Here is a 144,179-nt window from a genome sequence, read left to right on the forward strand (position 1 = left end):
TAAAGAATATGGAGTTGGAAACCAAAGGATAAAAAAGAAATGAAATGAAATGACTTGACTATTGAGGAACAAGATTCTTGCAGATGAAAAGCAATGCGCCCACTGTGCTTGTTTGATTTTAGCGTTCAGGCTTGTGTAATAGCCCTTTAACATAAAATAGCATGTACCTATAGAGGAATTCAAAGAGTCTCAAGTAGAGCATACACTATTGTTCAAAGTTTGTGGTCACCCAGGCAATTTCATGTTGCTGGAAATGGTCCTCTGTACACCTATGTAGATATTCCATTAAAATCAGCCATTTCCAGCTAGAATAGTCATTTACCACATTAACAATGTCTAGACTGTGTTTCTGATTCATTTAATGGTATCTTCATTGAAAAAAAAAATGTCTTTCAAAAATAAGGAAATTTCTAAGTGACCCCAAAGTTTTGAACGTTATTGTATGTGCTAATGGATTTATTTGGCTATAACAAGTAGGTGAATACATTAAAAAAAAAAATAATTCAATAATGCATGCGTGATGTTAACATTTGCCGCAATCCTCTGGGCTTGCAACAGAAAATACATTTTGAGGACACATTTTCACGAATAGATCATCTTTCCATTAAAATATTGAGACAATGTTGTTGAACACATTTGGCAAGTGTTAAAATACATTGATACCTTTGATACAGTATTGATTATGCATCCATGTTAATTGACAGCAGTTTTGTCCCCTAGAATATCTGACCCAGCAATACGATCCAACATTATTCAACATACATCACTTAGTGAAGTCTAGATGGGAACTCTGGTCTCTGGTGTGACAGTTAAGGGCTTTCTAGGCCCACCATCCACCCCAACCACCTCCTGCTGACTCTGTTCGTAAATGTGGAGTTTTATTCATTCGGGACTCTGTATGTTTACTTGTAACTTTTAGAGTTTGTAGGCAGATTTTTGGACATTGAAGAGGATTGGGCAACCAATCACTGAGCTAATGGTTTCTAGGCAATATGCCTGTCGCCCGCCTGCACTTTGATTGACTTTTTGCCAAGTAGTTCTTGTCGCTTGCTTGTAGTTGACAGATGTTGCTTTAAACATATCTTTTAAAGAGAAGAGAAACTGTGGTCACAATGAAATGGATTACAATTTGAAAGTCTGCCTTTTCAGGAAAAACTCCCATGACCTCCTGCCACAGGATATGCTTATAATCTATCTACACTAAGTTATTGTGAAGTGGTTCCAATGGGGGAAAATGGTCATAGAAAGCACTGTTTTCCTTGAGGTGGTCAAAGACAGGTTTTCAGGATTTTGGGCATCTTTTTTAAAGTATTATCAAACACAAACAACAGGTCCTGTAACAAAACGCTGAGCAAAGAGAGCTACTCAAAGTGAGAGCGAATGAACAGCGGTAGTAGCAAGTAAAAGCAATTTGGGAATACATGCAGAAAATGTTAGATTGTACAAAATATTATATTGTGTGATTTTAGTTTCCTCAGGTTCAAGTGTTTCATCATATACAGTGGTGGAAAAAAGTTTTTGGACACCCCATGCATTTGTAAAATATTGTATTAAGAATCACTCTTACGTCTTCAAGTGCATTTTTTTTTTAGTACGGTCAAGCTAAACAAATCCTAAAAGAGCAATTAAAAACTTAAAATCCATTGGTTCCATAAAACTACATAAGAAATTTTGAGTATTGGGACTGTTTGGTACCAGTGATCCACTAATGAAGGTCATGCTTTTTATTAAAAGACACAATTTTTTGTTGCCGTGCTTCATGTCTACATAAAGCCAGCACATTTGAAAGTTCTTCAGACACAAAAATGGCTAAAATAAGGAACCTAATGCAGGAAACACGCCTGAAGATACAGATTCTTACCGAGGAAGGGTTTAGCAAGGGTCATTTCCTGTGTAGGAAAACCACTGAATGAGATCACAGTAGCTTCAGCAGCAGTGGTCAAACTAAACTGGTGTCCAGTGTTCCACCCGCACTGTACGTGGCCGACTTTTAGATCACAGCTTCAGGCCTGTTACGTCCCGACAGCTAGGGGATGAGGGAAGCAACACGTACGACAACAAAGAGGCAGGAAATCTGTTGGTGAGACGTCAACCGATAAGACGTTTATTTTTGTCCAGCAAGACAAATCCAACACAGCACTCCAAATGATCCAACACGGGTCCCTTAGACCCGTGCGAGACAACACCACACCACACTCTGGCAGCTGATCTGGCCCACTGGCCATGACGCTCAGGCCGACTCATCTTTTAACCATCCCTGCCGATTGGTAACGAGCCACAGGTGCACCTTACCTGGGGACAGGGAAAAGAGAGGAAAGAAAAAAAAACACAACCTACCTTATCTACTCAACACAGAATGTAACACCCCCTCCCATAAGAACAAACATCTGTTTGCGCACACATTTGATCCAAGTACACCACCTGTTATTGTAGTAGATGTACCAAAATAATGCCGCTATTCATACACGTGACAGAGCATCACCCACCACATTGCAAGCACCTTTTTTGTGCTTAATGTTGATGTTGTAGTTTTGTGCCAATAGGGCCCAACGCATCAACCGCTGGTTGTGGTTATACATTTGTGCCAGAAAAATGAGGGGATTGTGGTCAGTATAGACCGTCACTGGTGTTGAACTGGAGCATACGTACACATCAAAATGCTGCAGGGCGAGCAACATGGCTAATGTCTCTTTCTCAATGGTGGAGTAGTTCAACTGGTGACGCTTGAATTTGGTGGAGAAATAACTCACTGGGTGGCACACATCCCCCTCACCATCCTGCAGCAAAACGTCACCAGCTCCAGTCGCACTGAGCATACCTGAGGACAGGGAAAAGAGAGGAAAGAAAAAAAAACACAACCGACCTTATCTACTCAACACAGAATGTAACAAGGCCCTATAAGGCTGTCAGGTAGCCCTTGATCAGTGAGAGACAGAGGTTAGCCTGGTGTCGTTGGGCCCAAGCACAAAGAGCTGGTCTGATGAGTCCGCTTTGCCGTCCTCCTGCTAATGTGAGGATACACAGAAGGCCAGGCGAAGCATTATCTCCAGCATGTATAGTACCTACTGTCAAGCATGGTGGAGGCAGTATCATGGTTTGGGGATGCATGAGTGCTGCTGGTGTTGGTCATCTCACTGTCTGCGGTGACACATTGAACTCTACCAAGTATTGTGCCATTCTCCAAACCCACATCCTCCCGTCTGCATGTGCACTGTTCTGTCGAGGTCAAAACTGAATGTTTCAACAAGATAATGCTCCTTGAACACATCCAAGACCAGTAGAACTTGGTGCAGGAGCTCAGTGTCCAGGTCTTAGAGTGGCCAGCTCAATCCCCAGACATGAGCCCTATTGGAAATCTGTGGTGGATTATCAAAAGGTCTGTTTCAAAGCGTAAACCAAAGAATTTAGAAGAAGTAAAAGTAGTAATTCAAGAAGACTGGGACAAGATTACCCCTCAGCAGTGTGAAAGGGTGGTGGGGAACATGCCAGCCAGGATTAGAGCTCTACTGCATGCTAATGGCAGGACTACAAAATATTAATTTGATGATGTGATGGTTTATTTATTTTTTGTTCAATTTTACAAATTCTCTGTTACTGGTTGACTTTGATACTGACAATGTTGAGAGCTGACATTGAAACTGTCAAGAATTTAGTGTTGTTAGCTTTCCTTGTAAACAATAAACAAAACAAAAAAAAATGTATTTGTTTGCGTCTGTCTAATGCAGCCACACCTTTTGAAACACAAAAAGATTTTTCCACAAATATTTCATGATAATATTTGAGATTGTGTAAAATCTTAAGTATGTTTTTCCACCACTGTATATTTAAAATGATTCATATTCTTTAAAATGGAGTACAATGCGTCTGGCCTGGCTCTGTTTCAGCCCACAAAAATATATCAAAATACGAACAAAAACAACAAGAAGAAATACCAAATCCCACAAATAAATAAATAAATCAGAGTGAATTATGTAAAGTGCCTACTGTTCAGTAATCTAAGTGCCTGGGGGTATGCGCTGTCTTTGAGGTGGGCTCTGATGCTCTCTAGACATTTCTCCTGAGGGAAGGATTGAGAACACACCATGTGCTGTGAGTGGCTGGTGTCTTCTTCCATCTATCCAATCTAATCATCACCCCACCATTTTATTTTCTTTCCCATTTAAAATTGCCACAGAGGAACGTGTGTTTCCGGAATGTGTAAATATTCCCTTAAAATAAGATTTGGACGCAGAGATTCAACACCAGGTGGAAAGGCAGGAGGATGCGCTTTAAGGGCCGGTTGTTACTGTGCTATAATAGAGCGTATTCCCAGATTCCCAAACAAGGTTACACTGAATCAAATGACAACAAAACCAATTGCCACACACTGAATATAAGGCTTTTAAATCTTGCCTTGGTTATAACAAAATGGAGGGAAAACGTACGGTGAGGGGGTTTCAGAGGGGGAGTACGAAACCGCTTTATCTAATTGTTTGTATTTTTCAAGCAACAAACTGCAATATACGTTTTTCCATTTGCTGAAACACACACACACACACACACACACACACACACACACACACACACACACACACACACACACACACACACACACACACACACACACACACACACACACACACACACACACACACACACACACCTTAAACTAGACCGGAGTCCAGACTGCTGTATCAGTTTTTTCCCACGTCGTCAATACTTCAACAGCTGAAGTGTTATAGGACTCCCTGTAGGGTTTAGGGCCAATGAACATGCTCCCATTTTTTCCGCCTTTAGCAGGCATCAAACTTGTAACCTCTAACTCACAGGAGATTCTCTGTCAGCCTTTTTCCAAAGTGTTGTTATACAGGAGCTGTTTCCTCCTTGGACTTTTGTCTAGCTATCAGCTGGCCCGTAGAGACTCCCTTACCGCACCTGCACTGACACTAAATTTAATAAAGGCACAAGACAGAGAAAAGCTTAAACTGTGTTAAGTCTAACATTACTGGATCTGTTGTGTTCACTCGGGGCAAGATGGATAGTCAGCATAAGGAGCTACTCCACAGCACTCTGCTATAAGGGACTACTGGAGGAAAACGCTGCCTTTCTGATGAGACTCCGGGCTTCTAGGAAGCCATATGCGGCAAAATGCAGCATTCCTCAATCTTGCTCTTATCAAAAGTGCAGGTAAACTTACCTCTGTGCTGTGAGGAACAAAGTGGCTGCAATCAGTACATCAGTGGGACGTTTCGGCTTGCAGCAGCTCAAACTAGTAATTTTCTCATCAGTCATCCTTCCAGTCAAATGTAAGTTCCAGCATCTTTACTATCAGCAGGACTGTGTTTATGAAGGCCCAGAGTGGCTCAGAAGAGGACAGCAGCTGAAAGGTCCAAACTGTCCCCCACACGGCAAAAAAAGTGAATCAATAAAACCACGAAGCAGTCAAACAGCATTTCAACAAAAGCTCCCTTTGAGGATTGACTTATTTCATTCATTATTTCAAAGCTTCAGGATTAATGCACTTTGTAATGTACCTCACCTTCTACAGCTTCTTACATCCTAAGGCATCGCCCAGAGCTGCTAATCATGACAAATGAAGAGATGCCTCCATCTCGGGGCTGCGCACAAACAAACCAGCATGTAAACTGAAATTTAAATAAACGTTCAAGGATCAGAGGAATTTATATTCATTCCACACCTCTCTGTAAGTTCAGCTAAATGGATTTCAGCTACAATAAAATGTCTCTACTGCTCAACAACACGAGCTTTCTACACGGCCCACACTTAGAGCCAATTGGAGGAAAAATTGATAAAATGTTTTCGTATTATGGGTTGTGTCGAAGGCAGATTGTTCACAAAATGGTACCGATGCATACATAATAGAAATTGTAATGTTCCTGTCAAGGACTCATTCTGCTTTTTAGATCTATATTCTCCTGTTCCCATTTGCGCGAGGACTATTTCAGGCAAATTAAAGGCCACCCACGTTCATATCGCAAAATATACCTTTGCACATCAAAACGTATCTCTGTGGGATTAGGCCACACTGCCGGCGTTCCCACTGGGAGGAATTCTGATGAGGAGCCGCAGCTCTGACTGGTCGGACATGATAACCCAGCATGTGATTTCACCATTGCAGTCATTATACGTCCACCAAAGAAGACGTTTGCAAATTCATTCCTCCTTTTCTTGACTGCGAGGTTGAAACTGTGGCTTTCTAATAGGACATTTCTTAGAAAAAAATATTTACAAGTTGTTCCTAATGACTTTACCTAATTTATGAGCTATTAATAACCCATTAGTGATGTTCATTTAAATAGAACTTTCAACGAGGCAATTCAGTGCACTTTACATAGATATTAAGTTATACATGACACAAAAAAGTCTACATTGAGATATTAAAAAAAGAATGATGAAAAAAGACAAAAATAGCATACATTTAGTAAAACTCAAAATATCATTACTCTGCCAAGGAATGCGGTGGAGTTATGTGATGATCGGCATTGGTTTGTCTGTCTGTCTGTTAGCAACATTACTCAAAAACGGATTAGCGGATTTGGATGAAATTTTCGGGGAATGTCAGAAATGACACAAGGACCAACTGATTAGAGTTTGGCAGTGATGTGGTTTATAGTCTGGATCCACGGGTTTGTTAAAGGTTTCTGTATCATTGCGAGATAGCAACACGGCATTACTGTAACTATGACAACAAGTGCACGCTACGTCAGCTGCCTGCTGACGATCACATGATCGCGATTCTACTACAAATCGACGGATGAAGACTTATCGGGACTAACCATCGTCAATTCCTACCGCCCGCTACATATTTAGGTCACGCTATTTGGTATCCGTACATAATGTAAACATGCATAACACACCCGTGCTCAGCACAAGGTCATTTTGTTTGTGGGTACAGCTACATTAAATGGCCACAGTTTATGTTGCCATGATTTCACATCATCAATAACTAATAAACAAATGCTGCATTTACAAAAATAAATAAATAAATGCTGCATTTCTGACAATGCCATATGGGGGAATGAACATCCTTGGTGGAGTACTGTGCTCTCTGAGTGCTTTTCTTGTTTTATCTAGTGGTCATTCTTTTTCACGTTCTATAAATCATCACAATATTACACCTTTTTTTGTTTACAGACAGACTTTTTAAGAGTTTATTTCATACTTGAGTCATATAAGTTGAAGTCATGTCGCAAGATTTTATTTATTTCACTCTGGTAAAAAGCATAACAATAATGAAAATAACATATTTTATACATATCTGTAGATTTTGTATAGATATAAATATACACTACTGTTCAAAAGTTTGGGGTCACTTGGAAATGTCCTTATTTTTTAAAAAGAAAAGGAGTTTTTTCAATGAAGATAACATTAAATGAATGATAAATCCAGTGTAGACATTGTTAATGTGGTAAATGACTATTCTAGCTGGAAACTGCTGATTTTTAATGGAATATCTCCATAGAGGTACAGAGGAACATTTCCAGCAACCATCACTCCTGTGTTCTAATGCTACATTGTGTTAGCTAATGGTGTTGAAAGGCTAATTGATGATTAGAAAATCCTTGTGCAACTATATTAGCACATGAATAAAAGTGTGAGTTTTCATGGAAACACATTATTACCCTGGTTTAGGCAAATTTATGTCTTTTTTTTTACACAGTACTTCTTATATTTCTCTTTTTACATATAGCATTTTTATTTATAATTTCTCAGGTTTAGATTTCTGTATTTATTCTTTTACTGGCTCTATTCACTCTCTATTCACGATGTCAAATGCCTTGTGTGTTCAAACTCACTTGGCAATAAAGGCTTTTCTTATTCTGATTCTGAAATAGTCTGGGTGACCCCGAACTTTTGAACGCTAGTGTAGATATATTTGGGAAGCGTGAAAATATATATTTTCTGATAGCTGCTGAATGATTTATTATAATGACCAGGTCTAGGATGCCTAAGTCACTTATTTTACTATTAATAAATTATTTAGAACAACTGAGGAACTTTTTTTTTTTTTTTTTAAAGGGTGCTTTGTTGGAAAGTGGCACAAAAATCTAAAATCTCTTAATAAATTTATTATGAAAAAGCAGCAGCTCGCCCTCTATATGAATGTACCATCTTGTGTCTTTCTATAATCATAAGCCAGACAAATAAAACCTTTCCTCTGTCTGAAGAAAGCAACTCACAGCTGCCTAAAAAAAAAAAAAGAATAGGGCTCTGTTCCAAGATCCCTGTACATCCGCTCTTCTATCCTCATTCTTGCCCTCAATTCCCAAAGCAATCTCAAGTCAGTGGTTCTATTAAAACAATACTGCCTCATGCAAATTGCTACTGCCAAGCCCCTTGGTTTTATTTCTTGTCCTTACGCTGCTCTGCAATGCTTTAATAGGGACTGTGCCAACCAGACTTTGCAGCTTCAGATAGGATCAATACTATCAATAAAACAGTTTGACAGCGATTGCTGGCACTTGCAGGTTAAAAAGAGCAATATGTGACGCTGAATGGATGAGCAGCTTACTGAACGCTGCCGTCGACAAACCAGGAAACTACAAACCAAAGCAACAGATCCAACGTGCACCTCTAGAGCCTGCAGATCACATGGCTTTTTTGCACAGAAACCTTATTATCCTAATTGGCAGATTGCAGCCTATATTAATGGTGCCTGCCCCCTATACACAGCATGTTAGCTCCTACTCATCCATGAAGCCACAGTGTGGACATTTAATAAAGAATAAAAAAAAGTTCTTAGCTCTAAATATAAGATTTATCTTGTCTGTTTCATTATCAGCTGTTTAATAAAATGACTGATTTTCATGCTGGGCACATTGGCACTGTTCAACCTCTCCTCATATACATTAGTCATAAAGTGTTGCAGTGTGTGCAGGGGCGCTCACAGAGCAACCTGTTGAGTTCATTAGAACTGCCGTCTGCTCCGAGGAATACTCTTGTTTCTTCAGCTCAGACGACTGACTTGGTCTGTCTCGGACTGAGTCTGTGCTCTCTTGGTAATGAGGCCTTTTCTGTAGGTCTGTTGGTGGGTTCAGTCAGCCATTTATGGTTTTATTAATAAAGTTAACTCTCTGGTCTGAGATAATAAATGATCAGCTCAAGCTCGCTAGCTCCTTTAGCCAAAAGAAGGACATCAAACACACCTGTCATCCAATCAAAACGGCGTCTTGAAGTTAGCGTGCTCCACTCTACGCCACAACATTAAAACCGGTGACAGGAGATGTGGAGGCTGGATTCTGGCATTCATGCGCAAGTTACTTTGTCTCGTACCACCCAACGATACACTGATACAGACCAAGCACAACCCAACTTGAAAACATCATTCCTTGAAGGCAGCAGCCTCCTCCAGCATATCAATGATCCTCACTACACTGACAAATCTGCTCAGGAATGACTTGAGGAACACAACAATGAGTCCAAAGTGTTGATCCGGACTCCAAAATTCCTTTATTCCGTTCCAGTTAAGCACAGAGTGCATGAGGTACAATTCAATTCAATGTTAATTACAGAGGGGTCTCAACTATCATTGGAAATTCCGTTCTCACTGCGCGAAGTAATGCAATTTTCCCCGTAAGTCGGAACTCACATGTCTTGCCCTTTTCCGAGTATTTTCTTATTTCTAATTTCACTTCCATGGAGATGACTTTCCTTTTCTTTAGAGCACTCCCAACAGAAAAGTCTGACTTATACTTGGGAGCCACAATGAAGGACAAAAAGTTTCCAAAAAAAACACAAATGAAAGTGTATGTAGCACAATCCAACATGGCGTACAAGTGGTGAATGTAAGCAAAACCGTCTTCCTTGTATACCGGCATGAGACGACGCATTCGTCCACTTCGCTCGCTAACTAGTTCCTGCGCAAAATTTGTTTTAACGTCACAAATGGCGGATGTCGGAATGATGGAACAAGCTTTCTTAATAAATTTATGGGAGTTGGCGACGTAACCACAAAACGCCATAGGTCGAGGAAGTCGTAAACTGAGGACCTACTGTATATAATTCACAGCATATGTCATCTCATAGCACCTAACATAGTAAGATGAAGACCTCACAAATTTTGAACAGAGAACCCAACAAACCAAACTTTCCTTTGGATTCCCTTTGAGCAAGCAGTCTGCGACGGAGGGAAGGAACCAAAAAATAAATAAATCCCCATTTTAAGGAGGAGGAAATAAAAAATCTCCCACAGAACCAGGCTCAGGGACGGCGGCCATCTGCCTCAAACCGTTAGGGTGAGAGTGGTGATGAGGAGGGTGGGGATAGCAGGATAGTAAATGGAGAATAGACAAATTACACAAAGAGAACAATGAGCCTTTTGGAGGTTCGCGAGGCCAGAAACTACAGATAAGAGACATGTAGCTCCAGATCCGCAACAAGGCCAATCCATATTCGTAGGACCCAAAACTGGAAACACACTGGTGTCTGACACCACAGAACACCGGCAGAGATCCATCATACCCACTCGGTCAGAGGACTTTTAATGGTGCGATGTGGACCTACAAAATACTAGTTTTAATGTTGTGGCTCCTCAGCATATAGAAACACCGTAATTACCATGACTTCAAAATATGTCTTTATGTTACAATATCATTGAACCCGTTCAAAAATAAACACACAAAAAAATGTGTCTCAAATGACACACATATCCATCTCTACTTCCAATATTTACTCTGCCATGGAATGCGGCGGAGTTATCTGACAATCGGCGTACATTTGTCTGTCTGTCCTTCTGTTTGTCTGTTTGCAACATTACTCAAAACTGGACGAATGGATTTCGATTACATTTTCAGGGAAGGTCAGAAATGACACAAGGACCAAGTGATTAGATTTTGGCAGTGATGCGGCTTATAGTCTGGATCCATGGATTTGTTAAAGATTTCTGTATCATTCTGAGATAGTGGCACAGTGTCACTGTAACTATGACAACAAGTGAACACTACGTCAGCTGCCTGCTGACAATCACATGATTGTGATCCTACCACAGATAGACTGTTGCAGACTTATCAGGACTTATCCATCGGAAATAATATAAGAAACAGTTGATTAAATTGTGGGGGTGTTTCTGAGTCCCATCAATTCCCGTTACATATTTAGGTGATGTGATTCGGTATCCGTACATAACGTACACATACATAACACACACCTGTGCTCAGCGCAAGGTCATTTTGTTTGTAGGCGCGTCTATATTAAATGACCACATTCTATTTTGCCCTGATTTCTGATCATCAATAACTGATAAACAAATGCTGCACTTCTGACAATGCCACATGGGGGAATGAACAGTTTTGGCGGAGTATTGCGTTCTCTGAGTACTTGTCTAGTTGTTTATTATTTCAAATTATATGCTTTCACAATAAACGCATACAGCAGGAATTAAATACTAACTTTCACTATATGTAGTTTTTGTGGTGCAAGAAATCAGTGTCGTTATTTCCATTCTGTATTTACAAGATGTCTGCTAGTGATTGTCAGTCACACTGCAACCCTGAAAGCCACGATCGATTAAACTTCATAAAGTTTTAAGACTTTATTTCATTTATGCAGCCTTTTCCCCAAGCATCTGTAATTTGTTTTAATGCTTTAAAGCACTGGGCACAACCTCCAGGATAAATTTTGTATGTATCCATGTTTTTGAGTATACCTTAATTTGGAATTTTTGTGTGAATTATGTACTGAATTGGGACACAGAAAAGACCTATTTATACTACTGCCCATTCAACTGTGTACAAATGAAACACTGTATTTTGTGAATTTCTGAGTATCAGAACACACCAAAAATGCTCTTATTATTTGCTGTAGCAGAGTAGATTTGATTTAGGGTGTGCTCAGTTGCTGCTGCGAGGAGGAGACAGAGCACTGTGTCTGGTGTCGTCAGAGTTTATGATGGCTGAACTTTTTCATCTTGCCAACGCAACTCTCTGTGTGACTATGGCAACCACAGGAACTATCCTACAGGAAGAGAAATTACACAGGAGCTTTACAGCTATCCGAGTTATCCGAATGATACATCTCATCACCAGATCAATGTAGAGAAACGACACGCAGCAGCATCCGCCTCCGAGTCAAACTGTCTGCTGTGAGACTGTAAACAATGTTTATGATTCCAGGGAGCAGAGAAAATTAACTCCAGGTGTCTAGTTTTTGGCTCATTAGATGGAAATGCTAAATTATCACTTTTGGAGTTGGCTTGACTTTAGTTAACTGTTAATTTAAAACCTTCAACTAATTGTTTTGTTTAAAGCTATTCTAAAAGAAAACAGTAGCAAAACAACGCCAGAAGGCAAACTTTGGCCTCTTTTACATCTGGCGTTCCACTCAAAGCAGAGCACAGCTTGGCAACTTCAGTACGAGAAGGAACTTCTGAGCCTCTAAACAAATAAGCTTTCTGTTCCACTGTCAGTCATTATGTTAATTCGCTAATGCAGATTAAAAAGTAATTGTTAACAATGTGTACTGTACACAGAATAATCTGCCTTGGCTGACTGCTGTGGAGCAGATAAGAATAGGCTGTAGAGATGTCCAGTGTAGGGCATTATATGCTTCATTACACACTTTTGTTCCAAGTGAGTTAATTTAAAAAGATTCTGTGGGAGCAGAATCAACTGTAACCTCATCTTCCCCTTTCATTTTCTTCCAAGTCTAATTTCACCTTGTGTACAGTAATGAGGTGTTAACTTAACCTGTAGCTTTGTGTGGAACTCGGCTTTTGCTAACCTCAAACTTTGCTTTGAATATTCACAAAGGCTGTTGCTTTTCAATTTAAGATGAAATTTCAAGAGTTTTTCCACTACCTGTGAAAATTAAAATGTTCAGAATAAAAGCTGTACTTTACCTGAAAGGCAATCCAGTCGATATTTGTCATTTTTAATTGTTAAAATTCCAGCCATAAAACAGCAAGGTGCCAAGCAGTAATTCATGATGTTAACTTCATGTGTTTCAGTGAAAGGTATTTACAAAAGTTTGCAGCTAGAAAGTTGAAAATAATACTTTAGGAGAGAGCCTTGCTGATTTTATGAAACAAAACCGTTATAACACAATGCATGCTGAGGCTTTTCTCCCCACAGGAGTTGTCATTTATTCTCTGCTCATGAAGTAATAGTTGATTAACTGTGTTCAAATCCCGAAAGTTTCAGTTTCTTACACCAAGCGTTGTATTAGAAGCGTATTTGTCTTAGAATATGCAAAGTAAACTCCTGGCAGATAAAGGAAATGCTTCATTAGGGAGAGCACCGAGTTGCAGAAGCTAGTGAAGCTGGACGTGATGTCAAGATTTTACCCTGTTCACCGTTTTGTTGAATAATGAGTTATCGAGGCGGAATAAAACTTCGCTATATGACAGTTAGCAGGCTAATGTGGACAATAGTTTGACACGGTTTATTCAAGAGACATCAGTGGCGTCGACTCTCTCTACAAAGCTTTTGTGGAGGAGTTCATCCTCCAGCAGACGAGGAGAAATAGAAATGGATGGCGCAACACAGCTATGATGGCTCTGTCCATTGTCGACAAAGGTCAGCACTGACAGGATGGTTTGCTGTTGGTCAAAGGCACCAATTTCTGAAATCATTGTGTGACCACAACTTAAAACATTTAACCAACAAATGTCAACTGCTGCCCGTTTATCGTTTGAAGAACTAATCAATTGGTTTATTAACCGTTTCCGCTCAGGATGATGGAACGACTACAACCAAGTGGTATATTTCTACAATATCAGACAACTGAAATGTGTTCAACGCTTTACCTTGGAATTTATTCTGAACGTGCAATGTCACTGGCACCTTCTGAATTCATTTGCAAGTTTGCTGCTCACTGCTAAAAATCTGGAAACAGACATTCAATAATGGCACCACATCTGTTTCTCACATGTGCCAGGAGAAAGTACAGACAGAACACAGGTGCAAAATGATATGAGAAATACTTCTTATTCAGGTGGGCAGCCGGTGAAATGGGTGATGAATACATCTTACAGCAGGAGTAGAACAGAACGGAACAAATCATCCTTCCCTCAGGTGTTGACATTGTGTGGAGGAAGGAAAAAAAAAAGAACACACCTATGAAGCTTTGACTCTGTGTACAATGAGTTCTTTAGGATACCATTAAGACACTATGTTTTTATTCTTCTGCTATGTGCAAGGTATAAGTTCATGGCAGAAATTACAATACAAACACTGGCTGTGCGCATCGTAGTTGAAATAATCAGGGTTTACAGACACCGTAGGGCATATCCACCTCCAGAATCAGGCTGCTCGTCTCAATTTCAAGGCAGGGGGTAAAAGGTCGGTTGCCTTCCCGCACGATTTACAACATCTTCCTCTTCTCAAATTCCTGCGGAGATGGACAACAGAGGGGGGAAAGAAGATAAGAAACAAGGTGAAGTGAAGTGAGACAGACAGACGCGGATGATTTATTCATGCAGAATTTGCACAGTTTCTGTTTTGATCCCATGTATCAGATCTGCTGTTGAGGGGGTGGGGACTGGAGGGGAGGAGGCGGGAGGCGGTGGTGGGGGGACACAGGCGGCTCTAGCTTTGGAGTGAGTGTCTGTTGTTTTTTCCTGGAGAGTGCAAATCACGCGGCGTGTACGTGTCAGTAAGTTCCAGTTGTCAACATTAAAACAGCTCACTTCTCATGATTGATAGGGGCTACACATCCGCAGAAATCTGATTTATGCGGGTTACAGTCTCCGTGTTTATCAGCACAGTCCAACCATGTGACTACAAATGAGAGACCATTATGTTAGCCATTAAAAAGGATGTCGCTATTTACATATTCAATTTGGAAAATATCACACAAATCGTGGGATGATAGAATACGTCGTTCCCAGAGAATTTTCCATTCCACAGGGGTAAAGTAACTTAATGCAAATGTCATTTATCAGGTCCGCAGAACACACAAGTGCTCCTGCACATGTTGGCCCATTTCTCTGCAGCTGTGTGGATACCTGGAGGTCTACTGCCACCTTGAGGAGGAAAAAGGTTCTTGTTTTTCTTTAAAAAAAAAAAAAAAAAAAAAAAAAACTGAAATACTTGATAGAAGCAACCTATCAAACTCTGACTTTTTAGGAAGGACAACATGAATGAAAAGACATTTAGATGGAGGCAGGGGAGTCGTGGCCTTGTTCGCTAGATTTTTTGCTTTACAGATGAGACTGGGTTGACACAGAATGAAAAAAGTGTTCGGGAATTTATAAGGTAGCTGTAGAGGTAATAGAAGGACTTTAAAAAGAGTAGAAGGATAGAAAGAGCGAGAAGAAGAAGAAGAACTTAAGGGTATAACACAGGAATCATCAAGGTAAAAGAGCAGAGCCGTCTGTGACGGAGAGAGAAAAATACAGAGGATTTTTGTTATTCTTTTTTTGGTGTGATAGACATTTGACATGCCAAGAGAAAGAGAGGGAGTAAAATGAGGAAAGTAGAGGTTGCCATTCTCAAGCAACATGTGTGAAAATACCCCTGGATTGAAACTGAGGAGAGCAGGGAGAAAACACGACGTGAAAGAAAAAGCGAGACATTTACAAGCTAGGAGTGTTAACAGCTCAGACACTCCTGGGCTCTGATATATGAGTGCAGCCGTTGTAAATATGGTCGGTGCACCTCCTTGGACTTTTGAATTTATTCCACAAACAAAATCTTGAGATTAAATGTGTGTCTGTGTGAACGCCTATACATGCAAGCTGTACTGTTATTATCAAGCGAAACACGATGGTACCAACTGTGATTATGAGTTGTGGATATTTTGTAAACAAGGAAAAGGTCATAATCATTCTACCTTGCATACGAATTAAGTCCTTCCCAGATAAATACAAGTTTACTGACACCTTGTCCTTGCATTGAAAATTCCTCTGCAAGTTTACTTTAGTCATTCTTTGAGATACGGAGCCTTACAAGAACACTTCTAAAGTTTATTTTGTTTAGTTTGGTTATTTTACTGGAATTAATTTTACATTTTTGTCTTTTCTTTTTGGTTTGAAGAGGGCACAGCTTAGTTGGAAAAAAAGATGATGCCGCATCATAATTAAGCACAAATGGAATCCAACTTCAGGGGGTTCTTGACTTATGTTGGAGTTTCGTTTCTTTCGCCGTAAGTAGGAACTCCGGCGAAAATGTAAACAAAGCTTTTCTGTGCATCATGATATCGATCAGTTCTTTGGAAAAGTCAAGAATACCAATGACTTTTATGCATGTATGAGTCATTTTACAAGAAGATAACAGATTATGTTGGACTGTTTTCACAACTTGATCAACTGGATCACGCTTGGGAGCCATAACAAAGGGCAAAAAGTTAGCAATGTAGCACAATCCAAGGTGGTGTACAACCGCTGAATGTAAACAAAATAGTCTTATAGCGCCGCGTGACGACGTATTCATCCACTCCGCTCACCAACTAGTTCCACGTAACCAGTTCTGACATAACGATGAAACGCTATTAGTTGAGGACGTCGTAAACCGAGGACCCCCTGTATTAATACGTTGTTGTTTCCTTATATTACTGTATTATAAAATAAATCCTGAGGAAGCAACTTAGTTTTTGTGCATAAGACTCTGAATAAATAGATTTTTTTAAGTTTATCTTTTACTGTTGCTTAATCACTCACGAATATTTCATGGTATAAATGGATATAGGAACATTTTCAGAGGTTTTAAATTAGCAAAAACCTCTAATAGATGTATATAAATAAGAAAAACTAGTCATATTCAGAAAAGATAAAATGAAAAAAAAAAGGTGGGTGAAGTAAAACATGCACAAGAAATTGTTGAAACTTGAGCACTGCTGTAATCCTTTGCCATCATGGACTTTTGTCAGGCATCACAAACAGCAAGAGCTTTATATGAGATCCACGGGTCGTAACAACCAATCAAAACAGAGAGCCAAACTGCCAACCCTGGGGACAATTACAACATTGATAATGGAAAAGATGACATCAACAGTACAGCACACAATTTGAAAAACGCAAACATGAATAAAAGATTAGATTGGCAAAAAACATTTCCATAACCTTAAACCCTTTTAAGTTATGAAGGGATTTCTAGTTCCGATATGAGCCATGAAGTGGTTGTTGTCTGATATTCCTCCTCTTATCCCTTATTTGAACTTCTCCAGTTGATAAAAGCATTTACTTTGCATCTCCCTGTGGCAAAAATCTGTGGCTGAAATATATTTCTGATAAACTCTGAGCTGACAGTCTGCAGGAATCCCATCTACTTCTTGTTCATGGTTTCATTTTTCTACGTCTAATGCGCATTACACAACCCTCGGTTTGGGTAAAGAATACACAAAACAAGATCTGAGGCAGAAATATTATTTGGCCTGTCATATTGTATTTTTACCAAAACCTGTCTGATGGCTAGAAATGAAAATGTTACTATTGCGAGAGAAACGGTGGAGGAAGCACGAGCAAGCTGTGTCTTGTTTGCATTGCTGTGCGTCATTGCTTTTATGACAAATAGTGCGTGAGGATGTGTTTATGTAAGTTTGAGGACAAAAAAAAAAAAAAAAAAAAAAAACATTCGATTAGATGATACACCACTTAGAAGTGAGTGTGTTCTTACTGCTCGAAATTAGATGTCTAACATATCCGATTAAAGAGGACGACGCACGTATTCACATTTGCAGAAACATGCTTTTGTCATTTGGGCAAAGCTAGTGCAGATTAGCGGTGGTCCACCTTCCTCTTTCTTTTAGTCCAAACCCAAAACATGACGTCTTCTTTTTTTTCTCTTACATGTTATTAGTTTGATTATAGCGGTCAATGAGATTAACAGAGACGCATGAACACAACATAACGAGCGACCACACGGCACGTTTTTCATCATTACACGCAATGATTATGAATTAAACTTTGGGGGAAAAAGTCATGTAAATCTATATCTGTGTGCAGTAGCGCCAGCAGTGGTAATGAAAGTATAGATGATGAATGGGTGTAATACATGCTTTCACTTTTTATACATCTTGTTAACAGTGCTTCCCCCTCGAGATAAACTGAAATAAAGAGGCAGTGGCGCCAACTCAGCCACTGCCAACACACGTTTATTAATTTCTGCCCTTCTCTCTTGCCTTTCTTTATGGCATATTAAAAGTTCAATCTCAAACTTGCTGCTACGAGAAAAAAAAAAAAAGTCAACTCTGGTTCCCGGTAAACCTTCTCACATTTGTAACTGCTCCGTGATGAAACATGGTGCTACAATTGACCCGTATCACATAATATTTTGATGTGGAGCCAAAACAGAAGCATTATTACAGTGTCATTACCATGTGATTATATTACCTCCACAATAATTACACCATCAATCAGCTCTGATTAGCTTGCTTATTCATCAACCGAAATGTGACCTTGGTAGTTACTTTATTTATATCGCATATTTACAGCTTAAGTATAATAAAATGTCATATTTAATCACTTTCTGCAGTTCTAAGTGTAAACAAATGGCTCACATGAATGCATTTTTGGCTATTTGATACAGAGATAACACAGATTTTGAACAATACAGGCAGAAACTGCAGATACAGAGGTCAGGGTTGTGAAGTGCATGACCTCAAAAGATCAGATGAGACTGATAAACAGCGCAGAAAAAATAGCATGGGAAACAAGTCCAATATATCTGAGATTAAAGGCATTATGTGGACAATGTTAGCTTGTGGCTGAGCATTTTTAAATTGTTTGGATGTGATGGTGAGAAAGCAAATGACGAATACAACACGTAAAAAAAATGATGGATTTTTGTCATGCAAGCAATGGATGGGTATAGAAATTTTCCTTATACTCTGGTAAGCTGGAGCTCTTACAGAACAGAAAGTGGTACAGAAATGTAATGTGATGCTCTGGTTTTGATGCAAGTGACTCAGGTGCTAATTCAAAGACCAAAATGCAAAGTTTTCGTCACACGAGTTGGACAGAAGCTACAGAGAAGGCTGGACATTTTTACTGAAACTGGACTTTTTGTCATTTAATTTAATGAAATCTGAACTAATAAATCTGGATGCTAGGTCTTGTCTTTGTGCACACATCTGCTCTTTTTTTATTCAAACTGTTTTTTTATTTGCTGCTGTTACACTGTAAATTTCCCCACTGCGGGATTAATAAAGGTTTAATCTATCTATCCATCTATCTATCCATCTATCTACATTGACAGCACAATCGCTGCATTGTTATTATTTTGCATTTAAAATTAGTTGTACCATAAAAGAAATTACTTACAAGTGCTGCATTTAAACAATCTTTTCAGTAAAATGCACTTTTATAAAAAGTAAAAGTGCACAATAGGTAGAATTACCCCTTTGAAAGCGTTATATGATGTCATTCATATAATTGGATTATTAGTAATGACTCATTAACATGGAAGCACCATTTTATCCTGAAGGAGATGATTGAGTTAGTTTAACTACTTTACATACTGTTCAGTAGTTTAATCATGTAGTACTGTGTTCTATTTTAAATGGCTTTCATATATTTATACTACCATTCAAAAGTTTGGGGTCACTTAGAAATGTCCTTGTTTTTGAAGGAAAAGCTGGTTGTTTTTTTTCCAATGAGGACAAAAATGTAATCAGAATTGCAGTCTAGACATTGTGAATGTAATAAATGACTATTCTAGCTGGAAACGGCTGATTTTTAATGGAATATCTCCATAGGGGTACAGAGGAACATTTCCAGCAACCATCACTCCTGTGTTCTAATGCTACATTGTGTTAGCTAATGGTGTTGAAAGGCTCATTGATGATTAGATTAAAAGTGTGAGATTTCATGGAAAACATGAAATTGCCTGTGTGCCCCCAAACTTTTGAACAGTAGTGTATGTAAAATATTTATCTGCAAATTAACTAATGCTACATTAATCATAGCTCTGAATTGTAACACTGTAAAAATATCCCTTTGAAATGTAGCAGAGGACAAGTACATAATAAAAGTGAGATTACAATCACTTAAGAAAATACTTGTACTTAGTCCACCATTGTTCATGGTTACGCAGGTTCAAGTCTTTGTATATCCACCAGTCAAAAGTTTGGACACACTTTCTCATTCAATGCCTTTTATTTACTTGTATTATTTTCTACATTGCAGATTAAAACTGAAGATTAACACTTTTTTGTTTACAACACAATTCCATCTGTATTTTTTTTTTATAGTTTTAATGCCTTCAGCACTAATCTACACTGTCTAAAACAATCAAATAAAAATTATTGAATGAGGAGGTGTGTCCAAACTTTTGACTGGCAGTGTATATATACTTGGGAGAAAGCACTCACCTTGAACATAGTGCTGCCAAGCTGAGCAGGGGACATGCTGACTACAACTCCAGCTGACTGGAGGGCTGCAATCTTCTCTTTGGCTCCGCCCTTTCCACCAGCAATGATGGCGCCCGCGTGGCCCATCCTCCGGCCGGGAGGAGCGGTCAGTCCTGCGATGAAGGACACCACGGGCTTTGCATTAGCGCCCTGGACAATGTGAAAGGAGAGAAAGAACAACATGAAAATGAGGCAGAGATGGACAGAAAAGTTGAACGAGCTCCAGGGAAAGTGTGATATTTGAGTACAGTTAGCAAAAACACCAAAGCAGGAAGGAAGGCAGCGAAACAAGTCAGGGAGGGGGATGTACAAAAACAGAGAGAATTGGTTTTCTGCACCTGCATTTTAGCCATTCATCAGAAATTAAACACTGCATGTCCTCACATTTCAGAGTCCCATGGTAACAGGCTTGTCTAACCAGCCATCTCTGTCTCAGCCTGCATTATTAAAACAAAGGGTCAATCAAGCCATTTAATTGCATGGGCTGGTGTATGACCAGATAGGGGCTCAGGCTCCTGCCATTTCATATCATCTCATTTCTGAAATGGTAATTAGTCATGCAGGCACTGATTAGCCCAGCGCCTGTCTATGCTGCTTGCTCATTGATGGATGTTACATTCAACAGTTAAGATCATTTCCAAGGTGAAGCGAGCTAATATTTCATCTTCAGCAATAACATCATAACCAGCAAGAGGGACGCTGTCTCTGTGTGTATGTGCACACGTACAGGAGCTGACATTTCATACTTCGGAATAACAACATAATTGCAGAGGACGGCTTTGTGCGCGCACACACACACAGTTAGTGTCAGGTTTTCAATGGAGGCCGTGGCTCATCTGGCACACTGCGTCCAGAGAGTGAATGTGGCATGTTTAACAGCCAAAGCAACACAGCGAGGTCCTTCAAAGACACCCACTTCCACTAGCATTTCGGTTCCAAATTTCAAACCTGACACTGGCAGGAACAAGATGGCAGCCACAAATATAAACTGGTAATGACTTTTGATAATTACGACTAGCAAGACGTATATCTGCCAGGGAAATGTTGAGGACCTTGGCTCCAAACGCAGCACTAATGAGACACTTACACAGTTCACAGGGAAATGATGAAAGAGAACAAATATCACTTTAAAGTGTTCTAAATATGTTACAAGCATCTGTTCTATGCGTTGAAAACTGCAAGCATGAAGTAAAATTAGCAGAAACATCCCACTCGAATTCATAAGTCAAATCACGTTCTGAATAAACAAACCACCCTCATGTGAATCGAGTCTTAAATCTACCTCAAACGAAAGAGGTTTAATTACTCTATTAATCCCGGGCTCCCTGGGCACTAAATAACAATTCATACAGGGAGGGGAGTCATACTACTATTCGCTTTATCCATCTTTTGTCTCCCACTGTTAGCAGTGCAGATTTATTACCTTAATTATGAGACCAATAAGGTAGTTTCCCCGTCTGTGTGCCAACATGACAGGAGGAGGCTTTGTTCTATAAACACAAATATCCTGATCCAAAGTGAGTGAATTGTACTGACAGACTTAGAAAGTCTAATTGAGACAATTATATGTTCTTATAAACATGATAGCGGCGGCATGAGTAACTGACGTGTGTGTATGTGTGTAAAAACTCACAACAACACTTTTCTAACCTCAGACTTCCTCCAGACCAGCCTTAATTTTCAGTGTTGTTTCCTCAGAATTACAAAGGATTTAGTTAAGGTCAGTGGAGACAGGCTGGTCTAAAAGTCAAGAGGCTGAAGTAGAAACACACAAAAAGAAAATCATTAAATCTCTACAGCAGCTTAGGAGCCAAATATGCCAACCTAGTTGATATGCATGACCCAAATATGGTTATACCTTTTAAAACTTATTTCTGACTTCACAAAGCCTTTGAGACTCTGACAGGCAGAATTTGATACAGGTGACATTTTAAGACCACGCCATGCTGGCAATAGTGAACATCACCACTGATGAAGACTGAACGTTGAAACATGCCCTGCATCATAAAATCTGACAGCAGAATCTAGCAGGAAGTATGAGGTTGTATTCTTGAATTTCACAGAATTAAGTTGCCGGTAGATAAACAGTGTGAAGTAACTCGACTGTAATGGTGGTGAAAACTGAAATCAATACTTCCTCACCTTTTGGTATAATGTGTCTTTCTCAACTACGGGTTCAATATATTTAACACACACACAAATCAATCACGACACTCGACCTTTAATTTCACAGAGCATTCGATGCATTATGTGTCAAGTGTGCTATTATTTGTCAAGTAAATGTGAAATACAGCATCTTAAAAAATTATTTCCTCATCTTATCAGCAATATGTCCACAATTAAGTGTAGAATATAGAGTGTTGTTTATTCCATGTGCGCTATTATAGTCTTTGCTGGAGTGGCTGTGTTCTTTTTGCTAATTTGAAGTGTGAGGTTCAGCAGGAAAACTGTCAGACATAATAATTTGCTAGTTTATGAATAACACCTCACTAAAAGTAACACATTCCTGGAATGATCCATGTGTACGCGAAGTTATAATGTTCAGGTGAGACTGTTTGAGAGGTGATGAATCAACTGTAAGGCCATTTGGAGGACAGAATGTGTTCTGCTGTTGAACTGTACTGCATTATGCAAAGAGCTGTTATTGTTTTAAATAACGTAACGGGGTGGAGAAATTAACCAGTCAGTCTTAAGCCATACCAGCTTAATAGCACCACAAATATCACAATAAAAACACTCAGAGAGCGCAGTACTCTGCCAAGGCTGCTCAGTTGTTGTATGAATTCCGACGGATAAGTCCCGATAAGTCCAGTGGATTTGTAGTAGGATCACAATCATGTGATCCTCAGCAGGCAGCTGATGTAGTGTTCACTTGTTGCCATAGTTACAGTGATGTTGTGCCGCTATGCAATGACACAGAAATCTTTAACAAATCCGTGGATCCAGATTATAAGCTGCATCACTGCCAAAATCTAATCAGTTGGTTCTTGTGTCATTTCTGACCTTCCCTGAAAATTTCATCCAAATCCATTTGTCCATTTTTGAGCAATGTTGCTAACAGACTGACGGAAGGACAAACGTACGCCGATTGTCACATAACTCCGCCGCGTTCCTTGGCAGAGTAAATAGTTCAATCAAAATCTGATTATTTGATGGGAAGTGAAGCTATTTTGTGTGAGCAGAGAGTCTGTTCTGTTTTCAACAGATGTTGAAGCCGTAGCGATTGGTTGTTCAGTTAACACGATTTACAAAGAAAGATGCTGACTGCGGTAACGGTCTCATGCATGTTGCCATTTTCCTGTCATTATTCTCCATAGCTGGGCTGTGATTGGTCAGCTGCTCCTCCAACAGATAACAATTGCTGCTAATAGGCACTAAACCAGGCCCATTTATCCAATCTAAGATGTGAAATTTGAGGTCTACAACCATACCCTTTGTTTCCCATTGTCAGAGAAAAAGCAGTGAGTGAACACCAGATTTTTTTCAGTGCACACACAGAACAGACAGCTAGCAGACTGTGAGGTAGATAACTGCTAAATTTGACAAAAAACATAGAATTAGAACTGCCACTAATATGTTAATAAATAATACAAATCTAAAAGTATTCAAGTCAAGAAAAGTTAAGTTTGACTCCAAGCAAAAACAACAGAGCTGCCATTGCAAGTTGAAGAGTTGAATCATTTGTCAAGGACCCCTTGACAATCTAGAGTTTTTCTTTTTCAGTAACAGGATGAAAAAGACAAGAGCTTACAAAAATGCACAGGGATAACACTTAAATGAGGGATTACAAGTAAGTTAAATTCTAAATATGTTTGCATTTTGCAGCACAGCTAACTGGTTTGCCAGCAAAATAAATAAATCCACATATCAGTATGTCCTGGTGGTTTAGAGACGAGAGCAGCTGACACCTGAGGTGGAGCGGGTGGTAAACCATACTCACCACAGAAGTAGAAAGTGTGACAGCATTTTGTACACAAAGTTAAATAAAGTTAAAATCAAACTCTGTATTGTTAGAAATGAAGAATCATTTAATAATATCTAACATGGCAAACCACTTGAAACAAGTGAGGTCACATCAGTTATTTGATTAAGTAAGGCAGTGAATTTATTGTAAAGTGTTCATTTTTAAAAAAAAAATAATATGCTGTTTTTTATGTTAAAAGTGTTTTTGTGACAAATCTACACTACCGAGGCTTAGACACACCTCATTTAATGTTTTTTCTTTATTTTCACGAGTATTTACATTGTAGATTCTCACTGAAGGCAACAAAACTATGAATGAACACATATGGAATTATGTAGTAAACAAAAAAGTGTGAAATAAGTCAAAACATGTTTTATATTTTAGATTCTTCAAAACAGCCACCCTTTGCTTTGATTACTGCTTTGAACACTCTTAGCATTCTCTCAAGGAGCTTCATGAGGTAGTCTCCTGAAATGGTTTTCACTTCACAGGTGTGTCTTGTCAAGGTTAATTTGTGGAATTTCTTGCCTTCTTAATAGAGTTGGAACCATCAGTTGTGTTGTGCAGAAGTCAGGTTGGTACACAGTTGACAGCCCTATTTGACAACTGTTAGAATCTATATTATGGCAAGAACAAATCAGCTAAATAAAGACAAGCAACAGTTTCTACAATGTAAATAGTTATGAAAACAAAGAAAACCCATTAATTAAGGTGTCCAAACTTTTGACTGGTCGTGTATGTGGTAGACTAACAAATATCTGTAATTTTAATAGGCTTTAATTCAAATTTGACATCATATCCAGTTGTCCTAATTTTTAAATGCCCAAAAATATGTTAATATGGCTCTGGTGCAGTTGACTATGTTAATGTGGTCTGACTCATCAGTGAAGCTTATGCCAGTTGATTTTTTTTGATTGCCAGATATGAACAAATATTCAAATCTTCGTCACCAAATCCAATTTGACTGACAAAATTCTGAGTCATGTGTAGCTCTATGAAACAATGTCCTCAGACATCTTTGTGTGGTTCTTTACTGTTGAAAACAAGGTCTAAGAACACTATTTTATGTACCATGTTCTACACAATTGACTTTCAACAGGAGATCTGCAGCTTACTCCCATGCTCTGCTGGGCTTTTTCATGCATGTGTTTCATTTGAACTGTCCCTTGCTGTCAACACTCTGGGTGATTGGGTGGGGGGTGTTTGTCCTTTATTTGTCGAGTGAGAAAAGTTATTCTCCTGAGACGCCAGCAGGAGATTTGCATGCATTAGAGCAGCCGAGGGCAAATCAAATCCATTTCTCAGCTCAAGAGCGCCACAAGCACACACACTCACACACGCAAGCACAGAAACAAACATACACACTGAAACACTGACAGCCTAAAAGTAATCTGCAAGTTGCAAAATGCCAAGTTCGGTCCTCCTGAAGTTAAAAATGTCAACGACAAGTTCTCAGCCACTTGGCTACATTAGCTAATCGTCACCCTCCTGCTCTTTATCACATGTGGGCATCACAAAAGGTTCACTGCTCATCAACACTGCCGATTTCTAGAACACGTCCTGTGAATCATACCTTCATCCCATCTGTCGCTCTTTATCTTGATCACACAAATCACATGGACATAGAAAAGAAAGACAGGAAGCCTGAGGCCACGATCACAAAGAAAGGACACGCTCATAGCTTCGCCTAGTTCTCGACACATAATGGTTTTTAGTGTTCACTAGAGGTGACAGATTTGAAAGGGCATAACTGAGAGCTAATTCGGAAAGGATACTTTTTTTAGATGAATAGATATATCTGCTGAGGTGGAGCACTTTAGAAGAGGATATTGTATGTAGTGTAGGTAAAACTAAATAATGGGTGTCCTGTGTTTTATTTCCTTACAGAGTTGTGCTGTTTCAGGTACTCTGCTGCATTCTCCTCCGCATTCCCCCCGATTTCTCCAATAAGGATGATGCCCTCCGTCTTGGGATCCTGCAGGAACACCTCCAGACAGTCTATGAAGTTTGTACCATTAAATGGATCCCCGCCGATACCTTGCAGGAGACAAAGCAAACACATGTTGTGTACTCAAGACTCTCAAAGGATAATTCCTGTGAATATTTGAGGATCCCACAGCTGTTTAGCTTAAGGGAAGAAGGTAAAAGCAAACTTCATGCCAATATAATTTGACAGTTAGCACTAAGATACACTGGGGTTGCCCTGACTGAATTGTGTAACAGGAACACACCGAGTGTTACTTCAGGGATTTGATTTCACTGACATTTTCGCACTTAATATGTCAACTTTTGCTACTCTTTATGGCTGAATTTCATCTCATTTTCACTGAGCACAATTAATAGAAATCCTCAACATGCATCCAGCGGCTTCAGACCCTCTTACAGTTTGCTGAAAGTATGGTAAGCTTGTTAGCGAATGGTCACATTTACATATCCAACATATCTGGAACCATGTCTCTAGTAACCTGTCAAACCCAAGTGTAACAACTTATCTCCTTTTAAGCCTGTTTTTGGTCCTCACCAACTCCTTACAAACATATGTGGCAGCTCTACAATCATTAGCAAGACACCAACTTTGTCTGTCTGGCATTTGGTGCTAGGTGGGTAGCTCACAGTGGGGTTATCAAAGCTTTATCATTGTGTAACAGTTGCCTGCTGTATGTGGAAACAACTCAATGAGGGTCGTGCCAGCAACTAAAACAATGAGCTGGGTGACACTGAAAAGCTCCACAGAGCCAAGGGGAAATACATAGTCTATTTTTTGAAAGATTATCTTTTGGCATTTTTGCCTCTGTTAAGCCCCTTTCAGACACAGGATAAGTAACACTGGTAGTTTTATCTGGTCAAGTTGCGGCATTCTGTCATCAAGACGTAGGTCATTTTTACACTAAGTTTATCACGGCATCATTTAGATCCACCATAGTGATGAAAGAGCACATGTGATATTTATCAAAGATGCAAGACTGGACAGTACATCAACTGATGTATATTATATAAAAAAATGCAATAGTAAACAAAAGACGCTACTAAGATCAAGTGTATTAAGCGAATAACCATTAAAGTGTATGTACACTACCGTTCAAAAGTTAGGGGTCACCCAGACAATTCCATGTTTTCCATGAAAACTCACACTTTTATTCATGTGCTAACATAATTGCACAAGGGTTTTCTAATCATCAATTAGCCTAGAACACAGGAGTGATGGTTGCTGGAAATGTTCCTCTGTACCCCTATGTAGATATTCCATTAAAAATCAGTTGTTTCCACTTAGGATAGTCATTTACCACATTAACAATGTCTAGACTGGATTTCTGATTCATTTAATGTTATCTTCATTGAAAAAAAATACTTTTCTTTCAAAAATAAGGACACTTATAAACGACCCTAAACTTTTGAATGGTAGCATATGTCTTAGATACCAAAAGTCTATCCAACTGTGGCCACTACGTAGCAAGTAATTTAACGTTATAAGCTGTCAAAGTTTACCTGTCTGATGTGAAGAAAAGTACAGCCATTAGTTCCTAGCCAATTATGTCTCTATGTCTAAAACGATTTATAACTATGAGAAATAAAGTTGCTGCTTTTGTGTCGTGTGCAATTCTCCTGCTGTGGAGATACTCGTGGATTCTGCTGTTGTACGATGTTGCAGATACTTAATAAACTCAGAGGAAAGACTTCTGGAAGCAACAAACTACATTTACGCTCCTGTTAACATTTCATCAAAACCAGGATTTAATCATTATTAGTGAGTCTCATTAATTTGACATGCAGATTTTGTCTTCATTGCAGTGAAGTTTTATCTTTACGGACTTCACTCTGCAATAGATGTTAAATAGCAGGATTAAGTAAAAGAGAAAGGTGTGATTTTTGGCATGCAAACTGTGTCATTTGTACCATCTACAATGTTTCTGGACTGGTAATGGTACAGAAGTATGGAAAAGTCTTCCCCAAATTGCTTCCCACAACGCAAAGTGTGCCACTTGCATGTCTATCTATGTATGTGTTGTAAGGAATGCAGAGATGTCATGAAGTCCAACATGGTAGGACTGCCATTGCAACTTTGACAGAAAAGTGATCAGAGTGCTCATTCAGACAGGAAGCCTACACATTCAGATTAATAAAAAGGAGTGAATGTCGGAAAAAGTCTTCAAGATATTGACAGTGAATCGAAACTGGAAATGTGAAAAAAGACAACAGGGAAATGACAGCATAAAGGCCCAGCTGGCTGTGAATCGAACGGGGGACTCACTGCTGAGGGCCTCATGAAACTGGTACGCACCCCCAACCACTCAGCCACCCCTGCAAACTCATTTTAAAATTTTTGTCAGAAATAAAGTCAAACTGGACCTGAGGTTTATAGGAACACCATTTTTCAATTTTACTTCAATTGTCCCTGACCACCTTTATCTCTGCATGGTAGTTTAATGATGCCTTTCATTTCATATCCAAGGAACATGAGCTTTAGCAAACCACGAGGGTGCAATAATAAGTTTCAAGAATAATTTCCACCAGGATCTATAAAAGCATGGGCAAACCTCCACAAGACAAATCTTCACAGACAAAATGTCACCTAAATTTATATTCATACTATTAAAAAACCTGGCAACACCAAAAAAAAAAAATTACATGAATAATAATCAAAGTGAACCACATTACCAGCAACAAAGATGACAGTGATATTAAATATTGTATTAACTGTAATTTGCTGTAGCCCCTAGGTCATACTCAAACTTAAGAAGTCGCTAGCAGACCCACCAATAAACCCCCTTAATGAACTCTACAATATTTAACACGGTTGCGGCACTGGCTTTATGAAGTCTGGCTGTAAGATACTCTAAAATTTCTAAATAATAATGAAGCCAAGTTGTTTTTCATTTAATACTGGTGTCCAACCAGGTCTTTAATATGGATTTTGTAGTGGCAGATAAGTTGGCCAAAAGAATTTGTTTTTGCAAAACAATTTATCTTAATTCTGATGTATTGCCAAGATGTAATAGAGTTGGCTAGAATGTTGTCACTACACAATGTGTAATTGCCTTGACAACACATATACATATACATATATACATAAACAATCATGGTCATCATTTTACAGGGAATGACAGTAGGGGTCGATGAATGAATCTGGCAAGTTAATGAACAGCAAGAAAAGTGGTTCTGCATAATGTCACAGCTTCAGGTTGTGCTATAAAGCTGCATGTGTAGAAATCTATAAATTGCAAATATGTGGCTGTAAGGAGGTGCAGGAAAGAAAAGAAGGGTAATGAACAGATGGGCAGATAATGGAAAAGTTCCACAATAGGCTCTACTCTTCAATATGTGCGATTATGACTATCTAAATAGACTTCATCAGAAAGGTCGCACTGAATAATTTTTAAAAAGCAGGAAATGAAAGAACAACGAAGAGCAGAAAAGCATATTATCAAGCACTATATTTTAAAATCTTTCCTGTATAGAACATAATTCAGATAATGCGGTGAGTGCTTAAGAAATGTGACACCACCCTTAATATTTTCGGGACAAAGACTTTGAAAATAGGAAGGCAAAGTTTCTGCTTCCATCTGAGCCACTCAATAGGACTGTTCACTCTCGATACGGCTCTTCAAAGATAGCAGCGACTTTAATGTTCAGATCTGAGAGGAACACTCTTAAGCACTGATCAGAAAGTTGGCAATTTGCTTTTTAATACAAAATGTCTGTGCTATTCGGCGAGCTATTAGTATCTGATGAGTTTTGTGCGAGGTGAACTTGGTAGATCACCTTCTTATTACTCCTAAGTCCAGTAAGATGTTCTTTTTTTCTCTAGAGTAATTAATAAAGATGAAAGTCTCATCCCATCACTCACATCTGACGTCTTGCCAACATTCACCACAAGCCTCAAATTAAATATAGGTGTGTGATGTTGAGTGGTTGGTAATAAGTGACCATCTTGTATTTAAAGCAAATGCAGCACATATGAAAATCAAAGTCCCTGCGTTATTCTATGTAAAATTTTATTTGTGTCTACCAGCAGCAGCCCACGAAGCCACACAATTTAGTTGGAACTTCAGGAATACGATAAAAGTTTGTTTTAATGCTGGATATGAACATAAGTGCTAAGTTTAAATCTGAAATGTCACAGGTCATTGGTTTCTTACCAACACAGAGTGACTGTCCCAGGCCTACTTGTGTAGTTTGGTGCACAGCTTCATACGTCAGGGTACCCGATCTGGAAACAATGCCTGAAAGAAAGGTATTAAAAACATTCTCAATGTTGTATTTATTAATAGAAACACCACCAAAACATTTCAGTCAAAGGTGATAAAACGCGGCTGATATTTTCAGTTGGATTTTGATTGAATTGTTTCGTCGTGATCGCAAAAAAACAAAATAGATCCTTATCATAACAGAGCTCTGTAACAGCTGTTCTGTCTGTGCTCTGGTGATGATGGCAGTCGATTTACTATAAAACAGACTTCCTGTGAAGGTTCACTCGCCAGCAGCGGCACACACTGCTTATCAATCTGTCAATGGCAGAAGCTCAATTTACAGTAGTACAGTGCTGTAAAAATGTTCAATTTGTGAAGAAAGGTAGTAGCAGGATTGTTTCTTCTTGTTTCCGTGCTGTTGGAGACACTTGTAGGCAGTTAGAAGGTGAATTTCAGTGTCAACACACAAACACACAAAAAAAAAAACTTTTAGCATTTAAAACCAACCTATATTTTATAAATTAAATGTCTAAACATCTATCAAAAGATGTTAACCTGTGATTTCACAAATTTGATATATACATCAGATAATCTCACCAATTCTTCCTTTCTTGTGAATGTGACCTGGCATGATACCAATCTTGCATTCTCCAGGCTGCAAAGGGATGCATTGCAGGTTTTAATTTAAAAAAGGCACAATTCAACTACATGCATGCACAAGATGGTTACTCTATATCACTATAAATGTTTCATGACTTGTCCAACTTCAAACTCAATCTCTTGTATAACTTTTATTCTTCACTGAATTAAACATTTCTCTCTGCATTTATTATTTGTATTTTAAACACCATCCACTGTCCAAATGCCTACGAGTAAGAACCATTTGAGAATTTTATTCCACCTTAAAATGTAAATTTTGCTATACCTTGTAACCAAGCTATGTACCTTCAAGGTTTTATTTTTACTATGCAGAATATTAATGCATTAAATCTCATACTTGTGGATTCATAAGAAGGAATTTGTACTTTCAGCACTCTCGGCTATAACCAAAAAGGGAAAAAAAAGAAAATAACAATACCAGATGCATCATTGTGTGTGCGCTTACATTGATGACTCCTGGGCAGTTGGGGCCTATGAGGCGGGTGGCGCTCTGGCGCAGGAGCTTATGTTTGACTCGCACCATGTCCTGCTGGGGGATGCCCTCAGTGATGCACACCACCAGGGGCATCTCTGCGTCAATGGCCTCGATGATGGCTGCTGCCGCGAATGGAGGAGGTACATAAATCACAGTGGCATCTGCCCCTGTGCCCTCCTTTGCCTGCGGCAATGAACAAAAAGGTATTGGTGGTGCATTAAAAATGAAAATTCTACAGTTATGAAATAGTGCCACCTAATGTTCCCTTTAAAAAAAAACATCCTTCACAGGAGGTTGGCTGTAAATCTGATCAATTTCAGGTCTTGTTTTGAAATATACAAGAGATTTTTAAGACACACAAAGACTGGATAAGGAGTCACACATACCTCCTTGACTGAGTTGAAGACGGGCAGACCGAGGTGCGTCTTGCCACCCTTTCCAGGGGAAACACCTCCGACTAACTGGGAGCCATAGTCAAGAGACTGCTGACTGTGAAATGTTCCCTACAATGGAAGATGAAACAAAGTGTGTATGTGTGTGTTATGAAGCAAGGCACAGCCACTTTAAAAGTGTTAACATTGAGATATCATTGCAGACAGAGAGAAAAGTGGAAATATGCTGCTATGGATTATTAATCAACAGTGCTGCAGATGCATAGATCTAGAAGTGAGGCTGGATTCTAGTAGGGGGATGATGCTACCGGTAAATATATTCGATGCAAAGGAATCGAAATGTTCTTGACAAATAAATAATGGTATAAGCTTAGTGCAATCTCCTTGCTGAACATTTCAAAAACAAATCTAAAGTTACATTGGATATTCTCCAGTGCTGACTGTAAAATATCTCCTAAGAAAGTGAGTTTATAAAAATTATTTCATGTACCGTCACTTCCATGTAGGAAACAGACAACGTGCCGCGGCTGCCTTGACACAGCTGGTGCATTTTATTCACTTCACATCACTTGCTTCAAGCCAGCTTGTAAAAGCATATCAATATTTACATAATTTTACATTTTTTAAAGTTTGTTTCACGTTTGGTTAAACACAACTTAGCCTCAAGAGACTTTTTGTTGCCATTTCTGACACACATTTAGTGTGTGCATGCTGTAATTTTAAGGAAAGAGTGCACAAAGAGTTCACTTTGTTTTTTTTATACCTCATTGAATTAAGGTAACTATATAACTATTAACTATTAACTATATAACACACCCTAAGACACCAATGCTGGACATTTAGGCTAATAATAGTACTGGGAGTTTGAAATAAAATCTTAATATATTGAGCAATGGAGCTTCTTTCATAAGGATCCTCCATTGTTTTCTTTTTTTTAAAGATTTGTGATCAAGGTACGTTTATAGAGGCACCCTAACCATATTTTTGGCTGGCCTTTTGTTTGTTTGTTTTTTTTTGTTTGTTTTTTTAACATCTTACTTTTTTAACACTACTTTAACACATATTCCAATACATTTGCAATGAGCTTATACTAGCCTGACCAAAGCATCTGTGTAGTCTATATTAAGACTCACTGTGGCTTGTGCTGTTAATTCTCTTAATCCCATAACCTCCTCTGTGAGTAAATTAGTGCAAAGTTATGCTGTGGAGACGGCCTTTGTTTAAAACCTACTTACCAAAATACATCAGACATGGGAAGAAAAGTCTACAAACTGATACAGATCTAGAATGCTAAAATAGAAATTTATGTAAGGGTGCAGTCACACAAAAACACTGACTCTAAACTGACCTTCAAGATCTGTTAATGACCTTTTAAAACAAGTTCAGCAAATACATTGTAAATCCTTCATATTTTACAGTTTAAACAACAAATCACCTCAGGGATGTGTCAAGCTGATATGGAATATATGTGTATTAAAACTTGTGATGGACTTTTATCAAATTGGAGTAGAATAACATTTGTTTTTCCAGCCCTAAAGCTACTGAAGGGAGGGAAAGGAGAAACTGCATTAGGAGGTCAATACTTGCTAGGGTTTGTTATCTTAGTCTATTATTATATCTCTTGCCGTTCCTACAAATATCACCATCATTTGACAAGAAAAATAAACAAGATAAAGCAGATATAACACTAACAGCAATAGAATTTATTTAGTAAGATAAAATCTTGCGAGTGAATCTCAGTTGTACTCTCTCAAAAAAAAAAAAAATGAGTGCACCAGGTCAGTCCTAACTGATTTTCCGCTGAACAAATCCTATCAGTCTGAGGTCGGTTAATATCACTGCAGAGGATGAAACAATGTATATAAAGTAGGAAAGATTGTAGCTACAAGTGCAAATAAATGACCTTAATGTAAAAATTATAACTAGCCTATTAAGAGGAATTAGAAGCTATGAATCAGCATTTTTCCCCCTCATTTGTAATATACTCTTTCACCCTGCTAACTTTGCTGTTTTTGCCAGTCATTATTATCGCAAATGCTGGGACAATAATTTTGAAAAATGGCTTGCTTATCAAGCCAGGAAGACACGACAATGTGCACTCAATAGCACTTGCTTCATTTCTCATCCTTTTCTAATTACCCCGAGTGTTCACTGGAACTATATTTAACAACCTTTTATTATGTTGAAGAGAAAATGGAAGATGAAAAATGGAATGTGCATAGGGACAGGGCGGGATATAAATCTGTAAAGTCCACATTTCTGGCTTGTTGAACACACTTGCCAAGATTTTTATCCTCCTTGCCTGGACACGGTTCAAAGACAATCACCTGATCTTTTTGGTGCTCAAAAAAAAAAAAAGACACATCGGATCAACAATGTGCCATACAGAGTTATTATTACCGACTGAGACAATGGCTTTTGGCAGTTTTTGAACGAAATAAAGAATGTAATTTTCACTTCAAAATACCAACAGTAAAAAAAGGATTTACAAGTTTTAAAGCTGTGAGATTACTCTGGCAACACTTTCACTAAATCAACAGAAATATTACAGCAGTATCAAGTGTCTCAAGAAAAAATTTTAGCATTTACACAGACCAAGACCAACAAATTTCAAAACAAATTAATGCTCCAGTCAGGTCAATTTTACACTTAGTCTGCAAGACTTTAAAAAACGCTTGATATAAATGTAATTCCTGCAATCTCTAAATAATTTTTACTTGGTACTGTACTTCTGTTTCTCGGCATTGTAATTCTCCTAATGCTACTTCTGTTTCCAATGGAAAAAAAGAGAGACAAAAATACAAATTTTCAGTTATGAGGGAGTCTTGTAGAACTTATCCAAGACAACAACCTGCTCTGTCCAAGGAAACAAAGTTTATCCTTATCTTAACTGATGTTCTAAGGTTAGTAGGCATTGTGCTCTGAAGCAAACCAGTGATTTTGGGCTGTAAAACTGAAATTATTAGAATTGAAATGACATAATTTATGTAATTAAAACATGCACGACTACAGGTACACCTAGTTGTAACTCAATAGGGAGATTTTAACAAGTGATGGAAACAATACACTTCTAGAATCTCTTCTCTCTGGTAATCTCAGTCATACAGAAAGCACCGACACTCACAAGACACTCACCAAAAATGAGGAATTGTGTGTGAAGAAAGGAAAGACTGAGATTTCACAAGATTACAGCAACCCAGACAGTTTTGAAGCAACAATAAAGTTTTGAATACAAACCTGCTTCCCTGTGAAACCTTGGCAGATGACCTTCGTGTTCTTAGTGATGTAGAGGTTCTTCCTTGACCCCGTATAACAGTGCCTGACTCCAATCTGCTGCACTGGATGGAGAGAGAGAAAGTGTGCAACATAGGAAGCGTTTAGGTGTCAGATGTCCACACATAGTTCAATATAAATCATCAAAACATTTTACATGCATAGAAAACATGTTTTATCATTAACTACTTCATTTAAATGCAAAATGATTGGCTTTACGTATGAACTGAACAAAATCTAGCTTCATTTATTTATCTATTTTAAACTTTTTTTCATATCGAACAGATAAAAACTGAAATAGGAATATTCACTTAGGCTTAAAGAACTCGTCCTCTCAACTGCAGTGTTTTGGCAACAGTATCTTTGCTTCTGCAGCTTTCTTTTATTACTGCTAGGCAACAATTTCAGCTTTATAAAGAACATATTATGTCTCATTATACTGATTTAAGTGATGAACTATAGTTTTAAAAAAGTATATTATCAGCATGTTCAACAGCTCACACATTCATTTAGTATCAGTCTTATCAGCTCTGTTTCCAGCAGCTGCAGACAGCTGTTGTCAAATCCCAGCCTGAGACATAGCAAGTGCAACTGAGGAGACTCTTATCAAGTTTATATTTACTGTAAACCTGGCATGATGCAGACAGTAGATGTTACATAATCTTGCCTTATAGGCCAAACTAGCAACATGCTGCACCATTGATAACATGACTATGGGACCGACTTTGTAGCTGGTTAAACAGAAGTTTTAATTACTATTAGAAAAATTTCAAGCAGACTTTTAATGCTGACACAATTTGTTGATTGACCCACTTGTCAACCAGTACAAAATAAATTAACAAAAATTGTATGATTTATTTAGCGAATCGGCTAACTGCAAAAAAAAAAAAAAAAAAAAAAAAAACTGCAAACACTTTCAAGTTCCAGGTTTTAAAATATCCTCCAGGACTTTATTGTGACATTTCAAAAACTACTTTATATCAAACAATAAGTACCTTTGAGTATTTATTCAGATGATGCTGCCAAAACAAGTGATTTAACATTGATATCCAAAAACCAAAACAGAATGCAACTGTTCAGGACACTAGTCTGAAGTATGTTCAATCCTGGGATAAAAGCACTTCAAATACAACTACGAGTGACAAAGTAAATGGTGAAATGAGGTAAAAGGGGTCCATGACTTTTCGTAACTGTCTGTAGGGTCTTTAAGGTCAAAAAACAAAACAAAACGATAATTTCATAAAGGCGTACAAGACATTATCATTTTGCGATTTGTCAGACTGGACAAAACTCTATAGGTAGACTACAGCAGACCAGAAGCAAACAGTACTGGACAGTGCAATGGATGACTGACCTTTGCTCTGCATTCAGTGCCTCACTCAAAACAACCTATGACACTGTGCAAAGTCCGGCTGCTACAACCCACCCCTAAGCTGAATGCCTTAACAAACTGACAGTTATGGAATTAATGTGATGTCTTGTATAACTTAAACATACTCCTGCAGAGACATTTTTCGAAGCAAACCTAAATGACAAACTTTCTAATGCATGGAGCTGTGAGCACGCAGCCTACAATCTGACAGAACGGCTAATTTAGCTGCTCTCAATCACTGCTAAGTGAAAACTAAACATTAGCTCCTTTGATAAGCTCCACAGAGCGACAGGACGCGCTACATTTTGGTGAAGAGGGCACGCAAGGTCAGAGATGAAAACTTGCCTGGCAGCTGGCTGGTAGTGGGTTAAAGTTAGATTTCACTTGGACGTTAGCTTAAAGCTAGCTAGTTAGCTAGCTTGTTGGCTAACTGCAAGTGAGCGTTACCGACGTACAGCTAAGGTTGTCAAGCTAATATGGCTAACTAGCATGTAAGCTAACTGACAGCCAACCTAGGGGGACGTTGGCTGTCAGTGCAGGACTGAGAGAGCCTGAAAAAGCTCAGCTACTGTTCAGCACAAGGCCACTGAGCATTCATGTGCAACAGAAGCTAAATTGTTCAACATTTTAAGTTACCAATGCTGTAATTTGTTAAAATACTTACAAAGCAGCCTGGCAAACAACCTGCTGTGAGACATCTTCGGTCATTCACCAATGACACCGGAGGCTGAGGACCTCATTCCCGGAATTTAGCTGGCTACATATATCCCTGAAATGTCTGAATCCTTAATTAAGTTGAAAATATTTTCTTTGTTTCAAATTAAACCTCAGATTTCATGTATTGATCTATATTTTCCCTTCGGTGTAATTTCTAGGAGCTGTGAATTAGACTGACATCACTCTGACACAGGCGTTAAAAATGTCCAGGCAGTAACATGCCTCAACTCACTATGAACTCTGGGTAATGAAGTTCTCCGCAGAGTAATGGAAAGGAGCCTGTGTCGGCAGTAGAGGGCGCATCGATCATATAGATCATTTCAGGTAATATGGGCTTGAATACCCTTTGCAAAAAAAAAAAAAAAAAAGCGAGGGTTTATTGAATGTTTTCTTGAGCTTGGAAGGAGTAATTTTGAAAAGAACAAAAATGACACTAAATAGTTGTTTTGGAGCTTCCTTCTACACAATGAAACACATTTAGATGTCGATATCTAATCTAAGATTTTTTTTTAGCAGCACGCTATCTCTCAAATTCTCAATTGTTTCATGTATTTGACTGGTTTTCTAAACTGGCTCGTCCTCTGCATCCATGTATTGTTTCTCCCTGTTCTGGGAGGGTGGATAGTTTTTCCTGTAATTTGCTTTGGGGATCCCATTTAATTAACAGCAAAGATGCATTCGTATTATTGCATAGTTGCATTATTGCAAACTATGGCCATATGGTAAATGAAGCCCGACTTCTTAAATACAGGAATTTTATGTCTCAATGTGTAATTAAAATAATGGTGAAACTTGACGAAGATAACCTGAAGTCATTTTATGCTCATAAACTCTTTGTCTGTGGGGCATTCTTGGTGTAACAGTCATCAAAAATGTTTATTAGGTTGGGTAATACCACTCAATATACACTGCACTTGTCTGATCATAATATATTGTTGTTTTATTCTACTTGCAAATGGTATGTTTTGTCTTGTCTTCTCTCATTTTGTATTTATTTTACTTTATTTTACAAATTGATTCCTTTGAAATCTTTATCCTGTCTTTCTTTTTGCATAAACTTTGGTTGCTGCTACATCAGCAACAATGACGAGACGACCTACAGAGCAGGGGTGGAACGGATGGTAGGATGGTGCAGCAACAACAACCTGACTCTGAATGCGGACAAAACTGAAGAGCTGGTGGTCGACTTCAGGAGGCCACTGGCTAACCACTGTTCACTTAACATCAACGGCTCCACAGTAGAGAGGGTCAAGAGCACCAAATTCCTGGGGGTGCACATCATAGATGACCTCAGCTGGTCTCTCCACACCAACTCCACAGTGAAGAAAGCACAACAATGCCTGCACTTCCTGAGGAGACTTAAGAGAGCCAGCCTTCCAGCTCCCATCCTGACCACCTTCTACAGGGCCACTGTGGAAAGAGTCCTGGCTAGCTGTTTTCGTCATCGCTGCATCGTTTGGTCAAGACAGTGGAGAGGATCATCGGTGCCTCCCTCCCAGCTCTCCAGGACATCTACAAGGAACACAGCATACGCGAGGCCACCTCCATCTTGAAGGACCCCTCCCACCCCTCACATGGACTGTTTGTTGCCATCAGGAAAGAGACTGTGCAGCATCAGAACCTGCACATCAAGGTTCTGCAGCAGCTTCTTCCCACAGGCAGAGTGTTGAACACCCTGCTGCTACAACACATGTACACTTGCACACACACTGATCACCTCCAAACTCATTAATCTCACCCATTATCACCCCAATAACAAGTGTGATTGTGTCTGATGTATGCTTGTGGTTTTTTTAAATTTAGTTTAGTCTTTTTAAATTTATCTTATATTTATTTCCCTTATAGTAATTCTTATTTTTTTATAGCATTACTCTTATTTCTGCACTGTGAATTGATGTCAGAAACGTCATTTCGTTTAACTGTGTACTACGGACATTGCTGAATGCTGAATGACAATAAAGCTTAAGTTGAAGTTGAAGATGATGGCATGTTACATTGGACAAGTGATGCTGTGAAGTAAAGTATTTCAAATAAAGTTTTAAATAACATTAAATATTTAGTATATATGCTGACTGCATGACTGATTAACTGATTGCATTTGCAGATCTGTGGATACTGGATAGTTTAGAAAGGGATGAGTTAGTTAAAATTTACACTAAAAGGCCAAACAGGTTGAGCAACAATTGTGTTGCCTTTGAGTACCCTTCAAAATTTTGTAATTACAGATGCTGTCAGAAGAATTTTAAAAGAAAAACTGTTGTGAAACCACTGCTGATAATATGCTGCATTGATTAAAACACACAAGTGACTTGAGACGATGGGAGGTATTTAAGACGGCTGTAGATTAAAATGTCACACATAAAGTAGTCTATGTGTCTCTTTTTGTCAATAAACTTTATTAAAACATAAACATGAGCCCATATTTATTTTATCAACCCTTAGTGTCACGATCTCTTTCTGTTAAAATGTAGACACTTTAATTATCATGCTGCTGCTTAAAATGTTATTTACGTCTTTAAACAGCCACATTTTACGAGGAGCACCTGAAACGGCAGAAACCACCTTCTCACGCTAAATTCAAGCCGTCCAATCAGGAGGCACCAACTCCTCCGACGCTGATTGGTCAGACGCCGCCGTCACATGTCGCCGTTGCGTGTATTCACGGAAACGTCTACGCTCTTCTTCGTTGGTGTTCAAGCTGCGCGGGAGGCGTTTACGCACCGGCGGCAGGCTGCGCTCAAAAGTGAACGCAATGACATAAACGAAGCCCAGGAACTATCCAAGTCAAACACACACACAAAAAAAAACCTGCACCACTGAGCGGTTCAAGATGGTTTTAGAGACTATTTCAAAGATAATAAAAATCCAGCTTCCAGCCTACCTCAAGAGGCTTCCGCTTCCGGAGACAATCGGCGGGTTTGCACGGTTAACAGGTAATTAGCAGCAGCTGTGTTCTGACTGTCCTGGGAGGATGACTTGTGAACTCTTCTAGGACACTTCTCGCCACTGAGCTCTTTACTTTAGCTAGCCTCAGAGTGAAAACTTTGTTGAAGCTGTGCAGTGAGTGACTGTCCTACTAAACCAGTGTCTGGTTGTTAAGTGCTGCTTGATAGACAAAAACAATAAACTTTGTCGTCGTTTTACTTGGTGCTTCTGTTTAGCAACGGCTCAGTAATGACCTTAAAGTATTAAGAAGCAACACTTTCTACTGCTAGCTTGCCTTTGTGTTTTAATAATAGGACGGATGTAATATTAACTATGAAGTGCAGCCTGTCCTGTCCTGTGTAAGCGATCCCCTGTTAATCCCAGCTGTTGGAAATGCGATGCTCTACATGTTTTCCTGCAGCACCACGTGTAACTAACCACCAAGTGATGCTCAGGGATCATAGTTAGAGACCGGATAGTGCATGCAGGCTCTAAACACAAGGGCCTTGTGTCATGACTGTCTCACAGTGATCCCTGCACAATGTTGCTACATGCCACACTTTTGGAGCAATATCTCTGTAAACTTTGCAAACACTGCACTGCAAGACTTGATCTGCAGTGTTGAAGGCAGAGATGACACTAACTGGACAATAGGTGTGATTAATAGTCATCTTCATTGTTGGTTAATCTGCCGATTAGTTTCCCAAGTAGTTGTTTTGTCAAACATTGTCTCACCGAAGATATTCAGTTTATTGACACTTGTGACAGCGAAAAGCAGGAAATCCTTGTGTCAGAAAAGCTGAAATAATGACATTTTTGGCATTTATTCTCAAAAAATAAAAGGTTAGTTGATTAGAGTTGATTGATTAATTTATAGTAGATTTTTTTTTCTGCCAGTGAACTGATTATTTGATTGAGTCCATCACTCATAACATTGTGAGACAGATAATGTATTAATTAAAGGCGTTTTAATACTGCCTAAGGGTTCAACTTTAACAAGTACTAAACATCCTTAACTTTTACTGTATATCTACCATATATATTACTACTCACATCTTTTCCAATAAAATGTTTCCATTATTAACCTATTCATTCCACCACATGTAAAAGAAACAGTCCTCAGTTGTTTAAGTCAAATAATAGTGTCTCCTTGGGCCTTCAATGGCTAGTTTTTAACCCCGGTAAGGATTCTTTTAATCTCTCAAGCAAATATGTAACATCTTCTGGGAGCACACCTGCAAGGCAATGAGGAAGTGGCAGCCTCTTTTCACATGTAGAATCTGTTCAGCCTGTTAAATTTAGAGCACAAAGGCTGATTTATTAATAAATATTTAATCATATTTGGTTGTCACTAAAATAAAAACCAAAACAAAAATGTCTTCACAACTTCTAGATGAGTAATGGTGCATGGTTTGAATAAAGGAAAGTGAACAAAGTACAGCAGTGGTTTAGAAGACTAAGTGAAAGTTCATCTTAAAATGGATGCGCCACTTTAACTTGACCTGCCGGCCAACACAGATTATCGGAAAGTGCCAAATTGATCCTAAAAATAGCCGTGGAAAGTCAAAGTATGCAGTGATAAAGGTTTGTGCTCATCCAGTTGAATGTTGCCTGATGTTCTTTGAAGTTAAAATGTATTTATGAGTTGTGCTCACTGACAAAAATCTGGAATGTAGTCAGTGCAGATTGGAGGACGTAACGTTAAAGTTCTCCAACATGGGAAGACGATCTTTGTTCTTCAGCAACTGAATATAATTCATTAAAAGGATTAAGGATTAGAAATGTCCCATTAGGCATCAAAATCCTTTTAGCTGCCATGAGGGTATTAATAGAAGTTCCAGAAGCTGGGGTCTAACTCATTGCTAATAGTTAAATTACACAACTGTGGTTAATCCTCGCTTGTCTGTTTTCACCGTATATGGTGGATGTGCAGTGGGTTTTCCCAAAGTACTTTTCAGGCCTCCGTGTGGCATTACCCCTGTTAGCTGTTGGTGTGAGGTGACAGCAGTGTAATGATAGAGTAGAAATGCAGATCAGACCAGTCATCAGGGAGCTTCCTACCAGTCAGTGCACTGGAGTAGGGTGAGAAACAGAAACAGGGTTCGCATTTTTCAATGTAAATCTGTGACATGTTTAGTATGCAAAGAGATGACGCATATATCAAACCTAACTGCCTAATGTATACACTTTCCCTTCATAAGATCTACCATCGTGGGGAAAAATGAACAGTTTACACCAAACTGACAAGGACACAGCGCTATTTGAAGATATTTTCTGTCAGATCATGTCTAGCAGGCAGTAGGGATGTAAATATGGTGCTTATACTGGGAGCAATGTTTCTCACATATACTGTCTTTGAGTAGTCCACTCAAACATGTTTGTTCCCACCAAAAACATTAAATGTCTCCATGTACTAGTTGGCACAGTGATGGATTTAAGTAAAACTGAAGTGAAAAGATGGAATTGGAGATTGTTTTCTTAACTTGATATAAACTTGTGAACTGAAATGATTCGTATAACTTTTTAGTGTGAATAAATCATCTTTTCCTTAATTAATAATTAGGGTTTTTTTTTCTAACCTAAATATCAATTTACATTTACACAAGAATTGCACAGTACCACATATCAAAAGCTGGAACCAATCAGTGTTTGGCATTGAATTACACTTAATGGTAATCTTTTTTTTTTTTCTCTAGATTGAGTGTCAGATTTCCCAAAGTATACATGAAGCCCTACCCCCTGTGGGGTCAGTGCAACAAACAAAAGTTCTACCAGTTCTGAAGACTCTTTTTTGGAGCTCACATTCCAATTCAACATGTCATAAGTGTGTTCTTGTCTTCATGTGTTTATCTGTAGTGTCTGAATGGCTTCGGTTGCTGCCTCTCCTGGGTATCCTGGCTTTGCTGGGCTATCTGACCATTCGCCCGTTTCTGCCGAAGAAAAAGAAACAGAGAGACTGCCTGATCAACCTGAAGATCCAGAAAGAGAACCCAAAAGTGGTCAATGAGATAGACATCGAGGACCTGAACAGCACGAACGTGTGTTACTGTCGCTGCTGGCGCTCCAAAACTGTAAGTAGACTAGTTATTTTCTGATCCTCACCACTGTGTGAAATGCACTCAGAATGGCCTCTGGCGTAGTTATTGTTGTTTCTCAAAAAGACTGCAAAATATAGTTGAAATATTAAATATATTAAAAAAGATCATTCATGAATTTGTGTATGCTATTAACTTCTGGAGAAGGCACTGTTTGGTGTTTCTGCATTGCTGACCAACTAAAATTAAGCTGTTTCCTGTTTTAGTTTCCTGTCTGCGATAAGTCACACTTAAAGCACAATGAGCTAACTGGAGACAACGTGGGACCACTAATACTCAAAAAGAAGATACTATAATCAGCCACTGGTGGGAGTTTTCTTCTAATCTGTCTGTAATTTGTTGTCTTGGTCTAGTCTTGGTTTCATAACTACCAAAAATGCAAAAAATTCCACTGCGCTAGTGTTTAAAAGTTGTATTATAGGCTCTTCACTGGTTTTGTGCAGTTAAGGTGATTTTCCTTTTTTTTTTTTTCCATGACTGCTTTTTCATTGTTCACTTTTGCTGGTCAACCAAGCAGCCTTTTTATGAGTGTAAAATCAGTTCTAGTCAACCTGGACTCAATCACAAGCTACTGGGACCACTTTTAGGGGAAGACTTGAAACACAATTGCAGTGACTTTATGATGACTTTCAAAGATCTGAACCCATCAGGGGAGACGTTTTCTTTCTTTCTTTTTTACGTAGCTGTTTAAATGAAATGCCTAATACTAGTTCCACATGTAATAATTATAATTTTGTGCTGTATGTCTTCATTTTCTTTGTTTATGAAATTGCGGCCTTTGTTATTTTTCTTTCTCCTGCTTTAGGTAAGTCTGTTTGCCAAATATTAACATAGTATCCTCACTTTAAGGATGTGAAATATTATAAGTTATTGTGAGCACGGGAGGCTACTTTTTGTTTTGTTCATGGCTTTTAAGCATTTGAATGTTCCATTTTGTATTCAATTGGGTTGCCTACCAACATTTTTTACCACTGCACTGTTGAGTAATTTCCAGTTTTATGCAGTTTTAACCTCTGTAGCCTAATGAGGTTTGAATACTTCTGCAACTCAAGAATTTTGTTCCGTCTCATTTTTACTTTTGTATTGTCATAACCACTGTATATGGCTGACTTCTTACTGGACAATTTCCTTTGTAACTCATCAGCAATATTGTAAACATAAATGGCTTGTATCAGATCTGTATTTTCATGAGTATGAATAACTGTGTTGATGACCCTTTGTAAGATACTGCCTTGAATCTATTCATAGTTAGCGTAAAAGGAAGTCAAGTTTATCTCATCTGGAGCTTCTTCCACCATTATTGTTGGGGAACACATCATGTAACTTTGAGTTAAAACAGGTGTAAATAAATCACTAAGGTGCATCACATTGTAATTGTCTGCTTCTCTATTTTGTCAAGTAAAACTAGCATTAAGAGTCGTTATTGCAGCAACAGGAACACAACTCTGGTTGCATGTGACTCTGAAACTGCACTTTGGGAATCTTATTTTAATTTTAGCATGGTAATGTTTACCAGATCTGTTTGCCGTGTTCACCATCTTTTTGTCAGTGCAAACACAGGATCACTAAGGTTATCACAATTCAGGTGGACATAACTGGCTGTACCACATTTTAGTGCAAAGTTAATGGCAATCCATCCAACCACTGGTAAGACATTTAAGTCTTGATTACAAATGTGATCTTCATGGTGGGGCTGGAAATAAAGGCAGTGGATCAATATAAGTTATAATCGGTCATAAAAGATTGTGTGCTAAACTATCTATCACTGGATTACTTTGGCCAGCAAAATTCTTCCTCTTGACACCATGGATGAGCAAATTTCAAACAGTGGTTGAGATATTTAATTCTGGACCAAGCGGTCTGACAGAACAACATTGTTCTTTGTAGAGTTAAACTGCTAGCATGACATAACAGCAAACCTATCATAAAGAAGAAAGATAGTAAACTTAGTTAAGTGTATGAAGATGTGCTGCATAATAATTTGCTACCACCACAGCTATGCCAAAGAGATGGAAATTCTTGATGTGTTTTTATCATTTATTTAAAGAATATTTGGTAAAAACAAATGCTTAATTCTTTATATTCATCATAAATAGTTGCTAGTGCAAAACCTTTTAAATTAGGTGATATAAATTCAAACAAATCAAAAACATTTTAAGTTACACTGCATACTTCTGTCAATAAAAAAGAAATCTAAAGTAACAATCAAGAAAAATACTTTTGCTCACAAATATAAAAGTTTGGGTTTTTAGCAATGTTTGGAATATGGACAAGATGATTGTTGAGAACTCATGACATTGAAAGCGGACATAGTGCACATAGTAGTTGATAGGATTTTAAGCAGCATTGTGTATGAACCCAAGTAAAGCATTATAGAGTGTTCAGATTGAATCCTGAGTCATGAAAACTACGAAAACATTTCTCACCACCAAGACATAAAGCTAATATATGTGAAAAAAACATACGCAAAAAAACACAAACATAAAGCGCTAAAATGCACTGAGTGGAGAAAATCTAAACACTTGAATTCATGTCTATTGTGTAGTGCAATTATAATCGAGTATTGCTACTATCAGTACAATTACATACACCCCTCCAAAAGTATTGCAAGTGTTTTGCTGTTGACTGAAAACATTTGGTTTGACATCAAACGATGAATATTAGACAAGAGATCAACATTCCAGCTTTGAATTCCAGGTATTTACATCTGGATCTGATACACAACTTTGAAGATAGCACCTTTTAGAGGTGTAACCAACAAGAAAACCAGAGAGCTGTCTATGAGTTAAAAACCAGCAATTGTGAAGCTGAGAAAAGATGGAAAATCAATCAGAGCCATTGCACAAACATTGGTCATCACCAGTACAACCATTTAGAATGTCCTGAAGAAGAAAGAAACCACTGGTGTACCAAGTGACAGACATCGAACAGGTAGACCAATGAAAACAGCAGCAGTTGACAACAGAAACATTATGAGAGCTGTAAAGAAAGCCCCTAAAACAACAGTTAGTGACATCAGCACCAACCTCCAGAGGGCAGGAGTGAAGGTATCACAATCTACTGTTCACAGAAGACTTCATTTACAAAAGTACAGATTATACGCCAGAAGATGCAAACCACTGATTAGCAACAAGAATAGGAAGGCCAGGCTGGAATTTGCCAAATAGTATAGAAATGAGCCTCAAAAATTCTGGGACAAAGTTTTATGGACTAATGAGACAAAGATGAACTTTTACCAAAGCAATGGAAAGGCTAAAGTTTGGAGAACAAAAGGATCTGCTCATGATCCCAAACATAAAAGGTCATCTGTGAAACACAGTGGAAGTGATGTCATGGCTTGGGCTTTCATGGCTTCTTCTGGGACGGCCTCATTAATCTTCACTGATGATGGAACACATGATGACAGCAGTAACATAGACTCAGAAGTCTACAGAAACATTTTGTCTGCCAATTTAAAGAAAGATGCAACCCAACTGATCGGGAGATCCTCCATCATGCAGCAAGAGAATGACCCTAAACACACTGCCAGAACAATAAAGGAGTTCATCAGGGGCAAGAAGTGGAAGGTTTTAGACCGGCCAAGTCAATCTCCAGACTTCAACGCTATAGAGCTGCATTCTATCTGCTAAATAGGAAACTGAAGGGAGTAACCCCCCAGAAACACACAACAACTGAAAGAGGCATCGCAAAACAAGAATGCAAAGGTTTGGTGATCTCAGTGGGTCACAGGCTTGATCCCCTTTTTGCAAGCAAAGGATCTGCAACTAAATATTAAGCTTTATTCACTTTAATGTCAAACCCAAATATTATTACTCTACAGCAAAAATAAAGGAACTGACCCTGTTCCAAAACTGTTGGAGGGGAGTGTAGCCACCCAAAGAAAATAGTTTGTAATAAAATACAGCATTGCCTTTTCAAGTTCAAGTACAGCAAATAGTTAACAGAAATCTAATCATAAAAAAGCACAAATACTGGATTCAGCGAACATGACGGGCTGGGACAGTTTCCACTTTTACAAAGAGGTAAAACATTTGTAAGCTCCACACTATTATATTTGAATAACTCTGCATTTGAAAGCAGAAACAAAACTGCCACATGTACAGTGTTCACTCAGCATGACACAGCAGACAGGGGAATAGGGGTCATTTGTTTGCAGCGTGAGGCCTGGAAACCACCAGAGGCTATAAATACAATGTGATTCATGTGTTGCAGCGGGATGCCAAACATCAGGAGCCGACCAACAGAGAGACAAAGAGAGACACTCGGTGGCTAAAGAAAACTCAAACATCTGAGGTGTGAGGAGTCTCTTTAAATGTCCTCTCTCACTGGACAGTGATGTCAGAGCGTACTTTCATAGGTGACAGGAGTTCCATTGTCATCTTCGCCTCCTGCTGCAGTGCCTAGGAAAGAGGAAGGAGAGACACAGAGAAAAAGTAATGAGAAGGGCTTCCACGAAAACTTTCCACATGATATTTAGATGCTCTAGTTACAAAAAAAAAGCAGAGAAAATCAGTTGCACAAGCATGACTTGCATTTTATTCTACAGTTTCTACAGTGTGTCAGCAACAATGTCACTGTTGTGTGAATGCAAAAGTAAGAAAGCCGATGAATGAAAGGGCAAACAGAAGTGACCTACAGCTATGCAAATCCTCCTCTGTGTGGACAAAGCTATCACAAATTTAAAGTAGGGAAAAGCATTGCAAGGAAAAGATGTTCACTACTCACACATGACTACGAAGCGAGGTTAGGCAGGGTTGTTGAGCTGAGTTGAATTTTTGAATGTAGGACTTTACCTACCTAAGAAAAAAGCTGATAAATTGGGTTTGACTCGCTCACCACAGGCTGAGTTCTTGGGTTTCTGCAGCAGGTAAGGTCCACTGAGCCCTATGATAACAGCTCCTACAGGGGCTGTGAGGAGGATGGAGAGCACAGCCACAGTCAGCACGTCCATGCCGTACTTCTGCAGCTCCTGCTGGCCTTCCTTTCCTCTGGCCATGTCCAGAGCTGTGGAGCCTATAGCTGCCTGGTGGAAACAAGGACAAAAGCAATCTTTGTCTGAGGGAACACTTGAAAACTAAATGAATATACTTTAAATTCAAATTTGCACAAGGGAAAACAACTGTAGACATATCTCCAGACAGAGGAACTTACCAGCTACATATTTTCACATACCTGCACTGTGGCTTTGGGCATCCATGCTAGGGCTATAAACACTTTCTCCTTCATGTTAAAGCCCGCACACAATACACAGACAAAGGTGAACAGCACTCTAACCAGCAGAGCAATGAGCAGAGAGGCTATACCCAGACCTAGACAGACATATAGACAAAAGTCATATAGGTATTTGACTCCGTGCTGGTACTGAGACAATTTTATACAGCATAGTGACAGCAAAACAATAATTTTGTGCAAATTTGCTTCAATTTACACAAGACAAATGTGTTACTTTTCAGGCCGCGTGTTCTGGCATGAAAAAGAACTGTCATAGTAAAATATAGGAGTGCTGACAGACAGAGGTTTTTCCAGGATAAAATAGAGTGGTACATCTCTCATGTGGCCTCTGTTTTGGCTATGCAAATATAATTACATCCATACACACATTTGTGTTTTTCACAGCAATAACAGCAATCTCACTGTGTGTTATTTTGAAGGCTGTGTGCGAATGTCTCACCAACAGTGTTTCCCTCCAACTCAGAGACTCGAATCTCGGCTCCTATCAGTCCGAAGAGTAGAGGCTCAAACACGTCCCACGCCCACCCCACCACTTCCTCCACACGTACCTTAAGACAGAACAGAAAATGTTCACTATATTTGCCTGAGATGAAGTGGTGTAGACATTTAATCACTGTACAACCTAGTAAGATGGTGGGTAGTAGGGCTGCAGCCATCGATTTATTTTAGTCATCGAGTGTTCTGGCGATTAATAGAGTAATTAGATTCCGCATTTGGCATGCGCGTTACAGGATCAAAAGCCAAAGTGACCACACTGTGCAACAGAAATAACCGTCCTGACGGAACATAGGCTGACATCTGTGGTGTATTGTACATATATAGTATAGTACAGGTGTATTGTACATATATAGTATAGTACAGGAGTATTGTACATATATAGTACAGTACAGGTGTATTGTACATATATAGTATAGTACAGGAGTAGTCAACTAAAACTCAAAGCCATGGGAACCCCACATGTATTTAGTTGGTGACGCAGAAATCACATAAATATGTTTTTATGTCTGGTCTGCTTACTCTGCTGATACTGCAGCTGATAGAACACAAATAAGAAAACTGATCAGTTTATCAGTATTTATTACAGAGAAAATTCAATCAGTAACATTAGCTTCACTTTGATATGGCCACAAATTAAAGTGATTTCCTTCATTATGAGACAGTGTCAGACCTACATGCACTTCAATACAGTATCATGTTTGAATATCTGTAGTTTGATGGTTTTATTGTGCAGTTGTCTGTTAGAAATAATCAGCTGCATTGATCAGTAAAATTAATACATTAATGCACGGTTAACAGTTTTCTACCAGCATTCCTGTCTTACATAGTTTCCAGTAGCAGCTTTTTACTGTCATAAATTTTTATGTTCCTCATTGTTCTCCATTAAAACAACCTGTTGGCTGAAGCAGCTGAACACCATCGGTTCGTTTTGTGTGGAAAATTAGTCAAATGATGCATTAAACGTTCTGTTTGTGTGACGAGTTTGAATCAGAAAGTCTGAGTTAGCAAAGAAAGTTGAAAACCACCTTCATACCTGTTAACTCTGACTGAGGTCTTAGTTTTTGTTGAGCCGACTTACAAAAAGGAAGTCTCATTATCTTAAACTGCCTTCGTAGTTCAGTCCTCTGATCTGCTAAATGCCATAAACGCTAGAAAAGCTGCGCCGGTTAAAATAGAAGCATCCCGTCAAATTTAAAATCCCCTTATAATTTATTGATTATAGGTCCAGGTCCGTATAGGATGAAGTCTGGGTCCAGACTTGGACCGCGGTCAACCAGTTAGTGACCTGGGGTCTTGTATTTAGTGGATTATATGATGCTTCGATTCAAAGAATTTTGCCTCCAGAAATTTCAGTAATCAAATTCTTTAAATAACTCGAGGAATTGTTTCAGCCCAAGAGGGTAGCATGCCTAAATAACCTGATCAAAATGTGTATCTAAGGCTGGATAGTGGCAGTAACAGAGCTGAAAGACAAATTGTATACACTACAGATACACTGTGTATATATTATTACCTTATCTGTACCCCAGCCATAGCCTGCCAGGAATGCCAACACCAGGGTGCAGAGGCCTCCAGAGCCAGGAAAACCTGCCACACTGCTGCCAAACACGGCAAACACAGACAGACCCAGCACCAAGAAGGAACGCTTCATTACGATGTATTTCTAGAAGACAAAGTGAACAATTACAGAGAATGTCAATAGAATGGAATTTCAAAAACACATAAAGCTCATTTTAAAGGATGAGGTAGATAGGTAAGTAGCTGACATTATTAGATATATAGTGGTGGGTGATCTCAGACACATTTTGTTTACTTGTGGATTACTGGAGTTGAGATTGTACGTTTCTGTAAAGTGCTGTTGTGTCAAAAAAGTGAAATTTTTCATACATTTGCTGCATTTGCTGGCAGTTCCCAAGTTTTTTCCACACAAAGGCTGTGCTGCTAAGCGGTGTAAGGATGACTAAACAACTTTAAAACAGGCTTGTATCGTGGTAATGCTGCAGGAGATTGCCTACCTGGTCAACACTAGGGAAGTATTGGATGAGGAAGCCAAGGAGAATCCCAACAACTGTCCCTCCAAGCACCTCCAGTCCTCCCCTCAAGAGGTTGTACCAAGTGGAGCCTAGGAGGATCAACAGAGCAAATATACTGAGCACTGCACTGAAATTTAATGTCCTAAATGTACTCGGGAGGTATATGCCTCTATAACTAATACAGCAGCTCAGCTCATCAGTTTTTTAGGGAAGTTCAATTTTATGGTGGTTGTGGATTCTATGGTTTTATACCACTGTTGAACTGTTGTGCATTATACTGAGAAGTGCTTTTATTTTTTTGCCCAGCATATTTATATCAATGAAGGTTGACTAAATATTCCAAATCTACCTCGGTATACATGTAATGCAGCCTCTACAATGATCATGTAGTCGAATCACCACCTCTCTAAAACTGCATGAAGCTTGGATGTATATTGCATGAGACTGCAATAGCTGTATGAAGGCGTACCAAAAAAAGTGCCAAATTAGAGTATATACAGAAAGAAAACAGGCAGGTATGGTCTTGTTGTAGAATCATTTTGTGTTTTTCTATGTACTTTGTAAAAGTAATACAGAGGCAACACTGTGGATCGAAGTCTCTGAGTAATCTGCTCTCTTATACCCTCTGCTGAGCTTCTGACAAACTACAAACAGAAGTTGTTTTTTTTTTTTTTTTTTTTTTAAATAGTTTTTCAGTGTTGACACATTGAACTGGCTGCCTCTCCCCTGTAGATAAGGTGGTGCTGTGTTTCAAAAAAAAAAAAAAAGAAAAGAAAAAAGAACGCTGATTCAGCACTTATTTTCCATCATCACTTCTCCACACAAGCCAACACACACATCTACCGGTTACCTGTGGCGAAGGCCATGCCCACGCATGTGGTGAACCCTGTGATGGCAAAAATGTCATCAAAGCTGCCTGCAGCCATCAGCAGGGTCGGGATTCCCTGCTCCACACCATATCCATCCTTTTGGAGCAACAGCACGGAGGGAACCACAACTGCAGGAGACACAGCGCCCAGCACAAAGCTACAAAGGGGAGAAGGGAATGGCTATTCATTTTCTAACTCCTTTAAAGATGCAGCAAATTTAAAATGCCTTTGAAAAACATTACATAGCACTGGACTATATGTAGTAAGGTATAAAAAGGGAGACATGTAGACACTTAATACTGCAGCTGATCTGAGATTCTGGGCTCACATTTGATGGCATGAATCATACTGTGATCATGGGTACTTAAAGCAAATACAAACTCACCATTGAAATTCTGCTATGAATAATCTCAAATTATAAAAAATACACTACCAGTCAAAAGTATGGACACACCTTCTCATTCAATGGATTTTATTAAATTTTTTTATACATTGTTGATTAATACTGAAGACATCAAAACTATAGAAGAATACATATGGAATTATGTTGTAATCAAAAAAGTGTTAATCTTCAGTATTAATCTACAATGTAGAAAATAATACAAATAAATAAAAAGCATTGAATGAGAAGGTGTGTCCAAACTTTTGGCTGGTCGTGTACATTATTTGATTAAGACTGTACTGAAGGCAGTAAAGAATAATATCTATTTTGGCTCCCAGCCACCATTTTATCCACTGATAAGAACATGCCGTCTGCACATAAACCTCACACCACAAATTTCTTTGCAACTACTGATGTCATGCATCGTACTTGTAGATGTACAACTTGATGCCATGAATGCTGATGAAGTAGACGTTTAAAAGGCCCTTATTTTGAAGTTTGAAACAGTTAAAAAACATCATTCAACAGTAAACTGTGTGAGTGGATAAGAAGTTGCAATGTGATCTAACTCTGGCAGCAGTGTGTTTTTGTCCTCTCCTTCACAGGAACATGTTCCATGTTTTGTACAGTGTTAATCTTTGTTCCAAGTCTCGACCAAATGCCAAGTTTAGTTGTTAAAATTAGATCCTGAGAGGTCAAAATCAGTTCGCATTTTATGCATGTTTGAATAGAGGGTTTTAATGTAACTTGCCTCCTTTCATCTCCCTAGGAGCAAATGTATTTTTTCATGATTATTTTGGTCAGCTTTCAGAGCACCTACATTTATAGCATCAAACTGAACATAGACCTTTGTAGTTGTTATGTAAGATATATAATTTAACGCGGAAATTATAGGACAACCTTTTGCTCAATCGGCTGTAACAAAACCAAGGATCATACAGTCCTTGGTTTTATTGCAGCCTGTTGTGATATGAAAATTGAAATCAGTTACTCAGCAAAAATGTCTGTCTCTCCTGGTATTCATATGATGGTGGTACTCGTTATTAAGTAAAAAAACAGAGAGTTGAGCACAGAAAAAGAGTGTCATATTTACCCAAGGATGAAGCCCCACACCCAGGGCAGGCCCATGAGGAAGTGAGAGACCAGAGCTACGGTGCAAGCCTCGATAAGGCAGGGCCCAGTTGCCACACGTATACACACAGATTTTAGTTTCCTCAGAGCCTGACAATGGAAACACATCATTCAAGAGTCTTTAATAGTAATTAATCCAAATTCCGTACAGAGAAGCACAGAGTATTAACAAGCACTGCAACAGTTAGTAGACATGTTTGCTGGTTACATCTTACACAAGAAGCTCTGAATTGCTTGCTTTTCCTCATATCACTGGAAATGTAATACTTTTCTGAGGTCAGAAACTGCAAACAATTGAAGACATCACTTCTGATCAACTCAGAGAGGAATTTGGCAATACTTTAGAGAAGTTCTAGGCTGAATGATTCAAGACTTTTAATCATCAATTAGCCTTTCAACACCATTAGCTAACACAATGTAGCATTAGAACACAGGAGTGATGGTTGCTGGAAATGTTCCTCTGTACCTCTATGTAGATATTCCATTAAAAATCAGCCATTTCCAGCTAGAATAATCATTTACCACATTAACAATATCCAGACTGTATTTCTGATTCATTTAACGTTATCTTCAATGAAAAAAAGCTTTTCTTTCAAAAATAAGGATATTTCTAAGTGACCCTAAACTTTTGAACTGTAGTGTATATGAGGTGAGGACATTAACATTCTATCTCTACAAACATTTCTGTGTGCCATACTAAGCTTTAGTAGTATAAGCGTACCGTGGGATCCAAGCCCAGCCCGGCTCTGGCCAGAATCACAGCCAGAGCAATGTTCCTCAGTGACGCAGACCATTTGTAGTTGATATACACTCCATCTGTTACAACAGGGATGTTCCTCAGCAGGAAACCCATCAGCAGCATACCTGCAGCACAGCAGAGGGTGAGACAACGGAAAGGTGATTCTTTTTACAATGAAGCACTGTTTATTCTTCAGGGCTGTCTCTCACATAGCTACACAACAAGAATAAAGCTCATCTTTTGTTTTTTTTAACCCAGGGTGCTCAAACTGACACTGAGGCTCTGTGTGGACTGAGAATATTGTGTTCTAACACAAATAATAAAAGTTTCCACAATCAATATGTGCTGTTGGACTGTTGTTCTGTTCAAAACAGACTACATAACAAAGAATATTACATTACTACATGGCATTATTAGGAATAAACAAATGAATAACAAAATGATGACAAATTAAAAAGACTAATATTGTGGATTTACACCACAGCAAAAGCTTAAAAAGTATAACAAAAGATAGAATTCATAAAACATAATTTAAAAACTGGTAATGACTGAAGACAGATGATTTTACCTTTAGCCTGCAAACTTACCACAATTCTCTAATTTTTTACAACACAGCAATCCTCCTTCTAGACAAAAGCATGTTTCCAATACAGAAATAAGCACTGAACTAGTAAACAAGGCTGCCCTTTTGAGAACTTTCCAAAAAATGAAAGCAGGAAAGTGTCGTGCAGAAAGAAACAAACTTCAAGTTGCACTTCAATCTACCTTTTGATGTTATTTACAAATAAGGAGTGGTTAGCAGTTTCCTTGATTTCTATCAAGGAAACTGATAAAAGTACGTCTCTAGTCACATTGCATTACATGTTGATCAATCAGAGATGTAAAATGATCCCTTTCATGATGGAGGACCAACACTTTTAACCCATCTTTCAAATTAACAGAATCACAATTGGAGAGGCTAACAATACACAAAATAGAAGAAAACACAAACAACCACCACCACAACCTTCCAAATGTCAGTCTTTGAAAAATAAAAGTTGAAACTATTCATTGAAACAGTAAGAAATATAGAGAGAAACACTGATGTCCCACTTTTTCACCACCTTTATCTCATTTAGTCACATTTTTCTGAACAGAAATATTTTACACAAAAGTAAGGACCCTTACATCATTTGTTAATTTCAAACTTTGTATACAACAAGAGTACATATTTATATCATATTCATCATATTTATACCAGTGGCAAATTTGGCAGATGATCATTTTGTGTATCACCTTAGTGGAGGAATCTGTGTACATAATATTATATATATATTATACAAATACCTAAACTACCATACAAACAGCAGCATGTAAAGCAAAAACACTTCATCCTCTGCCATACCGAGAAGTGGTGGGAATGGTGGGAGTTTGGGCAGACGGATGAGAGACACCAATTTGCCACCGATGAGCGCGCAGATGAAGAGTATTGTAATGCCAAACAGGTTCCCTCCTGGGAGACATTCATCTTCTGTGACAGACCAAACCACTCCGAAGAGAACAGCTGCCAAAAGAACTGGAGAGTACAGAGGACACTCGCATTAGATTACAGAGGCCTCACATATCACTATAGCATGCAATCAAGATTTTGCAGGCATCAAAAGAGGATGGGGGGTAATGAGCTCAATACTGTACTGTTGCTGGGTTTTTTAATTTTCATTTTATTAAAATTCTTATAAAGTAATTCATATGCAGAGGTCAGGCAGGACTGAAGCTCTGAATTTTCTTTCATTATAAACACAAATTTTAGTAGTAGAGTGTATAACGGTCAAAACTTTTAGAACGCCAAAATTTATCCAGTTTTTTATTGAAATTCAAGTAGTTCAAGTCCAATTAATAGCTTGAAATGGTACATAGGTAAGTGATGAACTGCCAGAGGTGAAAAAAAGGTAAGGTTACCCAAAACTGAAAAATAATGTACATTTCAGAATTATACAAAAGGCCTTTTTCAGGGAACAAGAAATGGGTTACCAACTTAAAGCTGTTCTGCAGCAATGGAGGTTGATCAAGCCTTGAAAGTTGGTGCTACCAAACCCTACAGGTGTCCCAACTTTGCTTGATCACTTACTGCCCCCTCTGTCTGCATAAAAGTAGTGGTGGAACACACCGTGGTACCATACCCTCCAGAGCATTATTTGAACTGTATTGTACTGCAGAAAGTAGTGTGTTACTATAAAAATGGCGAGGAAAAATGAATTGACAATAGAAAAGAGACAGACCATCATAAAACTTAAAATGTAGGTCTGTCCTACAGAGAAATTGTGAAGAAAGTCAAGGTTTCAGTGAGTACAGTTTTCTTCACCATCAAAAGGCTCAGAAACTGGAGGAAACTCTGACAGGAAGAGATCTGGAAGATCCAAAGCCACAACAGAATCAGAAGATAAGTTTCTGAGAGTCAACAGCTTGGTGATAGGAGGCTCACAGGACAACAGCGTCAAGCACAGCTTCATAGTGGTACTTAATAGTGGTAGACTTCTTACTATGACTGGTCGTAATAAGAAGTCTCAGTTTCAACTGTGAAAAGACTTGGAGTTGCAGGTTTGACAGGTGGAGTTACACCAAGAAAGCCATTACTAAGAGGTCAGAATAAGAAAAAGAGGCTTGCCTGGGCCATGAAACATTACCAATGGACTACTGAAGACTGGAACAAGGTATAATGGACTGAAGAATCAAATTTAGAAATCTTTGGTTCATCACACAGGATTTTCGTACACCAGTGAGTAGGAGAAAGGATGGTTCCTCAGTGTGTGACATCAACTGTCAAACATGGAGGAGGAAGCGTGATGGTCTGAGGCTGTTTTACTGGATCCAGGGTCTGTGATTGTACAGAGTGAGAGGAACCCTGAACCAAAACATCTACCATAGCATTCTGCAGCACCATGCAGTACCATCTGGTATGTTCCTAGTTGGTCAAACTTTTGACCGGTAGTGTATATATGGCTAGCTTATATCTACTTATTTTTCTAAACATGACTGCATTTCTCAGGTAGTTAAAGACGAACAAGATACACATGATTTGCAGTTTTTCATAGCCTTGTGTGAAAAAAGGGAGAGACATCAAATATATGGTCCTCTTAGAAAATCAATAAGCAAACTATTAAATCCTCTTGCTGACCTTTGGTAATGAGAGAGGCGAAGAGGCCTCTTGGAGGACATGGGCAGAATCTGTGCAGCAAAGGGCAACAGACCACTGGTGGGTCCGTGTTGGTGCCAGCATCCACCACAGGGTTGCGAGGGATAAAATAAGTCGTCTCCTCCGTTACATTTGGACTTGAGCAGCGCCGTACTACCACCTGCATCTGGTTCACATTTAGGTGCTTTAAAGAAAGAAAAGGGACATTGGAAAGAGAGTGATCACATGTAGCATTTTGGCAGATTGCCCAACAACACATTTGTAAATGCATTGCAGGTATACATACATTTTTCTTCCCTTTTAATTATTTATTTTTAAACCAAACAAATGTTGTCACTTTCTGGATAAATATTATGACTAGTGTAAAAATTCTAATAGTACTTATTGAATTAACAATGACTACCGATTGCAATACTTACACAAGTGGCTGGGCACCCACGATAAATATTAGCTCAGCCTCACAGCTCATGATATCTAAGATATTGTAGTGGCACAAATATGAATTCTGCCCTTAAGCAAATAATAGAAAATCGCCGGATGTCCCTGAGGTGACCTTCAAGTGCCGTATCAGCATGTTGGCATGTCATGCCAGAAGATTACAATGCACTGTTCTCTTGCCAAAAAATAGTGAAGATATGAACTCTCTAACTCCCAGAACAGCCTCGTCTTTGTATTGCTCTGGTTGGTATGTTAGCTCAAAGTTCTGGCTTTGTCTCAAGCTGCTTTCTAGGTAATTCTTACATTTGAATTATAGGAGCAAATGTTGAACAATAAGTCAAACAATTTAATTTAACAAGGCAAGAGAACAGTATATGAATCACTGAAGCATGTATCAGTTTTGATCATCTACATGTGACCTAAATTTTCAAATTTAGTGAACAAGTAAATGTTTAAAATGTCTATGCACCTCATGTAGTTTATTACAACTGTTTTCTTACTACCTGTAAGAATCCCTTTAAATCACTGTGACTTGAAATGTGTAAATACTGTATACTGACTTGTAATACACTTAGTATTTCTACAGATTTTAAATTAGAAGTGCTTTGTTTATAAAAAAAAGAGCATGTTTTTTTAGAGTATATATTAACCTTTAATGTTAATCTGGTTACTGACCTGCCAGTTTTGTCTTTTTGTTTTTTGTTGTATGTAAACTGCTGAATACCCTCAGAATTCATAAAGTATCTATCTATCTATCTATCTATCTATCTATCTATCTATCTATCTATCTATCTATCTATCTATCTATCTATCCAAACACATATGTACACACACAGCCTTTTTTCTACCAAAAAGCAATATTTGTAATAAGGCTTAAGTATAAAGCATGCATTTTAGTAAAATACTATACCTCCAAATGGTTTGCAGCAGGCAAAGCGATTCTGTCCAGCAGTGGGCTGGGTATTGGGCTGGGTGCTGGACTAGGGGCCGGACTGGGTGCAGGGCTCGGCTCTGTGATAACAGGTTTCAGTTGGGTTTCCTCCATGGCAGTCAGCTGCAGTATTTCTGGTCCGCTCACTTCTTGATCACAGTACATCAAGGCCAGGGGTGGAGTTGGCCATTGAAGGGCAGTTCTTTCACTTCTGCTTCTGTAATGTCCAGCTCTGGCCTCAGGTGCCTGTTCAGACAAGATTTTATCAGCGGAGGAAAATGAATTATTGGTTACTTAATAAACAGATATCAGCGGGGTTGGTGAAGGTGTGGAGGCAAACGATAAGCTAGGTTTCACTCAGATCTGTTGTCCCACTAATGTTTGAAACAGACGGTTCATTTAGCTTTATAAATGACCAATGCTGGATGAAAAAGTGAGAGAAACTTTGCCAGGGTTTAAGCAACACAATAAAACTAATGTGTGCAGGTTATTGTGTTTACCTAAATATGCTAATTTTTTTATCGTTAGCATTAATTAGCATTAAAATGCAACTGGGATGTAGCTAACCTGAAACAAATACTACTCACTGTAGTCAACCCAAAAGCTTAAGTTCAAACCTTTTTGTAGACAAATGTTGACAAGTAGCTAATACAGTCTAAGCTAACACTACTACAGTGTTTTGACAGTTGCTTATGGCAACAGACTTTGGTAAATCCAATTGGGAATCGACCACACTAATCAAAGCTTACGGGGCGACCATATGGCACATGAAGCTAGCAGTTAGCTCAAGTAGGTTAGCGGGGGTTGCTAATACAAGTAGGTTAGAGTTAACTAGCAACGGCCAACAGCAACAGCCCTATGGCACCGATAGCCGGGTGGTTAGCCAGCTGAGCAACACGAGTGTATGGGACTGGGCTGTCTTAGCGGTGTGCTCAGTGTGTTGTGGGGGCTTCGCAGACACATGTGGGTCCACACATGACTGTGGAGCTGCTCAAGACGCTTCAATCCCATGCCTAGAGATAAACCGGCACCGTGATTCCATTATCGGACAGCCGTTATTTCAATATCGACAGCTATAGCTAACAGTGGCCTTTCCGTAGTAGCTATATAACGCATTATCCTGTCATTTGACAAAGCGACATTAAGTTAGGGATAAAATTCGAAGTGTCACGACGTGTTTTATTGCTCTCCGGTTGAAGCAATCTAAGCTAACGTCGCGGTTACAGTAACGGCGGCGTCGAACACAAGCCTTAACATAACGCCGTTTTATTTCGGTAAATAAAAAAAGGCTACTTTTGCTTCCTACACCGCGGTAAAGCCACACACGACGCAGAGAAGCGGCTCCTGTCCGACATTGGGCGTCGTTTCAGCAGTTGGCGCGGTGCGTCCTGCCGACAGCTTTCAGTGGACTCCATAGCTAGCTAAAAAGTGCTGAAAGAACTCGCTAAATATAACAGTAGAGCAGGAAAAAGCAGCTCACCTCACATCGTAAATGTGGCAATCGCTTGTATACAGGCAGCAGTGGCGTTTCTAACAGTCCTGTGGCAGATACACTAGCTGGGAATGAGGAGGATTAGTGGTGGCCAAGGAGGTATGTAGCGCGTAAATACGCACGTGTGTTGGTTGGGGTGAATTGAAAGAGTCCCTCAGGTGTTTTTCCACAGTGAAAACCACACAGGTGCTTTGTAAAGGATTCAAAAGGTTTATTCAAAGGTTGATTCCATCACCATACTGTAGCTGCTGTAAAATCAATTCATTACAAGATATGTCAACAGTTGTCATAATGTGGCTCTATTTGTATTTTAATATACATGTGCAGCATAAGTCTAAGTTGGAAAAAAGGACACTTCTTTACAAAAATCAAAAAGGCAAAAATCAGTAAATTGCACCAACTTTACTTTGATTTGGGGGAAAAAACTGCTTTCACTACTGTCATAATGCATCTGTCACCAGTTTCTCACAGTCTCCAGCCTCCATCAATGATCTGCTCCGTCCCGGTCACATAAGCTGACTGTGGAGGAAACAAGGTGCATATAAAACCACTGATATATTTATTGACTGACAATATAACGGAAACACTGTGTGCCTTTATGATAAGCAGACATATAATCTGTGACTCAATGAATGGCATTTCTGGAAACACTCACCTCGTCTGAGGCCAGGTACACACACAGGTGTGCTACTTCCTCAGCTGTGCACATTCTGCCAGTTTTCTGTCTCGCCATAAAATCCTTGTAAGCCTGCAGAGAAGTTGTACAACCCAGCCATCGGTATTCCTTCTCGTGGAAACCAAGACAACACCTGCTAACTGTCTGATCAAACATAGAGAAAATAAATGTAAATCAGAGCCTACCTGTTCTGGGTCAGGTTGGGCCTGGATCCGACCCCTCAGTGATGGAGTATCAACAGTACCTGAGGAAGTATACAAGGAATCTGCATTATAGCACAAGACTTCATACAGAAATGTAGATAGCCTTTGAGTAAAGGGATAAGTCTTTTCATTTTTTTATTTATTTGGACGGGGCAGTGCATATTAATGAACGTACAATCTCATAAGTTTACACGGGGTTGCAGTAAATAAGCCGGATTTAGTACAAGACTAATTTCCATACATTGTCCCACACATAAAAGAAAAACACACAGGGTTACAGACGTACAAAAACAATATAGTAAAACAAAGATAATGATGATGAATTAATTCTGGCTGGGATAAACATACCCGAAAGTGCTATTATTTTAGTAAAGTTCCTGTCATAAAGTGCTTATATATAAAGTGCCAGTTTTTAAAGTGCCTGATTTTCTCAATGTTCACAAGTTTGATTGTTAATTAGCCATGCCTTGTACTGTCTCTTAAAACTGACAAAGGTGGAGCTTTCTATGCACAGGTGGACTTTCTAAATTTAACTTGACAATCACCCCTGGTGGCTGACCTTGTATTAGAATACCATTTCTCTTTTTGATAAAATCCCCCAGGGGCAGTGGGGCCATCCCATTCATAGACTTATATATTAAGCAAGCACTTTTAAATGATTTGAAATTCTCAAGGCTTAGGAATTGATATTTCTTTAAGATTGCACTCTGGTCATCAAATATGTATGATTAGGTTCTGGCGAGGTCTGCTGTACAAATAATACTCTTAAGTCTGTGTTTGCACAGCAGTTATATAAACTGGCTTTTAAAGGCCAAACTCAAGGCTTGTGTATCTTTAAAACACACAATGTCCTCTGACATGAACATGCAATAAGGTTCTCACTGAACTAAAGACAATAACTTATTTTAAAGACTTTTCTATAGAGACAAAAAAAAAACTGTCACCATTGACAGTCCTTGAAATAACTTTTTTTTTTCAAATGTGATGTACAGTCGTCCCTCACCATATCGCAGTTCACTTTTCGCACTCACCGTATCACAGATTTTTAAATTATATATATCTAATTTTGTGTCTTGGATTTTTCACTATATCATGGAATTTTTCGATATATAGGTATTTTTATGTTTATTATCTTTATCATTTTTACGGTAAAATAAGCATTTTCTAGCCTATTTTTTAGCCTGTAAACGATATAAAAAATATATAAAATAATAATTAAAACATATTAAAAGAATATTAAATCAACATAAAATGCGTAGCGTACGGCGCTGATTGGCTCAGCAACCGTTGCATCAATCTCCTCCGTTCAGCATTTCGCCTTGTCCATTTCACATCGACGTCTGATCGCTGTACATAGTGTTGCTCTTCAGTGTTGTATTTTTGTGAAATTTTCGTAAAAAATTTATTTTTTTTCAAGTCCTACGATGTTGATCAAACGTTCTGCACCTTTCAAGGCTTCTGGCACCGAACCCAAGCGACAGTGGAAGATACTTACCGTCGCAGAAAATTAGAAAATGACGTAGGTTTAAGAGTGTAGAAAGTGTTTAAGAGCATAAGAAATGTTTATAAGAGTGTGGGAAAGGTTTATAAGAATGTGGGAAAACTAGCAAGTAGGCTTGAATCGGGTACAGAGCATCTTCACCTTGTGTTTAATGTTCTTCTGCACAAGGTTTCTGTCAAATAAACCCATTTAAAAAAGGAAACAAACTCAAAGGCTTATGTGTCTTTAAAACACACAATGCACCCTAACACGAAAATTCCTCCAACTTTTCAGAAAACATTCAATTTAATTTGGTCTCAAGGTTGTCCACAGTATTATTGTGGAAGATTAAATAAATACAGTGGCATTGTGTTGTTCTACACTTACCAGGACAAACACAGTTACAGCGAATGCCTTGCTCAATGAAATCGGCCGCTATAGATTTGGTGAGTCCAATCACTGCAGCCTTGGAGGTGCTGTAGACACACCGGTTCACAACACCTGTGTCGAGGAAACACATCTGTCACCCACACATAGACACACACGCAAGGCAATTATCTGAGATAAGAGGATTACAATGAATGGTCATACTTCAACGGCCTACTGTCCGTTTAATTGGGAATAATCTTTGCTCTACAAGCATCCACGGGGAGAAGACCTGTGGAAGATCCTTTACCTTTTATGCTTGACGCAACAGATGACATGTTAATAATGTTTCCTGACTTCTTTGCCAGCATCTAGAATGACAAAATCAATCAGGACAGCGGCACATAAACAGAATATAACTGGTAAAATGGAGAATACAACAATTTAATGTTTTTTTATGTAACAAAGAAGTGTCAAATGTGCCATAATCTTGAGTTGAAATTCTCCTTTGAGACAGTTTGGTTAGTTTGTGGCTAAAGCTGGATTAGTAGCTGGGCAGTCATTGCCCATCATGTCACAGCTAATCCCAGCAGACAAAGCATGGGAACAAAATTAAGGGCATATGCCACTCGGTTTTCAACAGCACCCATTTCATTCTTACAGCAAAACAGTAAAGAGGACAAAGGTCACCTTAGGCAGGAAAGCTTTGCACATGAGGTACATGCTCCGTATGTTCACGTCCATTGTGAAGTCCCAGTCAGCCTCTTCACAGTCCAAGATGGAGCCGTGGTGCACAAACCTGTGTGCAACAGATGGCATGTAAACTCAGAAAGCAACAAACAGCGTGACTCAATTACAATATTAAATATAATAATTTGCGCTCACTGGACTGTGAGTCAGAGCACCTCATTTATTAATTAGAATCAAAAACAGAAAGATAGACTAAATCAATACAATGCCAACAAATGCCGTTCCACGAGAAAATCTGTGTGTGTCCCCCCACCTCAACATTTTACTGATCCTCAGAGGTGATAATTTAGGGACCTTTGTTAAGGAGATTGAGAACAGGTCAAGTCGAGGTTAAACCCTTTGGTATACGGATTTTGGACATTTAGCTAAGCAGGAGATAAGTGTAATGTAGAGACGGCATGTTAGAGGAGCAAATCAAACTGTTCTGCTATGGATTAAACACATTATAGTTATACGTGACATCTTTGGCAATTAAAATTAGAGGAAAAGTACCCAGCTACGTTGAAGAGCACGTCTACATGGTCATGCTCTTTAGCCAGAGCTTCCACTTGGTCTCTCTTCGTCACATCCACCACTTTGGTCTTGATCCCTGAGGAAGAGAAAAAAAAAAGTTCCCTATCGGTTTTGATGACACTCATTTCATCATAATAATAACAAGATGTAGTATATAATATTTTATCTTCTTCACTCATTAGCTTTACTTAGCAATTACAATTTAAACAACTCAGCAAAATATTCAACCCACAAAATTGATAAAACAAACTAGACTAATTAATTTCACCCCCATTCTCTGGCGTTTCATTGCTTTACAATTACAAAGACCTGGCTTCTAAATTGTGCAACCTTCATCTTTTCCTACTTCAAGAGCTCTTCAGGAAGCAATTAGAGATGAAGTGCTGAAGCGTGTTGAGAGAGGGAAGAATGTTTATTAACTCGTATATATTCGAACCTACTTCCCCTATTCCCATGTCCAGTCAAGCCAAGATTGGAATAAATGAAGAGCCATAAGTCTCCCACTCAATTATTACTGAGCCATGTAAACAGATACTGATATACACTCAGTGGCCACTCCATTAGGTACGCCTTGCTAGTAAAAGGTTGGACCCGATTTTACCTTCAGAACTGCCTCAATTCTTGGTGGCATACTTTCAACAAGATGCTGGAAACCTTCCCCAGAGATTTTGGTCCATATTAACATGAGAGCATCACGCAGTTGCTGCAGATCTGTCGGCTGCTCATCCATGATGTCAATATCCTGTTCCACCACATCCCAAAGGGTCTATTGGATTGAGATCTGGTGACTGTGGAGGCCGTTGGAGTACAGTGAACTCACTGTACTTACTCAACAAACAAGTTTGAGATGATTTGAGCTTTGACATGGAGCATTATCCTTCTGGAAGTCGCCATCAGAAGATGGTCCACTGTTGTCATAAAGGGATGGACATGATTAGCAACAATACTCAGGTAGGCTGTGGCATTTAAACCATGCTCAGTTGGTACTAAGGGGCCCAAAGTGTGCCAAGACAATATCCCCCACACCTTCATACAGTCTGAACCATCAATACAAGGCAGGATGGATCCATGCTTGCATGTTGTTTACCCCAGATTCTGACCATCTGAATGTCATAGCTGAAATGGAGACTCATCAGACCAGGCAACGTTTTTCCAACCTTCTATTGTCCAATTTTGGTGAATTTTGTTCTTAGCTGACAGGAGTGGCACATGGTGTGGTCCTTCTTCAAGGTTTGACGTGTTGTGTGTTCAGAGATGGTATTCTGCATTCCTTGGTTGTAATGAGCGGTTATTTGAGTTACTGTTGCCTTTCTATCATCTCCAACCAGTCTGCCCATATTCCTCTGATCTCTCAAGGCATCCACACAACTACCGCTCACTGGATATTTTCTCTGTTTCGGACCATTCTTTGTAAATCCTAGAGATGGTTGTACGTGGAAATCCCAGTAGATCAACAGTTTGTGAAATACTCAGACCAGCTCATCTTGCACCAACAACCATGCCACCTTCAAAGTGAGTTAAATCTCCTTTCTTCCCCATTCTGATGCTCGGTTTGAACTTCAGCAAGTTGTCTTGACCTCGTCTACATACAAAAAAACAACAAAAAAAACAAGGGTTCTCGAAATGTAGCCTCCCCCTGCTGAAAACCACACACTACTGTCCACCAGGTGTCCAGTCTGCATTATACAAGTCGTCCAGAAGGTGGCAGCTGCAGACCAATAGAGAGGAATCTTACCTTGAATGCCGTCCAGCTCCTTCAGCTTCTCTCCATTTATGTCCGTTGCTGTGACCCGAGCTCCCTCTTTGGCAAATGCCTGCAGTTGAAAAACTTGAGTCAGTTTCAAGGTGTTCCACAGCGTCTGCATGTCATTGTATGTGATCTGCATCCTATTAGTACCTTGGAGAAAAAGATTATTTGTTTCAAACCAATGTTGTACTTCTAAAATTTATTATGGCTGTTCAGTTAAATAAATTTTTATTCAAGGAAAAGAAACACAGAAGAGTGAGCGATAGCTCTGTTACTTACAAAAACTAATTTGCTGCCTGAATGCACATAGTTACCTCAGGGCTTAATTCAGATAATCAATCATAATCAAGATCCTATTATCAAACATCTGAGGACGCAGAATGTCAATTTCTAACCATTATCCCTCGACTCTTTCTTTAAATCCAGTTTACCTCCAGTCAAAAGGCTCTTTTTAAAGTGGAAATTGAATTGCTTTGCAAACCCTTTAGACTGTTTGCATCCTTTAATGCTATGTGATTTGAACCCAATGAGTTGAGACTGCGTAAAAAAAGCTTTGTATTGAATACCTCCGTGCTACACAAGACACAAATCCCTGTAATACAAGGCACAGTGTATGAAGGGAATAGATGAGGTGATTACCCAGTCTTGACAAGGATGCCTGCAGAATTTTCAAGTGTTGTGTGCATCTCTTTGGCCTGAATATCACTGGAGGATTGTGAATAATGACTGAACCTATGTTTTCATTATCTCAAGAATGAAAAACATACTGAAAAATTGCTTTGAGTTTACCTTTTCAAACCCTTGTTACAAAACGGTGTAATATCACATAAAATTCCAGTCTGCTATTAGCATACACAAGTGGGTGAAATATGTATGTATGCTAAAAATAGACAGCTTTGAGTCTGTGTGCCACATGCAGTAAATAAACAGCATTCCTCTGTGATTTAGAGGGGAATAAACCAATGGAAAGTTCTTATTAAAGCTTATTACGATTGCTGCGGCACGTCCAATCCCCTGTGCAGCGGCAGATAACACAATCACTTTCCCGTCTAGGCGGCCCATAGTGCACCTTTCACTGCTGCTGTGAGCAAAACAAACAAACAAACAAAAAATACACATAGATAACAGGTTCATTTTCATGATACACTGTCACTCTTTTAAAAAATGAAAAATATGCTGCTGAACATGACTATTACAGCTGTAAGTTTGCCGCAAAATGTTCACAGACCATTTAATGATTCAGACAAACGAGACATTATTTTTAGAAATATCTGATTTACTGTTGTAATATGTATGAAGATGCTCTGCAAGATAAATTACATTGAATTTCCTTTTTCTTTACATTCCATTTTAAATGGACTCCTACTGTCAGCTGTTTCTTGATAATAATGGCCAGGTAATATTAGCACAGGATGGTGGGATTGATATGAAAAACAGCTAAGTTGACAGGAGCTCAGACCTAACTGAGAGAGAAATCTATTGATAAAAGACGTCAAAGCACAAAATAGACTGAGTGATAAGCAGTCTCTGGGAAGTGCAGCACAAAATGCCCTAGTTTTGTAAATCAATAATAGAGTGGAATCTCTGTTAAAACCAAGAGCTAATGATTGACGGGATATTTTTTTAAACAAAGGAGTCTTACAGTTGCATTTGACCTCTTTCGGTTTCATAGAATAACCTTTAGTGACCATTGATACATTACAATGCATTTTAAAATCAATGGAGATAGCATTATATGCAGGTTTGATTTATAGTTCAGTTACAAAGTTCCATACTATAAATATTCATGGAAAGTTTATTAGATCACTCACAACCACTGTAGCCTGCAGTAAAAGGCCCTTATAGCTTTGGGAAACAGGCTAATTGTTCTTTGATAATATTTAAATCACACTCGAGGAACAGAGATCTGATCTAAGTATCATTACTACAAGTGAACCAGAACCAACCCATTTCAGTTGTCTGATTTTTATGCAGTTTGCCTGGTGCAGTCTGCTCTAGTCTGCCGTGGATAAAGCCACTCCAGCGTGTTGAAGAAAGCTGACTGAGATTTCTATCATTCAGTGCTATTATTTCCCTATTTTTCACTTCTGCCGTTTCTTTTCACATGCAATAAGCTCAAGACCACATGCTTCCAGTTCTGCCATTCTTCAAGCCTCTCACAACTAGACTGCACCCAGCTTCACAAGCCAGTAAGAATTTTACTCAGCTGCTACATTTCACCCAAGGAACCAATGGTCATCTAGCGCAGACTTAATACATGACCTTGCCTCCTCACCGTCTGTTGCTTCCAAGTTAAAATGCTCTGAAAATGGAGCTGCTTTGCACTCTGCAAGGTTTATTTCACTTCTTTGGATAAGTCTGAAATGCCTCAACCACGAATAAAGCACACCAAATGTTCTGCTGGTGGCTGTAAGAGTGAACATCAGTCTTCATGCACCCCCAACATCTGAGGAACTGACGAACCAACAGGTTACTTTTATTTTTGATGAAAATGTCATTATGGCATTATCATTAGCTTTGGTAGTAGGCCCCACAGGTCAGACCTCTGTTGAAATTATAAAGCTAAAGAACATTCAGAAATGGCGGAAACTTTAAGACAGACTGAAACCAATAAAATTTCCTGGCGCCCATTGTGCCTTGGTACAACCTAAACTTATCCAGTTACAACATCTGTTTGTCCACATCCCAAAAAAGCTGTCCTCATCTACATGGTTTTCTATTTCTCTTGTTAGCCAACAAAACAAGCCAATTAAATCTACATGTTAGCTAACAGGCTTCAGACATGCTGTTGGTCTGCACTGCTAAAACACTGATTTTAGAACCACAACATTGTCGGACAAACTCACCATACAGTGCTGTGAATTCAGCTGTATTATCATACAAAACAATCATTTAAGTTTTACTCTGCACTGTCAATCACAAATGCAGAGAGAATCTTCTTCCTGAAGAGCGCGGGGATGGCAGCTCAACTGTTTGTACAGCTACCAACACCGAAACGGCACATTTTGAACACTTCTGAAACCAGCGCTAATGAATTTAACCCTTAGATGAATGAGTGACTGGACCCTACACTCTTCAAGTGGGTCAAAAATGACCCATATAAGAATCAATGTGTTTTTATGCCATTTTTGTCAAGAACAATCATTTGTATTATTGTCTGTACTATTTTTGTCCACACAAAGAGTGATTTCATGTTTAAAATATGTTTATTTTTCACTATATGGTAGATTTTTAACATTTTGATAACTGAAAAAGAAGAATATCACACAGAACAGCAATAGAAGAATGTCAACATCCATTTTGTTGATATTTTTCCCCTCTTTTCCTCTTGTATCCTCTCTTGTATGATATTATCCATGATAAAGAGCTTAGGGTAGTAATACAAATATTACAATTTATTTAAAAGTATATAAGGGAACGTAAAAAAATTAATGGAATGATATCAAAAACTTATTTTTTGAGGAATAGCTGGAATATGAAATGATAAAAACTTTTCATTATAAAGATAATGCAAGAAAAGGACCTCACTGCATCATTTTTGACCCACTTATGCATCTAAGGGTTAATCATCTTTGCCAGATTTTGAGATGAAAGACACATTCAAAGGACAACTGAGACTTTCGTTATTTGCTACAGTTTGGGAACGAGGTAGCCTAGATTTTGGGCAGCACTAGGCTTTAATGCCAAATATCTACAGTGCAAAATTACAGTGATAGTTTCATTGGCAAGAAATAGAACTAATATAAAATGTGATTCAGAAGCAAACAGAAAAGAAAAGACCTTGTAAGCTTTCTTTTGGAATGCAGATTTTCTCTTTACCTGTACTTGTGCCAGTTCTAACTTTAAGGCCACAGAAACTGTATTTACTCTGACAGAGGGGTTTTCCTAACTGCAGCTGTAACTCAGACAAATAGAATAACAATGTCACCATTTAAAGTATGCCAAACTAGTTATTAGGAGATCCTGTTTGAAATGTATCTCTGGATGTGCACATAACTATCAACAGATTGCTTAGATACTGAAATAAACTCAAAAACGTGATGATTCAAAGGCAAGGTTTGTCTTTTCTATGATTTCTGAGCAGATTTATGAACTTATAACAGTCTAATTAATATCACAAAGACAGGGCACTTTACTGCACTGGACTGCTGTGGTAGTCACTGAAAGTGCACACATGTACACTTGCACTGCACAAATTACATAATGACTAAACGTGCATCGCCGACATTAACTATATTTTCTGCAGGCTGCAGATCGTCTTTATTACAGTTAAACGGGCTGCAAAGACCTTCAGTGATGAACTTGTACAAATACTATTTATTGTGTACATAAACTGTTTGGAAACTCACCCCAGTGTTCAGCTCCGACACGGTGAACGTCAAAGCCCTGCGAGGCTAGCTAGACACGTGACCGTGAGCTGGCGGCGCTATTGGCTTACAACCAGGAAGTGTGATGGACAAGCAGGTTGTAATTTGAGAAGCAAGCGTGTGCATTGATACGAGCATGCGCATAAGTAGACTGTTTCTTTTTCTTTTTTTAAAAAATCTGAGCGTCCAGAACTTAGTCAAATTCATCTAAATACAGCTTTTCTGCGAGTATGCAAATTCTACATTCGTATAAGAGGTTGTTTTTTATTACTATTATAAAGATGTGACATATTATAGACTGTTTTCTTTAAAGAAATTATGAGCAATATGTGTTGTCTGATTCATTTCAAAAAGATAATAAAAAAATGATATATATTTACACACTGTATAGCCATAATAATTCAGCACACAAGTGCCTTAGGGCTTATTTCTTCCTCTGGTACCTGAACTGTCTTAATAATGAAATATGTTCGAAAAGACTTCGAAAATGAACTTTGACCTCTGTGCAAAGTTCGACATGGGTCCAGTTATATTATCCGTCAGAGGTAATGGTTTGTAAAAAAAAAAAAAGACAACAAAATCTGAGTTTAATAAACGGACTGAAAGTGTGAACTGCAGAAGCTACAACTTAATTTGCATTTTCAGAACTTTATAGTCTTAGCCAGGCAGCCCATGATAAAAAAAAAGCAAAGGAAGAAAAAGAAAGTTCTAGTTTACATTTGAAATCTGAGAACTGAAGTGCATTCTTGACTTTCAATTGTAATTTTTCAGGGGGTTTTAAACATACCAAACACATCAGCATTATTGGAACATGAACATGCATGGGATGTCTGCTAAGTGCTCAGGAAAAACAGAAATTTAAAGAACTTCATGTCCATGACAACTGAGCACACTCCTGCTACTGATAAAGATCATGTTGAATACCTGCAGGCTCGAGCACAGCTCCAAAATTTAGATGAGAATGTTTTGTCAGATGCTGTTTCCAAGATCGAGAATGAGCTGTTTGTATCTTTTATTCTTGAACCAAGTGTGCCAGTCATTATAAAATCCAATTTCACTGGTATGATAAAGTATGATAAAGATAGATAGCAAAGATAGCTATAAGATGTGATGTATTTTCTTAAAATTTGTGTATTTTGTGCTAATGTAGTATCTGACATGAGACATATGTTTCTTTGTCTTTAGCAATATGCAGCATCTGTCATGATATATGTTTTTTCTGTTTTAGTTCTGGGAATGTTTATTTAGGAAAAGCTTCTTTGTCTGGGAAATTAGCATTCCATTGTTAGATGATAGATACATTGTTAGACGGAAACCTTGTGTTATATTATTATAATCCCATACACAAACCTATATAAGTGAGTTTATTTCGGACATTTGGAGAGAGACCTATCTGGCTGAGAGTCATCTCCCAAGTAAAATCCATGGTTGCTTGTTCCTGATACAGGCTTCCTTTGTAATAACAAACTTTTTATTAAGCAATTAAGCCGATATCAGCGGCGCTTCTTTTGTTCACCTGCACATCATCGGTGTTTCAGAAACAACACTGATAAAAGCAGTTCCTTTGTTTTAAACGTGGAGGTCAACTTAAAAGGCACAGGAGAGTTCTATCATGTGAAAACGTGGATTTTGTCTTCTCTGGAGAAGCTTTGTGGCACAAATGGCAACCCAGCATATGAATTCAAATCCTGTATCCTTTCTCCAATGCGCCTGTGTGAGTGCAGTTGCCAGATTGCTGGTTTCAGAAAGTAACAATGAGCCTATTGCTGGACTCATGCATGATGTTGCAAATGAGGCCTTTGCTGCAACACATTTCTGAGTTTAAGTAAAGGTTGAAAGGTAGGAGGGCTGGATTCAGATACTGTTTGAATACCTCACAATTACTCTCACTGAGGAATATTGATTTGATGCTGATTTTGAAACCAGGATCTTTTACTGGGCAGCGAAGGTCTAATGGCAGATTACTTAGTTTGTATTTTGAAAAATTCCATTGAATGGAGTTTGGCCCACACTTGGGACTAAATTAGAACACTTCAGCCTCTGTGGAGCTGATTTGGACTCATCTTTGTGTTTCCTGTGAATGCAAAAGTGGACTGCATGAGTACCTCCTCAAAAATCAATGCAGTAGTACAGAATGTGCATTAAAAAGGACATGTTGTAAATCTTTGATGACTTATTGATTGAGTTGGAGGAGAAAATTAAAGCACTTTTCTCCTTCAGGCTACATATCAATTTAATCCAAGGCAGTTTTTCAAGACCTTGTACAAGACATATATTATTTCTTTGAACTAAATGTGTCAATACGTGTGGAGTCAATACAGTACATTAGCAGCAGTAACCGTTTTTAAACTACAGCCTCAGTTTATGCATCAAAACAGCGGTTTAAACGTAACTGAATCATATCAAGTTTTTTGAGATCCACCTGTTGCTTTGACTAAAAACTGAGAAAGAGGGTCTGTATGGATGCACTAGGGTAATAATTCATACATTAAACAAACCTGGAATACACAAGTTCAAACAGCATCTGTATGAGCACCGGTCTCTTTAGAAATTGCACTCTGTGGCAGCCATAAAAAGCAGCTGAGGCAATTATTGCCTGCAGGTAGTTCGAGCACTAAAATTCCAGCAACCTATTTGTGAAAGGCAGTTTGACATATCTGCATTGAACGCTTGACTTCTTGCTGTTCATTTCCACTCCCATAATTAGCACAGGCTGCCCTGAGCAGAAATAGTCTGGGCAACCAGTCCGTCCTTTGTGAGGAATCCAAAACCATTTCATGAGGTGCTTTGTATCTGAAAATACGCTCAGTGGTCACTTTATGAGGCACATCTGAGCAATTTAATACCAACTGCTCTGCCACATATTGTGCTATTATGATGACTATAATGTTCAAATTGTGGTAACACTGGATTAATAAGGATATTAATTGAACAATATGTAGTGTTGAGGCAATAGTGGTAGTTTTTGTACTAAACTGTGCTATCTTTTACACTGCCTGTCGAAAAAAAAAGTCCGCACTTGAATTTAACATCGCAAATAGGTAAGAGTCTTCCATTGGAAAATTATTGAAGTGATGAATATGTTTCAGCTGCAACAACTTATTTAACCCTAGCTGATGCAGTGAGGAGCTTCTCATTTCTTAAACTACCATGTTGGAAGACATATCCTGTGATCATAGAAAGGATGTTAATCTGTCTCAGAAGGGTCAAATTACTGGCCTCTGTCAAGCAAAGAAAACAACTAAGGAGATTTCTGAAACTACTAAAATCATGTTAAGAACCATCCAACGCATTATTAAAACCTGAAGGATAGTGGTGAACCATCATCTATGAGGAACAAATTTGGTCGGAACGAACTCTTAGACGATCGTAGGAAACCAACGGTAGAATTCACGACTATGTTTAATAGTGAAAAAAAGAACATTTCCACATGTGCAATGTGAAGGGAACTCAAAGGATTGGGACTAAACAGCTGTGTAGCTCTAAGAAAACCACTGATCAGTGAGGTTAATCAGAAAAAAAGGCTTAATTTTGATACATAGCAGAAAGACTGGACTCTAGAGCAACGGAAGAAGGTCATGTGGTCTGATGAGTCCAGATTTACCATCTGTATCTCCATTTTGCATCAGGGTAAAAAGAGAATCAGATGAAGTGATGCACTCATCATGTCTAGTGTCTACCAGCCTGTGGGGGTTTAGGGTTATGATCTGGGGTTGGTCAGGTTCAGCAACATTATGTTCCCAAAGAATGAGGTCAGCTGACTACCTGAATATACTGAATGACCAGGTCTTTCCATCAGTGGAGTTTTTCTTCCCTGATGACATGGACATGTTCCAAGATGATGATACCAGGATTCATGGGGCTCACATTGTGAATGAGTGGATCAGGGAGCATGAGACGTCATTTTCACACATGGATTGTCCTCCACAGAGTCCAGACCTCAGCCCCACTGAGAATCTTTGGGATGTTCTGGAGAAGACTTTGTTCAGCGGTCCGACTCTCCCATCATCACTATAAGATCTTTGTAGAAAGTGAATGCAACTTTGGACAGAAATAAATGCTGTGACATTGCAGAAGCTTATCGAAACGATGCCGTGGCGAATGTGTGTCGTTCTCAAAGCTAAAGGCGGTTCAATGAAATATAAGAGTGTGCGACTTTTTTTTGAATGAGCAGTGTATATTGTGACTGAGCATCAGGCTGATAAACAAGGACCTTGGTACTGCTGGAATACTTGAAACAAACTGAATATAAGCAAATTAAGTCCAAATACATAAACATGGAGAAGCAGATATCAGGACCAAACATCCAGCAATTTACAAGTTATATAATATCATCACACCTTCATAGCATCAAGTTGTAACTATAATTAGTTAAATTAAGTTACCATTACTGATCTGGCTCATATATACACAAACGTTGTTTCTCATTTGTATTCAATAATTAGTATTTTATCTATGAATTATACCACACCTATTTAAATCCACATTATTGTTTTGGGCTTTTATTTTGAGATATTTCTGTTTTAAAGGCATGACATTTTCTTACTTCAGAAGTCTTTTTTTTAAAAGTTTGTAGGGACACAGCAGCAGCCTTGAACAGACAATGGACGCTGATTGCCACATATTCTCTGGAAAATCCCATCAAGCATTCCAATATGGCAAATTTGGATTCCATCAGTGCAAGAAAAATGATCACGCTGTGAAGACTGATTGTTTGTACTTCTTCAGTTACAGTAAAATTGTCAAACAAATGGCACATGGCTGCTGCATACAGAGCATATTTGAAGCAGTGTTGGGAGAGAGTGTGACGTGAGGAAATTTGATTCTGATTCTATCAATGATGTCACTTGATCAGAATAGAAACCAGCTTATATAAATAATCCCATCTGTTGTAGTTAGGACTTATTTTTTTTGCTATTTCCATCACATTGTCATCTGACAAGATATTTTCGAGCCAGTATTCATCTCTGCTCCAGTAGCTGTAGTCTAAACTGTCACTGAAATAGGAAATGCTCTTTTAAGATGCATTTTCACACTGAATTTACTTTTGCAATGTTGAATGCCACATCTTTTTTTTATGTCCATTTTAAGACCCTTTTTTTTTCATAGGCCTGTGATTGTGCTTTTTGTGAATTCTTTGACCAGTTTGCACTCAGTCTTTTTGAATTTTATAGGAAGAGTTCAGCATTTTGGGAAGTTAGATGAGAAGGTCAACGCCAGTTTTTTAACCCGTAGAAAAATGGCATACAAAATGTAAAAGAGAAAGAGAGAGAGAGAGAGAGAAAGGAAATCTACAGCTAAAACCAGCCAGATTGATTAATTCTCAGGAGAGAAGTTCAAAATGATTTGAACTAACAATTAATTTATTCAGATTATTTGAAAAACCACCCAAGCAGCAAATCCCAAAACACACTGTGGCTACACTCAGTCCAAATTTCTCTTTTTTTGTGTGTGTTTGCTGTGAGGAACAGGATTAGATAAGTATTTTGCCCGCTGGATTGCAAGGTAGGACACAAATAATCACAAATTCTCAAGATGATTCTATTATTTAGATCCCTATATTTATTTAAATTTAATTTTAAAATAATATATTGCCTCTAACTTTGTCTTCTTCCACCTGTAACAAGATTATAATATATATCTGTGTATATTTTGTGTATTAAGCTATATATAACTGTATTTTATTACCTGCATATGCTTTTATTAGCTTTTATTTTATTAATGTGGAATAATAGTGTACATGCTACGCTGTAATCATTAATTCTGGATACCTGACAACATCTGGCAAAAGGGGCTGACAATTAAAATCAGCCTTTTGGCGAACTCGGGTACATTTATAATTATTTGAATAATTATCCATGCACATCAACCCTTTCCACATGAACACATTCTAATTAAAGTCGAAAGATAGTTTGAATTCTAAAAGCGACATTCATCATTCCCAGACGCTTGTCCCCCTAGGTTCTTAGCACAGAGAGTAGTATTGATCATATCATCTAACTCTCAGCATGTAATTGCCCAAATCCTCTAATCCTCTCCGATTGCTACAGAGTGTAGGATGACTGTGTCTGTACGAGCCAAAATGAGTGAAGTAGTGAATAATTAATTGAATAATTAAATAGAGTTGATTATCTTGGAACAACAGGTCTGGGACATATTAGATGAGGGAAGATGTAAAGACCTGAATGCCTAAGCATGCTGAAAAGACAAAACCCACGAGGCTCGAGCGGATACAAACCCTGAACTGGGTGTTGGAGGATGTACTGGAATAAATCTGATCCAGGGCACATCAGACTCACAACTCACAGGACTGAAAGAAGCTGCTAACGTCTTGGCGGCAGATACCAAAGTAGAGTCCATGACTCAGTGGGTTGGAGCTTTTTTGGTGGCAGATGTGGCCATAATATGTGTTCTTTGGCTAATCAGTAGAGTTTTGGTAGCTCTTATGTACAAATATGTGTAGCCAATAGATAGATATAACTCGAAAAAACAACATACTTTCATGTCTGGGTTTCTTAAAATAATACTGATTTGTGATTATTAACTAGAAAACAACTTACAAAACAGTATTTTTAAATGATAATTTCTGGATGAATTTCCTATGAAACTTGCCTGACTGTCTGGTCTTGATTTCTTTCCACGTTGGGGGGCTTATGGGAAGAGATCAAAATAATAGAAGGAGCTCCAGATGTTGTTCCTTAACCATAACATTTGTGTCTGAATTACTCATGCTTGTGAGATTTATGTCATAAAATGATTCCATAAATTGCCAGTAGTTAAATGAAATGGGAAAAACATCCTTTCATCTTGATGTTACTGAAAATGCCATTGATTTAACTACATTTTTTAACCATAATTTCTTCTTAAATTTCAAATGAGACATATTCTGCAGACTGATGTTGATCTCTATCCATACCACTTCCTGGATGGCTTTGGGGAAGAGACCAAAATAAGTGAGTTGTGTGTTCTTTAACCACAACATTTATGTCGAAAATACTCAAGCTTGACAAATTTATATCATGAATTGAAAGCAAAAGGCAGCTTTGCTGCTTTGTGAACAGCAGATTTCTAGCCCTGTTCATTTTCTACCTGGAGCTGACAAACTGCAGGTGCCACTGAGGGTCTCTATTCGCGAATGAATGAGCTCTACTCAGATGTCCATTCATCACACTGATCGTAATCGCTTAGTGATTTATGTTACTGCCATGCCACTAGTAGCTCCAAATGTGAAAAATCAAAAATAAACATGTGCTTTATTTGTCACGTTTCATCAGGTAATGCTTCATGCAGTGCAGGAAAAGATGAGCTTGAACCGTTATCTTGTGTTTCCTTATCTTGCTTTGATGCTCACATTACCTTTAAGCTTTCAGGACTTCATACTATACTGCCTGTCCCAAAAAAGTTGCGCACACTAATATTTCACTGGACCACCTTTAGCTCTGAGAACAACACACATTTGCAGTGGCATCGTTTCGATAAGCTTCTGCAATGTCACAGCATTTATTTCTGTCCAGAGTTGCATTCATTTTCTACCAGGATCTCATATTGATGATCGGACCGCTGCACAAAGTCTTCTCCAGAACATCCCAAAGATTCTCAGTGGGGCTGAGGTCTGGACTCTGTGGAGGACAATCCATGTGTGAAAATGACGTCTCATGCTCCCTGATCCACTCATTCTCAATGTGAGCCCCATGAATCCTGGCATCATCATCTTGGAACATGTCCATGTCATCAGGGAAGAAAAACTCCATTGATGGAAACACCTGGTCATTCAGTATATTCAGGTAGTCAGCTGACCTCATTCTTTGGGAACATAATGTTGCTGAACCTGACCAACCCCAGATCATAACTCTAACCCCCACAGGATGGTAGACACTAGACATGATGAGTGCATCACTTCATCCTCCTCTCTTCTTACCCTGATGCCCCCATCACTTTGGAACAGAGTAAATCTGGACTCATCAGACCACATGACCTTCTTTCATTGCTCCAGAGTCCAATCTTTATGCTACCTTTCAAATTGAAGCCTTTTTTTCTGATTAGCTTCACTGATCAGTGGTTTTCTTAGAGCTACACAGCTGTTTAGTCCCAATCCTTTGAGTTCTCTTCACATTGTGCATGTGGAAATATTCTTACTTTCACTATTAAACATAGCCATGAATTCTACTGCTGGTTTCCTATGATCATCTAAGAGTTTGTTCTGACCACATTTGTTCTTTTAAGATGATGGTTCTATCCTTCAGATTTTAATAATGCGTTGGACGGTTCTTAACCTGATTCTAGTAGTTTCAGAAATCTCCTTAGTTGTTTTTTTTTGCTTGATGCAGGCCAATAATTTGACCCTTCTGAGACAGATTAACATCCTTTTCTACAACCACAGGATATGTCTTCCATCATGGTTGTTTAAGAAATGAGAAGCTCCTCACTGCATCAGCTAGGGTTAAATAAGTTGTTGCAGCTGAAACACATTCATCACTGCAGTAATTATCCAATGGAAGGCTCCTACCTATTTGCGATGTTAAATCCAAGAGGCAACTGCTTTTTTTTTTTTTTTTTTGGACAGGCAGCGTATATAAGCTAAGCAGTTGCAATGGTGAACTGTCAAACTTTTAAGGCAGCTATAAGTTTCAAATGATCATAAATCTCTTTTCTCTTTTTCTGTCATAAATTTGTGGCTTAGAGAAATAAGCATGGCACACTAAGAACAAATCTATAATCTGCCAAAGAAATTAGAGCAAAAGACACATTTTTGTTTTCTGAAATGAAGAGAAATAAATCAAATACATCAAAAAATGCAGCGTCAAAGACTGGAGATGAATTCCAAACTAAAATAACTGGCCTTTGAGTGTATTGCAGACTCTTAAACATGGATATAAAGGGAATAAAAGACCAACAGAAAATGAAACTTCTACATTTAAAGGCTCTGAGACTTGGCAGTTACCTTTTGTGTTGTGGTATAAAGAGCCCAAGTGAAACCTATGTGTTCTATCCCAGAAGTACAGATAACAAAACTCATTTATAATCACACTGACACTAAAGTAATGACAAAAAGTTTTTTTTTTGTTTGTTTTATTTTTAAAATCCACCCTTGGAATAATAAGCCTTTTCAGCAGGATGTTCTGCATTTCACTCCGTATATCTACAATAGATAGCTTAATTAGTGAAGTAATGTAATCTTCAAATACTTCAGTTTTTGGCAGCATTTCACAAACAACATTTGCCACAAGCCCTTGAATAATGAGGAATAGACGACTAAATGGTGTAGATAGCTGAAGTTGAAATTTAATTAAAGGAAAGCACAGTTGAGTGTGACAGAGCCAAGTTATCAGAGTTTGCATACACACTCTGATAAACTCAAGCTTTAGGCCTGTATAAACACCTAAAATGAACTTGGTTGACCTAAAGTGGCCATAGTAAATATTTATATTTAAAATCCATGTCAAGTTTAATTTCTGCCTGGGTCACTATCCTCACTGCAAAGGGGTGAGCACTAATATTGTTTCATTGTAAAGTTTTATCTTCTCAGAGGTACAGTAAACTTTAAATTTTTAAAAGAATGAACAAACACATTCATGCACTTGAGGATCTTGGTCATTCAGGAGGAACAGTCCTGCTGAAGCTGCTCCAACATCTCATCTGCCCCTTTAATGAACCTCCTGTCATCACTGCAAACAAACTGCTGTGACCCTCAGTCAGGATGAGGCCAAAAAACAAAATAAACACCAAGGATGGAACATGTGGCTTTTTAATTGATTAAAATAAACACTCTGCTGCTGTGTCCAGCCTGAAGACAAAAACTGGACCAAAAACTGTTCCTCATTTTGAATAGTCCTTTGTTTAGATTCTTTCATTTCCATTGTGGATTTTTATTTTAATTTCTTTTGGTTATATCTTATTTTGATCGTATTTTCAGTTCATTCCTGTCTACTTTCACATTTCTCCGTTGTGGTACTTCTTGTTTGTGTGCTGTTCATTCACTTTCATTCTTCACTGCACACAATGAAGAATGAAGTTTTATTTAAATTTATCTAACTTTATTTTCATTTTAATGACATTTTTCATTTGTACTCACTGCCCATTTTCATTTTAATCTCAGTTTCATTTTTTAAATAATAACCTCATTGTTTTATTGCAATCTCTCTGCAGCAGTCAGTTTTATTTGTAGTTAAATGATGTAACAAGAGATGAAGGTGGTAATCAATTCAAACAAGGTCCAAGTTTTGCTCATTTCATTGCTTCTGATAGCATCTTAAGACAATGTGATACGTATTAGATGTCTAAAATTCAGAAAGATGTGAAGAGCCACAACAGTACTTTGACAATTAACAATCAAGCAAATACAGTAAATATGAATAAATAATCCCAACTGAGGGTGTAAGTTCCGTCTTCTTTTGAAAGTTTCAGCTGCACATACCCTGTTTCTTGAGCAGTGTCAGAGGGATTCACGACATTTACTTCCCTCAATATCAGCATCTAGTACCTGACAGACTGGGAGTTATTCTCTGTAGATGCCACTCCTGGGTCTCAAGGTTTTAACATTCTGCTTGCTGACCTGGTTAAAAACTTTCACCATCTCCATCCAGACTGACCTGAGAGGACAGTGGCTCTGCTCCAAGATGGAGAAAATTTATGCTGTAAAAGAGAAATACACAGATGCAGATATTGCATCAGTTAGTCCTGTGTATTGTGTTCTCTGTAGGGAGTTGCAGCTTGAAGGTAAGACAGACTCTAAGGTTCAAGTCACATAGGACAGCACCACGATGCTGCCAAATAGAAGTTTTTTTTTCTCTGGACTTCTCTTCACTATGACTCACACTGTCATCGAATAGTTTCTCTCTGAGAGACACAAGTCTGACTGTCAAGATGTCACGAAGAATCTTCAGTTCTTCATGAAAATGTTGACAGTCAGTTGACTTGAAGAAGAATTCCATGAAGAATGAAAGAGACTTCCAGGCCACCCAACTGGTCTTTCCTCAAAGGGAAACCATAAAGGCATTGCAGCAAAAGTAACTTCATTGTGCTCTGTTGAAATATTTTGCTCTGGTACCTGTGAACTGGGTTTCATTCAAGCATGCATTCATACGAAGCCATGTAAAAGTGGGATTCTACTTTATGAGATTAACATGGCATAAAGTAAGGTGCATGTAGAGATACTACAGTAGCTGTTTAAAAAAATAAAATATGGAAAAGTGCAATAAATATCTAACTTAAAAGGACATGTAAAAGAAAAAGAAGCAAGCATTTCACATGAATTAATAGAATACAAATTGAAAAATCCTACCCAGACATCCAGGACATGAGGTATATCGTTTCCTCTAGTAACTTTGACATTTGATGTCAGACCTGCTTTCTTCATGCTCTCTGTATTTCTTATGCTTTTTGCGTGAAAATCCGGTTGGCAGCACTTTCCGTGCAATATAACTGCTGGAGTGTGAAGAAAACTTTGACATAGCAGTTGGAAAAAGTAGCAAAGTGTACATATTTTCAAACAGCATGTGTCTCCATTGACATGAGGTCAATGTCACAGTACCTTGAGTCCCCTTGAACAAAAGATTTCCATTTAATGTTCATGTTGTCAGTGAACTGACTTGGCCTGCCATCTCTTTTCTTTGAAGCTGGGGGACAAATAGCTGACAGGATCAAAACCCAAAGACTCCTCTGATCGTTCAGGAGGCAAACAAAGTCTGACAGAGGAAGACAGGCTGCCTAATATCCTGAACATTCACTGTAAGCGAGATCATGAAAACTGATCCACAGTGGGTGTCTTTGAAGCAAGAACTGGTATTAGCTCTCATTCCGTTTGCCAGGAAATCTGGTCTGTAAATGCTGTGGGCTTCAGAAATAACAAGGTGACTCCTGCTTCGGCATTATGGGAGCAGCTAACATGGTGTCACATCTACAGTTTGTTACTCCAGCCAGAGAAACTCGGTCCTTCAGCTCCGTGAGGCACTGAGCAGGGGTCGACATTGAATAATGAGATGTGTTAGCAGCCCTGGCTCCAGGGGTGAATGATGGCAGATACAGGATTGTGAGATGAAGAGCAGAGACTTCAGGAGACTGAAGGCAAGCAGGGCAGAGCCAAGAGTGTTTGTGAGAGAAACAGAGAGGGTGTTTGCTGGACAGTGTAGCCAGGGGACTGAAAGACAAAGCAACAAAAACAAGAAATCAACGCCACAGTTGAACATTTACACCCTGAAATTGCAGTGTATTGACAGAAATCTCAAAAACACGGACCAGGATTTCTTGGGTTTTATAAGTAACAGCCATTTCTGTAACTTACTCCAAAATTACAACTTGCCAATGTTGTGAGGCTCAGTGTAGTTTAACAGTGTTTGAGTTGTAAGTGAGCTGGTATGCTCGAGCTAGATAGATTCAGGGACTTCATAGATCTGTATATTCTAGAGTAGGCAATGGTGTAGAGTTACATGTAAGCCATTTTAAGGCAGAATAGTCATGTTTTCATAGGGAAAAGATGTAACTTTGATATACAGATATGAGCTTTTAGGGGTTAAATAAATGACCAGCAAAGCATCCTGGCTTGGGTACCGAAAAATCAGATGCAGTAGGACATTGTGGTATTTTTGACGTTCTGTATTTACCATACTATGCACTGGGACATGTCAAATCTTTTTTCTGGCATGCAAATGGGTATGGTATCATAGGTATTAGGATGCACTGAGAAACAGGAAAAAACTGCAGCCATGGATATGACAACTTGATTTAAGCTATTCAGCTTAATATTTGTTTGCTACACCGATACTGGATGAATGCATGTAAGGAAGAGTTATCAGCTTTAAGGAGTTCTAATCTACTGAATTGCAGGTCTGCACCTGTATTTTGTGCTCTGTGTGCACAGACACGTTGGAGCCTGATAGATCAAAAACTGTTGCGATAACAGTGATAACACATCTTCCAAAACTCCAGCGATAAACAGTGGTTTTCACTAGGTGGTGGCTTTCATATTCGTGGCTATCTTTTAGGTCAACAGCATAAATATCACTGATTTCCCACATGGGCCATTTCTCAATTCTACAAAATTCCCATTATCAAACCACATTCAGCTGTAAATGTCATTATGTATGAACCCTATACAGCACTGAGGCTTTGTATTGGGTCCTTTAATAAAATGTACACTGCATGTAGATATCCTCCTACAAAATAGGAGGATATCTGCTACAAACGAATATCCTGCTACAAAAGAAACTTTATTAAATATTTCTGTTAGTGCATAGGTGCTTATTCACAGCAGAACAAAGGTTTCCTCTCCTTGTACTGCCAACACTGGTATTACTACTAACTAAATCTAGTTTAAGGAATTAGAATTTTAGATTAATGTTGACTGAATGGTTTTTGTTCTCTATGCATACATCATGACGACTGAGTATTTTATAATACACTAAAAGCTGTATAAATGGATCTACTGGCAACTATAAAGCAGGAAAGTCTAAACAAGCTGACATTCACAGTCCCCCACCAAATCAGCAGCTTATTATCTGTGATGTGTCAGCAAGCAGTTCACTAATAAAGCCAGCAAACTGCCACCTGGCAACTGTACATCTATTATTCACTCCCCCTGCAAACTATTCCAGTTGTACAAATTTGACTTTATGCTCCCACAGGTGTCTGTTCTGTAAATTTTATGACTCAGTTTTGAATTCATGATACTGTATTGAATATTTAACCAAGCAAATATCATCTTACCAAGATACAAAATATAAAAATGGAGTAACAAGCCACAAATGTTTAAAACTTTATTTGTTTTTTTTTGTTTGTTTTAAAAATCTGAATAGGAATGTGGAGATATGGAACTTCAATAGATGAAAGAGTAAAATCATAAAGCACTGAAAACATTCAACGTGTGCAGAGTGTCAGAAGACCTCTTTTTAAAATGCTTTTCAATTCAATTTTATTTATGTGGCGCAAATTCACGACATGTAATCTCATAGTAAGGTACAGACCTTACGAATTTTAAAACAGAGCAGAAAACCCAACAATACAAAGTTAGATCCTATGAGCAAGCAGTCGGCAATGATGGGAAGGAAGCAAAAAATAAATGAAAGCCATAATAGAGGGAGGGAAAAAAAAAACTCAGACAGAACCAGGTTCAGGGAAAGTGGCCATCTGCCTTGACCAGTTGGGGTGAGAGTGGGGATGAGGAGGGTGGGGACAGCAGGAGAACAGATGGAGAGCAAGCAATACAAAAAGAACAATAAAAGCAGTCAGAGAGCGCAGTACTCCATCAAGGCTGCTCAGTCGTTTCATTTCTGATGGCTGAAATCTTGAAAAAAATCATGGCAGGAATCACGGCACCACTGAATGTATCGATTTAATATAGATGTACCCACAAACAAAATGACCTTGCGCTGAGCACAGGCGTCTGTGACCGAACTATGTAGCAGGAAGCAGGAATTGATGGCACTCGGAAACATCCCCACAATTTAGTCAGTTGTTCCTTGTATCATTTCCGACAGATAAGTCTCGATAAGTCCGCAACGCTTGATTTGTAGTAGGATCGCGATCATGTGATCGTCAGCAGGCAGCTGTTCATTTGTTGTCATATTTACAGCGATGCAGCGTGTTACGACTGCGGTCGTATGTTGTTTTTTCCTGCGCTCTGTGTGTCTGTATTTAGCTAATCCAATATGTAAATATGGCTGCGCCGCACCACTGCTCGGATTGGACGTCACGTTGATGAGTCTGCGCCGGATTGGCTCGGTCTACCACGAGGACGGACATAAAAAGCGGAAAGATGACGTCTTTTATGAATGAAACCACAACAGAGGAGAATGGTCCAGTATGGACACATGAGAACAAGGCAAACCATGTCACTAGACTGCATGCTAGTAAGACATCATCCAACTCTCTTGCTCGATGCTTTGAATCACAGTTTGGTGTCAAATGTGGCTTCTGTATTAATGTCAGCAATGGCAATTATTTCAACAAAATCCCTGAACTGCAACAGTGGACACAAGAGCAGCACTTCAGCAAAGCTATGCAAGCAAAATCTTAGCAACCACGGAATTACATCAAACCTCCCTCACCTACTTATCAGTCCAAACGTGCGTATTATATATATTGCGTCTTTGTTCTTGAGCCCCCGTATTGTGATTGCCTTGAAGCCACGTGAGGTCCACTCGGTCTGTCATCTAAGTGTTCAAATTGCGGAACTAAGACATGCCTGAGACCTGAGAAAGATGTTGCTGTCAGAGAGGTGCTTGACGTCAGACCTGCTGGAGAAATGGGTTCTCAGGTCAAGTGATTAATGTCGATATTGGAAAGCAGAGAGAAGACGTTTTTCTTTTACTTTACTCTGACTTGGGCCTGTTTTGTACGATATTCTGAGGAGTAACTTCAGACACACACCGTTTTCTTTTAGTTTGTGCAGTTTCATCCCTCTCAGGAAGAAAATGACTTGTGATGTAACCCTTAGAACAAGTGAAGAGAAATTTGCAGCTGAGTTTAAGAGGTTTTAACCCACTCAGCCAACATGTCACTCAAAATGCTTTTACCTGACTCTGGTGACTGGTAATAGCTGAAAACATTTGTGAGCAAAAAAAGTCCCAAAACACAGCTCCTGAGCATATTCAAATCAGTTCCAAGAAGAAAATGCTTTGGAAGAGCCTCTGGAAATTGCACTCAAATGCTAATTAATTCAGTTTGAGAGAAATATGATGTTTGGTACTGTGAGCATTGGGACACAGAGTGTTCTCCCTCCAAATAATATAACAAGAGCCTGATAGAGCTGAGAACTTTTTGCACTTCCTTTTTTTTCTCCTGTTAAGCACAAAGCAAGTCATTAAAATTAAAAAAAACTTCCTTTAAAAGTTTCTCATAGAAACGTATCAGTGCTGATGTCCAAAATATTCTAAAACTAATTATCCCACTTCTGTTTTCTGAGGAAAAATTCAAATATATATCTATTTTTTTCATTCATCCATACATTTCAGTCCTTTTGAATCTTCTGCACCTCAAAGATACAAGCTCCTTCTTCCCTTTACTTCGTCCTATCACAAACATGGCACAAATTGAGCAGGATGGGTTTCATTGTAAAGCAAGATTGTCCTGGCAGCAGTAAAGCCACGGAGCAAGATATAGTTTTCCAGAGTGATAATTCAAGAGGTGATGAGTCATTTGAAAGTAATATCATAGGAGACATAGCAAAAGAACACACAATAACATGTGTCGGTGTGAAGTACACCTTATCCCAGGGGAGGCTGTCGTATCTACACTTCCAGCTCATACAGAAGGAGAAGAAATGACACAATCAGAACCCACTGCTAAGTTTGTGGACCTGAATATGTCAGTGTTTTTCTTCACAGGCCTTCCAGTGAACTAGAGTCCTAATTAACATGACCGTAAGTAGTTTTAACAGTGATTTGTTATCTCGGGTGATAGGATCCCTCGCAGTCATAACAAACCGCACTTGCAGCTGCAAATCTTTTGATATGATGTAACTGAACAAAAGCTGGCAAAGAAGTCAGATAACTGTGGGAAATGAGGTCAAGGAATATGACCAGTAATCAAATCTGATGAATGCCTCTCTGATGAATGCGATTCATCAGGGGAGCACTTCAAGCAGCCAACAGAGAAGTCTGCAGGTTCAGTATTAGGATTCAGTGCAAGGCTTTGCAACACTGAAAGATAAATCATTTTATTTTAATGTGACCAGCTATGGCTAGGGCAAAAAAAAAAAAAAAAAGTCAAGTTTAGATCCCAATTTGCGTAAAATGTACTTTATTAAGGTTTGTTAATAAAACCTCAGAGCTGAAAATGTGATGTTTTGTTGACCCATTCATCCACCTTGGTCTCCTTCATACATGGAATTTGCAGTTCTGTAATCATGTCAACATACTGCTGCTTAATGTGGCTATTGGAGGCTTTTTTGTCTCTTGAACATGTTGTTTTGGGGTAGATTGTTTCTTTCTTGTTTAAAGAACAGTTTCACAAAAGCCAACATCTAAAAGGGCTTTTTTTCTGATGAGCAACAGTGAAAAGTACTGTTTAGATTATGTCTTGTATCAGCACAATGAGGAAACATTTTAATAAAAGTATTTGCGCAAACTGAACTTTACTGGACATAATTCCACAGTTTTGACTGACACCACCTTTTTTTTGTTTTCTCAATACTATCTTCCTGATTAATTCAGATTTTTATGGTTTCTCACTCGTATGTTTTAATCTTGTCATTGAAATAAGTATAATTTCTGCAGAAAGCTGTAAAAATCCCACAAATATCTTGTTATTTACATACAGTACATGCTGTGAATGTTTTGGTTGTTTGCTCAGGCTGCAGGCGTTGCTGTGAGCTTTATGGTTAAAATGGATAAAACGAGTGAATCCTTACTTCTTTTTTTTGTCGAGAAGTCTAATTTCAAACTACCTTCATTCAGGACATGTCTGCTGTCTCTCACTCTGAAGAAGACAGTTTGTGCTTCCTCATTCTTTCCACTTCCTTTGTGCTGCTGGATCTGAGGACAGAAACTCCACATTCAGGCTTGAGACAGGACTGGATGAGCTGAATGCTTCAGTGGTTCTTACATGCTCACATCTGGCTTTAATATAATATATTCATCTCTGCACTTTTAAACTTTATTTTTATTTTTATTTTTTCTGTTAAAAAATTTTGCCACCCTTGTATATATTGTAAATAAAGCTGCTGTAACAATGTAAATTTCCCCTGGAGTGGGGAGAAATAAAGAACTTTATCTTATCTTATCTTATCTTAATATGGATTCCCATCCTCATTGATAACCAACTCAAGCATCAGATTTTTTTTTTACACTGCCTTCCCTCCTTCAACACTTAAATAATTAAAAAAAATTCATTTAACCATGATCCAGACTCCAACTCCTTCTACTTCATTGAGCCTAACATCTCACCACCGTACATTTCCTCCTCGTCTTCCCTGAGCTCACCCCTGGGCCCTACCACATCACCCGTCTTTAGTCTGACCTTCCCTGGCTGTGCCAAGCGCAATCTGCACCATGAGCCCTGCTAATAATGAAGATGACAGAAAGAGAGAACAGCTCTCTGTTGCCTGGACAGGCGAGACTGAGGAGTTCAGCGAGGTCAGGAGGCAACAATGAGGACATAAGTGCAGATAAACTTCCTCTCAGACAGAGATTTTGCTGGAGCAAGACATCAGAGAAGCAACTGAGTCACTCAGTTTGAACTTTATAGTCTACCTTTGTTCATAAAACTGTCAAACAAGAGAAGGAAATAAGAAAAATGGAGAGGCAGCTGCTCTTGATTTTTTCTTAAATTATAAAGCTATAGACCATGAAAATATTCTGCTGACTCCTTTGATGATACTGCACAACTTGAATCTATCTTCATACAGTTTAATTTCACACAGCTTAGTCACACAACACCGAGCACATCAGTTAATATCTTTTTTAAAAAAGATTTTACCTCAGTCATTCACTTTGTAAATAACTCTAGTTTCCAAATTGCATTTCCACTGTTGATGCCATTGCCATGCAATTTACAACTACGACTTCTCAATTCCAAATTTCAATGTCAAAGCCAACTTTATTGTCAATTCTGCCGTGTTTGCAGGCCATAGACAAGATTAAAATGCTGTTTCTCTCAGACCCCGGTGCAAACATGCAAGGAACAGTAGAAGAACAAAAAAAGACAATGACACAAAGAAACAAGACACTAAGAAACAAGCAATGCAGTGCAGTGGACAGTGCAATAGTGTAATAATTTACAACTGAGACCATGAAAAATACAAATAGATGAATGGACACTGTTGATGACTTTACCTCCTTCTTTTGTGTCAGTTGTCAGAGGATCACTCACGCTAAAAGTGATTCTATGTACATTACTGTTCAAAAGTCTGGGGTCATCCAGACAATTTCATGTTTTCCATGTAAACTCACACTTTTATTCATGTGTTAACATAATTGCACCAGGGTTTTCTATTCATCAATTAGCCTTTCAACACCATTAGCTAACACAATGTAGCATTAGAACACAGGAGTGATGGTTGCTGGAAATATTCCTCTGTACCTCTATGGAGATATTCCATTACAAATCAGCTGTTTCCAGCTAGAATAGTCATTTACCACATTAACAATGTCTAGACTGATTAAGTTAATGTTATCTTCATTGAAAAAAATGCTTTTCTTTCAAAAATAAGGTCATTTCTAAGTGACCCCAAACTTTTGAACTGTAGTGTATCTGAATGAACTTACGCTCCTCTAGCCTGAACATAAATGTATCACTGCTAACCAGACAGCTGTTGATCCTATTACCTGTGTAATCATGGAGGTAAATACATGTAAATCTTCTGCTTGCTACAGGTTTTTCATTGCAAAACACTGGTTGGATTGCTGAGAGTCAACAGTTCCCCTCTACCAGCTGGTATCCTAATAGCTGTAAAATTGATGTTCTTTGTATTTCAAGTGCAGCTTAAATGCAAAACAGGTAGAAATTGCAGGACCGTGTCAAACCTACCAGTTAGTACCAAAGTGTTTCAAAAGACCTAAACCAAACAAAGGAGAAACGAGCTGTACAAATGTTACTGATTTAAATACACCTTTACAGCAGAAACCATCAATTATTTAGTTAGCTGCTCCCTTGTGTGTTTCTGTCCTGCTTTGAAACCTTTGTAGTGTTTTTGCAATCGATCCGAATTACAGTTACACATTGCATCAGGCATATATATGACATGTTTGAAAGTGTACTGAAAGCACTGAAAGTGTCCCTTGAAGAGATGTCCGTCAGCAACAGTGCATTCCCCTTGCGTTTTTTGCTAAATAAACACAGTTGGATCTCCTACACAGGAGCCCTTTTAACCAGCAGTCCTGAGACATGAGGTAATGGGTGACACTGTAAATCACATAAATTATGCAAAAGCCATGAGCCTTGGCTTAGCGTTCCTGTGGGGAAGAAACCAGTCAGAGTCACGAATCCGAGCTGTAGCAAACTCGTAACACTTTGTTGTTGCAGTTGTGAATAAAACATGGAACCACAGTTGCTGAATTAATCCAGCATTGACCCAGAATGTAAAAGTACAAAAGTTTAAGCTGCAGATTATATTATCAGTTCTTCAGCAACGTGCTTTAATTAATCACCAGCATGCGTCATAGATTCTTGGGACCAAGTGGACAGAATTGTTGGATTTTCTCTAGATAAGGAAAGCAGCTTCTCTTCTAAAGACTTCTAACAGTATAATATAGGGCCGCAATCATATAATAAACTTGCTGTGTGTGTAAATTACACACTGATGTAATTTTTTAAAGTCACATATGATAAAATCCCATATTTTGTAATTGCTTTGTTTACATATATTTATTAACTGTTACATGAAGATGGTACAACACTTGTCAGTCAGCCAACATTGTGTTTGTGTATTGAAATAATGCGGGCTATAATCCTTGTTTTGGAATAAATGATTATTGCTACATAGTCTGACTCCATCTCTTCCCTGCATCTGAGCTTCTAAGAGAAAAAACCTAAGAAATAGCTAACACAATGTAGCATTAGAACACAGCCGTTTCCAGCTAGAATAGTCATTTACTACATTAACAATGTCTAGACTGGATTTCTGATTAATTCAAAGTTATCTTCATTAAAAAAACTACTTTTTTTTCAAAAATAATGACGTTTGTAAGTGACCCCAAATTTTTGAACAGTAGTGTATATGATGACAGTTAAATTTACATATGGATTGTACACTTGTCACTTACACTTCAACTTGTCCTTGAAATAAGAACAGTAAAAACATGTTTTGGTGAAAGTCTGTGAAGTGAAATAAAGGAAAAGAAGTGCAGCTTCTTTCTGCAACATATTTTCTCTGCATTTTTATACCTATGTACAATTATTCACAATGCAAAGAAATACATTAAATAGCATGATCATAATATATATTGCATGCTGTTTGACTTCACTACATGTTTCAAGCTAAATCAATCAATGTTTATATTAACAATACATATTACCTTATAGTATAGCTTATATATTTAATTTTCCTTTGCAAAACAGCAACTAGACATTGTAATTCTTGTTACTAAACTTACATAATGATACCTATCATAGTCAGAGAGAATTTAATTCAGGACTCTTGATTTAACTGGCTACTTATCACATTTCTCTAAATTAATAAAGCAATCAGAAGAATAAATTGTGACACTGTCTGTTGCCACAATAAGTATGCTGTGTGCAAAACAATTAGTCTGGTTTAGTCAAATGTTTTTTCCACCTGTAGCTCAGTTCATTTGATCCACACCAAAGGAAAGAATAGCAAATGTGTGAAGATGGCAAACCAGTAAACTGCTGAGAGCTTGCAGATAAGCAATACAGTCACACTGATGGCCCCCTTGTTCTCCAGTTCCAGAAGAGAAAGAACCAGAAATTTCCTAGTGTGTCTGTTCAGTGTTAATTCCATCAGTCTCTTTATGGCTTGGTTCCTCCATTGACTGTCTAAAATCAATAGAAAATCAAACACATTACTAAATAGAGCCGTAGGACGTGACCAAAACCACACAAGACTGACATAGTTTTAAAGGCAGAAAAAAGAAAAAAAAACAAAAAACAAAACGGTATTTTAACTGGTATTCCTTCTGCAAAATGGAGGCCTTCAACTCAGGCAGTATAGTGTCTCATTACTGAAGCGTGTGCACTTGAATGCTTTGAAGTTTCTGTCCAATTACATTAACAGCATGTCAGCTTAGCGTAGGTTATGTGTGTTTATGGTATGTAAACTGCTGCTGCAACAGCAATTTCCTCTACAGCATCAATAAATTACTTTAACTCTCTGTCAAGCAAAATAGCTCTCTGTGTTTGAGCCATGCAGGTTGTTCTGGTTTTGATATGCGATGTCAGGTTTCTGATGCCTTCTCTACAGAATGGAGGTAATTACAATATAGCTCACAGTATTGATTATTTAATGCTGTGATGTTTGGATGAACAGACCCTTCAATACAGAGCATCTTTCCGACCGCAAGTTGAACTGTTTAAAATCAATTATTGTAAATGACCTCAGCGGTCACTGAGGCTTCCATCATTCTGCCTTTGCACCAGAAGACTGCTGGTCTTGTAAATGTGTCAGGAGTCTAATCAGTGAAGGAGAAATGAGCCAATTTTCTCAAACAGGTGCATTAAGTGCATAATGAACAAGAAATTAACACCGCACAGGCTGATTGCTTTGACATTAGGGTTCAGGTTAATTGCTTTGATGTCGGAGTAGCAAATTCTGAGAAAAAGCGATGTTTACCAGTCACTGCTTTCTCCGCGACATGCTAGAATGGCATTTGGCTTTCGTGGACTATGAAAAGTTGCACACATATCACATCTGTATTAATAGATTAGATTCATTTCTCAGTGGTAATTTTTGTTCTATCACAGCATACCAATGAAACTTTAAAAACATGATGACTCAAGAAGCATGAGGAAACCTTTAAGATGTTTGCCTGAGTGGCTTCTTTCATATGTTTTCTCAGTTCTCAGTTATCCAGGTCAAACTTACTGGGAACTTGCATTCAAAATCAAATATGAGTGAAAGTTTGCAGACCTCCCACAATGCATCTGTCAAACCAGTGAGTTTGGAAACACGACAATGTGTAGCCATCTAGATTTAACCTGCCTTACTGTTTGGGCCTATTTTAGACTGAGAAACTCTGTATCGGTGACATGAGTCCTGTGTTAAAAAACTTGTCTCATCGTTGATTCATTTTGATAAATACTGATTAAACTGCTTGTATCAAGCTCTTGGACATACATTACACTAGAATAAACTGGAGATTAGATTACAGGCTGAGAGTCATTCAAGAACACACAAGCTTGTATGTGTTGTAGCTAAATAACTTTGTCTAACAAATGATGGACGCTGCTGTTTGACCCGACAGTGGAAAATTCACAGAAGATTAGACTGAAGATTGCTTTTAAGAAAGAAAACAACAAATCTTTATATCAGTTATATTTGCTGGTTATTGATATCACAGCAAACAATTATTCAATGACATGTTATCGCCAAAAAATCACCCAAAAATGCCAAACGTACATACAAATGTTCATACATGTTTCTAAATGTTATTCAGTCCAAGTGGTCTTCTTTGTTAGATGTGCTTTACTGGTGTGTAGCTCTGGAATGACCCCTCTATTCGCCACTGTTGAGGCCCCTGTATGTCTTTATTTTACATTCCTACGCTCAAATCAAGTGTTCATGGGGTTCCTAAAGAGGATGCAGCTGAGGTTAAACATTCTTTTCAGGGCTATAACTCATGAACACATCCTCAAGTGCGTTGTTCCAAACAGTTCTTGCAGACAGACACAGTTCGCCTCGTGCTTTTCATTTCGTCACTTACGCTGTAATCACACACACACACGCACGCACGCACGCACGCACGCACGCAGACAGATAAACACACGTCTCACAATGCTGCCTTCACTGCCTATTTCCACAGTTTGGATGAACGTGGGAAGTTTGGAAACTGGAAACATCTGAGGTCAAATCACAGAAGAACACGGGTTTATCAAGTTCACTCGCGACTGCCACGCCATCGATTTGAAGCTTGAGTGTTCAGTTGAAGGTTTGATCTTTTCACTGGAGGTACAGGCTAAGATTTCCCAACTTCATTCCCAAAACCTCCCTCAGGCCTGATAAGTTCACAACATAGTGTCTATCGGTGTGTTTTATAATTTATCCAGAGCGTCTGAGTTGGTGAGTTGTGAGTTCGGGTTGACTAAACACGGCTCAGCTTTGTGCTGTCTGGTATCACCCTGGTGCAGTTTTGTAGGCTTCACTGGACCAGCTATGTTTGTATTTGAGGGTCAGCGGGTCTTTTTGAAGTTCGTTTCAGTTGTCCTTTTTGCAACAGATGTCTGATGTGGGGTTTTTTTGTAGGAAAAGCATACCCATTACTATTCAAGTGCTGCAGTAAGTAAAAGCGAATCGTGCACAAGATGATGAAACTGAAGCAGCAAGATGGAATTCAAACATCATTATCATCTTTATTATAAAAGTGTACTTCTGTGACTTTTTAAAATATCAAAAAGGCCTTTGCAGCAGCTTTCAGTCAGACCAAAATGATGGCCCGTCACCCCCAGTTGTTTGCCGTCAGACTAATAAGGAAGGCCTTAATAAGCTTCGACTGAGATGACTTTTAAATGATGAGAGACCTTATTCACGACTGGCCGAAACCACAACTGGACAATTATAATGACTCCTCATGCGATTCTGCAGACCAAATTGGGAGGAGGTTTGGGCTAATGTGTGTCCACAGCCTTTTCACTGAGTCCTGTGCTACACTGAAGGACTGTGTACTCAACTGTTGTCCTCAGTATAAGCAGAAACGCATACTCACTCATACAGTGTGTAGCAACAGCAGGCAACCACAACAACAAAAGCCTGTACAGTTATGTTACTCATAAGTCAAACATCCATTTTCTAGACAGTTTGCCCCTCCATAGGGGCAACACATTGTGACAGACACTTATTCTCACTTATGGCCACTTTAAGATCACCAATTAACATGAGCATGTCTTTGGAGAGGGCTGCACAGTGGTGGTTAGCACTTTCGCCTTGCAGCCAGAAGATCCCAGGTTTGCGTACCGGCCTTCCGGGGATCTTTCTGCATGGAGTTTGTATGTTCTTCCTGTGCATGCATGGGTTTTCTTCAGGTTCTCTGGCTTAATCCCACAGTCCAAAAACATGCTGAAGTTAATTGATTGTTCTAAATTGCCTGTAGGTGTTAATGTGAGTGTGATTGTTTGTCTCTATGTGTAGCCCTGTGACAGACTGGTGACCTGTCCAGGGTGTCCCCTACCTTCACCCTCAGTCAGCTGGGATAGACTCCAGCCCCCCCGCAACCCTAATGAGGATTAAGCGGTGGATAGATAATGGATGGATGGATGTCTTTGGAGAACATGCAAACTCCACACAGAAAGACTCCAAAACCTTCATGCTGTGAGGCAGCACTACAAATCACTGCTCCACTGTGCCACCTCATATGTCAAACACGACATATGGTTTTCCTGTAATATGCCAAGGAAGAGGCCGATGCCATATTGTTCGGCTTTCTTCTTCTTTTAATTTCCGGCAGACTAGGTATGGAAGGTACATATCTGCCTCCAGGCAAGAGTTTAGATCTACTTTTCTGAAATCCACAAGTTCACAAAGGAAATATAAACGTGAAATTGTCTGGAAATTTAACAAAGAAGCACCCGCTGTGTCTTTTTGAGAGCCCTATTAAAATATAAAATATAATATATATAATATAAATATCATTTCAAATGAAACCACTGTTCAGGGTGAGCTCATTACTTCATTTTTTGACATCAGCTTTTGTACAATGATTTATTTAACCTTCATCTTGCTGAAAGTGTGTCTTATTGTTAAAAATCTACCACAACACTGATAATGCAACGTGGTTATATGAATTAAGTCGTTTTTTCCATAAAAATTCCCCTGCGCTTGATTGTAATCTGTCCTCAACATATAACGGCCGACATCTGCAAAAGCCTGTAGCAGCTGGTGATGTATTGGCTAATGAATGCACTGAATGATTCTGCATAGTTCTGTTTCAAAGACTGAAGGAGTACACACGAGTGCTGCTTGATGTGGAAAAACACTGCTTTCCTCGTCAGCCTTTTCTCACACTGATGATGCATATCGGCTTGCAAGAAAAGCAGCTGTTTTCATACATTTGCTTCCCGAATCATCACATCCCAGATTCTGCACTCTATTTCTGATATGACGCTTCCAGCGTGTGCTGTCAATTAGTATCTATTATCTATCATCTTTCCTGCTGTATCGCATAATTCAACAAGCAAGATTCACAAAAACATTTACCAATATGAATCACACACAAAAGAGGAAAAACAATCTTTTGAGTCCAGGCAAACAAAGTTAGCAAATGAACCGGAGGAATCGCACCACCGGTGTAATTTGACAATTCACAAAGATGATAATGAGGTGGGTGTGAAGAGGAAGACATTTTTATCTCCTTGTGGTGATTATTCATGCATAACTTAGTGTTTGGGTGTGAGATTCGACCCAGGAGAGGTGGGAATGTCATGTTCATTCAGAGAAACTGGTCCAGAATTTGACACCTTACCATCTTCGTCAGTGGTAAAAATCACACGCTGGATCATGATGTATGCCTCCTAGGTTGCTGTTCTTCATAAATCAACTAAATTTCATCCATCTATCCATTATCTATACGCTGCTTAAGCCTCATCAGGGTCACGGGTGGGGTCTGGAGCCTATCACAGCTGACTTAGGGTGAAGGCAGGGCAACAATCACACTTGCATTCACACTTACGGACAATTTAGAGTTACCAATTAACCTCAGCATGTTTTTGGATTGTGGGAGGAAGCCAGAGTACCCAGAGAAAACCCACACATGCACAGGGAGAACATGCAAACTCCATGCAGAAAGATCCCGGGAAGGTCGGGATATGAACCACGGATCTTCTAGCTGCAAGGCAAAAGTGCTAAACACCGAGCCACCCAACTAAAGATCAGATTTCAGAATATATGTGCTGTTTGGATTGTGTAGGAGCAGTGTGAACTGCCACTAGGGGGGTGAATATGGGACACCAGCGTTCACCGCCTAGTGTCCTGGAGGTGTTGTGGGACTAAATATGCGAAACACCGTTGAAGGGAGGTTTCCACCTGATGACCTTCAGAGATGTGATAGGATTCACTGCACACTGGTGTGTATAGTGATGGGTCAGGGATCCTAGGTCCTTCAATGAGTGCACATCCTTTTTGTTTGGAGCACAAGTGTCTTGTGTTTAAACTAACAGATTCCGTGCACAGACACTATATGTTCTAATTTCTTATAATGAAATGACGCTTGTTAACCTCAAGGAAACTACCCTACTTTATTGAAAATGCCCTATGCATAATGTACAAAGAAAAGGATTGTTGGAATTAATTAAACGATGGTGAAAAAATTTATCATACAGAAGATTCCCATCAGCCGCAGATTGTGATAAATCTTTCTCATACTGGAGGAATGTAACCGACAGAGGAATCACAGCATGTTCTGTCTCCATACATTCAGAGGTTTGAAGAAGCCCCTCACTGACAATGAATCCTTTCAAGCTGGGAGCTAAAGGAAAATGTTTTGAATTACCAGACAGATTTGTGCAAGTGTTGGAAACAGATGAAAAAAAATCTTGATGTTCTTCACAATGGATTCCTCGTGACAGATCCTAAGATGTGTAAATGGCTACAAAAGGCTGTGAAGAGAAATAAGATTGTAATTTTCTTTTCTCTACGTCAAGCACAGCAGAGCAAAAAAGGTTGTGACAATTCAGTGCAGCTGTTAGATGAAGAGCGAGGAGATTAGTTCCAATCACCAAAACAGATCATTCACATAAAAATCTGCAGAAACAACAATGAAAAACGCAAGAGCAGCAGCGAGCCGTTTTAACAAGCACATAAAGTGTGTATTCTGCTTTCAACAGTGCAAAGGAAACTGACAGTTTTCTGCCAGTTTTCACTGTGGTGTGTAATAGGCTGTTCTGAAGATGACTTCTCCGCCGAAAGGTCTGACACAGACCAGCAGAGCAGCATTCCTAAACCACATGCAGTCGACACGGATTACTGTGTAACAATTTCCTTTTTTAGAGGTGTAGATCTCCGCTTATTCAAGGTGAAATAGCACCTCTTCCTCAGAAATACTGCTGTTTTAGAGGCTGCTGTGTCACATGTGGGGAATATTTTTGCTGAACATCAGATGGATTCAGTTTTTACCGGCTATCATTGCAGTTCTTTCACTGGTGAAAGATTGATAAGATGTGAAGATGTAATAGCACAGATTCAACACTGTTGTGGTTTATATATTTTAATATACCATATTTAACATAAAAAACATGCCTGACAAATGCATTGTAAGCTGGCTGCATTGTAAAGAAGCGACTAACAGAGACAAGCCGGTGCCACCTATTGCCTTATTTGGCACTGTAGAATTAAACAATTGTGAAATTCAGAATGAATCAACAACAGCCAGTCTTATGTGCTTTAGAATATTTAATATTGCAGCTCTATGTGCCAGAATCTACTAAGTTTTACAAGCAGAATCTGAAAGGATCTGAAAATTCTTTGCAAAAAGAAAATAGGAGTGATTAAATGTGTTTTAAACCATCACTGCCTTTGTCAAGACATCCTCCTGCTGGTCTTTCTATTCAATCAATCTCCAAAAAAGACAAAAATACATCCTCAGATATTTACTGCGTCATCAGTTGTTGCTGTTTTGTTGTATCCTCTCTCTCTCTGTGTTTCATTTGCTTGACTTGGCGGTTTCTTACATTTGATTGCCGATTGTATAAACAACCTCCTGTCATTAAAATTAACTTGTTTTATGGCTCTTATCCAGGTTGTTTTCTCCTGACTAGATCCTTGCATGTGTTGTATCTACTCTCAGATGTACTTCGCTTTAGATAAAAGTGTCTGATAAATGAAACAGTTGAATTTGTAGAATATCCCGATAACAAAACTGAGAAAATAGAGCTTCGTTGATGCCAGATTGACATATAAAGTCGACCACAGAAACAACACGTCATTGGCTAATCATTAATTTAATTTTTCCATACAGGCAAGTTTTTTTTCAGGTTGGTTAAAGAGTGGTCATTGTGACATGTTACTGCAGCTAAAATACACCCAGATAAAAGATAGATGTAGTCTTTGTGAATGATAGAGAGATTAAAAGAAATAATAGCTCAAGTATTTGTTCTTAACTTTGAGGACAAAGAGTATCTGGAAGCTAAATTCTCTTGCTAAGCATTCCAAAGCTAGATTTGGCAGGCCGTGTGGTAGTAATGTTTGAGGGATGAAGCGAGTGAATGAATATTCAAGAAGTGTAGATTCTAATTGGATTGACTCATGTGGCGGCCATTTGCCAGTTCAGATCATTTAGTTATTCTCAGAACAGCCATAAAAGGAAAGCTGTCTCGCTGTGGAACTTGGCACAATTAGCTACCTTCCAGTTTTGTTTCTTTCAGTTACTTTATTACCGTTGACTCATGCTCATATAGCCCACTGTTTACACAATCACATTTATTCTCTTACATGATTTGAAATGAAGAGATAGTAATTGCACCAATAACAACATAATTTTGAAAAAAATTGCTTCTCACAGTATCTGCAGATGCTCACCTGGTACTGAACACCTCTTGTGCACCAATATCAACACTGCTACAGTATGAATTTGTGGTGGTTTATTAAACATCTTTTATAGCATGACAGAGAAAACAACACATATTGGCACTTCTTCAAAGGTCAAATTGAGGCTAGAATCCACAACTTTTCTCAGTTTTAATGATTTCTTTGGTGATGAGTGGACATTGCACTGCATTTTATTGGTCTGACAGGTGATCTGAAAATACAAAATAAAAAAAAGTGAGCTATTGTTCAGTGGCTGAAGGGAATATATGAGGTGCAGTGATGACATCTAGAGAGTAGTGGTAAGGATTATATGTAGTGTCTATCGTGCTTTATGGTCTGTTTAATCTCTGTAAGGCAGTAGTAGCTATTAGTTGGGTTCTTTTTGTTTCATTTTCTCTTCTGATATGGTGTGCATTTCTACTTTTCAGCTTACAACAGTGCATGTGTTTTATATAACAGCTGGGCAGAAGTCAATATGAAAATTATTTTAGATTTAGGAGAAAACTATGTCATAACTGCAAAATCTAAATGTCATTGTAAGATGTAGTCGACCTAATTGCCAGAAACATGAATGCAGTTTACTGATACAGGGTTGAATCTTTACTGAATGGTATAAAATTAAGAAACAGACACAATCAGCCACAACACTAAAGGGAATAACACTGATGTTTTCGGTATAATGCACTGCTTTGCTGGGAAACCTTGGTTGCTCTGTTACCCACCTAAGCACTGTTGCAGACGAAGCACAATACACGCATCTCATCACTAAAAATCCTCAGGAACAGCTTGAGAAACACTACATAAAGTGCCCAAGGGTCTGGCCTAGCTTCCAAAATCCCCACATCCCAGTCTAATCGAGTTTTTGTAAAGTGCGCCTGAACTAACCCGTCCACAGAGGCGTCACCCCACATGACCCACAGAACCCAAAGACTCTCTGGCCAATGTCCCAGTACCAGACATCACAAAATTTATCCCCCAATAGATTAGAGCTGTTTTGTCAGCATAAAGAAGAACTACACAATGTTGTTACCATGCCAACAACTGGCATACATTTGTCTGTCTGTCTGTTAGCAACATTACTCAAAAACAAACTATTCTGGAATTCAAGCTAGTGTTTCATAGAAAGAACTTTCAACCTACTGTAGGCTTTTCCACCCTTACTTGACTATTTACGGACATTACAACTGGCACTGTCATGAAATGAAGCCACACTTTGGATCAGTTCTTCCACTCTGCCATGAATCTTTTTAGATGCAAGTTTCCAGCAGCACAGTGTTCAGAGTTTGAGAAAATGTTCTAGCATCAGTTAGAGAAGATAAAGAGCTTCAGAGGCAGACGATTCAGATGAGTGGAATTTAGAACTTTAGAACCAGTTCTCAACTTGAATCCCATCCCTATTCAGTTATAACAAATGATCGCTCCACCAAGGAATGTGGCGGAGCGATCATGTTGGTTTGTCTGTCTGTTTGCAACATTACTCAAAAATGGACGGATTTGGATGAAATTTTCAGGGAAGGTCAGAAATGACACAAGGACCAAGTGATTAGATTTTGGCTGTGATGCAGCTTATAGTCTGGATCCACAGATTTGTTAAATATTTCGGTATCATTGCGAGACAGTGGCATGGTGTCACTGTAACTATGACAACAAGTGAGCACTACATCAGCTGCCTGCTGACGATCACATGATTGTGATCCTACTACAAATTGACCGCTGCGGACTTATCAGGACTTACCCATGGGAAATAAGTCCTGATAATATGATGATACAAGGAAACAATTGATTAAATTGTGGGGGTGTTTCCGAGTCCCATCAACTCCCGCTGCCCGCTACATATTTAGGTCACGTGATTCGATATCTGTACATAACATACACATGCATAACACACACCTGTGCTCAGCGCAAGGTCATTTTTTTAAATTGAAGATTTCATCCAACTCAAATGATACAATGGCTGAGCAGCCTTGGTGGAGTACTGCGCTCTTTGAGTGCTTTTCTTGTTTGGGTGGTTTTAATGTTGTGGCTTATCAGTGTAAATAAAGACGAAAAGTTGTGGATTATCACAATTACCTGCGCCGTTTCTGACAACTACCACAAAAAAAATCCACTGTTGCGTATTTGTTTTTTCTTTTGTCAACCAAAAATGCAACATATTACAGCCACATTTCATCTTAAGCAGGTCATGTCACTTGTAAACACTCATGATACTGTGAAGACAACTGCAGTAAAGCGACATTAAACACATACATCAGTACTGACCAGTGCAGAGCAATGGAAAACCTGTTGGTTTAAGAAGAATTCATAATTATAAGAAATAAGATATACAATTGTAGAATTATGATCATCAGTGACAAAGAGTTCTGACAATTCCTCATCTCAAATTACTAAATACTTGTGATTTGCCAGCAATAATAGTCATATAGTTATTAAAGGATTAAATAGTTTTTTCGCCCTGAGTCTTTTAGAAAAACAGCAGAGAAAGAAGCATTTCCTGCACAGTAAAGGGGACAAAAAAAATGTAGTGAGGCAATTTATGGTGACAAAAGGAATAAAAACGGAAAGAGAGAAACAAGACTCAGGCTGAAATGAACTACTTATCCTTTAAAGACACAACAAACAATATAGGTAACACTTTACAGAGAGAGGCACACATTGTGCTATACATTCAAACAAACATTAATATAGAGAAACATGAACATGGCTTGTTCACCACATACAAATAGTTAAACCAACTTTAATAAAACAAAAAGGCAATAGCTAAATAATGCATAACACTGACATGCACAACATGTACTTCGTCACATTCGTAAGTAAATACTTTCATGAGGTCTCCTAACATTCAAAACTGTTGGTAGGAACAAGTAAAGACAATTACATTATGGTTTTATGGCTGGAATTTCTGTATGTCATATTTATATTCCATATAGAATATCGTTCAAAAGAAAAAAAAAATCATGTTTGCCATGAAAACTCACACTTTTATTCATGTGCTAACATAATTGCACAAGGGTTTTCTCATCATCAGTTAGCCTTTCAACACCATTAGCTAACACAATGTAGCATTAGAACACAGGAGTGATGGTTGCTGGAAATGTTCCTCTGTACCCCTATGTAGATATTCCATTAAAAATCAGCTGTTTCCAGCTAGAATAGTCATTTACCACATTAACAATGTCTAAACTGGATTTCTGATTCATTTAATGTTGTCTTCATTGAAAAAAAAACTGCTTTATATATATATATATATATATATATATATATATATATGTATATATATATATATATATATATATATATATATATATATATATATGTATATATATATATGTATATATATATGTATATATGTATATATATATATATATATATATATATATATATATATATATATATATATATATATATATATATATATATATATATATATATATATATATATATATATACAGTTGCAAGAATGTATTTTCTTTATTATGTGAGAAACTGCAATATGTCAATTACCAAGGAGTATAGATCTGGAACTATACATCTGGAACAATCTAGAAATGTTGAAACAGAATAGCCTTTACGGTGACTATACAGGTGCTCAAAACATATATAATTTTAAAATTTCATTTAAAACAGACAAAACTATTGCAGCAACACCTATCAATACATACAGTAAAGTTTTTCTAAGCCATACTCGTGTTTTTGTCTGTGTCTGCTGTGTACTGAGTCAGTATGGTTCCAATAATCAATCTGGCATTGTCTAGTGTGCTGCTTGGTGTAAACTTAACACTTAAGGTGCACACAAGCAGGGATGCAACACAGGAAAAACATTCTTGAAACCCCAACAGCTGCCAAAACCGATGTGTTCTCTGATTACACATCATAGAAAGGCAATTAAAGCAACTGATGGCCTTTCACTGTTAAACTTTCTTTATTTTTTTTTCCTCCGCTTAGTTGAAAACATAAAAATGCAAGTGACACTAACACACTAGCTCCTAGCTGGCCAGTTTGCCTGCAGTGAGCTCATTCCCAGCCTGTTTATTGACAGGCTGAGAATGTATACTGGATTTCACCTCTGGCTTGGCTTTCAGCCAGTCACCAGGAAATGTTTCTTGCAACAGTTACATAACCCAAAGTCAAACTCAGAGCCACATATGGACCCAAACAGAGTTCAATCAGCAGCTATTCCATTGGTGATGCTGCAGTCGCTAGTGGCTGCAGGGGGAAATGAACGATACACAGCACATCCTCTGTGGCACGTAAAGTTCACAGTTTGAACAGATGGAAATGCAAACTAGGCCATAGTTCCATAATAGAAATTTAGTTAGACCATGACAAACACACTGGCTGTGTTTAAATGCTAAACTCAATCACAGCTGAATGTTTGACTGAAGTAAGAACAGCTTCTCACAGCATTTCATTAACGTAGAGAGACATTGATGGGACGCGAGTTTAAACTTCTCTACATGCTGAAGTAACCCCGTCTGCCTTTATACAGTGCCTTTATGTCTAAGCTAAGCGAACACCATGTGCACTGTTGTATGTACAGTGTATTATGCATGTGTATACACCTTTAAACATGCAAACATTCTGCTGCATGCATGTCTGGAACTCTTCAAGAGAAATCCTCAGGCTGAGCATTTGGAGCGCTTCCATTTTGCATTTTCACACCGTTACCATCGCAGCCAGTGATCTCTGTGTGGCGAGACGTGATGTAGCTTCTCTTCCTTGTGGGCAGAGAGTGCTTCCTACCAGGGCCACCTCCAGCAACGCCATCGCCTTCAGTGGGGTCGTAGACCACCACCACGGTGGTATCCATGCGTGACAGCGTGCACATGCTGCTCTGGTGTGTTTGGTGATGCCGCATGGAGCGTAGCTCCTGCTCGTCGTTGATGGACACCTTGATGAACGGGCACCAACGAAATGCTCGTTTGAAACCAGCTCGAAACCTGGTTTAACATCAGAAGGGAGATAGAAAGAGCTAGCAAACACAGGCCAAGTTGAAGAACATATGAGATGTGGAAAAAAAAGTGTTTACTGGGTATTTTTCACTTGACAGTCCATTAATGTTTTAATATTATATTTTTTTTCTACATGAAGCAATGTATACCATTTATTGTGTACTATACTATACCACAAAGAATTAATGAAAAGAGGCCCATTGGTGTGGAAATGCAATATATATATAGTATAAACCTACAGTATTTGAATGCACTGATTTGACATTCACTGATAAACCAAATAACTTCAGTTGCTTGACAGAGGAAACATTGCTTTTAAAGAATCAAATGCATTTTTCTGTTGAGTGATGCTCTCTTGATGTGTGACTCAAATCATTTAAGTCATTGATCAAAAGAACACAAACAACAGAAAAAAAAGTATTGTATATAAGTGCTCATAAGTATATATTTTAAGAATGAAAATCTAAGAAATGCATGGAGAGAATGGTAACAACACAGAGAGTTATAGATTACTAGAAATTAGTTTTATTTTTAGTTGTTTAATTCTACTTGTCGTGATTTTTCCTCTTTCTCTAACCTTATGAGATAATACAGAATTTCCCTCTGGGGATTAATAAAGTCTGTATAAGTCTAAGTCTATACTGACAAAAAGCTATTTCGTTTTAGAGTTAAAGTTTTGGTAAAGCATGGTAAAACTGAATTGAACTGAATTAATGGTACCTAATTTAATTCACAAAGTTGCACAATAGTAGTCAGCTGCGTATTTGTTGTAAAATCATTGGCAGTGTTTCAACTGGGATGTTAAGTTGTTCTGCTGGGAATCGATAACATCGTATTGATTCCAAAGCCATGTTCCAATTCTTCATTGATTCCCTTATAGATTCCTGATCAGTCGTCTGTGTGGAAAAAAGGGAAGCCTACACAGATTTTCAGTGTCAGCTGAGCTGTTTTATCATCTCTGAATCTGACCGCATTGTAGAAAATCAACATTCACGTGATTCAGGTGTGCAAAGACACTGTTTAACCTGGAGCCCTTTCAGTGGCCACTTCAATACATTTTTTTTTTAACCTTTATTTAACCAGGCGAGATCTCGTTGAGATTAAGAACCTTTTTTTCAAGGGAGTCCTGGCCAAGATAGGCAGCAGCAAATAGAAAACACAGTTATGAAATTAAACAGTTAAAACATGATTTAAATACGAAAAAATAATAATAACAATAATAAATTTACAAGCAAGTTATAAAAAACGTGCAAGTTGTGGAAATGGCCTCAAGAACTCGCAGTTTTGATTTAATTCACATATAAGCAACCTCTAGGAAGGCAGGTGATCTACTGACACAGCTTCTCTGTCATCATTTAAAATAGATAAAATGAGAGAACACTGGTGCAGCCTGCATTTTATTACAGCATCAGAAATTTCCACTTAGTAACAGATATGTTGCTCAGTTGGGAAGCAGTGGCACTTGTGTTTAAAGTTCTTGACATAACAATTTGGGAATTCAAGCTAATGTTTCACAGAAAGAGGTTTCAACCTACTGCAGGTGTTTCCACCCTTACTTGACTAATAGTGCGAACATTACAACTGGCACTGTCACGAAATGAAGACACACTGTGGACCAGTTCTTTCACTTCTGACCCTTTTAGACGCAATTTTCCAGCAGCACAAAGTGTTCAGAGTTTGAGAAAATGTTCTAGCATCAATTAAAGAAAATAAACAGCTTCGGAGGCAGACGATTCTGATGAATGGAACAATTTAGAACTATCGAGTGCCGTCCCTATTCAGCCATGACACACGATTGTTGTTGTTACTCACCTGCTGTTGAGGCAGCAGTAGATGATGGGGTTGTACATGGTGGAGCTCATCGCCAGCCACATCATTGACAGGTACACCTGCTGGATGTACTTCCACTTGCTCAGACGCACGTTGAGACCCGTCACGATGAAGTAGACGTGATACGGCAGCCAGCAGAGGGCAAAGGTCACCACCACAATGATCATCATCTTCACCACCTGCAGGAGAAGGAGCGAGCAACGGTAAGAAGAATTCTGTCACTGTGAAGACACATGCATGCACAGCTGTTTGTAAAGCAGAGGAGATTACATGGGAAAGAAAATAAATCTGCCACTTCGCTGCTACCGTTTCTGAATATTTGGTGAGGAGAACATGGTACAAGTAGCTCCAGCCAGCTTCTTTGTAACACCTGGCACCACAGGGAACAGACTGATGCGTTTCTGTAATACTACAATGGAAAGCAGGACAGTGTGTTCCAATTTCACTTATCAGATGGCAAGTTTCTGATAAAAGTCCATGTGAGGACTTCATCCCATGAGTGCCTTTTCCAGAGAACTTTAATTGAAACACCACTGTAACTTAAAGTTGAACCTGTGTGCTGTGTATACTTCAGAGATGACACGTCAGGTGAATGAATCTGCTGGGAAAAAAATCAGGAGAATCCTTAGAATCACAATTGCAAGAATAATTTTAGACAATCAGTGTGGATTCACTTTGAAACTGGCATTTTCATGATGATGTCTAATTTAATAATCTAAACAGACTAAATAACATTAGAGAAATAAAATGTTACTTTTACCATGTTACCAGATAACAGCCCTTTTTAAATTTAAATGGAAAAATAATCTATTTTATTGTCTTTAGTAAGCTTTTGGTCTGTGCTTATTGTATCATCTGCCTCTGTGCTACATGCTTTAAATACCTGAAAATCATACATGGTGGAAGATACCACCATATGTATATATATATATATATATATATATATATATATATATATATATATATATATATATATATATATATATATATATATATATATATATATATATATATATATATATATATATATATATATATATATATATATATATATATATATAAATAAAATAGTGTCCATATTATTAGACATTTTTTGTTTTGCTTCTATAACTTTCCTTAGTCGTTTCACTTGTATATTCTGCTTTTAGGATGACTTTCTAAACTTGAACAATAGCAGCTTGTTTTCAAATTTCTAGGAATCCATATTAATATTGACAGTCCCAGTTAAATAAACCGTCCATCCATCAATCCATCCATCCATTATCTATACACTGCTTAATCCTCACTAGGATCTCGGGGGGCTGGAGTCTATCCCAGCTGATTTAGGGTGAAGGCAGGAGACACCTTGGGCAGAAAGCCAGTCTATCACAGGGCTACACATAGAGACAAACAATCACACTGGCATTCACACCTACGGACAATTTAGAATCACCAATTAACCTTAGCATGTTTTTGGATTGTGGGAGGAAGCCGGAGTACCTGGAGAAACCCACGCATGCACTGAGAGAACATGAAAACTCCATGCAGAATAGTCCCGGGAAGGCCGGGACACAAACTGGGAATCTTCTAGCTGTGAGACGAAAGTTTCAATAAACCAATTTCTTTTAAAAAGCCCAAATGTTTCAAGTAATTTCGATTAAAAATGTTTGAGCATAAACCTCTAAATCTTTTCCGAACTTTCCGAACAAAAAAAAAATTGTTTCAAAAAAAACCCCCAAAAAAGTTTTTATTTGTCTATTAGCGTCTTTTTCTTATTGGAAACAACCTCCAGTGGAATGTCTCTGGTTGGGAACTGGTTGGAACAAAATCCACAAAACTGGAGGCTGGAGAGGCAGAGACACTAGCAGAGACAAAACAGACATCGAGTCCCTCCTGAAATCTAAACAGAGGTCCTGGTACCCTTTGGTTTAAGCACTTGTTGCAAAGAAGTTTATGGTCTCACACAAGTCACGCTGTAAACTGCACAAGGTGGCTGCTAAACAGTGGGTGAAGTATTTAGTCAGTATTTTAATTTGAGGGTAGCATGAACATTAAACGATGACTCTGACGCTCTCAGGGTGATATGATCCAACCTAAAAGTAAACTGAGAGACCGGAGAAGTTCTGCTTTCAGTGTAAATGTTTGCATTGCATGTGGCGTGTTCTGTTGCCAAAGAATCCTAAAACAGTGTGTTATAGAGATTTAAGCGGAGAAGCTTAAAGGGAAGGTCTAATGTTTAATGACGGCAGAAAATACATTTATCTTGTTTAGATTTCTTGATTAACAATTTTTAATGGCGGCTGATGATAACCAGCTTGGATATGAACATTTCCCTTTATAGCACAAGCAGCTGCTACCTGAGAAAGGCTCAAAGTCTTGTGCCAATATTTACAATTTACATCTTAAAGTCTATATTCTTTTCACAGCCGACAATGTGTTTGTCTGTCTCTCAGTAGCACATTTTCTCCTACAAAAAAGTGAGAAATAATATATACAACTTAGTTTTAAAGGCACTAAGGAATTTACTAAACCAGATGGTGACTGCAGTTTTCAGGAAACGTTAGTCAGACATTAAAAAAATAAACGACATTCCATTTGTCGTGACTATTTTCAGCAGTGTATTAATAAAAACTTGGTGTTTGAGCAAAGACTTATGACAGCAGGATGGTGCACGTGTGACGGACTTAAAATAAATTACATTGCCCATATTCTTGGTAATGAAAACACATCTCATGCTGCTTAACAGTGTCCCCAAATATGATTTTAATAGTTCACAGATATGTCTGTGGCAGAGAGGAAAAAGCTATCAAGCACTGGCTGCACGGGCAACATACAGTATATTAGCAGGATTAATTCATGTGACAGAGCAAAGCGCTGGAAATCTTGTTGCGCTTTTTGGTTTCTCGTTAATGCACTCTTTTAAAAGCCTAAGCTGCCCCATTATTATGAAAAATGTCTAGTTTCTCAATAGGCTAAATATGTAAATAAACTTGAGGAAGAGAGACACACTTGCTAAGTGCTCTTAGGTCTAGTTTAAACAATCCAAATTTGGACCGTTCGAGACCTCAGTTATATCCATTCAAATACTTTATGTGTCCACACATGATATTCTATTCAAGTCTGGTTTCTAAATCATTTAAAGTATGCATTGGTTTCATCATATTCTTTCAGACGTGGGTCATTCCAGAAATGGAGGACATTTTATGTCCCACTCACCAAATTTAAAATAAGTGAGACTAGTGAGACTAGTGAGACCCCCCCCCCCAAAAAAAAAAAAAAAACTAGGAGAAAAGAATGTTTGAAAATATTTCAAAAATACCAAATAAGTCTGGAGCAACAACAAATAAAACATGGAATAAAAATGCTACCGTTGATGTGTAAGCTGAGCCAATCAAGCCTTTGAAAGTTTATTACCTATCAGTGATGAATATTTAGCAGAAAATTGTAAAAGAGAAGGTGCATTTTTCAAAAATTTTGAAGCCCAAATGTCCCCCAATTCTGGAACGGCCCACATGTTGTTTTGGTGCAAAAAAAACAAACAAAAAAACAGGATCTATATCATAACTTTTGTGGAATCATTCCATCCCTCTCTCAATCTGTTGGTGTTCTAAACCTGATGTTCCCAAACTTTTCAGTCCCCAAATGACTCATGACCTCCACCTACTAGCCAGAGGTGGATGAAGCATACAAATGTTGCGTGCAACCGTGTGCTCGCAGTGAAAGGCCAATCCAAACACAGGCATCACACACACACACACACACACACACACACACACACACACACACACACACACACACACACACACACACACACACACACACACACACACACACACACACACACACACACACACACACACACACACACACACAAAACAGCCCAACAACCAAAATATTACTTTATAGCAATATAGGCTAGAAGCAGAATACATCAGTCAAAGTAATATCCAGCATAAACTGTAGTACTGACACAGTTATTTAAAAAAAAAAAAAAAAAAACTTTTGTAACAGTCGTGGCCAAAACATGCCATGGTGTTCTTGGATATGAGCATGTATCATTTTTTAAGTGTTTACAGTGACATACATTCTGTGGTGGCCAGCATTTTATGAGTAATATAAAAGACAGACTCCAAGCTCTTCTTTACACAGATACACAACACTGAAAAGATATCCTCCAGAAGGCCATTTTATATGGTTAGTGGTACTAAGGAGAAAATAGGAGATGACAACACAGTTAAAGACCGAGCTAAAATGCACACGGTAACACAACAACCTGATGTTAAAATGATTTTTTAAGCCAAACTCAGAGTATCGTGTAGGGAGATGTAAAACTAAGCACCCATAGGAGCTCATCATGCTTTGGAATATTCATGTCTTCAATAAAAATCTCACAGGTCGTCAGTAGAAAGAGGCAAAACTAGAAGTAATGCATATCAGGAGTTGTTAAAAACCCTGGGGCAGTATTTTGAGCATTTTCTGGGATATTTAGGAGTCCAAACAGATAAAAACAAGAGTTCACAGCTTAGTGGAGCGTATTTGTTGTACTCATGTTTCCAAAGACAGCTGCAGTCTGACATCAGTGGTGTATTTTACATTTGGTGATAAACAACTCAGTAATCAAGTTTTCACTCAATGCAAATCCAATGTCTACAAACACAAGCGCTGTTGTGGGAGTAAATAAAGACCTGGGAATCATCAGCACAGGCATGGAAATTAATATTGTGTTTATGAATATTTCACAGGCATAGAATTGAATATTGTGTTAAGGCCACATTTCTGACAGCAGAATGGCAGCCTGTAACACGTGGAAGACAAACTTCTAAGAACAAATCCAATTAAGACCAAATCTGTGACACCAAGAAAGCAGCAGTCTAATATCAATGGGTTATCTTAAATTTGATAACACCCTGTAGAGTGACCAAGTTGTAACTCAGAGCAAATGACATTGGGATTAGTAGGGGTAAACAGCAGTTTTTAGGGGGACAGAAAGCTGGGAAACATCAGGACAGGCATGAAAATTGATGCTGTGTTTAGTTCATAGATGTGTGACAGCTTGTGAACTGGTGGAAGACAAACTTCTACCAGAAAGATAAGAACTAATCCAATTAAGAGCTCTATCTGTGGCACCATGTCATTATTCAAGATGGCCAATTAAAATAGAAGAGATGACAGAAATGAAAACAGAGTTCAAATCCAGAAATAGAACAGCAGCCAGTCAGCTGCAACAGTAATCAATGGTCTCTGTGATGACAGCTGATTTGGTGCTATGAAGGAAGAAAACCCAGATCAGAATCTTCCAGTTGCTGTTTAAGAAGTAAATACAATTATTTTTCAAAAATCTTTCTAATGAAGAGAACCTTTTCAGAAAGCCTAGAATGAAAAGTAATGGAAAAACGACTATATATATATAACTTCAACATGATTAGCTAACACCATTTCCATAAAAACTTACACTTTTATTCATGTGCTAACATAATTGCACAAGGGTTTTCTAATCATCAATTAGCCTTTCAACACCATTAGCTAACACAATGTAGCATTAGAACACAGGAGTGATGGTTGCTGGAAATGTTCCTCTGTAACCCTATGGAGATATTCCATTAAGAATCAGCTGTTTCCAGCTAGAACAGTCATTTACCACATTAACAATGTCTAGACTGTATTTCTGATTGAAAAAAAATGCTTTTCTTTCAAAAGTAAGGACATTTGTAAGTGACCCCAAATTGTTGAATGATAATAAATATATATATATATATATATGTATGTGTGTGTGTGTGTGTGTGTGTGTGTGTGTGTGTGTGTGTGTATGGAAGTCAGGATAGCGGTGTTAACAGTCTAGTTCACTCAAAGCAGGTGAATGTAGACAGCAGTTATCAAGGGATCCGGATCTTTGTGTTGTATATCTTTAGAGATTAAAGCCTAATCCTCTTAAACTCCTCTTTATGAATCAATTAAGTAACACTTTTGACATTTTGAACTCATGGTTTGGCATAAAAGTCTTGAAACGTGGCTGTTATAGCTGTAATAAAGTCACAGAAATGAAATTATTCTGTTGGTTTACTATGGCAACAATAAAAATACTCCTGCAAAGCACCTATAGACATCTATAGTTCCATTTTTACAGGCTTACAAAGGACACTACCATGGATTTATATCTGACAGCTCAAGCACACAAATTTTACTCCTGCTGTTAAACTGCAACGATGAATGTCACAGAAATTCAATACTGATGATTACATAACTCTTTCTCATATTCAAAGCTCCAACTATTGCGGCACAAGAAAGAGTATATCAGCCAGAGCTTTCCAGATCATCCAGGTCATCGGGTGCTGGCCTTTTAAAAATATCAAGGGTCAACTCCAAAACTATAGAAGTACCTTTATAATTTTGCACTCCTGTGAACTGGAACTGCCTGCCAGAGGATCTGAAATGTGTTCTGCCATTTCCTTTGCTGCTAAACATAAACCCATTGTACTGGCTATGACAAAAGCCCATCATGTCTGGACTAATATCTTTTGTTTCATTGTGTGTCTAAACACACTTTTAGTACATTCTGAGCAAATAAAAATCATAACTGGGTTATTTTGGGTATTTTTAGTTGTATTGAAGAAGTGGAGGCCAGGTAGAGTCCAGGCCTTAGAGAATTCTGTTTTGCCGAGGTCAAATGTAATTTACTACATGTGTCAAACAAGTACACCTTGAGAAATTCATGATCTTGTGAACAAAGAAAGGTACACGGTAAAAACACAAAGTCCTTGTGAGACTTTTTTTTCTGTGTTTCCAAGTATTGCCTGTGACTTGTTTCAGTTTCTAAAATTTGGTTCCCTAATTTAAACTTTAAAATATTTTTTACGTCCATGCCCTGTAAATCGACACATTGACCTGACGATGCTGAAAAAGGTCGGAATTGGTTGAAAAGCGACACTAAACTTGTATGTTTTCTTGACCCATCAATCCACCCCAACCTCCTCCCTTGTTGTGTTACATTCCCCCTGTCAAAGAGACTATGACTACTTGAATGTTGTGTTGTTTCAGGGAACTTGCTAACAAAGGCAAAGCTCTTCTTCGTCTTCGGAGGATGGTCTCAGAGAGTTAGAGCCTTTATCAGTCAAACTAAATGATTGCAATATATGAAACATCTGTGATTAAAAACTATTTAACCACCCATTTTTAAGACAGATCTCCAACCGTGCTTTTTGTAATAATTCTGCCTTCCTCCTGCACGGACTGCTTTGCTTTAGGAAACCACTGAAAGTAATTACTTTGCATGATAAATTTCTCATAGTTTTTATGTGTTCCTGATACAAAGGTCATACACACCATTTAGCTCTAACATTCAACGTTTTCCTTTTGTGTTCTTGTGAAACGAAAGGAAAGCAAAGCCCTGGCACAGCACATAAAAGATTAAACAAAACAAAGAGCAGCTTTCTTTGTGTTTTTGCAATTTCCTGTACAGTGCTGGGTTTTAAGGTTAATGTATGTGTATTAAGGTTAGAAACAATGATTTCCTCCCAGGACTGAGATCACTTTGTAGGCTGCAGAAGGACAGACAGCATTAATTATAAACTCACAATTTATTAATTTCTGGATGACACTGCTGTGGGACATGAAAGGACAGATAAATTGCTGCAATAAAGTCATAGCCAAAGGCTTTGAGCAGTTTTCCCCGAGAAAGTATCTAAATTCTTTCCAATTAGTAAGGTGAGACAAAATGTGCTTTGCAAGGAAAATAGAAAGAAAGAAAGAAAGAAAGAAAGAAAAAGAAATACATCAATCAGTTGCAATGTGAAAACCACTGACAGGTCAAGTAAACTACATTAATCAGCTCATTACAATGCAAACTTTTTCTGGTAAACCTTTGGTTGTGGCATTTACATAGACGTGACTTTGACACAGACCACCCACTTAAACACTGTCGCAGACCAAGTACACCCATTCATGGTAATGGCAGCAGAATCTCCCAGCAAGACATGCAACCCACCACACTGCAAACTGCTCAGGAATGACTCAAGGAACAAGACAAAGAGCCCAAGAAGTCAAATTCCCAAGACCTCAATTTGCATTTACAAACCCCACTCCACAACCCACAGGACCCAAAGGATCTGCTGCCAACGTCCTGGAGCCAAACACAACAGGACACCCTAAGGTCCTGTGGCCACACCATGACTTGTCAGAGCTGTTTTGGTAGCATGAGAATGGCCTACACAAGTATTAGGTTGATGGTTTCAATGTTGTGGATAGTCAGTGATTGATCAGCCATCATTTTGATCATACACTACCATTCAAAATTTTGAGGTCACCCAGACAATTATATGTTTTCCATGAAAACTCACACTTTTATTCATGTGCTAATGTAATTGCACAGGGGTTTTCTAATCATCAATTAGCCTTTAAACACCATTAGCTAACACAATGTAGCATTAGAACACAGGAGTGATGATTACTGGAAATATTCCTCTGTACCTCTATGGAGATATTCCATTAAAAATCAGCTGTTTCCAGCTAGAATAGTCATTTACCACATTAACAATGTCTAGACTGTATTTCTGATTCATTTAATGTTATCTTCATTGGAAAAAGAATGCTTTTCTATCAAAAATAAGGACATTTCTAAGTGACCCCAAACTTTTGAACGGCAGTGCATACCGTAAATAAACAAAATTGAAGGCACAGTTTTATCAAGTTTTAGGAAAAGCTGCCGATCGAGAAATCTCAGTTAATAGAAATCAAACTTATTAACATCAAATTGTACTTGAATGTACATTTTTGCCCAAATATATTTTTTGTTTTTTTACATTCAGAGAGCCTTAGATGGTTTTTCCAGTAGGTTGATCTTGAAAAGTCTATGTAAATGGTTTCAGACAGAGCAGAGAGAATAAGAGATGAGTGAAGGACAAATATAGGAAATTACCATATAGCTGAGAAGACTTCAAAGGGATGATGTCAATTCTCTTTTTACCACTTTGATGTTTCGTGATTGCTAGACTACAAAGACCAGTAGGACAAAAACGTACAGAATAATAAGAAAAAAAGTCATATGATAATACTACTACTGTACCCTAGAGTCTCCCAGAGCACAGTTAGTGATCCTATTGTTCTGTGATGCAAGAGCATGTCATTCAACCATTAACATGCTTCTGATGAGACGTTGCGAGTATAATGACATGTTCTTAGATACCAGTAAAAGCAAAACAAACAAAAAAGAGAAAAAAATCAGGAGAGGAAGAAGAAAACAGCTACTGATTAACCCCAAATTTAAAAGCGTAAATAAAGAAATCATTTAACATTTTGCCAAATCTTTTTTTGCCTTTTTTCTGATGTAAATGAAAGCAATGTATATTATGTGTGTGTTAAATATAAAACTAGCGCTAGCAGCAGCTGGTTGTAGCTCTTTGGTTCAAATGCGAACAAAAAACAAGGTGGTCAAATGACACAGTTTGATTATCTTTTGGTTGACAGGGTTGTTAGGTTTCTTGCCCTTGCAGCAAAACACACGTACGGCCTTGCTTCCTCAATTTTACTGACAGCAAACACCCGCATTTGTTCAAGCACTTCATTGCAAAATCTTCACGAATGATGAATACGAATACAAAAATAGATTGACTCAAGAGTTAACAGCTTCTCACGGCTGTCAATCTACTGCATGCTACAAAAAAGAATGGAAGCGAGCCAGTTCGGTTCATTTTAATGAGACAATCTTTATGAGCATGGCAATTTTCTTATAGTATTGCACACACTGGCTTAGGCACACAGATGAGACATGCTAGAGTGGAATAACTCTGGAAAAAGATGGTTGACCCCAGCAGTTACTGTAGTCGAACCCTTTGTCTGAAGGTGGAATCTCAAGTGCTTATATTCAGTCCCATTTCTTGCATAATACAAAAGTTCAATCTAGACTAAATTGACCCACAAAAACATGTCTAATGTGCAATGTAGAGACATTTTCAAAGCAATCCTACAACGTGGGGAAAATGTACAATGGTGACAGCAGTACCTCTTGTTGGTGTGTTTTTCATTGGAGAACCTCACATTTAAAAGTCTGAAAGAAGAATATCATACCGGAAGAGCACTAAGCAGAATCCAGTTTAGTATCAACTTTAAAGCATCAAAATAACAGTTCACCATTTACTCTTATCAAGATTAATTATTTTCCTTAAATAAATGTAAATACTGCTGATGTGATATGATGTGATGTATCCTTGGAATCACATGCACCACTTACTCCAGCAAGCAGTTTTCCAGAATGTATTTTGGTTAAAATCGACCTCTACATTATATTATGAAATTCTGCGAGGTGACCAGAGTCTGCAGGTGTAACAAGACTAAACCAGGTCGGGGAAATGTCCCACACAGCCCTGAGATGGTGTGTCATGAACCAAAATACAGGACTGGGCCTATGGGCTGTGTCTATCTGCATGCTGCTTTATGGCTCCACGGGCAATTCTGATTGCACTTTACCAGCATTTTACAATCAGGCTTTACCAAGTCTGATTGTGTAACTTCACAAATATGGCAAAGTGTGCAGGAAGCTTGGTGACCAATTTCACATCAGTGGTAACACAGCTGCAGCTGTAATCAGGATGTATAGGGATTTATAGAATGAGCCACAGAACCACTAATCAGAGCTGCAATGTTTGTCTTCTTAAAACGGCACCATGGTCAATGTGGTATTTATGCAAACCACTTCTGAAAAATAGGTGTGCATGTGCTTCAAAATTAGGACTGGAATTAGGAATGGAAATCACAGCTTCTGACGCCTCAGACAGTGTGAACGACATGTTAACCTCTATGTATGGCATCCAAGAAAAGTACAGTTGCTTGCTGTTTGGAACAAAAGTGCAAGACTAAACCATAAAAAGAAGCCTGACGAATACGGGAATCACAGTCTTTGGTGAGAAGAAAGTTAGGGGAAACTGCTCAACTCAAAAGTGACACCAAACACCAAAAAATAAATAAATAAATAAATAAATAAATAAAAAACACCAAACATGGTCCAGCATGTTTGGTGTGAAGAAGGGCAGGACTGCCACAGCGAATGCATAGTCCTGGCAGTGAAGCATGGTGGTGGTAGTGTGACAAAATCAGACTGTATGAGTGTAACAATTGTGGGGAAGCATCTTCACAATTGGTACTAAGTAAAGGTTTACTGACTTGGCTGCACTCCAACTATGGGGATTGTATTACTCCCCCAAGGAAAGGCGGAGTTATGTGATGATCGGCATACATTTGTCCGTCTGTCTGTTTGTCTGTCTGTTAGCAACATTACTCAAAAACGGACTAACAGATTTGGATGAAATTTTCAGGGAAGGTCAGAAATGACACAAGGACCAACTGATTAGATTTTGGCAGTGATGCAGCTTATAGTCTGGATCCATGGATTTGTTCAAGATTTCTGTATCATTGAGAAATACAACAATGAACAATGTTTTAAATCTAAACCATTTGTTTTTAATTTCACATTGGAGCAGGCATCCTACTGTTTAATGCAGAAGTTGTGGAATTACTGTAAGATTACAATAACAGTCATTTGACAGGTAAGAAATATTGCACAGAGCTGTACTCACTTCTGTGCATACTGTAAATTAAAATATTGTAGGTTCACAATAGATATGAGGAGTATTCTAAAGGTGAAACTAGCATCTTTATGAACCAGTAAGAATGCAGATATTTCATTGTGTTCAAGAGAAACTTAAAAGAAGCTAAAGTAAACATGTCACTAACTCTTCCATTCAAAATCTCCATTACTGCAGAATTTCACATTTAAATTAAAATGAAGAGTGGAAAACAAATGAAAGAGGAAGAGGAAACATATTGGTTTGGCAATAATTTGCTTTTAAAAAGCACAAAGTAATGAAACTAACACAGTAATGAGCTTTTTAAAGCATTAATTCAGTTAGACTGTAACCGACCAAAACAGTCTAGGAGCTCGCCCCATCGCTGGGTTAATGTCCCTTCATTGCTCCAGTAAATGACCACACATTAGTTATCTTCAAATCAGAGATCCAAAAACGATCTGGAATATATGAAAAGGACAAACCTCTGCAAATTGTGTGTCTGAATAAAAGTGACTGATTAAGCAATAGAGAAACACACTCAGTAAATGCTAAACAGGGAATAGAGAAATAAAGAGAACAAATCAGAAGAGAACGGCTAGAGAGAGTCTTTAAATAACTAAGAAAACCATTTCCATGAATCCTTCAGTGCAACACTGTTCACAAAACCTGAATGCAAGCATGAATACAAATGCACTTTGAAGGAAGTTTAATATCACTTGAGTTACATTCCATGTAGCAAGTTAATTGTTTTAACCTAATTTGTTTTTAATATAAAATCTTAACCAGTTTCTGATTACATGCAATTTCAGAATGTTACACTTACTGCACTGCAAAAGAGAATAAATTGCGTCTTTAATAGTATTTTAGTATTTTGTGTATTTTTTGGAACTATTTTTCTTTGAAGATAGCAGTTATACATAATTGCAAGAAATAAAGGGAAATTCAAGATACCAGGTGGTCTGAATAAAGTGAAAATATTTTATTTAAGCATGAATTACACCTGCAATAAGTGTTTCAACAGGAGCTTTTGTGAAGGTGTAGAAGAAAAAGTTTTCCGCACTGACTTGTGAGAAGAGTGTTGAAAGCTGCAGAACATAAACCCTGAAGACAGCAGCTCATAGTGTATTCTAGTGTGGATGGTTAATGACCCTGTGATTTCCACTGTAGAACAAGCTTGGCTATGCTTCTCTCTCAGGACAGAGATTTATTGACACCTGTCCTCTTGGGATTAGAACAATCCTATTATTGCTGCATGTTAGTGTGACACTCACATGCACTTTGGCTTAACGCTGGATATAGTACATCGTTTCAGGGTGGGAAAAGAAACAGATTTTGTAAAGATAATCCATCCAGACCTTTACATCCACACACACATGCAGTGCTTCAGACTTCAGACAGAAAGAAGATGGACGATCGATGGTGCTCACAACACAGGTTGAAGAGAGATTGTCTTTAAAAGAGGTATGGCAATCTTATGACAGGTCATTTGTGCTGCTTCTCAGATTGACATTTCGAACCTGGAGCCCCAGGCATGAGCTTAAAATAGAGCACCTGTGGCGTGGAGATTGCAGCAGGATTAACTTTAAACAATGGACTGGCGAATCTTTCTTTCAATATAGATGATGAGGAATGAAACAAAGACGTAGGTTTTTATTACACTGCATTACCGCACACACCCATGACGACTGCACAGGAAATCCGTCATTAAGGTCAAACACTAGAAAAATTCTTGAGAATGATCTTCAGAAATAATAACTCTCTTCATGGGTTGTTGTTGTACAAATCTGCCACTTTCTTTTTCATTATTTCCATTCATTCATTCCTTTATAATCTGCTCTGCCATTAACTAAAATGAACTACCCCATCAATCCGTTTGAGTGAGTTACAGTTGTTTTGAAGGACAGCTGTGTCTGTTTAATTTAAACGCTACCATTTACACTAGCATAAGTTACTATAGTAGGCTGTACAAGGTTAAGTCTAGACTGATCAATGAAAACAACAAGCCTGGAGCAGCTAATATTTCTCTCTAAGCATTGATGCTTCTTTGAATGATCACCTTAGATAAACAATTTACTAACCCAATACAATACCACCATTAGCAGTGTGTCTTAAGGTACAAGCTTGTGTGTCTGATCCAGACTGAAATCAAAAACATCCATCCATCATCTATACACCGTTTAATCCTCATTAGGGTCGAGGGGGGCTGGAGTCTATCCCAGCTGACTTATGGTGAAGGCAGGAGACACCTGGACAGGTCACCAGTCTATCACAGGGCTACATATAGAGACAAACAATCACACTCACATTCACACCTACAGACAATTTAGAGTGACCAGTTAACCTCAGCATATTTTTGGACTGTGGGAGGAAGACGGAGAACCTACACATGCACAAGGTGAACATGCAAACTCCATGCAGAAAGATCCCGGGAAGGCGGAAATGTGTACCAGAGATCTTCTAGCTGCTAACCACCAAGCCACTGCACAGCCCTATCAAAAACACATAAACTCATATTACTTTAAGAAAGACTCTTGGTGGCTGTGATAAAGCACTGCCATTTCTTCCACCATAAGGATGAGATTTCAGAATTTTGATTGAAATATAACAACTACTGGATAGATCGTCTCTACATTTATTACACACATACATGTCCCTGTCAGAGTGAATTGTTGTTACTTAATCTAGTGTCAGCATCCAGTTAAAATTGTACGCAGGGACATACTAGCATGTCAGTAGAGTAAATTAAGATGGCAGACATGTAAACATGGATATTAGTGTTAATGACAAAGTATCGCTGTGCCCCAAACAAACTGGATGTGAAAACAGAGGGGTTCAAAGGCTCAAAATTTTAACTTCTATCCAAATAAGGGCATCATTCTTCTGTTAACTATTCACAAGAACAAAAAAGCAACACAGTGGTGAGCGTGCAAGTTTACTTTTTACCTCTCTATGGAGTCCAAGACATACAGAAAAATGACTTCACATGTTCACATTGTTGGAGAAAGTTATGCTCCTATTTATACAATGTTTGCAAATGAGCAGGCCATTTGTTAGCTTCAGAGAGCTGGCACACACAGTAATGAGGAAGAAGTGGTCGAAGCGATGCTACGTGATTTGTTTGCTTCCAGTGTCTGCACTGTTGTGCTGGTAAAGTGCTGACAATAGCGTTGCTACTGAGTTTTCCAAATGAATTTTTTTGATGTTGGTGGTCTTGAATCAAACTATATTTAATGTATTACCTTTTGGAATCTAAAAACCTTGTGAATGACTGTGGCAACTGAGATCCTTTAATGCACTTTCATAAAATCATATAGTTATTTACACTTGGTGACTGGCCCAACTACTATTGTTTTAATACTACACACTATTATTGTACAGTTTGTACTATACTATACTAAAATGTAGATTATGGCCCCTGTATGCCACTGCATTTTTTTTGTTTTAATTGTTGGCAACTGTGAAAAGCTAATCAGTGTCCAATATGCAGTTAACTGGCACGGTAGTGGTCATTGGTTCCACGCTTGAAAAAACCAAGCAAATGCGGAATGTATACTGACACACAGTATTTATAATTGCTTAGAATTTACATTATGTAAGAACTGGGACAGATCTAGTGGGCTTTAGTTTTGTCCATTAATACCATAAGCAGTTATTGGCAATTGAACATCTACTTCATGGTCAGTGTTTTTTAAAGTGGCCTTTAAATATACAGCTTGATTGGTGTCCTTCTATGGATATTTTGTATGCTCCTTTGATAAACAAGACATGTGCTTGTAATAAAAGACAAAGCAGATAAAACTGGGTTATTCACAACAACAGTAATCATTGAAAGACTGAGTAACTGAAAAGCATAAGTCAGGGGATGAATACAAGAAAAAAATCCAAGTCACTGAATATCACTTAGTGTACAGATAAACCCATCATTAGAATGGGAGGAATGTGGCACATGCATTAATTTGCCTAAAGCAGGCTGTTCTCAAAAACTGAGTGCGACCAGGCAAGAAAGAGATGAGTGAGGAAGGCCACCAAGACACCTATGACTCTTCTAAAGGAGTTACAAGGTTCAGTGGCTGAGATGGGAGATAGTTCATATAACAACTGTTGTCTATTTTTCACTAGTCAAAGCTTTATAGGAGAGTTGCGAAGAGAAAGTCACTGTTGAAAAAATGTCAGATTAAATGTAGAATCGGAAAAACATTTGAGAGACTGAATCCAACTGGAAGAAAGTTCTTTGGTCTTTGGAGCTTTTGGGCGATCAGACCAGACACTATATTTAGTGGACACCAAATACCGCACACCATCACAAACACAGTGTCGCCGTCACCCTGAAGCATGGTGGTGGCAGCATCATGATTTGGGAATGCTTTTTGGAAGCAGGCCGTGGAAGGCCTACAGCGGTAGAGAGTAAAACTAATGCATTAAAATAAAAGTGAATCCTGGGGGACAACCTGATGAAATCTGCTGTGACGCTGTGACTTCAGAGCAGATTTAACCTGAAGCAAACATCCAAAGCAATACAGAATACTGTTTACAGACAATGCACCAAGGTGGTATTTGGTGTTTTCCTTGTGACTCAGTTCATTGAGTGGAATATACACTATCATTCAAAAGTCTGGGGTCACCCAGACAATTTCATGTTTTCCATGGAAACTCACACTTTTATTCATGTGCTAACATAACTGCACAAGGGTTTTCCAATCATCAATTAGCCTTTCAACACCATTAGCTAACACAATGTAGCATTAGAACACAGGAGTGATGGTTGCTGGAAATGTTCCTCTGTACCTCTATGTAGATATTCCATTAAAAATCAGCTGTTTCCAGCTAGAATAGTCATTTACCACATTAACAATGTCTAAACTGTATTTCTGATTAATATATTGTCATCTTCATTAAAAAAAATGCTTTTCTTTCAAAAATAAGGTCATTTCCAAGTGACCCCAAACTTTTGAATGGCAGTGTATATATCAATATCTATATGTTTTGCCATGAGTCTAGAGAGTAAGAACACTAGCTTTTGAGCCAGCTACATCTCTGATGTTTGTCTGTGCTGCCTGAGGCTGTTCTCTCCTTTCTGTAACCTATTCTGACCAGAACCTGTGAGTTCTAAACTCTCAACCCACATGACATTTATCCGCTCAGCAGATTGTACTGTACCATGTAAAGCAGCGATGAAGACAAGACAGAGACTGGAAGATGAACATGCACTACACAACATCAAGCAGGCACTAAACTTTAAGATCTCTCTGGACTATAACACTGAGTGCAAATGGGTAAAACTTGAACATTCCTATGTACAAACAACAGCACACGAACACACTCAAGACACACAAATATTCCTTTTCAATTACTGGTCTGCACAGTCATTCCAGAAGGACTCCCCACAGAGCCATTTTCTGTAAGGGAGACTCACAACTAATGAAAACCATGGAGGCTAATACTGATTCTATATCATTGTCATTAGTTCTGAAGGTGATTGAGAGCAATTGCCAGAATCTACAAGGAAATCATATTGTAGGATGACAAAATTAGAAGCGCAGTCATGTTTTCCATTTAAGAAATGTAGAGGAATGGACGTCATGCTAACGCAGAGCTAAATCTGACTCTTTCTCTCTTAGTGTTTGTTTAGTGTTCCCTACGGGTCGCACACTAGTTTCACAAAGAAATATAGAGCACATTAGTTTGCATTATCTTGTGAACCAGAGCGGTGAAGTGTGTTAATGAGTAACTCATCCTATCCATTAACAACAAGACCTTTAGAAAATTGCATACATTTTCAAATAAATGTACAGAAATGGAAACCGATTTGCATTTACCAGAAAGCAGCCATGCCAGTTAGATGACATTTGTGGACAGTTAACCTCTAAAGGTGACTGTATTACAGACCCTGTTAGCAAAAATGTCATTGCAAGTTTTAATGAATGGCTGTTTTGAAGGTATGGCTGCATTTCTTCTTAGAATAATTTATAAATTGCCACTCATAAGTTGAATGTGTAGCTGATGGGCATGTGTGGGTCTCTCTATGTGTCTGTAAATTGGCTGAATATATGGTTTGCAGGTTGTTGGTGAAGAAGTTGTCAAGATAAATCTAATAATACTGTGGAGTCCTGTTTTTGGGTTCTTTAGGCATTATACAGAGTACTGTGCAAACATTTTAAGCACTGGAAGAAAATGAAGCTGCTTTCAAAATCAATTAGTTTCACACAAAGTTTCATAGAAAAAAATCAATCAAATCGATATTTTGTCTAACCACGCTTTGCCTTACGAACCGCAGCTGTGGGATTCCTTGTTCTTCTTGTCACTGAGCATATAGTTTTTAAGACTCAGACTGTATGTTTGCACTTGTCATGTTGCAGAGTGTGTTTGTGACTCTTATGGCACGCCATTATAAATAAGAAGTATTTTCCATGTTATGACAGGAAAAATGCTGGGTGTCTGCCTGCCTCCAAGTGTCTTGTGTTTAAACTAACTGTGTGTGGAAAGAACAAATTGGCATGATATTGATTCTTTGTATATTTATTATAAAGAAAAAAAAACAATAAACAACAGGCTGACAGGACATATTTCCAGTCAGCAGGATGCTAAAAGAAGATAGTTAACAAGAAAGCAGAGCAGTGTAAAGGGAGAACTAAAAGCTTTTGCCAATCACGGTGGTAACATGCAGTTTCAATAATTAATACACCTTTTAATAACAATTTTAAAAGATCATTAGCATCTTGTTTAACCCTCCTGTTTGGTTAGGTTCTCAGTAACAGCACTGATCTTCCTGGGGCATTTACAAATATCCAAAAATGGCAGAAACCAAAAAAATCCCAATAAACATTGGTTTGTCTCATTAATAATGCTGTTACGAACCATTTCAATCAATATTTAGTACAACAGTGTTCTTTACCTCTTACAGATCATGGTTCAATAGGGATAAGTCACTCGTTTTTTATTTTAAAAAAAAATGCATGTTAAAACTTTTTTAGGTTTGCAAATATATGAAATAACCATTTTCATTTTGTATGTTGATTACACTTACTAAGCCAAGCAGACATTTCATACTGAAAAAATACTTTTAGCTATTATCATTTTTTTTTTTTTTTTAAACTTTAAAATGGGTCGATTTGACCCGCAAAATAACAGATGGGTTAATATCAGTTTAAACGGACACAACAATAAACATAATGAGTGATAGCAATGAATGTATACTTGAGCTTATCTATTAGGGTTGCAAGAAAAAAAAGGTTCACAACTCTAAATTGTAAAGAATCTGTTAAACACACAGTTCAATACTATGACTGATAAAGAGATTTGAGATGGAGTATAACATACAGTGGAGTTAAATGACTCAGCCTGAGCCAAGAATTGTATTGCTTCATTTGCCAATAATGCTGCAGAAAGGGTTGTGATTTGTTTACCTTTATCTCCATTACTCCTTTTATGACCTAAAAGCCTGCTGCGAGATGTGTGTTCTCATATTTGGTCATTATTCATGGTAGCAGGAAACATTCCCATTGTAAACACGTGTCTTGGATGAGACACCGAGTCCCGTGGATAAAGGTTTCAGACGTGTCTACCAAAGTGCGGACAAACTCGTATCGCCTCCGGAAACTGTTGGTGCTCGCAGCTTGTACCTGTCCGGATGCATGGACAAGCACTTGATGGACAATAATCGACATTTACAAAAGGTTGTGTTGAATGAAATTAGGGTTTTCCTCCCTGAAATGTTCACAGTGCACTATCTGCTGCACACACATACTCAAAGCAAAAGTCGTGATTCTTCTTCGCTGCAATATGCAGGAGCTGATCTTCACACTTCCGGGTGTAACATTTATCACTGCCATTAAACTTTCCATAACCTGAAGTATTTTATTAATTGTCGAGCTTAGTCTGCACTTTTGTTCTTTTCAGTTTCACCAGTGGGCATTAGTTGTAATGTTACTATCTTTAATTTATTTGTAATGTATTAAATAGTGCACTGTTCTTGGTATAGTGAAGAAGAATTACGGTCTGTGTAAAGCCTTACTGCTGCATGTCTACCTAATCATTCGGGAAGGAAGTAATATTAGTTCCAGTGATTAAACACACCACAAAAGTTGTACATGGAGTTAATTTGGTTCATTTAAATATAAAACGTATAAAGAGGCTTTAATGGTTGCTTAATTTCACTTCCGAAAAACATTACCTTGTTACATCCATTTTATCACCACCAAAGATGTTGTTTTTTTCTCCACTGAACAACACATTACCATGAAATACAGAGTGCACAAACAGGCCAAGAAACTTACTTAGAACCTTCATTGTCCCAACTGCATGATAAAGGTGCAGTAATTAAATTAGCAGAGACAAAGGCTTAACTCCTAACAGTATATGTGCAACAACAGAGAGCTGGGAAATTGCTTTATCTTGGCAGATGCTTTATAGATGTTTTCTAGCCAACTATTCTGAACTCTCTTTCCTCCTAATGATAAATATGCGTCAAAATGGCATATTGCCTCGAATGGCCCTTTTCAGCCTGTTCAGGTTATAAAGGTTATAAAACAGAAGCAGGATAATAATTACCTGGAGCCACAAGCATCTCAGTGACAGAAAATTACATATCATTCGCTGTTGTCTGCCAGTCACCATGTTCACAGTTCTAAATTGGATCACCTCAGGTCCTGTCTCAATTCTGAGTGGCTGGTGCACTATTTACCCCCTCAAGTATGCATACCTTCCTTTTAGCCCGGAGCTGTCCGTGATAGTTATCAGATGAGTCTCCAGGGATCTCACCTCCCCACAGCGTCACCCCCACGATGGTGTAAGTGATGCCCATCACCACCAAGGGCAGCAGGTAGATCAGAACGGTAACTATGATATGATACCTAAGAAGAAAGTGGAAAAGTGGAGTGAATACATGAAATATTTGTATAGAATTTTAAACACAGTATCAACACGTTAGGCCTTGTGTACGCTTGGTTCTTGTTGCAAATGATGAGCAACTGATGATCAGAATTGCAAATGTGAAGTTGACAACCTAACTGCCTTCAAATGTGCCCCTTTGATCACTTTCAATGTTGCTTATGATCCAGTTTGACTAAGGAAATCCTTCAGCAGTAAGACAAAGAATGACAGCTGTGACAAAATCCATTCATAGTTGCATTTTTTTCATGTAGCATTATGAAGAGGTTTTGACATTACTGGGGCTCAGAATGTGTCAAAAACATTCTTGTTTTCTGGAGAAATTGACACTTTAGTCTTTCCACTTATATATAGGTGCACCTGCTGCAGTCTTCCAACAGTAATATGCAGTAAAAAATATTTTAAAAAACACTATTAACTAGTGAGTGTAACATGCAACTGGTCAATTGCCATTTTCAATGCAACTAGCCACATTTTTTTTTGCTAAAAGTTAAAAAAGAAGCTTGTTACCACTCTCATATCTGAATGGTAAATGTAAAATTACAGTGAGCTAGCTTAGCTTAGCATAAAGACTGAAAACGAGAACCCACTTGTGTAACTATAATTTTTTCAACTATATAGCTCTGCTCAGCTCAGTTAAAAAAGCCTGACGCTTAAATTGTGAGATTTTATATTTACTCTGCCAAGGAACGCAGAGGTTATGTGACAACTGGCAAATGTTTGTCCTTCCGTCTGTTTGTCTGTTGGCAATATTACTCAAAAACAGACTAATGGATTTGTATGAAATTTTCAGGGAAGGTCAGAAATGACACAAGGACTAACTAATTAGATTTTCCACGGATTTGTAAAGGATTTCTGCATCATTGCGAGGTGTCGTCACGGCGTCACTGTAACTATGACAACAAGTGAACACTACGTCAGCTGCCTGCTGACGATCACATGATTGCAATCCTAGTACAAATCAACAGCTGAGGACTTATCGGGACTTATCCGTCGGATATGATACAAGGAACAGTTGATTGAATTGTGGGGTGTTTCCGAGTCCCATCAATACCAGCTGCCTGCTACATATTTAGGTCACGCAATTCAGTATCTGTACATAATGTACACATGCATAACACACTCCTGTGCTCAGTGCAAGGTCATTTTGCTTGTGGGTACATCTATATTGAATGGAAACATTCTGTAGTGCCGTGATTTCTGCCATGAAATTTTTCAAGATTTTAGCCATCGGAAATGATACAAAGACTGAGTAGATTTGGCGGAGTACTGTACTCTCTGAGTGCTTTTCTTGTTTATACTAAATTTGTCACATTAATGTATATAGAGTCAAACAGTGTAAATGACCTACACTTGAACTCAGACAAATCCATGGCAACGGATAGAGTCTTGCTTTGTATGCTTGTTCTGTAGAACATAATGCTCCGACTGTAGCTCGCTTTTATTCTGGTAAAGGGGGGAAAAACACTCTGACTTGTTTTGTATTTCTTTAAAACACTAACAGTCATCTTGGGTGGAGCTAAGTGAAGGATGTGGTTCAAAATAGTGATGGGCAAAAATTGCTTTGCTTGCACTCTGTGATTAAAAGCAATAACCCACCAAAAACAACAACAAAATAACAGGGCTGTCTAATTGAATGATTCAAATCCTGGACAAAACTTGAAATTTTCAGTGTTGTTGGTTTAACAGCCCAGATGTTGTTGTTGTTGGTACCCACAGTGAAGAAAACACATAAAGCACAAAGAGAGGACAAAGCTGGCTGAAATAAGCGGGATCCTACATCATACATCCGATGACTCAGACTACAGCAACTGCGACTCAAGTGAAAAACACTAATCCATCAACTTTGTTATCTGAAGTTTGGTGAAAACAAGTCAATATTTCTCACATGAACATGTCTTGTGCCTTGCGAGGCCAGGCCACATAGCAGATGGTCCTGCTGGGATGAGCTCTGATGGTGGAGTAGTAGCAGAGAGGGAAGGCCAGAACCACAGCCAGACTCCAGATACATATGATGACGCCCGTGGTGACCTTCGCCGACAAACGAGGCTTCAGAGGGTGGATGATGGCCATGTACCTACAGGACAGAGGTTGGTAGGTGAAAGAGACATCACACATTTAATTACCCATTGATTTACTGATTTGATCTTGAGAGTCTCTTGAGATACATCATAGATTTCACAAGATAGACGTGGCCTTTTATTTGTCAATTTCCCTATTCAGTGTTCACACTCTTGATCTGTTCCGTTTAAAGGATTTTCAGTGGCCTTAAGTTGTGAAACTAAACAATAATTCACAAGAAAAAGGCAAAAATAAGAAAAAGTAAAAACTTTGCCTCACATTTATTCCCACGAATGGATGATTCAGCCAATTATACTTAAAATTATATTTAATTTTGTGCAAGGCAACCTGCTCAAGACCAATTAAACACTTTTGTTTGATTTCAGGGAAACTTGTGGATGATTCATTCATTCAATAAAAAAAGAAAAACTAATGAAATATTGTTTGACACAGTGAAGCACTTAAAACTGGCAGGAAATTGCCAGCACTTCACCCAAGCCAGGATACTACGTGGTTTTCTGATCACACAGGCTTACAGCCGCTAATTTAATCTTTATAATAAGGTAAAGGATGGGCTTTGTCCCATCACCTCAGTGACTGGAACTCTCTGGAGGAGAACAACAAAGATGCCCCGTCTATTCACCAGTAATTGCTTGGAACTTATCTCTTCTCACTGACCCTTGTTAGACGCCCAATCAAGTGTGTACCAGAGCAGCAGAGTTATTTAGGATCCTACAAGCTTGCAGCTAACAGACTTGTAGTCGATGAATAATAACCACAGTGGAACACGTGTAACAGTTGAATAAGTCCGAAAAGATTACACACACACAGACACACACACACACACACACACACACACACTCCTTTTCGGTACCCACATGCATCAAAGCACATTTACAGCAGCACCGGTACCAACAACTGGGCAGCATCACAGAGACTTTCCAGCAGCAGAATAATCAATCTTCTCATGTATTTTTTGATAACTTGGAAAGCTGTCGTGGCACAATCTGTGCAGGAGAGAGCTTTCAGGCAGCGTATTATTTTGGAGCCATGTCACAGCAGTGTGACATTACCAAGTAAACAGCCCCTGCCTCACCCGCCTATTATTTAACCAGCAGAGATTACAGTGGATGAGACTTCCATCACAAGTAGCCACACATTTACGTGCACAGGTAAATGTCAAACGTTGGCTCTGATGTCCACAGAGGAGAAGAAAATGTTTGAGTTGATGTCAGCACACCAGGCATGGATGTCTTCAAAGAAGCCACTCCTGGACCAGAGACGTCAGAGGATCTTACCTGAGCTGAGGTGAAAAAGAACTGGACTGTTGTTCGGTGATGCATAGTCTTTTCAGATGACAGTAAATTTTACATTTCATTTGGAAATCAAGGTCCTATAGTCTGGGGGAAGAGCGGAGAGGCTCAGAATCCAAGATGGATGAAGTCCATTGTCATGTCATCTGCTGGTGTTGGTCCACTGTGTTTTATCACTTCTAAAGTCAATGCAGCATCTACCAGGAGATTTTAGAGCACTTTCATCTGCTACCGCATTTTATAGCGATGCCCATTTCCTCTTCTAGCTGTACTTAACACCTGCCCACAGAGCCAAAACTACTACCAAATGGTTTGTTGAACATGATATTACTGTCCTTGATTGGCCAAGCAAGTCACCTGACCTGAGCCCCATATTGGATATTGTCAAAATGAAGAAGAGAAACACCAGACCCAACAACAAAGACAAGCTGAAGGCCGCCATCAAAGCAACCTGGGCATCAGTAGAACCTCAGCAGTGCCACAGGCTGATTGCTACATCAATGCAGTAATTAGCGATAAAAGAGCCCCAAGCAAGTAGGAAATATTCTAATAGTCTGAGAAACTGGATTTCTGATCTTCATGAGCTAAAAAGACCAAAAAAAGACAAACTTATTTCGCAATATGCACTAATGTATATATATTATTTATAAGGTATGAGATATAGTAGACATCCCATGCTGTGATATTGTTAACATTCACTTACTGTTACCTTTCACACAGAAACCTGCATTTCTTTTGCTGCAGTGCCCAAGGAAAGGCACTTGGCAGCTGAGAGAGTCAGCAGGAAGGACAAATTCACAGATGATCACGAACTGTGGCCTCATGCCATTTCAAGACATCAGAGCGGAGACAGCACCATACTGGGGTTACCAGAAACATGACCGGAGGTTACATCTACATCATGTAGGTCATGCCGATGTTCTCTTTCTCCGGACACGGTTGACAAAATTGAATGGACACTGCAGACCAAAAATATAAATGCATGGAAGTTGCTGTAGAGGAGCCAAAACAAGCATGGCCCCAGGAAGTGGACTGTTCCATTTGTGTGTCAAGGAGAAGTACTGGAAGAGGAAAACACCTCACACAATATCGGAACACAGTGTGACACATGTACACGAGCTGCAGATACACACTGTTTCTGCGTCTACGGGCGTTTTGTTTTCATTATGTGGCCGCCTGTGGCTGCTTCCTTCATCTGTTTAATCCCTTTATTCAAACATTATGACGTATGACGGCCCACTGATCACTATCAAAGCACGGATGATAGTGTTGACTGCATCCTCACATTACTGGAAATCACGGAGGCAGGCGAAGACAAAAACAGATAGAGAAACCAAAAAAAAAAGAAAATGTGTGTAGAAGCAGAGATGGTGTATAGTTTGAATGCATGTGACAGAAAGCCAAAGAGTCAGAGCATTTAAAAGCCTGAGGAAGAGGCTGATCTCTGGCACACTTAGTCATTAGCTGTGCTTCAGACTGTGATTGATTTGCAGTAAAACAATGAATAAATATGTAGAAAGGGCCCACGGTGTGTGAGGTGGTGGTCACCATGCAGCGCAATAACATTTCCAGAACAATAATGAAAATGACAAACAAGTAAATACTGACTCCTCCACCAGGAACTGAAATGAATGTAAACCGCAAGCAGATAAAAGTGGAATTAAATAACACGGGGAACAAAGCCCAAGTGCCAAAAGAGGAATTTAAATTAAACTGGTGTGGACTCCATGCTAAGCGACTTCTTTGGAGTACAGCAAATGGCTTCAATTAGGCAAGCCTTCTCAAATGGAGTGCAGTTAGACTTCAAGCATGGCACAACACTGATATGGTCTTTTATTTGCATGGCACAAGATTCAATTTTCCACCAAGGCTACTGGAAGCCAACATAGTCAAGTGGAATAATCAGGAACAAAATGTCCAGAAAGATCAAGCGTGAACCCTTCGGATCAAAGTGTTTGAGTGACTAAGATATTTCTACCTTGTGTGTAGCTTCAAATATTCATGTTCTGCTCATGTGTTCCGGATATGTCGCTGCTGCTTTGATGATAAAGGTGTGTGGAGGGGAGCCTGTATTAAACTGGAATGTATTCCAGTTCTATGGCTCTGGAGGTGCAGCAAATCCTTCCACAGGTTTATCAGTGTGTGATTTTGTTTTCCTTTCTTTAATACATACAACACTGAATGTTTATCCCAATATGGAAAGGACTTTAATGGGATTTTTACTCCTATAATAATAATAATAATAATAATAATAATAATAATAATAATAATAATAATAATAATAAAATTGTGATTAATTTTCTCTTTCATAACGGATCGCAGTTGGGTTGAGGTGTGTGGTGACAATTCGGCACCTCTTTAAACATTATTCTTGGAGCATTTCACGAACCCACCTGTCCACAGCTATGGCAGTCATGGAGTAGATGCTCGCAAACACAGATGCGACCGGGAAGAAGTTGTGGAATTTGCAGTATGCCTCCCCGAAGTACCAGTCCCCGTGCGCAGCGTAGATAAAGTTTATCAAAGTGTTGAACGCGGCCATCGACGCGTCCGAAAACGCCAAGTTTAGCAGAAAGTAGTTGGTCACCGTCCTCATGCGCTTGTGGGCAAGAATGATCCATATCACGATGAGGTTTCCAAACACCGCCACCGCCAGCACGGAGCTGTACGCAACCGACCACAGAGCGATGCGCCACGGCGGCTGCACGAACTGGTTAGTGTAGTTCGCTGTTATGTTGGATCCGTTCTGTGGAGATGCCATCCTTCCTCTGATTTTCCGCCAATATAGTGGAGCTTTCTAGTCTAGTCTGATTTATCCACGGAAGCCGGGGAGTTGGGAGGGGATGCAAGCTCCATGGCGCGTAAGTTAATCACCGCTAAGAAAGGAATAAAAAAAAAGGGCATCTTCTCTGGAACCGCGCCGCAGCTTTGAGTGTGAAACTAATAAAACGCGCTGAAACTGGGGATGATGCTGTGAAGTGTCATGCACTGCCTGTTGAATGTGAGTGTGAATGCGCAGCTTCTCCTCCAGCAGCAACAGGCAGGGCGCCGTGCGCACTCAGTGACGCACAAGTGGCACAAACACTGAATGAGATTGATACTTGTGGCTGCTGTTCCAAACTCCATGAATAACAGACGGTCCGCCTGTCTCTCTCCGCGGTAGACAATCAGTCAGTGCACACCGTGGTCATATCTTCACTAACCTGCCACCACGACCTTGTGTCAGCAGCATTTCAGAGGAGACCCAAACAGGATATTGAAATATTATAGACAGTGTCTCTTTGTTTCTCTAACAAACCCTGATTGGAAACACTACAGCTCACTATCCCACTGCTGTCTGATTTTATGTGCATATAGCGATCATTTTAAGACAGTTTTCTTCTCATGTTTCTCTTATTACGGTCTTAAATCAGCTCCACAGTGAATCCAAATAAATAGAAGTGTGCAGTGTTGCACCACTCTGCTGACATGAGTGGCTGAGACTGTTCTCTTCTCCATCAGGCCAACATTCACAACTAATAGGCTAAAGTTCCCTCCAGATATCCAACTGATCACATCAGATAAACCTCCCTCATCTGCTTTCACAGCTGGTAGTGCTATGGTAACCACATGTGTTGCATTCACAGGTATTAGGAGGAAGATCAAATCCAATCAGTCCAGTAGACCTGCTTCCTTTCACTTTGTTCTTTGAAACAACACCTACCAGGTATCAGTCCAAAGGACAGTTTCATTTCACAGTTAATTGGATTCTCCACAAACCATAACTTTTTACTCAGCTTTATGTGAAAGAGAAAATAAGCAGCAGTTGGATTTATACTCGTCCTGCATTTAAAAAAGCAAGAGCAGAGATGAGACATCATCATTGTACAGCACAAGGCTGAACTGTAGTGACTGCAGACCTGTATATAGGTCTTATTCATGGTGTTGGTCAGAGACATAGAGGTGCATAAAAAAGCTGCAAAAGCCTGACGTCTGTTGATAGATTCCATTACATTCTTATTTTCAAAATGCAAGTCCTGTTCCCACTGTTTGCTCTCCAGTGCTTCTTACAGTAAGCAAGTAATAATGTCTCAGTAATTGAAAGGGTTCTGTGAGCAGGAACAAAAAGCATTTTACCTTTAATTAAGTTATCACTGAATCATTGCAAGATGTTAACATGATGCTGTAGTGATTTAGAACAAGGGCTGTTATGTGTTACGCCCAGACTACATAAATCAAATGAGTATTTTGTTCTGCTTTGCAATCCTGCATGTTAATGCTGATTGAAATTCATAACACTGGCAATTTTGAAGTTTTGTCCCCCCGGATATGCAAAGCCTGACAAAACTTTAATAATAAAACACCAGTGTGTGATATGACAATGGAGCATCAATATTCAGCAGTTTAGTCAATAGAATTTATGGATATTCATGGAAGTGTCAACATTGATATGTGCATTGGTGTATTTTGTGTTATTTCTGTGAAATGCTGAAAAAATATTTGAAGATCTCCATATGAGTAATATTAAATGTATATTGTCCCTAAACGAACTTATTAAACTTATATAAGGAGAAAACAAAAACTTAATTATAGAAAAAAATCTGTAACTACAGTATGCTATATATGTTGCTGTAATAACTGGCAGAAGACATGGACCTCATCATTCTGGCTTTCACTTGAGTCTCTGATCATTATTACAACTTCGGGGGCCTCGCCACTTGTCTACTGCTCAATCTTATCAGCTGTTATTAAAGGGCAGTGGGAGTCCTGCTACTGATGTCGTGATTGCAAGGATGCATACATCAAAAGGAATACACTGAGTTTCAAACAAATTCTTGACTGCAGTTTCCTCTAAACCCTGCTTGGATTTTTGCACACAGGATTCAGATCACATGTTAAGGTCTTTTAGGTCTTCCTGTTCATTTATCCCAAACTTTATGATCATTTTAGTTGGCTTCAGTGGCTCTGCACACCCAGAACTGCAAAAGAAGGGCCAGAGCCACAGTAAATGCATTTAAATATTTTAGAGGTGTTCTGATGGAAATATTAAATTGCATTCTAGGATTTTAATTAAGGGAAGACTCAGACTTTGCAATTTCATCCTGGCATGTAGTAAATTGGTTAGGTAAAAGGAGGAAATTTGAAAATTTTGGGCTATTTTTACAACTGTCAGACTGGAAGAAAGAGGGGAAAGATGCAACAAAGGTCCACAGTCAAAAATCAACCAGATTTGTTGTGGTTGTGCATCCTAATGTACAAGGCGCAGAGAATGTACCTAAAATCTGCATTTTGTAACGAATAAGAGAGACAAATCTTAACATGAAACACTTTTTTGCTTTTTTTAACATTTTTTTGGTCCACTATGTAACTTCATGTGCTATTTTACAGTTTTAATAAGATCAATTTCTTAAATCGCGTCCGACAACTAGTCACAATGTCACTCTTCTCTAGAATCGCTGACTCCATCTTCGGGAGAGTTCGTCCCACTGTCCGTCTGCATGTAGAATACCTCATCAGTGCTCATTTTTGGTGAGGCTAAAGTGTCTTGATTCTAAATTTGTGTCAAAATGTTTCAGCATTGCCAACATGCCCTTTGATAACCCGTAATTGATCAGTGTGTGACGGGCTGCTGTCATTCAACAGTCACACTCACTTTGTACAAAAAAACAACAACAGTACATAAAGCAACAAAGGAAAGCTCTCACAAGATATTCTTTTAAGGAATGTCGTTTTCACCTGCTAATGTCTGAGGTAAGGACTAACTAAGAAATAATAGGGAAACAATGCTCTATCATTAGCAAATAAATTGCAGTTCCCGGTTACATTTTGAATTAATCAAAGCAAATAGCCTAGAGCTCTGACGCGAGTTCTGATAAAGCACAGAGGCGGCTGTTAAATGAGCTGCAGCTGAACTTATCTGCTGCCCTGATATTTTCACAAAGAACATGTAACCAAAGATGGGGGATAAAGTGACATTCCATGTCAGAAAATCTAATTACATGACAACAATCGAGTCTCTGCCCCACACACACACATAACCCGCCAGACAATGAGTCTACAGCACTTCGACAGGCAGCCGGTATTATAATGATTGAAGAAGACAATAGATAGGAGTCAAGATTGGACTTTGCATGCATCACACACAAATTAAGTTTTTTTTTCTCGCTCAGGATGTTTTGTCTTGGTGTCATTTGTCACAGATGGCTGTTAATATATAATATAAAACATGATGTACTAAGTAAGGATCATGGGCCCACAATATTCAACATTTTAAGGCTTTTTTAGTCAAGCACTTTCAATGTCTTGAAAAGTGGTCTATTGTGAGCTGGCTACACTGTTTTCCTGTACCAGGACTGTCATAGCTAACATGTAGTGTGTTGCCACAGAGCTCATTTGCATAAAGTAGTTTCATTTATGCAAATGAGGCACAGGGAGCGGAGGTCCAAGGCATCACATAACTTTAGTTAAATGTCTAAACCAGCCACCGCTGAACGAAAACCAGGACAGATTCAACAGCTTTTTTTTCTCCTCAGATGCTACCAGAAATACTTTTTGCTGAGCAGTTTTTAGAATAGAAGAGAAAGTTTGCAACCGAGCCGCCATCTTGGTCCGGTCATTTCTGTGCTGAGTGCATCCTGTGCATTTTTATTGCGACTTTAGGTGCTTTACTGCCACCTACCTGGCTGGAGTGTGCATCAGTGTTACCAATGTGCCAGAAATTAGGGAACTGAGAAAGGTGCAATTAAATGCAGTTTTTTTTAAGTTTTTAATTTTTTCTGCAAGTAATTAATCGTAATTAATGTGTTAAACTCCCAGCCCTAATTGTGACAGATTTACTGTCCCTCTCATTTCCACCACCACCATCTTACCATCTCCCTTGCTCTTTCTCCACAGTTGTACTGTGCAACAAATACAAACGTGCACAAGACACACTGAAATACTGTTGTGTGGATCGATTCAAGCCACTTTGTTTCTCATGTGCGGAGCCAGAAATGTGCACAAACACCAGATTTTTATTTCAGTTCAAACACAACAGCTGGCTAGTGGACTACAACAACATATTTGCTGCATTTGACGATTGCAATCAGAATTGCGAACTGCATCATTAACTAAACCAGCGGCAAGGCAATTTTTATCAGTGTCTATCACTACACTCATAAAAATGAACCTCTCTTTCGCTTCTGACAATGATCATAACAGTAATGTACATTAAGATATGTCCTATGTATTGACACTGGAGTTCAAAGAAAGAAATGTAATTCTGTTCGCCTCTAGTAATTCTGCGTTTCTATGAGTTGTGCCCCCTTGCTGGGCTCATACATTATTCCTGTCATGCAGCATTTGTGTTTAATGACCTGTGAGATCTCTGAGAATGAGCCTGGCAGGGTATTGGTGGATTTTGTCAATGCTGCACCATTAAATGAGTGACACAAGGGATGCTTTCACTCAGGGTCATAAGGAAGAGGAGCATAAAACCCTCTGAGATAGACAGCAGCCGAAGAAGGATTCTTATTAGTTTTGGGCTGTATGTTTTTTCATAAGATTCCTAAGATTCCAATGGCATATACAGTATATGATGATATTTTTTGTAAAAAGCTTCTGGTAATATAAGCACATGCAGCATGTATGATAATAAGAGCCTGTCTTCCTTTGACTCTTACTGGAGGACTTTCTTATTCAATACTTCATGTCCATCTTTATTTTTAATGACAGAATCAATCCTCCTTGACATGGACGAATAAAGAGATGTTCTATCATTCTTCAGGGATCTTTTTTTGTCAGCTGTTCTATGCTGGAGGGGTTGTCCTACATGATCTCTCTCTTCCTGACTGTTGGTGTTTTTGACTGGTTTTATTTGGTCAAAGATCTTTATAGAAGGTTGTCAATCCTTGTGAAGTGACACAGTCAGACTTGTCAGTTCCTTGAACTAGTCCTTATTCTGCACATGGGATGGACAAATACTCAGGTTTTAGGAGCATTTGTTAGACATGTATGCAGTGTTTAAGCATTATGAAAGGCTTAGATAGCAACAGGTTTTGGGATATGCAACAACATTTACAAGAATGTGGTTGCAGAAATGAAAGACAAAGGCACTGCAAGCATGGACAACAAGCCCCCAGCCAGTGGAAATTTTGAAATTTATTCATTGAGGTACAACTCAGAGATTAGCTTTGATTACTTTCCAATTAACGATATGGGCTCAGTGGTCCAAAGATCCACAGACTTCAGCCCCACTTAAAATGCTCCCCTCTGTAGAGACTCTCAGAAAGGATGTGATGGCTAGGCGATAGAGCAGACTCAGCAAAGGAGCTGCAGCTTCTCTGTTTGCCTGGAATAATTATAGCAAACAGGAGCGAGGTTTCATGTTTGGGAGACACTGATCGAGATGCCCTTCCCCCAGACTGAACCTGACCTTGAGATGAAGTGCAAACATGATACACGATACATTCTCCCAATGACTCTAGTTCTGGCAGATGAGTGGTCAAACGAGATTAAAGAGCATTATACAGGAGCAACAAAACCAGCTTGAAATTGTGCATATGTGTCTGTCAGTCACAGTAATGTGAAGTTAACAAGCGTAACTAAAAACAACTGAAGTGTTTATGATTTCATTTTTAGATGTGCGTCACAGAAACACTTCTAGGCAACTAGGGGAATCCACTGTAAAATCTAAGATGGTGTGAATCATCAGTTCTAATGCTGCCTCTCCCTTCAACAGTGAGCCAACTCAACTCAAACGCAAATCTAAGGTCTCAAATCAGGGTTTCAAAACAATAAAGAAGTTATGTTGAGTTTTAATCCTAACGAAAGGTCTCCTCTTTACAAAACAGAAATACAAATTCACCGAATCCCTATCCAGGGGATGTCCAACTTGTTCTTTTAGAGGGAGAATGTACATAAGTTTCAGATTGAACAGTGGTAGATAACAGGTGAGTTGGTTAAAGACATTAGTAGTTAGTGAAATCGGTTGTTCATCAGTACAGTGTTTAGGTAGAGTTGGAACAAAACCCCACATAGAATAGAACAGAATATAGATAACAAGATTTTTATTGTTATTTCTCTATATTTCTATATATCCAGGACATAAAGAAGAAACAAAAAGACATTTCTCGCACACCTTTATACTGGCACCATACATTTAAACAATATCAAAATACAATATAAATCAGTAAAAGAAATTACAAAAATCAACCTATAAACTGGCTGTAGTGCAATATATGACAGCTTTTTGAGGTTATAGTTGTGCAAATATTGTAGCAGCTTGTTGAGATGTACAGAAGTGCAAATTGTTCAGTAAGTGAAGACAGACTGCAGATTATAATATAACAGACAGTGAATGTACGAGGCTTTATGTGCAAAAACAGTTAAGTCCTTGTGTAAATTGGTGTGTTATAGTCTAGGGTCAGGGGGCAGAGGGGGAAGGTAGTGGTCACAGTTCTGCATCCTGACAGCCTGGTGAATGAAGCTGTTCAACAGTCTGGTGGGACGGGGCCCAGATGCTCTGGGATCTTTTTCCTGAAGGCAGGGGACTGAAAAGGGACCTGAATCTTGACTGTAGAGTCCAGAGATCTTTGAACAAATCCAGTTCCTCATTAGTATAGAGGATAAAGAGGTGCTATAAAATCAAAATGTTGTATGCACTGAAAGCCACTCCAATGGCTTATTCTACTAACAAAGTCAAATGCGACAAACATCCTGCTGATATTTTAAAAAACAAAAACAAAAGCAGGCTAAGGACGAGGAGGCTGGTGGGAGGGAGAGCCAACAAGAGATCCTGACTTAGATAGAACTGATAATGAGAGTACAGGCTGCAGGCAGGGAAATACTCACTGAGCCAGAGATTAGAAAAAGGACTACTTTCAACCACAATAGCTATGCAATGTGTGTATTGTCGGCAATGTGGTCCATCCATTGCATAATTGTTGCATAATTACTGTAAGAAACACAAGACTTGAAGAAACCAACACATTGCCTGAAAAACGGAGCTCCTCCTGACTAATTTTCAATGATTAGACGAGAGTAATTAGTGTGATTAGTGCTATTAGATCACACTAAAAAAAGAACAACAGGCTGACAATGAATCCAATGTATATCAGTGACACAACTTGTGCTCACTTTGTTGGACTGATAACGGAAAACTTCTTGGGGTAAAAATCATCATCTATATCAACTGTCATCTATGAGAGACCGTACCACCAATGTCTTCACAATAGAACATGATAATGAAAAATCCTCTGAGAGTTAATTATGACAGCTTAGTATTTAAAAAGTAACGTACACATTTTAATGCCCAAGATAAACCTAAAAAGTAAAGTAAGTAAATTGTTGTCATAGCGGCTATTGCATACATGAAAAGACACACATAGCTTAAAAAAAACACATAATAATGAGGTGTGTGTGTGTGTGTGTGTAAATTTCCATTTATACATAAAGTAGCATAATAACTTTTATTAATGTGCAAATTAAATGTAAAAAAAAATATGATCATTACAGAAATATTCTATGATGTGTCTTTGCTTCATTTAAGGCATTTTTGCTACAACCAAGACAGGTTTTGTTAGCCAACAAGTCCAATATGTCAAATTGACCAGAGAACAAGCAGAAGAAAAAAAAAAAAAAACACAGTCTTGAGACCAGGTGGTTCTGCTGTTAATCTGGGCCTCTTCCAGTCAAAAGTCAGGCCCTATATTGTCCTCCAATTGGGCAAGTAGGGATCATCCTATATACATCTTCAGTCTTCAAAATCTAATTATATCCTATCCACTAATGCAGTACTCTATCTATCTCTAGATTGGAGCTGGGTCCCTGAGTGTACCAAGGGATGTCTTTTTGATTAGGAAAGTATATGACCTGCCCCACCTCATCTGGAAAACACAGCACTTCAGACCCAAATCAGTCACAATTGGTGCACCCAGTGTGGTGAACAGGATGAAGTGGCTGCCCACATGTCGTGCAGTTTTAGGCCAATGCAGGCACAGATGGCAGAGGAAGGAGGGTTGTTGTTCCCTTCCTATTTTATTATTCAAACAATTTTAGCTTTGGTGTATGTGGGTGGGGGAAAAAAGAAAACCAGACCCAAACCTGATGGTGAGTTCAACACAGCCATGAAGGAGCAGCACCAACAGAAAGGATGGGAAACTGGGAGACATGTTAAAGTTCAGGTACACACAAGTACTGTTTATGTAACTTCAAATTTCATGTTATTAAAATTGTTGATGTTTACACTTACAAGCACACTGACATGTTTACAGCACTCCTCACAGACCTATATATTACACCTTCCTTCTGTCTCTGTTTTTTGCTGAGAGCAGAAAACATAGGAAATGCCAACAGACAAGGCAGTGAGGCGTTTCAGTGTCTTCGACCGTGACTCTTGGCCAGATGATAAGCTGAAATCAGAAACGCTCATGCTCACAGTCCTCAAAACAGAAATTGCTAAACGACGTTCTACACCACTGACCAATTGACTCCCACTGAATTCGCGTTACCTTCCCCTTAGATAGATTAAGTTTAACATTACATTCAAAGATTTGTTTACCTATTTTTCTACCTGATTATCATGTAAGGTTATATTAGTAAAATATTATGTTGAGAATCTTGCTTTATTACATAAGATTATTATGTAAACAATCTCACTATGACAACTGTGCCACAAAGAGAAGAAAAATCTTTGCCTACATGCTGAAACATTTACATTTCTATGTTATTATACACAAGCACACTGTTGTGTCTATGTTTACAGTGAAAGTTGTTTTGATTTTCGATGTCCATATACCGTACATATATCCCATCCTGTCTAGGGAGTATCCTGCCTTTTGCCCAGTGTCAACTGACGTAGGTTACACAGGATAAAGTAGATATAGACAATTGATAGATGGATGTAAAGCCTAATAAAATGTACTTTGTCATTGGATAACTGCTCTTCTCCTATTAGTGCAGTCTCTAAGTAAATGGTATTCGTTTCTCTGAACTGCAGCAACCTTTCCAATGTTTGACAACTTTTCTTTCAAGCACTTCTTCTCACACAATGTTTCATGCACACGGCCAACTAGATCAAATGGTTTTCATATCTTCGGCTCATTCAGACAAACCCTGGTTCTGCTTTGTCCAGGCTGACAGTTGTTTGTCGACTAGAGAGGCTGCAGCTTTTCTGATACATACAAGAGGCTACAAACAGGTTCAATTAACTAGTCAAATGATTGAGCAGGAGAAGACAGGTCTCTTTCCAGGCTGGTTGTTGTAGCAATGAACTAGTGAACTATGACTGCAGATATAATTGGGCAGTGGAAAATCATTTGAATGACTAACATCCAGACAAGGCAGAGCCAAAGGGGCTTGTGTAGAGTTCTGGCTCTGGCAGAGGGCAATGTATGATCTGACAGGAGGGCAGGATGGAGCAAAACATAAGCAGGGTCTTTAGATAAAGCCATAGTTTGGTTTAACATGCTGTTAACATCATTAGTCCAAATACTACTTTTTTTTTTCTTGCCTGAACTAAATCTGAACAATGTTTAGAAGGAACTATAAATGGTGATAGAGGCTGGGGTTTGGATGAGCTGAACAGTGAAGAAGGCCAAAGAACATGAAGATGGGCTTTCACCAGTCTGGTCTCAGCGGAGGGCTTCACTGACTTCAGTACAGATACAGTGGAAGAAGAATTATGTTGAATTAGCAAGATGGACTGTCGTTGGTTAGCGAAATAATATTCTGCTTTGTGGAAATACTCTGTACACAATCCATTTCTTTCCTCTCATCACCATAAAAGCTGGAGTGTGCTTATGGGAGAGAGAAACAGTTGGCAAATCCAAAATGCCTGCAGGGAGTGAAAGCAGAGTGCTGCACACACACACACTGACCTGCAATCACACACTGAGGCAGCTCCCAGAGACGGTGACAAAATAAAGCTGCTACTGCAAATGATGCAAGACAGGAATGCTGGTTGAAAATTGTAAAGTGTGTGTTATATATTTATTTTATTGATCAATGCAGCTGATCATGAAGCTGCACAAAAGTGAAAGTAATGTTATTGATTGAATATCCTCTGTCACAAACACCGATTTAAACCCAAAACTCTGAATAAAATCTGCTCTGGACCAGGTTAGCTCCACAGTGTGTTACCATGGAAGTCTACCAGGTTAAAAGAGAGATTCATGTTTCTGAAATCTCTGATTTTTGGTTCACTACACCTCACTAACCTACTAATCTCACTTCATAGCACAGCCGTCAGGTGTATGTTAGGTTTAACCTAATCTGAGGTTAACTAACTCTGACTTTAATAAACCAGAGATGAAAATTTACTCTGAGCAGGTTCACTTTGTTAAGCATGTGGGCTGTCACCAATAATCTTTTGCAATGGCAGGATACATTTCTCTAAAAGTCCAAAGTCACTAGGGAGGATCATTTTGTTCATATTCATTTCAAATTTAAAACAAAACACTATTACAAATGATTATATCAGCTAAACAATTTGAGTCAACTGCTGAGTCTCTGAAAAATGTAAAAGGATTTAACAGCAGGCAATGGAGCAGCAGGAGCTCCACACATTTGACAAGCCGTGTTGTCCCAGCACAATCTCACGATGTTCCAGAGAGCTTCTCCTGGTGGAGAGCTTGCAAGTCAAATCTGTTTGGATGTCCAACTCCAGATAAGACAAAACACCTCCAGAAGAAAATTTTTCCATCACCATGTTTCCCTGTGGGTTTGATCCACTGCGATATCATTCTCTCTTGTTTGTGTCTTTATTTACACCCTCGTGTTGCTGCCAGCATCCTTTAACTTGGAGTCAGAACTAATTTGGCATCTACATTGAAATGCTGGAAAGTCTTAGTCAACCCAAGGTGATTTTGTTTGACTCCCTTCCAAAAAAGTGGCGAAGAGAAGTTGCATGTCGTCTGACACCATCACTAAAAAGCTTTTCTTCTGACAGTACTTTTGCTGGTTGGAGTCACAGTGTTTGCAATTAACAGCTTCACTTAAGACACTTTTACGTCGCTCTGACACCATGTTTCCCTCGATTTGTTTTAAAATGTTTCAAGTCCTCACACAAAATTTAGTCTGTTCGTTCATCTCATTGTCATGTTTTAATCTCAAACTCAAATGTCTAAACTAGCAAAAAGATCAGTGCTGCCACAGCTTTTTGCA

The 144,179-nt window shown here is 38.6% G+C and overlaps 5 protein-coding genes across 11 annotated transcripts; 1 reads left to right on the plus strand and 4 right to left on the minus strand.

Annotated features, from left to right (window-relative positions):
- Positions 1-13,728: 13,728 nt before the first annotated feature.
- Positions 13,729-37,431, minus strand: suclg1 (succinate-CoA ligase GDP/ADP-forming subunit alph). Its single transcript, XM_023269076.3, has 9 exons — positions 37,272-37,431; positions 35,200-35,300; positions 31,957-32,073; positions 31,541-31,753; positions 31,033-31,090; positions 30,385-30,468; positions 26,133-26,284; positions 20,245-20,433; positions 13,729-14,325 (listed from the first exon to the last, which is right to left on the minus strand). Exons 1-9 carry the CDS (start codon positions 37,303-37,305, stop codon positions 14,299-14,301), a joined length of 975 nt encoding a protein of 324 aa, XP_023124844.2. The 5' UTR covers positions 37,306-37,431; the 3' UTR covers positions 13,729-14,298.
- A 2,607-nt stretch (positions 37,432-40,038) lies between these two features.
- Positions 40,039-44,712, plus strand: cisd2 (CDGSH iron sulfur domain 2). Its single transcript, XM_023269072.3, has 3 exons — positions 40,039-40,257; positions 43,106-43,320; positions 43,551-44,712. Exons 1-3 carry the CDS (start codon positions 40,155-40,157, stop codon positions 43,638-43,640), a joined length of 408 nt encoding a protein of 135 aa, XP_023124840.1. The 5' UTR covers positions 40,039-40,154; the 3' UTR covers positions 43,641-44,712.
- Positions 44,713-45,162: 450 nt separating this feature from the next.
- On the minus strand, positions 45,163-60,396 carry si:dkey-162b23.4 (sodium/hydrogen exchanger 9B2). 6 transcript variants are annotated; one of them, XM_055009745.1, is made up of 13 exons: positions 60,250-60,396; positions 58,749-59,015; positions 57,383-57,584; positions 55,613-55,783; positions 54,211-54,353; positions 53,452-53,579; positions 51,958-52,133; positions 51,090-51,196; positions 50,588-50,737; positions 49,016-49,124; positions 48,517-48,653; positions 48,142-48,367; positions 45,163-47,744 (listed from the first exon to the last, which is right to left on the minus strand). In XM_055009745.1, exons 2-13 carry the CDS (start codon positions 58,932-58,934, stop codon positions 47,683-47,685), a joined length of 1,797 nt encoding a protein of 598 aa, XP_054865720.1. In that variant the 5' UTR covers positions 58,935-59,015; positions 60,250-60,396; the 3' UTR covers positions 45,163-47,682. The 6 variants fall into 6 exon arrangements, with proteins under 6 accessions (XP_054865720.1, XP_023124838.1, XP_054865723.1 ...); XM_023269070.3 differs by having other exon boundaries at positions 48,181-48,367; positions 60,250-60,395; XM_055009748.1 differs by having other exon boundaries at positions 60,255-60,381.
- Positions 60,397-60,448: 52 nt separating this feature from the next.
- On the minus strand, positions 60,449-70,411 carry bdh2 (3-hydroxybutyrate dehydrogenase, type 2). 2 transcript variants are annotated; one of them, XM_023269074.3, is made up of 10 exons: positions 70,346-70,411; positions 66,987-67,074; positions 65,985-66,063; positions 64,229-64,325; positions 63,677-63,785; positions 63,297-63,357; positions 63,008-63,121; positions 61,123-61,181; positions 60,917-61,009; positions 60,449-60,780 (listed from the first exon to the last, which is right to left on the minus strand). In XM_023269074.3, the coding sequence occupies exons 2-10, from the start codon at positions 67,056-67,058 to the stop codon at positions 60,727-60,729; spliced, it is 738 nt and encodes a 245-aa protein (XP_023124842.1). In that variant the 5' UTR covers positions 67,059-67,074; positions 70,346-70,411; the 3' UTR covers positions 60,449-60,726. The 2 variants fall into 2 exon arrangements, with proteins under 2 accessions (XP_023124842.1, XP_023124841.1); XM_023269073.3 differs by having other exon boundaries at positions 66,987-67,077; positions 70,346-70,406.
- Positions 70,412-102,937: 32,526 nt separating this feature from the next.
- Positions 102,938-133,133, minus strand: tacr3a (tachykinin receptor 3a). The gene is made up of 5 exons (XM_023269067.3): positions 132,452-133,133; positions 128,573-128,761; positions 126,497-126,647; positions 106,247-106,443; positions 102,938-104,422 (listed from the first exon to the last, which is right to left on the minus strand). The coding sequence occupies exons 1-5, from the start codon at positions 132,817-132,819 to the stop codon at positions 104,089-104,091; spliced, it is 1,239 nt and encodes a 412-aa protein (XP_023124835.1). The 5' UTR covers positions 132,820-133,133; the 3' UTR covers positions 102,938-104,088.
- Positions 133,134-144,179: the final 11,046 nt, after the last annotated feature.

This window comes from Amphiprion ocellaris, chromosome 4, assembly GCF_022539595.1.
Source record: "Amphiprion ocellaris isolate individual 3 ecotype Okinawa chromosome 4, ASM2253959v1, whole genome shotgun sequence".
In the NCBI taxonomy this organism is placed as follows: domain Eukaryota; kingdom Metazoa; phylum Chordata; class Actinopteri; family Pomacentridae; genus Amphiprion; species Amphiprion ocellaris.

Excerpts from the sequence above, each read along its gene's own strand:
- si:dkey-162b23.4 (XM_055009745.1), bottom strand. The coding sequence starts at position 58,934 with ATGTACTGTGATCAAGAAGTGAGCGGACCAGAAATACTGCAGCTGACT. Across the intron at positions 54,354-55,612 it reads ACCATTCCCACCACTTCTCG|GTATGCTGCTGATGGGTTTC; the intron begins GTATGGCAGAGG and ends GCTGTGCTGCAG. Across the intron at positions 48,368-48,516 it reads TGCCCAAAGCCACAGTGCAG|GCAGCTATAGGCTCCACAGC; the intron begins GTATGTGAAAAT and ends TGTTTCCACCAG.
- bdh2 (XM_023269074.3), bottom strand. The coding sequence starts at position 67,058 with ATGGGCCGCCTAGACGGGAAAGTGATTGTGTTATCTGCCGCTGCACAG. Across the intron at positions 64,326-65,984 it reads GGAGCTGGACGGCATTCAAG|GGATCAAGACCAAAGTGGTG; the intron begins GTAAGATTCCTC and ends TCTCTTCCTCAG. Across the intron at positions 63,122-63,296 it reads TGTTGCGTCAAGCATAAAAG|GTGTTGTGAACCGGTGTGTC; the intron begins GTAAAGGATCTT and ends TCCTCGACACAG.
- cisd2 (XM_023269072.3), top strand. The coding sequence starts at position 40,155 with ATGGTTTTAGAGACTATTTCAAAGATAATAAAAATCCAGCTTCCAGCC. Across the intron at positions 40,258-43,105 it reads CGGGTTTGCACGGTTAACAG|TGTCTGAATGGCTTCGGTTG; the intron begins GTAATTAGCAGC and ends GTTTATCTGTAG. Across the intron at positions 43,321-43,550 it reads GCTGCTGGCGCTCCAAAACT|TTTCCTGTCTGCGATAAGTC; the intron begins GTAAGTAGACTA and ends TTCCTGTTTTAG.
- suclg1 (XM_023269076.3), bottom strand. The coding sequence starts at position 37,305 with ATGTCTCACAGCAGGTTGTTTGCCAGGCTGCTTT. Across the intron at positions 30,469-31,032 it reads TCACAAGAAAGGAAGAATTG|GCATTGTTTCCAGATCGGGT; the intron begins GTGAGATTATCT and ends CCTTTCTTTCAG. Across the intron at positions 14,326-20,244 it reads TTGGCAGCACTATGTTCAAG|GAATTTGAGAAGAGGAAGAT; the intron begins GTGAGTGCTTTC and ends CCATCTCCGCAG.
- tacr3a (XM_023269067.3), bottom strand. The coding sequence starts at position 132,819 with ATGGCATCTCCACAGAACGGATCCAACATAACAGCGAACTACACTAAC. Across the intron at positions 126,648-128,572 it reads AAGGCACAAGACATGTTCAT|GTATCATATCATAGTTACCG; the intron begins GTGAGAAATATT and ends CTTTCTTCTTAG. Across the intron at positions 104,423-106,246 it reads TACTGCTGCCTCAACAGCAG|GTTTCGAGCTGGTTTCAAAC; the intron begins GTGAGTAACAAC and ends ATGTTAAACCAG.